The following is a 102,182-nucleotide window of genomic DNA, read 5'->3' as shown; positions in this document are numbered from 1 at the left end:
GCAGACGCATACTTTGACTCATATTGATACACTTTATTGGTATTCTTTCCACTATTGTCGAGCGGCTTTACATAATATTCTTTGCACTACTGTACATGTATGTGTGTCTTTACTTGTATAAAGTTGTGTGTGACCCTAGTTTGTCCTTGTGCTCATGTTGGTTGTGTCTTTTCTCCTTCTCACCTTCTCTCAAGCTTACTTCTGCACCCTGATGCTCCTCAATCAGCTCTAATGGATCTTCTGGGTGAATGAGGCAAGTTGTGTAAAGCACTTTAAGTGTTTTTAGTAGAAGAGCACATGAAAGTTTACACAGCTGTGAGGTTGAGCTCTCCAACCACTTCCTAGAGAATATGACGGATACCATTAAAAAAGAATTTTCAGTGCCATGATTCGACTGTTACTGAGCCCCAAAAACAGAGCCAGATGGTGGGATTCGTGTTTTCAGTATTTGTTTTCAAAGTGCTGCTGGGAAGAGTGGGAGCTGGGTGGGCAGAAACTATGAGCTATATCAGGTATCATATAAGATAGTACTCGTAGGTGAGAAGATGGAGAATGGCTGCTTGGATAACTGTTCTGCTTTGCCTTACTTGGCATGCACTGGGTGATGATGGCGAGGGTGGTTATCAGTGGGCTGGCCGGGTTTCAAACCAAGCGTGTGGCAGTGGCGTAGAGGGGGAGGAGCTGAGTCTTCAGTGATTTTGGGGCTTTTTGGAGAGGCATGGCGTAGCTCATGAGTGTCCAACTCCAGGCCTTGAGGGCCGGTATCCTGCAGGTTTGAGACGTGTCCCTGATCCAGCACAGCTGATTTAAATGGCTAAATGACCTCCTCAACATGTCTTGAAGTTCTCCAGAGGCCTGGTAATGAACTAATCATTTCATTCAGGTGTCTTGACCCAGGTTGAGATCTAAAACCTGCAGGATACCGGCCCTCGAGGCCTGGAGTTGGACACCCCTGGCGTAGCTGCAAGCAGAATGGCAAAAACCTGCTGATAACTGGAAATTCCTCGAGACGGGAGAGGTAAGATTTCCAGATGAGTTATATAGTAGCAGGCATGTAGTTCTACAGAGAAGATAATATACAAAAGTTACTAAAAAGTAAACGCAGAGAAACGAGGACAAGAGACAGAGCCAATTTACTACCATGGCAGAAATACAAACTGGTGGAGATCTAGCACCACAGCTCCTACATGCACAGCCTCTTGATTTCACACTACCTGCAGATGTGAGTGGATGAGCTCAAGGAAGCAACTCCACACAGAGGTGGAGACCAGAACAAAGCTGCCTCAGACCGTCCGATCTGGCCCAGTCCCTGACTTTCACTCATTTAGAATTTATACATATCATGACTCAAAAGTCATGACAACTTACAGGAGGTGACACCATTAGTCAAGAAAAAGGAAAAGAAGCTTTGTTTTGAAATTAACAGAACTAAATAAAATGAGTGTAGAAGCTTGTTTCTGTTATCAATAAGTCCAAATTTGGGGTTATTAAATAAAAATTTCCAGTGAAATCTGCTAATTGATGAAGTTAAAAAACAAGATGCAATATGCTTAATGGTCTATCTCAGGGGTCAGCAAGCTTTAACACCCAAAGAGCCCTTTGGATGCGATTTCCACGCAAAAGAAAACACTGGGAGCCGCAAATACTTTTTGACATCTAAAATGAAGATAACAGTCTATATATTGTTTTTTTACCTTTATGCTTTGTGTGAACAACTAAGGTGTGTTGCTTATGAAATCCATGAACTGATATAGACAAAATTACATTTTCTCTATATTTCTCTATCATGACATAAACAAAATTGTAATTTTATTTAAATAATTTTTATTTTATTTATGTAATTAACACATTTTGAACTCTTAAAGAAATATAACAAAAGGAAAGACACCCAGCTGAACTAAAATGATCCATGTAGCAAACAAAAACTGTTGTGAGTCGCCACCCTTATATCGCCTTTGGGCTTTTGGAGCCTTGACCTGACTTTTAAAAAAATAATTGGAAAAACAGCACTATGCTGCTAAAAATTGAAAAACAGATATTTGCAAAATTCTGCCTAAATATGTATTTTACCTGGTTAATGAGTGTGGCGGGGCATGGTCCGCAGCGCCGCTGCAGGGGAGGCGGACGCACCTGAGCGGCACCCGCAATCACGCCTCGCCGCCTTAACGTCTGTCCCATCTATGCTGTTGTGTTGTTGTTGGTGTATGTCGGACTGTGAGCTGAAAAGCTACAGCCGGCTGTACAACAACTGTGTGTGAAAAGTGGTCAACAAAGAGATGCTGAAAAGCATGTTCATGGAAACATCGTAGAGTCTGCCGTGGTATGTTTACAATGGGACTTCTGCTCCTGAATCTCTGCGCACAGCGTCTGGAAATCGGGGCTGTACGAAGTCACTTTCATCTTTACGCAGGAATGTAAGCTGTCATCTGTGAGACGCGAGCGGTGTTTGTTTTTAACATAGTTCACGGTGGAGAATAGCTGCTGACATAATGTGGATCCGAAGATCGATAATTGGCCTACCTGGGGTTGAAAGTCTCGATAAATGCACGGCGTTTCGGCGGGTACACCTGCTTCCGTGAGTGTGACACTTGTTTTGAGCGATCAAAAAATAATTGAATATAATTTTATGTTTGTATTTCAATATCACAATAATTTTCCAATTTAGAACTACAAGTTTAAAAATTAACTAACATAAATAAAATACACTTCAGCTAATTATTTAAAAAAAAAAAAAAATTATTTTCCCAAGCCACACGGAGCCGCACTAAAAGGACTAAAGAGCCGCAGGTTGCCGACCCCTGGTCTATCTAGTGTCCCAACTACAAACACATGGTTAAACCTGAAGTTACCTCACTAAACCTCAAAGCCTGCATCACAGTGAAGGCTTCTCATATCACAGCACATGCAACATGGACTTTACTTTCTTTACTTTTGGGAGTTTAAATGTTCATTTTCAAAATTGAAATCCTCTGGCCATAGTGTTATCACACTTGTTTAATATACTCTGACAATTAAGAATACCAAAAGACATGAAAAATATTTTCTTAAAATTTTATTCTTGTTGTTTTAAAAAATATCTCTAAATTTCCAGTGAAGACAATTTAGAGAATTTTTATGTTTTACAAGAAATTTAATTCAGTCCAAATGAGTTCCAATTGAGGGCCAATTCACAATAACACAGTGCTTAACAAAGTTAGTCGAACATCACCTAATGTAAGAATTACAGGTTTAAGAAATTTGGGGTGTTCTTATTTCTATGACAGGTGATGTAATAAATTTGTTAAGCACTGTATATGTAGAGTAAAAACCCTACAATATAAGAGAAGAAAAACCCCAACAATCAGATGATCCCCTTTGAGCAAGCACTTGGCAACAGTGGAGAGGAAAAACTCCCTTTTAACAGGAAGAAACCTCTGGCAGAGCCAGGCTCAGGGAGGGGCAAGCCCTCTGCCACGGCTGGTTGGGGGTGAGGTGAATCAGACTGCAAACATCTTAATCAGACATGTCTTACCTGGTGGGATGGACGTTCGCTGGAGAAAAAAACATGGGTTAAATTGACAATTTTTTTCAAATACAATTATTTAAATATGTGTTGCAGTCTGATTCACTTTCACATTTTTCCTCTCTTTTCTTTTATAGATGGAGTTCATGGGAAGCTAGTTATGCCAGCTTTCCATGAACTCGGAACTTGTACAAACAGGAATACTCACGATTGCCCCAGTTGTTCAACACATGCAGCGTAATGGAGCGGATGACGTCTACTTTGTCGTCCTGAGAGACAAAACAAAAACAAGATGGGTTAGTTGCATAATAGTTTTCTTGACTCTTGAAAGGATGGTAAATTTAGGAATACTGTGATTATTATGAGGGCGGATATACAGATAGCAAGGGGAGCTAACCTCTAAATACTCTGGATAGAAAAGTCTATGTGCATGTGTCTAATGGCACAGTGTACTCACGGGTATCCTGAATGTTTGGAGTGGATCTCCATTTTGATCATAGACGAATGTTCCCAGGTGGACACCACTGTCGTCTAATGCTCTCTTTCCCTGAAAAGACAGAAATAAATACAGATAAAGTTGTTCTCTATATACACATATGTAAAATGCAACAGTTGAACAGTGGTGCAGTGGAAATCTGTGACTTACAAACACTGAAAACATCCTGGGAGCACTGGAGACCTTTCCAGATGGTGACACCATCTTAGAAATGTGACCCAGTGTCACATGACTGATGGCGATGCTGTGTGGCAGCTTAATTGTTAAATGTCCCTGGGAGCCCGCAAAACTCCAACACACTCCTGGGACCATGGGTGCTCGACCCTACAGAGAAAAAGAAACAAAAACAGAGTTCAGTTTGGACCGCTAGTGTTTGACTATTAAATCATGCAGATGTGTGAGATAGTATCTTGTTTTTTTGTGAAAGTAGATTATACCTGAATAACGACTCTTGGGCTTACACAGGGTGGTTTTGCGGGTATCAATGTAAGCCCCCACAGCTTCAATCCAGTCTTTTCTGAAAGGTAGGATGCTGAAGACTGTTCTTTAACAATCTTTGCTCCTGTAGACAAAAACACAGAGTGAGAAAGGAATCGCAAAACAACAACAAAGAAATTCTTACGTGAATTCTGATCCGATTTCATGTCTTACCCAGTTCCTCCAGAGCAAAGTTGGGCATCCTGTCCCCAACTGGAAGAAGGAAGTCAATTCTTTTTCCTAAGTCCATTAACTCCCTTTGCAGCTCTTGTACCTTCCTTTCCACCTGTTTATGTCCATTCATTAAGTAATGCAATTGAGAAGAACCATTCATGTTATAATATATATATAATAATAAACTGTTATTATCTGATTAATCTTCAGGGAATATATTATGAGCCTCATATGTTTTTCATACCTCACTCATGAACGGGGTGGAAAAGTCCATTTTCTGCCCTCCAATACTGAAAATCAATCCTGGTGGATGAAGAGAAACACAGAATAAGACGAGAAGCTTAATCCAGAAGAAAAGCACGTAGTACTAGAAAGACTGTAATTGTTTGTGGAAGGAGATCATTTACCAAAACACAAGGCCAGCATGAGGACCAAAAGTCCCAATGCCTTGATGGCTCTAAAATGACCTCTGCTGCTGCCACTGCTGTAGTCAACAAAATCATTGTTATTGTAGTCCACAGTGTCACAGTCCACAGTGTTGTATTCAACTGTGTCTCTGTCAATATTGTCAGGGACTGGACGGAGACGGGGCCGTCGCCTTTTGAAAACTCTGCACAGAAAAAACAAAATCATGTAAGAAAAAATGTACATGGAAGAACAAATGGATTATGATTACAAAACATGCATCTATGTCAGTGGATGACAACAAAGAACATGTAGACCAGCACTAACCTGTATAAAGTCTCCTTGTAGGAGATTAACGGCTCTCCTTGGCTGCCGTAATAGCCGTTAGACTGAAGTCTTTGGCTTCTTCTCAACATGGCTGTAAAATGAAAGGGAAACATGGGGTTAAGTGAGTCTCTAACACAAAGCTTATCAGACTTCATAACTATGATTTGAGCATGTTTCCATCAGAAGCAACTCTGTACAAATCAGTGCAAATTCTCTTATATATAAACTTCACGGTGCCAGCTTGTTTTGTTTTTAATGAACAGAATAATATTTGAATCACACTCATTTATGAAATCCGCTCTTAATAAAGAACTTTATTTTCCCAGTGTCTTCAAAAACATAGCATCATATTGTTATGATTTATATCATAGCAACAGATCACAACATTTTCTTGCTTTTCTTGCAAAAAATCTCTTTCAAATGTCAGTTTGTTTGTTCACAATGTAGTTTTTAAAATTCAGAAAAAGAGGAAATCACCAAAGCGGTAAAGACTCAAAGCAACTAAATGAATTTGGCCCAAAATCCTGTCAAAAGGTTTTAAGAATTAAAAACTCTTTGTTTTTATAGTTAATATACAAAAGGAAATCAATATTTATCAGACAAGCTGCGTCTAACAGGTAAGCAGTAAAATCACCTTTACAGTAGAATGCACTAAAAAGTGCTTTTCTGACATAATCAACTGGATATCATTTTTAAAATGTTCAGATTTGAAACACATATATTAAATGTAAGATGTGAAGATAAAACATGTCGATTTTTAGTCTAAAGATTGCACTTACCTTCACTTAAAACGAAAGTTGAAGAAACTGAATCACTAAGTGTGCTTTTCTGTAAATTTGGACGTTTAGCGCTTCTCACTGAACTCATCTGAACCAGAAAATTTAGGTGCAGAAGAAAAATTTCAAACCGCAGCTTTTTCAGTTACGTTACAAACAGATACATGCACAAATCGAATATGACGCACGCGCGTTCCATAAGAGCAGCACTTCGTGTGCGCACGCGCAAAGGTGTGAGAGTAGTTCTGGGGTTTTTTTAAATGAAATTTGCTCTCAATTAAATAACTTTTCCTTCTCAGTCCCTTTATAAACACCGCATCATATTGTCCAAATTCATAAAGCACAACACATGCGCTCACGAGCACATGTGCAAAGGTGTGTTGCAGTGAATGAAGAAAACTTTTCCATGTTCACTGTCACTAATTTGTTTGATTTTGCTGTGAGAAAATTGTGACGTATATGAGAATGAGGGAAGACCACGGTCATTTAAATACGGTATTAAAGTGTAATGAAACTGTTTCTCAGAGGGAAAGTGTGATTTTAGGACACTCGAGCCAAACATTAGCGGGCATCCTTCTAGCTTAACAGCGGATCCGGGTCGGATGACCTGGGAAGCGACCGATCCAAATCGATCCAAAGGTTGCCGGTTCGAGCCCCGGCTCCGACAGTCTCGGTCGTTGTGTCTTTGGGCAAGACACTTCACCTACCACGTACTGGTGATGGCCAGAGGGGCCGATGGTGCGATATGGCAGCCTCGCCTCTGTCAGTCTGCCCCAGGACAGCTGTGGCTACAACTGTAGCTTGCCTCCACCAGTGTGTGAATGTGAGAGTGAATGAATAGTGGAATTGTAAAGTGCTTTGAGGGTCTTGAATAGCGCTATATAAATGCAATCCATTATTATTATTTAAACCAACTGTTAACTGGTATTTTGTAAATATAACCATAAACGCGAATTCACTGTGTGATTGTGTAACTTTATTAGTAGGGTCCTCCTGAAATGCACCAACAACATTGAGAGTAACATCCTCCTCTCTGCTTCTTGACGCTCTCCGGTCGCTATGGTAACGCGGAAATAGTTCTTTCACAATAAGACACACGGCTACAACACCGGAAAAGACCCAGGGAACCCGACTTCACGATTAAAAACCCTGAAAACCATACACTTCACACCCGAGCCTCAAACGGGTCCGGGTGTTGCGGACCGCTCCAATCTAGCCGTACGCCACTAGATTGATTGACAATGGTCTACAGCAATCAGAACGCACAAAACAATTTGCTGTTTAAAAAAAAAAAATCAGCGAAACAGCGAGTCCGTGAAAGGTGAACCACGTTATAGCGAGGGACCACTGTACAATAATTTCCAGTAGCACTGCTGATATATGAAATGGTGAGTTAGTAATGACAATTTTATATTTGCGAAAAAACTTTATGCGGAAAAAGTAGCAAAGAAACAAAAACATAACACACGGACACTTTTGGCCACGAAAAAGCTGGAGGGATGGTGATTTTTTTTTTTTAATAAACCCAGATTGTTTAAAAAACCCCAATTAGAATCAAATTTATTTATCAGCAGCATCAATAGTAACAAAAATACAATTTCGTTTTCGCTGTCAAAGTGAGAAGGGTCTGGCTGCAGCCACTGGGGATTCCTGCAATTCTGGCTTGGTGGGAGAATTCAAATGTGATATGTGCATCTAAAACAGAGAGAAAAACAGATAAAGACCACATACACATTTAAGTTCAGGTTTTAGCAGAAATAACACGTTACAGTTAGCATGTAAGAGATTTGGGGAGAAAATACTTTACAAAAACATAATTTACAAGACACTTTTATTTGTGACATACGTATATATTGACATATAAAAGACAATTTAACAAAGGCTAACTAAAATCTGGGCAATAAAAAAGCAGAACAGAATGGAATAGAGAATATTAGTATTTATAAATGTATAAATCTCTTTGTGACAAACTTTACAATGTTGATGCAGGTGGAATGAGAGACATGAATAAAGCGCAATATGCAGTAAATGGAACAATGTGCATTGATGTCAGATAGTGAAAAGCAGTGAAGTGAATTTGTTCAATAACAAGCAAAAATCAAATACGTCTGAAACTGACCATTAAATGCTAACCAGAGGTGTCAAAAGTACACACATTCCTTACTAAAGATACCTTTAGATACCTCGGGGGTCTGACTGTTGTTGTAACGCTAACAAAGTGCCAACATAATCAGTGTAAGCAAAGTAGATGATTCCTAGAATTATATAATTATTAACGGCAAATTTATACATGGAAGACTCTGTACCAACCTTTACGATCGATTTGCAAGGTTAATGATCCACGCAGGAACAAGACAAAAAAAAAAAAAAAAGATCCATGCAGGAACGTATTTCCGCCTACTGTGGAGGTCACGTGTTTCCGGTTAGTGTGGAGGTCACGTGCTTCCGGTTAGTGTGGAGGTCACGTGTTTCCGGCAGCCCGATGCTCTTGGGTCAAAGTCAATTTAACTGAAGTTGTGTTTCCGGTTACTGTGGAGGTCACGTGTTTCCGGTTCGTGTGGAGGTCGCAATATAGCGCTCCCCAGTGGCTGCAGCCAGATGCTCTTGGTGCTCTTTCGTCCACTTTCGTCTCTACACTGCGTTACGGTGTGTTCACACCGAACGCGATGGACGCGAATAGAGCGTCAGGTTTACATGTAAAGTCAATGGAAAAGCGCGATGACGCGCGATTGCGGGTCCCGCGAAAATTCGGAAGCAGATTTGCGTCGCGAAAACGCCAAAACTCGTGAAACGCGCGTCAGTGTAGCGCGTCTGGCGCGTTTGACTCGCGAATAAAACCACGCGCGTGAGTTTTTGTGTTGCATTTTGTGCATACGCGCGTTTCGCGTCTACCGCTCGAGTTGGAAAAATCTGAACTCCAGCGTCAAATCGCGCCGCGACAACCAATCAGGGGCCTGGTGACGTGGCTCTGACCTAGGTCAAAGGGGCAGATCCAGCCAAAGCCCTTCATTCTTCATTCAGTATGGAGGAAAAGCTAATCAGTGCCGTGGCTAATCACCCGGAGCTGTACGATGCTAGCTACTACTTTTACCGAGACAGGAATAAAAAGGACCTAGCTTGGAGACACATAAGTGAGGAGATCGGGCAACCTGGTAAGTTCATTCCTTCTTTTTAATTTTCAGACTGACCCGATGAACCCGCGCAAAAGCTAGCAAGCCCGCCTACTGTCCCGCTATTTTCCCACTGATGTACAAATACCTTTCCGCTAACAAGATAATGCGTTTATTCAGAGGACATCTGCAGGAGAAAGTGGAAGAGCCTCAGGGACACATATAATAAGGAGAAGAAGGCAGAGAAGGAGAAGAGGAGTGGGTCTGCAGCAGGATCGGGGAGAAGATGGAAGTTCTTCGCGGTCATGGGGTTTCTGGACCCCTTCCTCACCCCGCGGGAGACTAGCGGTAATATGGTGCGGACCGTGGAGAACTTCTCCCCCGAGGACCAGGGACAGCCCGAAGAGGCAGCAGGGGAGTGTCAGTCAGAAGGTATGTTTACATTGAGTTAATGTAGGCAGTTAATTTATGCGTGTTGTCATACAGGAACATATTTTGTTTATTAATAAACAGTATACAGTAGTCCCGCTGTTCATCCGTCACTGCCTGCCTTTTCGCTGATTTTTTTTATTGCACCGTACAGCTTTCAACGATGTGCATTGCATTCTGCAGCCCAAATGACAAATCTCCTCCATGTCGTGTCTCCTGCGCTTGCCAAACTTATCATGTTTGGTTTTGATAACCATCACGTCCAATAGAAAAAAACAGCACAAAAACACTCATAACTATGACCCTCATTCGGAAATACACACCTGCACCGGGAGCAAAAAAGGCGCACAAAAGTGGCGCCGCAGACGGAGAAAAAGCGCGGCATAATACTTTTACGTTTTAAAATCGACAAAGGTTTTCACTTTGAGAATCAACTTGTGAGAACTGTGACTACTGTTCATGTGCTGCAATAAATGAGACCACTGTATATAATAATAAGTATATAAGTATATAATAATATAATATTCTCTATGACTGTTGTCTTCAACCTATATTAACATTAATAATAATATTAACATTTAATATTGTCTTCATAGAGTCAAGTAATCATGCAGCAGAGTCCTCAGCTGTCTCTTCTCCTGGCTCTCCAGTCCCTGGTCCCTCCACTCCTGCTGCTGCACCCACAGGTATGAACATCAAGCACTGACAGCTTTTTACTTGCTTGGATTCCCTTGTGATCACCTTTACTAAATATCTACAACCAATCTGTTTATATCATGTTTTTTTTTCAATTTTGAAAATGAAAATCTAGTAGCAGCCTTCTCATTACTTTGTGTTGTTTTGTGCTGTGTTTTACAGGCCCACAGAGGAGGACAGCTCGAAGGCGGGCGAGGGACGGGTCCCAGGACGGTCCATCGGCGGTGGAGCTGGCCATCCTGGAGTCCCTAAAGAGGCCACGCCCGTCTCCAACTGAACATTTCCTCCTCGGCCTTGTTCCTGCTCTGGAGAGCATGCCGCCTCAGACACGAGAATTCGTGAAATTTCAAATTTATAAATTAGTTTTTGAAAACAGCACAGCTGTGTTAAATTTGGAAACATTGGACCCTAATGATCAGTAGTTTTCTGATGAGGCAGCAGCTCTCCAGGGCAGAAACAATGTTCTTATTTTTCTCCTCCTTCTCCCTGAGGCTCTTCCACTCCAAGCTGGGTCCTTTTTATTCCTGTCTCTCTGTAAATACTTAAATTTCATATATTTATGATAAATGTTTTTGTTAATGAATTTATATTTTTTCAAATAAACATTTATAATGACAAATGTCTCTGTTCTACTACACAGCAAATATTGGCACCCGACTTGACACAAGTAGAATTTATTTCATATTATACTAATGACAAAACATACTAATACAGTGGGAAGCAAAAGTTTGGGCAACATTGTGAAAAGTAATTATTTTCTTGTACAAATCATTGGTTGTCACAATAAAAATAGTCAAATATATCATATAGGAGACACACACAGTGATATTTGAGAAGTGAAATGCAGTTTACAGAAAGTGTGCAATAACTGTTTAAATCAAGCAGGTGCATAAATTGGCAACACAAAAAAAGAGAAATGAAATAAATATTTAGTGTATATCAATGTGTGTGTCTCCTATATGATATATTTAACTGACATTTTTCATTGTAACAGCAATTCATACATGAAAATAATGACTATTAATAAGGTTGCCCAAACTTTTGCACCACACTGTATATAGGAACATAGTGAAGACAAGTTACTTAAGAGAGTAAAAAGAGGTTAGTTTATTTTGGAGTAGAGCTCCATTTATTAAGAAAAATTTAAAAAGACAGGAACACTCTTTAGAGGTTTGTGGGTGGCTCTTAAAAGAGCCGTTGTGGGGAAGTCACTCGGACTTCAAACAGGCTACTCCTTTGGTTGCCAAGACACAGCTCCCTCCACCGAGAAGTGAGCCATGAATTTCTCCCTCACCAGGACAGCCTCTCTGGAGGAGTTGTTTGCTGGCAAGGAACCTGGACAAAATTGTTTAAAATGAGTATTATGTGTACTGCAGTTACAAAATACATTATTGAAATTACAAAATTACAAATTGCAAAACATAAATCTTACATAAAACCTTTTGTAATTATAAGGATAATTACATGATATATATTAGATATAATCTAAAACAGTCTGCGGTGATTATATACAAATATTCAACTATCCCAGAATTAAACCAGGTCTAAATAAAAAGGAGTGAGTATCACTACAAAGGTTAACTCAGTGGTCCTAATGCTACAGTTTGATATCAGCAAACACCGAGCGCATACATTGATATGACACCACAGACATGCTATCATTGCAAACACTGATAACAGCATAAATCGAATTAAATCGGGACTTGATGAGACCTTCTGAGTATCACTAGAAATATTATAAACAGTCGTCTCCGTACCACAGTTTGCTATCAGTAAACACCGAGAGCATTCACTGTTAGCATAGCACATCCATGTTAGCAGTGTATAAATGGATGGTTTAGCATGTATTAGCACAGGTATCAATAAAGGACTACCGTATTAAATACTTTTACTAACCTCAGGCAGATGGACAGGCGCTCTGCAGGTGGGATTGAGCGCCTGTAATTGGTGTCTAGGCGGGCGATTCTGGGACCGACCCGGGGAAGCAGGTCCTCAAACTGGCCGAGTGAAAGACGGTGATGTCGCTGGAATCGGCCGTCATCCAGGCGCAGCTCCTGGAGCAAATGGTGAAACTCACCAAACTGCTCATGCCTCTGGAGGACCTGATGGACCCAGGTAGGGCGAGGACGTCTTGTACGCCGCTGCTCTGCTCTCCACAGTACATAGAGAAGGGAAACTCTCTCTTCAAGCGCTAACTCGACAGCTGCCATCTTGCAAAGATACCGGTCTGGCACAACTTCCTCCCACATCCCTCCCACATTTCCGGTTCACGCGCGATGGATTTTTCTTGGACACGCGTTGAGGCGCGAATGTGCACGCGTCAAATTAGGGGCGTTTGGGGCGTTTTTGTTCGCGTCCATCGCGTTCGGTGTGAACACACCGTTAGTCGTTGGTTGACCAGGGATATCACTATATTTGGCAGAGTCATCCTTTCCAAAGCTGAAGGTATTTCTAAATTAATTTACCCATGTCATTCTCTTTATATTTCTCCCCAAAATATTAGGAAAGCCAACTCAATTATTTTTCAATTCCTGTGGAAAAACAAAACCCACTATATTAAGAGATCACAGTTGGTTAAAGAATATGAGAAGGGTGGTGTCAGAGCCTTAGACTTTGAATCAATGATCGGAACTTTTAAAATCAACTGGCTCAGAGCTTGTTTATCTCAGTCTGATTCCATGTGGTTTCATATACCCAGATCTTTATTTAAGGAACTAGGAGGAATCTATTTTCTATTAAGATGTGATTTTGAAACTAGTAAAATACCTGTTACACTCTCTAATTTTCACAAACAGATTCTTCATTTTTGGAAAATGATGTTTACACACAACTTTTCTCCTCACATGTCGAACTTATGGAACAATAGAGTGATAACTGCTAACAAAAAGACATTATTTATCAGGAACTGGTTTGAGAATGGTATCTTGTTTGTAACTGACTTGCTGGATTCGAGTGGTGCTTTATTGGATTATGTGTCTTTCTCGAAGAGACACGACTTTAATTGTCCATTAAAAGAATACAGAAAAGTTTGCTGTGCTATCCCTTTGGCCCTAAGGCAGCTGATACGCAACACAATGCTACATTCTGAGGTCAATCCAGCGCTGCCAAACTTAAAAATTGGTAACTGCAACCTAAATGATAGTAAATGTAACAATAAATTTATCAGTGTGAATTTCAAATCTATTCTTTTACAGGGGTTTAACTCAGGTAGATATTTGCAGGCCCTTCATGGGGATCAGTCACTCATGGAAAAGGCATTCTCAAAATTCATCAAGTGGCCTGTCTCCCCAAAAGTAAAAGAAACTCATTTCAAGATAATTAATAATATATATCTTGTGTCTGAATTTCTAAAGAGGAGGTTTAAATTTGAGGTTAATCAGTGTGCATTTTGTGATTCAGCCTGTGAAACATTACACCATTTGTTTTTCTCATGTCCTGCATCAGCTGCCTTTTGGTTAGAACTAGACAGCTGGTTATCCCTCAAGATCAACGATATCCCCCAGTTTAATATTTCTGATATTATTTTCTATATGGCTAAACAACATCCATCTGTCTCTACTGTGATTAACATTGACATCCTGTTAGGTAAATACCATATACATTGTTGTAAATGGAGGAATAGAAAACCATCCTTTACATGGTTCATCAATGACTTCAAACATTATTTCATGTCACTTAAAAAACTGAAGTCAAGCAGATTTGCCACAATCTACGATGACATTTCCCATTTGCTTCTGTTTTGATCATTACCTCTATTGTGTGTCAACCTGTGCTCTCTTTTTTAATTCTTCCCCGTTAATACTGTGAATTTTTGTCTAGCCCCCTCCCCCATATCCTTGCTGTTAGTTTTGTTGTATTGACTGTTCTTTTTTATTTATCCTCCACGAGAGTTCATTTGCACTATATTGTGTTATGTTGTTTGTGACTGTATTGTTCGATTGGTTAATTTAAAAAAAAAAGTACTTTAAGGCTGCAGACCCTGAATTGGGAAACAGTCCCTGAATTGGGATACAGCCATACATACATGTTTTGGTTCGTGCAACTGGTCCGTCCGGTTATTGTCTCCCCAGAAACATTTCCGTTGTCTCTTTTCCTATTTCCGTTGTGCTTTGTGTGCTTTTGCAGCGTTTTTCTTTTTGCAGCATTTTTCTTTTTGCAAGTGTTTTCTGAAGTTGCAGTCCGTTTGGCCTCTTTTTACCGACCTCCTCTTTGATAGCTGCCGTGTCCATCTTGTCGTTCCCTGCAGGTGAAGCGATGGGGGAGGGGGAGCTGAGTTCAGTGAAAGAGAGGCGAGGCAGAGTAACGGTGTGTTCACACCGAACGCGATGGACGCGAACAAAAACGCCCCAAACGCCCCTAATTTGACGCGTGCACATTCGCGTCTCAACGCGTGTCCAAGAAAAATCCATCGCGCTTCAAAATATGATATTTTGACGCGCGTGAACCGGAAATGTGGGAGGGATGTGGGAGGAAGTTGTGCCAGACCGGTATCTTTGCAAGATGGCAGCTGTCGAGTTAGCGCTTGAAGAGAGAGTCTCCCTTCTCTATATACTGTGGAGAGCAGAGCAGCGGCGTAAAAGACGCCCTCGCCGTACCTGGGTCCATCAGGTCCTCCAGAGGCGTGAGCAGTTTGGTGAGTTTCACCATTTGCTCCAGGAGCTGCGCCTGGATGACGGCCGATTTCAGCGATATCACCGTCTTTCACTCGGCCAGTTTGAGGACCTGCTTTCCCGGGTCGGTCCCAGAATCGCCCGCCTAGACACCAACTACAGGCGCTCAATCCCACCTGCAGAGCGCCTGTCCATCTGCCTGAGGTTAGTAAAAGTATTTAATACGGTAGTCCTTTATTGATACCTGTGCTAATATATGCTAAACTATCCATTTATACACTGCTAACGTGGATGTGCTATGCTAACAGTGAATGCTCGGTTTTTACTGAAAGCAAACTGTGGTACGGAGACGACTGTTTATAATATTTCTAGTGATACTCAGAAGGTCTCATCAAGTCCCGATTTAATTCGATTTATGCTGTTATCAGTGTTTGCAATGATAGCATGGCTGTGGTGTCATATCAATGTATGCGCTCGGTGTTTGCTGATATCAAACTGTAGCATTAGGACCACTGAGTTAACCTTTGTAGTGATACTCACTCCTTTTTATTTAGACCTGGTTTAATTCTGGGATAGTTGAATATTTGTATATAATCACCGCAGACTGTTTTAGATTATATCTAATATATATCATGTAATTATCCTTATAATTACAAAATGTTTTATGTAAGATTTATGTTTTGCAATTTGTAATTTTGTAATTTCAATAATGTATTTTGTAACTGCAGTACACATAATACTCATTTTAAACTATTTTGTCCAGGTTCCTTGCCAGCAAACAACTCCTCCAGAGAGGCTGTCCTGGTGAGGGAGAAATTCATGGCTCACTTCTCGGTGGAGGGAGCTGTGTCTTGGCAACCAAAGGAGTAGCCTGTTTGAAGTCCGAGTGACTTCCCCACAACGGCTCTTTTAAGAGCCACCCACAAACCTCTAAAGAGTGTTCCTGTCTTTTTAAATTTTTCTTAATAAATGGAGCTCTACTCCAAAATAAACTAACCTCTTTTTACTCTCTTAAGTAACTTGTCTTCACTATGTTCCTATATACAGTGTGGTGCAAAAGTTTGGGCAACCTTATTAATAGTCATTATTTTCATGTATGAATTGCTGTTACAATGAAAAATGTCAGTTAAATATATCATATAGGAGACACACACATTGATATACACTAAATATTTATTTCATTTCTCTTTTTTTGTGTTGCCAATTTATGCACCTGCTTGATTTAAACAGTTATTGCACACTTTCTGTAAACTGCATTTCACTTCTCAAATATCACTGTGTGTGTCTCCTATATGATATATTTGACTATTTTTATTGTGACAACCAATGATTTGTACAAGAAAATAATTACTTTTCACAATGTTGCCCAAACTTTTGCTTCCCACTGTATTAGTATGTTTTGTCATTAGTATAATATGAAATAAATTCTACTTGTGTCAAGTCGGGTGCCAATATTTGCTGTGTAGTAGAACAGAGACATTTGTCATTATAAATGTTTATTTGAAAAAATATAAATTCATTAACAAAAACATTTATCATAAATATATGAAATTTAAGTATTTACAGAGAGACAGGAATAAAAAGGACCCAGCTTGGAGTGGAAGAGCCTCAGGGAGAAGGAGGAGAAAAATAAGAACATTGTTTCTGCCCTGGAGAGCTGCTGCCTCATCAGAAAACTACTGATCATTAGGGTCCAATGTTTCCAAATTTAACACAGCTGTGCTGTTTTCAAAAACTAATTTATAAATTTGAAATTTCACGAATTCTCGTGTCTGAGGCGGCATGCTCTCCAGAGCAGGAACAAGGCCGAGGAGGAAATGTTCAGTTGGAGACGGGCGTGGCCTCTTTAGGGACTCCAGGATGGCCAGCTCCACCGCCGATGGACCGTCCTGGGACCCGTCCCTCGCCCGCCTTCGAGCTGTCCTCCTCTGTGGGCCTGTAAAACACAGCACAAAACAACACAAAGTAATGAGAAGGCTGCTACTAGATTTTCATTTTCAAAATTGAAAAAAAAACATGATATAAACAGATTGGTTGTAGATATTTAGTAAAGGTGATCACAAGGGAATCCAAGCAAGTAAAAAGCTGTCAGTGCTTGATGTTCATACCTGTGGGTGCAGCAGCAGGAGCTGAGGGACCAGGGACTGGAGAGCCAGGAGAAGAGACAGCTGAGGACTCTGCTGCATGATTACTTGACTCTATCAAGACAATATTAGATGTTAACAGGTTGAAGACAATAGTCATAGAGAATATTATATTATTATATACTTATTATTATTATTATATACAGTGGTCTCTCATTTATTGCAGCACATGAACAGTAGTCACAGTTCTCACAAGTTGATTCTCAAAGTGAAAACCTTTGTCGATTTTAAAACGTAAAAGTATTATGCCGCGCTTTTTCTCCGTCTGCGGCGCCACTTTTGTGCGCCTTTTTTGCTCCCGGTGCAGGTGTGTATTTCCGAATGAGGCTCATAGTTATGAGTGTTTTTGTGCTGTTTTTTTCTATTGGACGTGATGGTTATCAAAACCAAACATGATAAGTTTGGCAAGCGCAGGAGACACGACACGGAGGAGATTTATCATTTGGGCTGCAGAATGCAATGCGCATTGTTGAAAGCTGTACGGTGCAATAAAAAAAATCAGCGAAAAGGCGAGGCAGTGACGGATGAACAGCGGGACTACTGTATACTGTTTATTAATAAACAAAATATGTTCCTGTATGACAACACGCATAAATTAACTGCCTACATTAACTCAATGTAAACATACCTTCTGACTGACACTCCCCTGCTGCCTCTTCGGGCTGTCCCTGGTCCTCGGGGGAGAAGTTCTCCACGGTCCGCACCATATTACCGCTAGTCTCCCGCGGGGTGAGGAAGGGGTCCAGAAACCCCATGACCGCGAAGAACTTCCATCTTCTCCCCGATCCTGCTGCAGACCCACTCCTCTTCTCCTTCTCTGTCTTCTTCTCCTTATTATAAGTGTCCCTGAGGCTCTTCCACTTTCTCCTGCAGATGTCCTCTGAATAAATGCATTATCTTGTTAGCGGAAAGGTATTTGTACATCAGTGGGAAAATAGCGGGACAGTAGGCGGGCTTGCTAGCTTTTGCGCGGGTTCATCGGGTCAGTCTGAAAATTAAAAAGAAGGAATGAACTTACCAGGTTGCCCGATCTCCTCACTTATGTCTCCAAGCTAGGTCCTTTTTATTCCTGTCTCGGTAAAAGTAGTAGCTAGCATCGTATAGCTCCAGGTGATTAGCCACGGCACTGATTAGCTTTTCCTCCATACTGAATGAAGAATGAAGGGCTTTGGCTGGATCTGCCCCTTTGACCTAGGTCAGAGCCACGTCACCAGGCTCCTGATTGGTTGTCGCGGCGCGATTTGACGCTGGAGTTCAGATTTTTCCAACTCGAGCGGTAGACGCGAAACGCGCGTATGCACAAAATGCAACACAAAAACTCACGCGCGTGGTTTTATTCGCGAGTCAAACGCGCCAGACGCGCTACACTGACGCGCGTTTCACGCGTTTTGGCGTTTTCGCGACGCAAATCTGCTTCCGAATTTTCGTGGGACCCGCAATCGCGCGTCATCGCGCTTTTCCATTGACTTTACATGTAAACCTGACGCTCTATTCGCGTCCATCGCGTTCGGTGTGAACACACCGTAAGGGATTTCTTCATGTCGACGATACGATTGCAGATGTTGTTGTCTTCTCTTCGGGACATATTTTTAGAAATCACTATACCTAAATATTTAACTTCCAATTCAACTCTTATAGAAGCTATATTAGAATCAGAACACGTGTGAATAGGTAACAATTCACATTTGTTAATATTCAGACACAGTCCTGATGCCTGGGAGAATAATGAGATAGTGTTAAGCGCTTTAGCTACCATGGATTTATCTCTTAAAAACAGTGCAATATCGTCAGCAAATTGGCTTATTTTGAATTCCTTGTCAAAAATGTTAATACCATGTAAATCAGGGTCTTTTTGGATGATAAGTGCCAGCAGTTGAGTGGTTAATATGAACAATTTGGGGGAAATAGGGCATCCCTGACGGATACCTCGCTGCACTTCAAACCTAGGTGTCATTCCAGGGTTAAGCGAAACAGAGCTAAAAATGTTACTGTAAAACATTTTGATCACATTACAAAAGTTTACCCCAAAACCCAGGAAATGCAAGGCTTTAAGCAGGAAGGGATGTTCAACCGTGTCTTAAGCCTTATAAAAGTCCAAAAACAACACTAGGCTTTCTGTCTTTATATACTGGCGATAATCAAGCATATCAAAAATCAATCTAATGTGATTGTGTATATGTCTTCCTTTTATAAACGCCAACTGACATTCATCCACTAAATGTGTTAAACAATCATTTAAGCAGTTCGCATAGACATGAGCCAGTAATTTATAATCATTACACAGAAGGATTATGGGTCTCCAATTATCCAGAAGTAGTTTGTCTTTGTTGGGTTTTGGAATTAAAGTGATTAGACCTTGTTTCATTGTAGGTGAAAGATTAGTTGATGAAATACATTCTAAGTATGCACTGTAAAGCATTAATCTAATGTCATGCCAGAAAAAGGAGTAAAATTTCACTGTTAGCCCATCAATTCCTGGTGATTTGCCCCTGGGCATTTGTTCGATTGCCTTCTCCAGCTCTTCAATTGCAAGTTTACTCTCCATACGAACCTTTACATCCACATCCAATGTCCCATTAAGGCCTCTAAGACTTTCCAGAAACACAGTGCCATTCTCCGTTGAATAGGAAATAAGTATTTCCACGTTTATTTTGTCATGGTCCTCAGTCAAAACCCCCTTGATATTCAGTGATTGAATCTTCTTATTTGCTTGTCTGTGTTTCTCTAAATTAAAAAATAGGAAGAGTTTTTCTCGCCCTCCTCAATCCATCGGGCTCTTGAACGAACATAGGCACCATTGGCTTTCTCTAAGAACAGTTTGTCTAGTTGAGATTGAAAAGTGTTTAGTTGTATTTGTTCGTCCAGAGATAAATCCTGTTTGCAGCATAGCCTGTTAATTCTCTCAATAATGCTTTGTTGCTCCTGTCTTTTCTGTTTAGCAATGGATTTTCTCATTTGAATTGCTATCTGTTTAACTTGGAATTTAAACCATTCCCATTTGCTCACATGTGACATATCTAATTTGTCAATTTCCACAATTAAATTTCTCACTTCAAGGCAGAAGTTGTCATTATGCAGAAGGTTGTTGTTAAATTTCCAAATAAGGGATTGATGTTTCACCTTGGTTAATGAGATGAGTAAGGAAATCAAACAGTGATTAGTTAGAGGGGAAGCAGCCTTAAAGTACGCAGCCTTAACAGTCCTCAAGGGCCGCGTACTCAAAGACCGCTGAGGCCGGAAGTGTGAGGCTTGTAGGCTTGTGAAATGGGACGGTCTAGCCTCCGTCGCGCTGCCCAGGTTGCCTAGCAACCATGATACTAACAGCTGGAAACGTTTCATACAGCTTTGTTTGACAGAAATGAAGAACATATTTTGCACATTTGTTTCTACATGAGCTTTGTGTGATTTGATAAGTATCTGCGGCTGAGACCACAGGACTGTAAAACATGATTGTTGGGCTTCATTTCTGTACTGAACAGTCATTTAAGATTAGCTAGTAAATAACAATTAGCTAATGTTGTTCATGAGACTAAAGTCATCTCACTTTGGTAATGTAAATATAATATGGCCAATATTATATTAATCATTATTAGTTATTACAGCAGTGAACATGAACTCTGTGCCAAACACTGAGCTTCAGTAAAGATTCAAGTTGCATTTATTTATATTTCCTATCACCTTAAATCTTCACTTAAATACAAGTATCTGTGACAGTGTATATATAGATGTATTATATATAAGAGACAAATATTGTTCTTTTAATATGTTGGCACTACTAAATTTGGCTCAATGCTTATATATGTGTGGAAGAAGCAAATGTACGAGCTGTGATAACTGTTTCTGATAAAATGGAGAGTAGACTGATACAGTGGGGCAAAAAAGTATTTAGTCAGCCACCGATTGTGCAAGTTCCCCCACTTAAAATGATGACAGAGGTCAGTAATTTGCACCAGAGGTACACTTCAACTATGAGAGACAGAATGTGAAAAAAAAATCCATGAATTCACATGGTAGGATTTGTAAAGAATTTATTCGTAAATCAGGGTGGAAAAATAAGTATTTGGTCAATAACAAAAATACAACTCAATACTTTGTAACATAACCTTTGTTGGCAATAACAGAGGTCAAACGTTTACTATAGGTCTTTACCAGGTTTGCACACACAGTAGCTGGTATTTTGGCCCATTCCTCCATGCAGATCTTCTCAAGAGCAGTGATGTTTTGGGGCTGTCGCCGAGCAACATGGACTTTCAACTCCCGCCACAGATTTTCTATGGGGTTGAGGTCTGGAGACTGGCTAGGCCACTCCAGGACTTTCAAATGCTTCTTACGGAGTCACTCCTTTGTTGCCCGGGCGGTGTGTTTTGGATCATTGTCATGTTGGAAGACCCAGCCTCGTTTCATCTTCAAAGTTCTCACTGATGGAAGGAGGTTTTGGCTCAAAATCTCACGATACTTGGCCCCATTCATTCTGTCCTTAACACGGATCAGTCGTCCTGTCCCCTTGGCAGAAAAACAGCCCCATAGCATGATGTTTCCACCCCCATGCTTCATAGTAGGTATGGTGTTCTTGGGATGCAACTCAGTATTCTTCTTCCTCCAAACACGACGAGTTGAGTTTATACCAAAAAGTTCTACTTTGGTTTCATCTGACCACATGACATTCTCCCAATCCTCTGCTGTATCATCCATGTGCTCTCTGGCAAACTTCAGACGGGCCTGGACATGCACTGGCTTCAGCAGCGGAACACGTCTGGCACTGCGGGATTTGATTCCCTGCCGTTGTAGTGTGTTACTGATGGTGACCTTTGTTACTTTGGTCCCAGCTCTCTGCAGGTCATTCACCAGGTCCCCCCGTGTGGTTCTGGGATCTTTGCTCACCGTTCTCATGATCATTTGGACCCCACGGGATGAGATCTTGCGTGGAGCCCCAGATCGAGGGAGATTATCAGTGGTCTTGTATGTCTTCCATTTTCTGATGATTGCTCCCACAGTTGATTTTTTCACACCAAGCTGCTTGCCTATTGTAGATTCACTCTTCCCAGTCTGGTGCAGGTCTACAATTCTTTTCCTGGTGTCCTTCGAAAGCTCTTTGGTCTTGGCCATGGCGGAGTTTGGAGTCTGACTGGTTGAGGCTGTGGACAGGTGTCTTTTATACAGATGATGAGGTCAAACAGGTGCCATTCATACAGGTAACGAGTGGGGGACAGAAAAGCTTCTTACAGAAGACGTTACAGGTCTGTGAGAGCCAGGGATTTTCCTTGTTTGAGGTGACCAAATACTTATTTTCCACCCTGATTTACGAATAAATTCTTTACAAATCCTACCATGTGAATTCATGGATTTTTTTTTCACATTCTGTCTCTCACAGTTGAAGTGTACCTCTGGTGCAAATTACTGACCTCTGTCATCATTTTAAGTGGGGGAACTTGCACAATCGGTGGCTGACTAAATACTTTTTTGCCCCACTGTATATGAAATATTCCTTTATTGGGTGAGAAAATCAGATCATGTCATAACTGCTTTAAGTCATAACAGAATAGATATCAGAGCCTTAAACAGGCTGACTTCTGTTAAATGGGTCAAACTGGGCAGAAAGTATCCAAACACATAACATCTTTATAGAATATAATGTAACACTATAGATCAACTTACCTCAGAATATATAAAGCATATAAACAATTACGGCAATATGATGCAACAAACACAGCAGTGCTACTAATCCAAAATACTCAAAGCTTCATAGAACTGAAACAAACATTTATTTTTAGGTCCATTCTGCTGCTGATACATACTTTAGGTTTCTGAATATTAAACTTGTTGCTGCCTTTCATAGTGTGTAACTTGAAGGCCCTGAGTACTTTCTCCCACACTGAAAACACTGGAATGATAAAATTATTTGAACATTACCTAATAAGACTGATTCAGGACAGACAATTAGTTATTCTAAACTTTCCTAGCAGTCCTTCACAAACAGGGAACAGTCTGTCTATTCTCTCCATCTGTCAGCTGCTGCTGGCTCTTCCTCCTCCTCTTCCTCACACACTGCTGAGTTTGTCCTGGTGGATCATCAGGGGTGCAAAGCCTCACAGATGATGTGCAGCCTCAGTCTGTCCTCACTCTGGACACTTGCAGTTGTCACACATGGAAATCAAATGTGTGATAAGCTGCAGGATTCAAACACAAGTGTAACTTATAAATACATGTTCATACTTTTATTCCACAATCAGAGAGAAAGAAACAGAGAGAGAGAGTGCAGGACAGACAGACAGGTGACAGTCTCAGGTGTATACACTGCTACAAAACAGCACAAGAGAAGGAGGATTTAGTGTTTGCGTTATTACGAGTGCTAAACAAGAAGAGTTCCCAGATGGTACAGTGGACACGTGTGTGACTCCTGTGATTAAAGCATCTTTCTTTCAGCTTAACGAGTGAACCGTCAGCTCGTTCAAACACACGTTAAGGTCCGTTTGGCTCGACACCACCGAACAGAGGCAGCAATATAACATAGCTAACATTAACAGTGTAGTGACTCCTGCTTGTGCCTTGATATTCAGGACTGCAAACCGAGCAGCATCACTGACTTCCAGCCTGTTGTGTTTGTGGATATATGACTGACTTTAATTATCCACAAAATCATCAGATTCTCTGTAAGATTAAGGTCGACTATCTAACGGCGTATAAAGTAAAGGCTTTAAAACAAAGTAAACCCTGAAAGTACAAACATCGCTAATGTCACATAACTTTGCCGGCATGTGGCCAACAGTAATGTTTTAATGTTCTTCATTATTAAACATTTGCACATAAATAAGTGACATCATATTCAGAACTTACTTTTGAAAGTTTACTCTTTGGCTGCTCCGCTTCCACTTCTTTGAAGTGTCTCCCAGTCCCAGTGCACTTTGTCACTACCCGATCCGTACCGGAAACCCGATCGGTACCCCGCATGCGCAAATCTTACGTCACTTCCTCTCTTTGCCAGCATTGCGACATTCAATATATTTGAATGACACAGTTAGCGCCCAGTTAGCTCCTAGCATTTCTCAACAGCTCTGCCTCCTTTTCGACTACCGGGACATTTAAACAATGGATAATCCGTATCCACAACAAATTTTTTCTTTTCTCCTCAACAGAGAGCGTTCCCCGATTGAACAACAGCGCCGTAAAATAAGAAGAATGGTGCCTAATGACAGAGTTAATAATACAGACTTTATAATATGTCACATGAAGATTCAGCAGCCAGATGAAGTGTTTACTGGCAATTGACAGTGATAGCGGACATCATCATCACTATTCCAACAATCCTCTCCACACAGACAAGCTTAAACACACTCGATTATCACTAAATCAAATTTAACACATGTTTGTAATGACGCTAATTCAGTTTACAATAGGGTTCATTCGCTCAGTCAGCAGGTGGCGGTATCCTCGTACACTGGGGAGTACACTGCCATTAAACGAATAGAAGAAGAAGAAAACCCCTGCACATGCGCGGTACGGATCGGGTAGACCCGATTTGTACGGTCCGACTTTGCACATGCGCAGTAAGAATCGGGAGTTCCGATCTGTCATTATCTTCTTATTTTTTTTGTTTTTGTCTACATTGTATTAAAGGTTTCATTATCGGAAACATTTTAAGAGATACTTATTATTCTTAACATCTTAACAGATACTCTGACCTGTAACTATCGTAAAACGCTTCGACCGGAAGTAGACACCTTTCGCGCATGCGGGGTACCGATCGGGTTTTCGGTACGGATCGGGTAGTGACACACTTGGGGCCTTTCTCAATATGCGTACTTGTGCGTACTTGCGTTCTCGTGTACTCGTGATACGTCATCAGTCCGAAACCAAGTACTGTTCCAATTTGAAGTACGCATCAAGCCGAGAACGCGAAAAAGTCCCGGATGTGTTCTCGCTCCGCCCATTTTATCGAGCATGCATCGGTGGTGACTTGTGTGGACTTGGTACAGCTAAATATCCCAGAATGCATTTCGTCCAAAACTCAAACGCGGCAATGGCGGACGAGCGGGGCTAAAAACTTTTAAATATTACTCTTTCATGGTCACAAAATAAACTTTTAAGTTCTTTTCAAGCGAGAATGTAACTGTGTAAACTTCAAATATCTGCTCGATTTATCAAGATATCATATACAGTGGGGCAAAAAAGTATTTAGTCAGCCACCGATTGTGCAAGTTCCCCCACTTAAAATGATGACAGAGGTCAGTAATTTGCACCAGAGGTACACTTCAACGGTGAGAGACAGAATGTGAAAAAAAAATTCATGAATTCACATGGTAGGATTTGTAAAGAATTTATTCGTAAATCAGGGTGGAAAATAAGTATTTGGTCAATAACAAAAATACAACTCAATACTTTGTAACATAACCTTTGTTGGCAATAACAGAGGTCAAACGTTTACTATAGGTCTTTACCAGGTTTGCACACACAGTAGCTGGTATTTTGGCCCATTCCTCCATGCAGATCTTCTCAAGAGCAGTGATGTTTTGGGGCTGTCGCCGAGCAACACGGACTTTCAACTCCCGCCACAGATTTTCTATGGGGTTGAGGTCTGGAGACTGGCTAGGCCACTCCAGGACTTTCAAATGCTTCTTACGGAGCCACTCCTTTGTTGCCCGGGCGGTGTGTTTTGGATCATTGTCATGTTGGAAGACCCAGCCTCGTTTCATCTTCAAAGTTCTCACTGATGGAAGGAGGTTTTGGCTCAAAATCTCACGATACTTGGCCCCATTCATTCTGTCCTTAACACGGATCAGTCGTCCTGTCCCCTTGGCAGAAAAACAGCCCCATAGCATGATGTTTCCACCCCCATGCTTCACAGTAGGTATGGTGTTCTTGGGATGCAACTCAGTATTCTTCTTCCTCCAAACACGACGAGTTGAGTTTATACCAAAAAGTTCTACTTTGGTTTCATCTGACCACATGACATTCTCCCAATCCTCTGCTGTATCATCCATGTGCTCTCTGGCAAACTTCAGACGGGCCTGGACATGCACTGGCTTCAGCAGCGGAACACGTCTGGCACTGCGGGATTTGATTCCCTGCCGTTGTAGTGTGTTACTGATGGTGACCTTTGTTACTTTGGTCCCAGCTCTCTGCAGGTCATTCACCAGGTCCCCCCGTGTGGTTCTGGGATCTTTGCTCACCGTTCTCATGATCATTTTGACCCCACGGGATGAGATCTTGCGTGGAGCCCCAGATCGAGGGAGATTATCAGTGGTCTTGTATGTCTTCCATTTTCTGATGATTGCTCCCACAGTTGATTTTTTCACACCAAGCTGCTTGCCTATTGTAGATTCACTCTTCCCAGTCTGGTGCAGGTCTACAATTCTTTTCCTGGTGTCCTTCGAAAGCTCTTTGGTCTTGGCCATGGCGGAGTTTGGAGTCTGACTGGTTGAGGCTGTGGACAGGTGTCTTTTATACAGATGATGAGGTCAAACAGGTGCCATTCATACAGGTAACGAGTGGGGGACAGAAAAGCTTCTTACAGAAGACGTTACAGGTCTGTGAGAGCCAGGGATTTTCCTTGTTTGAGGTGACCAAATACTTATTTTCCACCCTGATTTACGAATAAATTCTTTACAAATCCTACCATGTGAATTCATGGATTTTTTTTTCACATTCTGTCTCTCACAGTTGAAGTGTACTTCTGGTGCAAATTACTGACCTCTGTCATCATTTTAAGTGGGGGAACTTGCACAATCGGTGGCTGACTAAATACTTTTTTGCCCCACTGTATTTCCAAACACGCTCCGACGTTTTTGGAGACGTCTGTGACCCGCCAGCTCCATAGCAGACAGCGAGGTCGAGGATTATTACAGGCGGCGAGAACAGCGGACTCCCGGCACATCGTTTTCAACCCCCCCGCGGTCTTTTCGCTACTCAGGTTAAACAAACCCCAAACCCCAGTAGCTGTCTATTGTATTGAGTGTCCACTAAAATAAAAATAAAAGCGTTCTAACATCTCACTTGCTTGTTTTTATTAAGGTATGTACACGTATGTATATGTACACTATTTTTATTAATAGAGATTTCACTACTGAGGTTAAACATGATATATAAGTCACTTAGATCACTTCTAAATGTTAATGTTTGGTTTATTTCAGTGTTTTATTTGTTCCTGAGTAAACCGGTTTGGCTGTGATTAAAGTTAAGCTTCATAACATATTACTCACAGTTAGATTAAGAGGGGACGGCAGTAAAAACTCCGGACCTGTGACATCATCAAGTACGCTGGTGTTCCAATTGTACAAATCGCGAGTCCATGCTCGCGTTCTCGGCGAGTCCGTACTCCCGTGCGTTCTCGGCAAGTACGTATTAGCCGAGAACGCGAGTACGTGCTCGCATACTTGAGAATTGAGAAAGGGCCTTGTTAGCATGTTTTGGTTCGTGTAACTGGTCCGTCCGGTTATTGTCTCCCCAGAAACATTTCCGTTGTGCTTTGTGTGCTTTTGCAGCGTTTTTCTTTTTGCAGCATTTTTCTTTTTGCAGCATTTTTCTTTTTGCAAGTGTTTTTCTTTTTGCAGCATTTTTCTTTTTGCAAGTGTTTTCTGAAGTTGCAGTCCATTTGGCCTCTCAGGGCCACCGTAGAAAACATTTGGAGATTACTATTTTAGTGCTGCAGCGTTAGTCTCGTTAAAATGACGTTAACGCCATAACTGTATTAATGCGGAAAATCTCTGTTAACGAATTACCGCGGATCGGCCCGTGCGTGGGGCTGCACGGTGTCAAAGCGCTGCGGTTAGCGGTTACCTCTGTGACGCCGTGCAGCTGGCACTACTAGTATTTTCACCATTTACAATAGCGCCATAAAGTGCAAAATGAAGAGTGTGTGAAACTGTGCTGTATCCCAGACGGCGAAGTCTCCCAGCCTCCTGCCCCGAAACAAACTACCTTACAAAACTCATATACCGTATTTTTCGGACTATACCTTACTTTACACTAAAATCCTTTTGTTTTCTCAAAAATCGACAGTGCGCCTTATGTATGAGTTGTGGTTGTGCTTACTGACCGCGAACTGATTTTCTCAGTTCTCATTGCTCAGCAATGTGTCAAAAATGCTTGTTTTGGAGTTTTTATGTGCTTCTGAGTTTTTACGTGTTTTGGAGTTTTTACATTTGTACACTGAAGAGAGCCATGATATTATGTTCTTTACAAGTGTATGTAAACTTTTGACCACAACTGTATGTTTATTTGAGCAGTCTGGTGCTTTACATAGATTCCTCTACCAATGTGACTAACCAGAATCACTACTTCATGATAGTGCTTATCCAATGAATGAGGAATTTAACTCACTTATGTTGCAGAAGAAGGAACTCACAGGGGATAAAGGCAGGGGAAAGCAAATCACGAAGCTAATTAAATGAATTGCCTCATTATTAAGACTGAGAAATAATGATATTGCACAGAAATGTGTGGAAATGTAAATGTCTGAATAAAATGCTTAAAATTCCTGCTTTAAGCATGTTTAGGTGTATGTTTTATTTCATCAGGGGCAGATATGATGCATCACAGATTATCTTGCAGTTTTAGACTATGTTTCACTTAATTCTTGTATCATGATTGCTACTGTGCAAAATGTATTTTGATAGCAGTGCACTGTAAGTTTTCCGCTGTGTGGCATTCTGTGTATGTTCACATCTTTGTTTTTGTTTTTACCGACAGCCCAGATGTGCAGAGCAGATTCTCGAGGCTTTGGATTCTGGCAATCGAAACAGGACACAGCACCCAATTGATATGAACGCCACCTCTTCTCGTTCCCACCGTTCAATCTAAATACCCAGAAATCATAAACAGCATGAAAGCAACAGGTGTTATTGCGTTATATCAGAACGCAGTTTCAGAATGGCCTTAATGAAGTTAACCACTAACCGGCCTGAGACGCCATACGTCCGGCCCCCACCCATACACATCTGGGTGTTAAAATTTGGCGACCAGCTCAGGGTGATCAGCTGGGATATCCAAGATGGAGTGGTTAAACCACTGCTAACCAAAAGAATAAGATGGCAGCCATCACTGATGGAGAGACAGTGATGAAAATTACTCTGTTTTACTTTAGATGAGAATTCTTCAAAGAAGGCATGTCTTACATGATGAGGGGGCATGAGCTGAGGAGCCAAGCTCCCCATTATCTGACCAATATTACAGCAAGGACCCAGTTTTTTAAGGCACCTGCCCTTACAGTAACAGAGGCCCTCATGAAAAAAGCAGAGGAGCTTCTTCATCCACCTGTCCCTGCAACACCACTGAAAATGAGTGTAACGTTTGGAGGGCTTATGACAGTGGAAGGGGAGGTTGTGGAGGTAAATATTTTTGGTTCCATCAAAATTGATATTTCTTTAGGTTTTCAAAGAAACCATTACTTTTTTATGTCTTTAAAAGTAAAAATAATAATTTTTGTTGTTGTTGTCAAACAAACACTAAATTGCGAGAACAAGATCAACCGCTGTTATTTTGTAAATGGTTGTAGATTTATCATTAACAACAATAATAAAATAATAGATGTAGTAAGTCAAGAAAGAAACGCCTAGATCTACACACACAGGTTTATGCAATCACTATAACTGACATTAAATTTTAATTGAATTTTCAGTGTTCAGCAGTGAGGAAAGTTGTTGCAGGCAAACAACAAGTGCCTATAAGAAAGCTGCAGCTGAAGCAGGTAATGGTGCAACTAAAGTGTAATATTGAAAGTGGTGAAATTTAGCATATTTGAGATTGGTGTTAGATGAGCAGATTGTATTAGCTTGCAGGCTTTTGGTAGTTAGTGACTGTTTGTATTAATGAATAAATCTTTCATTCTGTCATGTTTGTGATATCAGGATGGGCACGACACCATGACAGTCTCCTTGTGCAGGGAGGCATCAATTCATGATTTTCATGTAGGAGATCACATAAAGGTCTCCCACGTCAAATTGAACCGCTCAGCTTATGGTCTACAGCTGCAGACGACCTGATATACAAAGACTGAGGTATGACGAAGCCATATGTTTGTACCAACATGAAATAGCAATGTCATTTACCAAAATGTTTAGAGTTATAGGTGTTCCAAAAGATTGACTCTGTTCATCTGGACATAGCGTTTTCAGTGGGAAAAACCTTTCGTCACTCATCCAAGTGACTTCTTCAGTCTCAGCTGACTGCAGGTCTCAGTGGTCTTTGATCAGTGGTTGATGATCAATGGTCATGACAATTTGCATATTATTGATCAAGGAACTGACCTCCCAGCCCATTGTTCCTTCAGTGGTGCTAGTTTCAGTCATTGTGCAAATGTATTGTTTATAAAATTGGGGAAACCTGCAGTCAGCTGAGACTGAAGAAGTCACTTGAATGAGTGACGAAATGCTTCTACCACTTGAAAATGCTACGTCCAGATGAACAGAATCAATCTTTTGGGATTTCCTTACCTGGATGATTGACCGTGCATCAAGACACGTGATTACCATATTTTTGTAGTTTTTATATGAAAAAAGGTCAAGCTTGCAAGGTTAAATATATGCTTATTGTGTATTGACAGACAAAGGAAGATGACAGAACAGAGGTACATATAGTTGGTGTGGCCACTGCAGAGCAGTGCAGTGCACTGCAGTCCAACCAACTAGAGGTACTCCTACAAACTGGAGAAACCCTGTTCATCGATGGTGAAACATGGAAGCCCTATGAGGAAGACTTTGAGAAGGCCACGGTCACCGTCAGTGTGAAAATCAGAAGAAAACAAATTCTTGACATCAAAGAGAATTTAAAAAATGTATATAGTTCCTTTATTTTGTTCATACGGTTTAAAATGTTCAAATATGCAAAATGATATTTTTTATAAAGAATTGTTTTTAATTATATTTTATTTATACTTTCTTTTTATTACTTGTTATGTTCATTAATTTAAACAATATTTAAAAGTTATAGTTTCAAGTGTATTCCTGTGCTAAGTGTTTATTTTTTAAAAAATCTATTAAATAGCTGGAAATGCATAAAACTGCCGTGTTGATTAAATGAAACAAAGCATGGTTAATAAAACACTCTTTAATCCTTAAGGATGTACAGAGCTTAACAGACTTTAAGCACTAAAAACATTCCTCCACTAGGTAGACTTGTAGTCAAGACCGCCTAATCCGAGACCAAGACAAGACCAAGACCAGAGGGTATCGAGACCAAGACAAGACCAAGACCAAGTTGAGACGAGACCAAGACCAAGACCGAGACAAAAAAAGTCTTTAAACTGCAGCCAGATGCTGCTTCGTTTACGGGTCTCGGGCATATTTATGTGTTTTTGCTTTCGCACAGCCCTCCTCACCGCTGTCTACTGTCTCATTCACTCACTGAGAGGACAGACGCATGCTCCACTTGACTGTTGCGTCTCTCACCCTCTGTTTTTCACATAATGATATTATCCTATATCCTCGCATTTGATTGGCCACAATATGGAGGGATTGGAGCGTAGCTGAGCCACTGTGTGAGAGCTGAGCAGCCAAAGGAAATTAAGTGAGGGTAGAAATGACTGAAAGATTATATATATATATATATATATATATATACACACACACACACATATGCAGGACACCTTAAACGAGTTTTTTAATTAAGCAGCAAGGCAGAACAAAGTCGGGCCTGTATCAAGACACAGGGACTAAACCCCAATTCAACCAGACCCAGAACTGATCCGGAATTAAAACAGGACTACAACAGTAACCAAGACAGAACCAGAATCAGAACTAGATGAAAGCAGCACTAAAAATCATCTTAGACCTGCACTACACTTATTTTTTAATTCTACCAAAGTACACTATTTAGATTCTGAAAAGTTTATATAATTATTTAGCCTTGTTGAGCAAACATGCCTGCATAACTTAATAAATATAGAATTTTAAAAGTAACAAACGCTATCTAAAAAGATACAATAGGTACGAGATACATGTTCTGATGAGTTTTGGCAAACAACCATTTGACTAACTTGTGTGTCTCACCTGCTCTTGTTCCATCTCTGTTCTGTCGTCATTTTCGTCGTCTCTCTCCCTCTCTGTTCCTCTCTCTCCCTCTTTGTGCTGACAATCAAGCCAAACACAAATATACAGTGGAAACCAGATATTTACATACTCTTCAGATAAAAACACAAACACTTTTTAATTGTAACATCAAATCAGACTAAATGTTTATTTTTTTAGATTGATAAATATAAAAAACATATTTGTTAACTTTAAGAGTAAAGAGAGAAACTGTCTGTATTTCTTAATTGCAAATGGCACCAAATTGTATTCAAAATTGAGCCACACTTATGGAGCTCCACAATTCTTTTCCAGAATTCTTTTCCAGGTGTTTTGGTTGACATCTCTTGATTTTTCAAAGAAACTTTCCCATTTCAAAGAAACAGGCTCTGTGTTTTGCCTTATATGCATCCGCAGCTGTGCCACCAATTTACCCACATGGACTCTACTAACCAATCAGAAGCTTCTTAAGCTCAGAATGGAATCATCTGGAGTTTTCTTAATTAATCTTAATTAACAATAAACTTAGTGTATATGTACTCCTACATTTGATGAAAGTGATTAAAATAGACAGCTCCCTCTTTTTATTCTGAAATTTAACTAATTCAAAAGACATTTCAACATTTATTTATCTAAAACAAAAGTTTACTCTAAATTGATGTTTAACAGTAAAAAAAAAGGTTTTATGTTTTCTCCCTAAAGTGTATGTAAATATCTGGTTTCAACTGTGAATATACTGCTGTGTATTGAAATTCCTCTTGTTTTGCATAGATATACTGAACAACATACAAAGCATAATATATAAAATAACATCTACCCGAGTTTTTTCTTTGAAAGAAGCTCAATATGTCCATTGTTGTGTTCATCAGTACACAATTGAAACCGATTTAGAGAGTTTGTTTAGCCGTGGAGGGTAACAACTGAAAATATGAGATGTAAGCTAAGACTCTCTAAAAAAATCAGCATTGTCGTTCGGCTTTTTATTTATCCATTTGTTGATTCACTCGAAGAGTAAGTAACGCAACCAAGTGATCAGTTTGATATCAATCTTTTGTGATACACCGTCATATTTACATTATTAGTTCAGTACGAAGGATTTCCGTTGGTACCTGGTCAAACTTAAGCTCTCCTCTGCAGCAAACTCGCAGGCAGCAGCTTCTCCCCCTCGCTCACCTGGGTGCTGTGCTCAGTCGCCTAGTGCCAAAGCTCGGATCATACCAAAATCAGGGGGAATTTACGACGGTGCGCTCTGTGCTTCGTGTGTTGTTTTCGTTTTATACAGTTGTCAGTCAGGCATCTAACAAACAAATTACACTCCAAAAAACCCCATGCTTCTGAAAAAATGACCCGGGCTTAAGCCCAGTAAGACACCCCCCGCTCCGCTGATGGTTGACTCCAAATCTCCCGAACACTATGTCGATTTGAGAGCGCGAGAGCGCAAGACCGAGACAGCGAGACCAAGACCGAGACCAAGACAAAAGTCCGTCGAGACCAAGATGAGACCAAGACCACGTAAAAGTGGTCTCGAGACATCCAACTCTACCACTAGGTCAACAACTGCCTATCTGTATGGTCAGCATCATATGCTACGTTTTTATTTATTTATTTTTTAGAAGGCTAAAAGGTTGTGTTTTTCTTAAACAGTTTAAAAACATTAATAACACACCTAGAAATGAAGATCAAAGCTTAATATTGTATTTTGTAGGTATTAAAGAGGACAGGTCCATAAACAATATGTCACGGGCCGAGTGGCCTGTACTGAACAGGACTCAGGTGCAGAAACCCAGAGCAGAGACAGCAGATGATGTAACAATTATTTATTAGGCTTAAGTGCAAGAAACGTAGCAAGGACAAAAAAACAATAAGACGTGGAGTTTGACATGGCGTGGCGAGGGAACGGGGCCTGAGATGCAGAGTGGAGCTGAGCAGGGAACGGTCACACTGAAGAGAGAACATAGTGGAGTTAGGGAGGTAGTGGAGGCAGCTCTGAAGTGGCAAGTTGTAAGAGTAGCAATTCTTACTTGCAGTAGGGGACATGGAGTGTTGAGAGGGGGGTGATGAGAATCCAGGGGAGGCTGAGTGGCGTGGAAAGGCTGACCTGAGATCCGGGGCTTCAGATGGAGTGTGATGGCAGGAGGGCAGGCGGGTGAGGCATAGAGAGATTTTCAAAATGATTGCTTGGTATCCTGAGTCCGGAGGTGGAGCGTGAGCCAAGGTGAATACAGCAACTGCAGCACAGAGTCTTGTTAACAAGCTAAATCACAGTAAGAACTTGAAGTATAAGGGCCTGTTACCAACATGTGTTGATGACGAACTGGCAGTGAATAAACATTGTGCGGCTTAAATCCCTCTGGCTTGATTGCCTGCAATAGGCTCCAGGTGTGCAGGAGCTGGAGGAGTTGGCCCTGCCCGGGGGCGGATCCCAGGTAAATTCAGGAGCCTTATGGAAATTATAGCCACCCACTGCAGACCATGACACAATATTTCATTCGGTACCTTTGAAGAAGCCAACAAATTCATTTCATTATTCATTTTAACATTCCTGCTGTTTTAATGCTTTAATTGCCGTTTTATTCAAATAATTATGGAAGTGCAGAAGTCAAGACCAAATTACCATTTGGCCATGAATTACATTTGTTTGAGGGTAGGAAATTTGTCCCTTGCTCAGATTTCTTCAGATTTCACACTCTGGAAATGAAGCACTTTTTTCTCTCGTCATATCTTTTTGATGGATTTCCACAGAGCCCTGAAAACTTCTATCACTGTTCACCAAAGCCTGCTGTATCTCTGTGAAAGAATGATATCGATGCTCCGTATAGATTTAGAGTTACAAAACGTTGTTTGAGGGCAAGTCAAGGCAGTTTTTGCTTCGCCTCTACTCAGTTATGGTACATTACAAGTCATATATCTTTAATAATACGTGTTTTAATTATTAATGGTCACCACCAGTGTTGGGTAAGTTACTTTAAAATAGTAACTTAGTTACATTACTAGTTACTTCTATCAAAAGTAACTCAGTTACTTCAAGTTACTCGTTACTTTCAAAGTAACTAGTTACTAGGGAAAGTAACTTTGGTTTTACTCAGAATTCTCTTGTTAATGTGTTGCTTCCGTAACTTTGCCAGTCTTCTAGCTTGCTTACTTGCCACAAGTGCACTGTGCCACCTACCAATAGAAAGGAAAAGATAATGTGCATATTTCCACAAGAGAAATCCCACGCCTGGACCGTCATTGACTGCTGCCATGATTCTAGCCTAGGTCACAGCGTCATGTGCGCCTTTTACATCCAACACGAAAACTGCAGTCGTGGTGCTTTGATTGTACTCAGAACTCGGAAATTCTGCCTTCTGAATAGGAAGATGTAGGTAACACCACACTGCAGATGAGCTGCATACAGGGCTGGACTGGGACAAAAAATTGGCCCGGGCATTTTGACTAGAGACTGGCCCACCATTATAGGAAAAATCATAAAGCCTTTGAATGAAAGCAAACGCTGTTGTGACAGTGATGTTCACTGTTTGATGGTATATATGCATCAATCTATCAATCCTTTGTTGTAAGATTCAGATAATTATTTTTTAAAAGCTAGACATTTTAAATGAGAATATGAAAGAAAAGTACTTCTTTGTGCCCCCCTCTCCCTGTTAATGCCCTACCTGGCCCCCCTGGCAAAACTTTGCTAGATCCACACCTGCACAGTTACCAGCTGTCAGCTACCTAAAAAGGATGCTGGGGTTATCTGTCTCTCAGAAACAGTTCATAACTTCCCTTCAACTCATTCATGTCACCTAAAAGGTAAACCTGTTTCTCCATCACCTGTTCAGCTCTGATTCAGTAAGGACATCTCCTGGTTTCATCTTCATGTTTCCCTCTCACCAGATAACCAAACCGACACCATGACCAGCAGCTATACAGCTGTGGCTCCAGCAAACATCAACTGATACTAGAAATTAATATTAAATAAATGCTAACAACAGCTGATCAAGCTTAAACGTGCTGCTGTTGTTTAACGCGACATGGTTTCCTCTTTCTGGCGCAAAGTGGGCGATAAACAAACAAGAGAGCCGATCAGCTGATCATTGATGAGTTTTCATGATTGAAGTAGAAACGGGAGAGGGAGGGGGGAGAATGAAAGAAGAAGAGGCAGCTGTGCAGCAAAGACAGAATAACTCCAGCTTTGTGTCTTTTTCATTGTAGCTGAATTACGGGACAAACTGTTCCTTTTCACCTCAATAAGAAACGCGTAATATTTTCTCTGAATACCAGACGGGACGGTTGGCAACTCTAATAACTTATGAACAAAATAAAGTTCAACATCATTAACTTCATAGCATCCACCCAGCTGTATAGAAACTCCATCATGCTAGCTAGTACGCAGTATGGAAAAAGTCAGAATAACGAAAATAAACTCCACCTAAACTTGGTTTATATCTGACCCAGATAGACTGCAGGTCATAACTTCTTACCTGAAGTTCAGTTCACACTTGGACCGGCGGCCGCCTCGGGTCTCTTTTCCTTCTGCGTCCCCTTTCCCTCATCCACCAGCTGGCCTCCACCACTTGCTAATGTTACTGAATCTGTGGAAGCTCCGCGATAGCCGCCACACGAAGTAACGAGTAACGACCCTATCTAAATCCCAGTAACGACTAACGCGTTCCTGATTTTGGCATAATAACTAGTTACCGTACTCGTTACCACAATAATAACGTAGTTACTGTAACGCGTTACTTAATAACACGTTAGTCCCAACACTGGTCACCACTTAAAGATTCCCCCATTTCTTCTGAACAAAACGCTCTAAGAATGACCCTACAGTTAGGAAATTATGGCCATTTGTTTGAGGGGAATCCTCAATATGAGAAATACACTGCAAAAATCCTGTCTCTCTGTACTGTGTGTGTAAAAGGGCTGAAACAGATGCAGCTGTTTTGGCGGGAAAAGTACACAGCCTCTCTGATTGGTGGATTCAAATTGAGCAGCTCCAGCAGACCTAGAAACATACATACATTTTTTAAAGTTTGTGCCAATTTGCGTTAGTAGAACAACAAGAAGTTTTGAGTGAACTTTACCCTTGATTAGCTATTTTCAGATGGTAATATTTATTTTTCAATGTTTCTGCTAAGTTACTTCATTCCTATTAAATTGGCTGCCAGGTCCCCAGCCAGCCAATCGTCAGTGAGGACTGGCACATTCAAATTTACATAATCAAACTCCAAAACTCAAATGAGGCAGTGGCAGAGGAACACAGAGTGGCGGAGTTTGAAATATTACTCTTTTTGGGTCACAAAATAAACTTTTAAGATATTTTCATGCGAGAATGGTGCTGTGTAAACTTCAAATATCTGCTTGATTTATCAAGACATCACATATTTGCATAAGTGCTTTAACGTTTTCGGTGATGTATGGAGAGAGATATATGGATTTTATTGTGTTTTCTTACTACAGTGCCATATCTTAACCTTAGCTAGCTTTTTACGCTTGGAGGAATAAAAATGACACCTGAAAAGCGATGTTTGTGTAAGAAAATACATTTAAATCCATAGCCTATGTGTGAGTTAATGACCAAAATAGAGACCTAACTGACAAATAGCAAAATTTTCCAGGACTAGTCTGCACTAACTAATATTTTTACAATTGTTAGTGCACTGTATGAAATTTTCTATGCTGGCATGCTGGAAGGCAATACAACTGCTCAATAAGTTTACTTTTATTGTTTATAACTTCTAAGTGTTCTGGATTGTTTTATGTATATACTCGGGATTTTACATCATAAAAAAAAAAACTTATTTGTTTTAAAACTAACTATAAACAGTTTGAATGATGCATTTCTCATGCAGATATGAATGAAGCACGTAAAAACTCCATAGCACGTACAAACTCCAAAGCACATACAAACTCCAAAGCACGTTCAAACTCCAAAACATGTACAAAACACAACAGAAGTGCTCCAGGATGCTAGGTGCAATGTTGAGCTTTTGTTACCTACAGTAGTGGCTACACACACCAGGAAGTACCAACAACCGGATTTGGTGTGTGGTAGTAAAAGGTAAATGAACATTTTTTTTTAAATTATTTGAATATATACGAGTACTTGTGTATAAATACACAAACAATACACATATGCCTTGAATTGTGTAATTTAAGTGATCTAGGTAGCTCTGTTTTCCAAGTTCAGTTAACGCTAGAAATGTGTTTTGGAGTTTGTACGTGCTTTTTGGAGTTTGTACATGCTTTGTCTCTAGGGGCCACCACACCATGTTTGTTTGTTTTTACATTAGTAATTCCTTTTGTACATAATTTTATATTGTTGTTAATAATAAATTAATTAAAGCAACAAAACAACCTGAAGAGCTGGTTGGGAGTAGTGATGTGCGATACCACTGATTTCCTTTCTGATCCGATACCAAGTAATATTCAGGGTGGTATCGACGATACTGAATTGATACCGATACTTTGTACAAAAACTTATTTTATTTATTGTATCTCAAATTATAGCATCATAATGATTAGAGGACATCCGATTACTTATTATTATTATTTAATAATGCAGAGTTCATCATATAGAAATAAAAAAAACCTGAAGTTGTGCGCTATTTGAACACCTTGCCTGCCTGCAGCACTAAAGGACTCTGTGAGAGACGTCTGTCTTGCCCTAGCAGCACCTGTCCCTGTTCTCCTCTTCAGTTCGCCTCAACATACGCTCGTCATATTCTGTGATATGATTTACTCTGAGGTGTTTGACCATGTTAGTGATGTTGACACAACCATGCATGCCAACCCTCCCGATTTTTCCGGGAGAATACCGAATTTCAGTGCACCTCCCGAAAATCTCCCGGAGCCACCATTCTCCCGAATCTTTCCAGATTTTCCACCCAGACAACAAAATTGAAAAACCATATTGCAGAATTTATAGCGCGGCCCAGCCAATTCCAGTTTCCAACAATGGCTACTACTACTGCAGCTACTTAGTTTTAATATTACTCTTATTTCTCTTTCTGGGTCGCAAAAAAACATATTTTCAGGTGAGAATGTAGCTGTGTAAACTTCAAATATCTAAGCCGATCGACACATCGTTTTTAAACCCCCGCGGTCTTTCGCTACTCGGGTTAAACATGATCTATAAGTCACTTTGATAACTTAAAAATGTTATTGTTCAGCTTTTTCAGTGTTTTATTTGTTCGTGAGTAAATCGGTTTGGCTGAGATTAAAGTTATTAGATTAGATTAAATTAAATGTAACTTTATTAATCCCTCTGGTGGGTTCCTCTGGGGTTTTCACACAACTGAATAAACGTCAAACAGAAAACTGATTAAACAGAAGTGCGAGACGGTCGAGAGTTTAAGTCAGTGCCCGGTTATATTTTAGATAGCAAGGAGCAGACGGAAGAGTTTCACTCCACCGAGGGAGCCTGTGACGTACTACCCGGCTTTCTTTAGACCACGAAGGCCGGGTCCTCAGGTGGAAGCAGCCTCTGAATTTGGACACCCCCGCTGTTTCCGGGCCAGCCAATAATAACGGTGACATTTAACGTATTTTATCCGATAAATAAACGCTGAAAAATGTATTTATCACACATACCCCCAACAGCCCTTTTGAATGTCTCCCTAGTATGGCCACAACACCTCACTCTTGGAGCATACATATATGCCACATATATCGCAAACAACGTCTCAGCTGTTTGTGGAGGTAAAATACATCCGCACATGACTCCAATTACACTCAGTTGTGAGTGAGCACGCCAAGGGGCTGCGAGACATTTATACAGCCGTATTTCGCACATGACTATGAAAGGCAGAAGAGGAAGTAGTTCCTTTGAATGTAGACAATCCGAATGTTATAGTTTCTTTCCACTGTGTTCCTGTTGATGATAAACTACAAATTTACTCTAAATTACTAAAATATCGATATTTTAATGTGAGAATCGATTCTAGAACATAAATGATTGGTATCGGAGGAATCGATATTTCAGGATCGATCCGCACATCACTAGTTGGCATGTGTCGGTCTGTGAGCTGAAACGCTACAGCCGGCTGTACAGCAACTGTGTGTGAAAAATGGTCAATAAAGAGATGCTGAAAAGCATGTTCATGGAAACATCATCGAGTCTGCCGTGGTATGTTTACAATGGGACTTCTGCTCCTGAACCTCTGCGCACAGCGTCTGGAAATTGGGGCTGTACGAAGTGACTTTCATCTTTACGCAGGACTGTAAGCTGTCATCTGTGAGGCGCGAGCGGTGTTTGTTTTTAACATAGTTCACGGTGGAGAATAGCTGCTGACATAATGTGGATCCGAAGATCCATAATTGGCCTACCTGGGGTCGAAAGTCTCGATAAATGCACGGCGTTTCGGCGGGTACACCTGCTTCTGCAAGTGTGACGCTTATTTTGAGCGATCAAAAAATAATAGAATATAATTTTATGTTTGTATTTCAATATCACAATAATCTTCCAATTTAGAACTACAAGTTAAAAAATACTAAAATAAATAAAATACACTTCAGCTACTTACTTAAAAAAAAATCTCCCAAGCCACACGGAGCTGCACTAAAAGGACTAAAGAGCTGCATGCGGCTCCGGAGCCGCAGGTTGCCGACCCCTGGTCTATCTGGTGTCCCAACTACAAACACATGGTTAAACCTGAAGTTACCTCACTAAACCTCAAAGCCTGCATCACAGTGAAGGCTTCTCATATCACAGCACATGCAACATGGACTTTACTTTCTTTACTTTTGGGAGTTTAAATGTTCATTTTCAAAATTGAAATCCTCTGGCCATAGTGTTATCACGCTTGTTTAATATACTCTGACAATTAAGAATACCAAAAGACATGAAAAATATTTTCTTAAAATTTTATTCTTGTTGTTTTAAAAAATATCTCTAAATTTCCAGTGAAGACAATTTAGAGAATTTTTATGTTTTACAAGAAATTTAATTCAGTCCAAATGAGTTCCAATTGAGGGCCAATTCACAATAACACAGTGCTTAACAAAGTTAGTCGAACATCACCTAATGTAAGAATTACAGGTTTAAGAAATTTGGGGTGTTCTTATTTCTATGACAGGTGATGTAATAAATTTGTTAAGCACTGTATATGTAGAGTAAAAACCCTACAATATAAGAGAAGAAAAACCCCAACAATCAGATGATCCCCTTTGAGCAAGCACTTGGCAACAGTGGAGAGGAAAAACTCCCTTTTAACAGGAAGAAACCTCTGGCAGAGCCAGGCTCAGGGAGGGGCAAGCCCTCTGCCACGGCTGGTTGGGGGTGAGGTGAATCAGACTGCAAACATCTTAATCAGACATGTCTTACCTGGTGGGATGGACGTTCGCTGGAGAAAAAAAAATGGGTTAAATGGACATTTTTTTTCTGATACAATATTTAAATATGTGTTGCAGTCTGATTCACTTTCACATTTTTCCTCTCTTTTCTTTTAAAGATGGTTTCATGGGAATTTGGTTGTGCCAGCTTTCTTTGAACTCGAAAGCTGCGTAGACAGGAATCCTCGCAATTGCACCACTTGTTCAGTAGATGCAGCGTGACGTAGCGGATGAAATCTACACTGTGGTCCTGAGAGACAAAAAAAAGATGAGTTGGTCAGACAAAAGTTTTTTGACTTTTGACAGGATGGTAAATTTAGAAATACTGTGATTATTATGAGGGAGGATATACAGATAGCAAAGTAAGTAGTCTATGTGCATGTGTCTAATGGTAGAGTGTACTCACGGGTATCCTGAATGTCTTGTACCTGCCTGTCCACCCGTTCATGTCCGCTCACCGAGTACTACAATTGAGAAGAGACCATTTACGTTTACGTAACAGCTTCATGACAATATTAAACTGTCATTATCTGATTAATTTTCAGGGAATATATTATGAGCCTAATATGATTTTCATACCTCACTCATGAACGGGGTGGAAAAGTCCATTTTCTGCCCTCCAATACTGAAAATCAATCCTGGTGGATGAAGAGAAACACAGAATAAGAAGAGAAGCTTAATCCAGAAGAAAAGCACATAGTACTAGAAAGACTGTAATTGTTTGTGGAAGGAGATTATTTACCAAAACACAAGGCCAGCATGAGGACCAAAAGTCCCAATGCCTTGATGGCTCTAAAGAGACCTCTGCTGCTGCCACTGCTGTAGTCAACAAAATCATCAGTGGTGTAGTCCACAGTGTCACGGTCATCGTAGTTGTAGTCCACAGTGTCACAGTCATCATAGTTGTAGTCCACAGTATCACAGTCATCGTAGTTGTAGTCCACAGTGTCACAGTCATCGTTATTGTAGTCCACAGTGTCACAGTCAACAGTGTTGTATTCAGCTGTGTCTCGGTCAATATTGTTAGGGACTGGACGGGGACGAGGCTGTCGCCTTTTAAAAATTCAGAATAGAAAAAACAAAATCATGTAAGAAAAAATGTACATGGAAGAACAAATGGATTATGATTACAAAACATGCATCTATGTCAGTGGATGACAACAAAGAACATGTAGACCAGCACTAACCTGTATAAAGTGTCCTTGTAGGAGATTAACGGCTCTCCTTTGCTGCCGTAATAGCCGTTAGACTGAAGTCTTTGGCTTCTTCTCAACATGGCTGTAAAATGAAAGGGAAACATGGGGTTAAGTGAGTCTCTAACACAAAGCTTATCAGACTTCATAACTATGATTTGAGCATGTTTCCATCAGAAGCAACTCTGTACAAATCAGTGCAAATTCTCTTATATATAAACTTCACGCTTGTTTTGTTTTTAATGAACAGAATAATATTTGAATCACACCCATATATGAAATCCGCTCTTAATTAAAGAAATTTATTTTCCCAGTGTCTTCAAAACCAAAGCCTCATATTGTTATGATTCATATCATAGCAACATATCACAACATTTTCTTGCTTTTCTTGCAACAAAATCTCTTTCACATGTCAGTTTGTTTGTTCACAATGTAGTTTTTAAAATTCAGAAAAAGAGGAAATCACCACAGCAGTAAAATAAAGTTCAAAGCAACTAAATGAATTTGGCCCAAAATCCTGTCAAAAAGTCTTTAGAGACATTCACACTAGAACTAAAAACTCATTGTTTATAGATAGATAGATAGATAGATATTATAGTTAATTTTGGCCTAAAATTGTATAAAAAGGTCTTTAAGAAAAACTCTTTGTTTTTATAGTTAATATACAAAAGGAAATCAATATTTATCAGACAAGCTGCGTCTAACAGGTAAGCAGTAAAATCACCTTTACAGTAGAATGCACTAAAAAGTGCTTTTCTGACATATTCAACTGGATATCATTTTTAAAATGTTCAGATTTGATTTCAATACAAATATTAAATGTAAGATGTGAAGCTAAAACATACTCTGTTTTTGTACTTGTTGATTTTTAGTCTAAAGATTGCACTTACCTTCACTTAAAACGAAAGTTGAAGAAACTGAATCACTAAGTGTGCTTTTCCGTAAATTTAGACGTTTAGCGCTTCTCACTGAACTCATCTGAACCAGAAAATTTAGGTGCAGAAGAAAAATTTCAAACCGCAGCTTTTTCAGTGACGTTACAAACAGATACATGCACAAATCGAATATGACGCACGCGCGTTCCATAAGAGCAGCACTTCGTGTGCGCACGCGCAAAGGTGTGAGCGTAGATCTGTTTTTTTAAATGAAATTTGCTCTCAATTAAATAACTTTTCCTTCTTATTCCCTTTATAAACACCGCATCATATTGTCCAAATTCATATAGTATAACACATGCGCTCACGAGCCCATGTGCAAAGGTGTGTTGCAGTGAATGAAGAAAACTTTTCCATATTCACTGTCACTAATTTGTTTGATTTTGTTGTGAGAAAATTGTGACGTATATGAGAATGAAGGAAGACCACGGTCATTTAAATACGGTATTAAAGTGTAATGAAACTGTTTCTCAGAGGGAAAGTGTGATTTTAGGACACTCGAGCCAAACATTAGCGGGCATCCTTCTAGCTTATAATCAACGGCGGAATCCGGGCTAGATGAGCTGGGAAACGACCGATCCAAATCGGGTCCAGTCATGATCTGTTCCAAACTCGCTGTGCATGTGGACTCCGATCCGGACCCGGTTCGCTATCGCTAACGCTCTATCCGTTATAGAGCCTGTAATGTCTTATTTATTTTGGTAAAACACGTTACTTCTTTCAGGCCAACTAAAACATCTTTATTGTTGCAATTTCCGCTATCCTCTTTGCCAGATTACTCTTAAAAAACACTTTTTTCATGGTTCTCCCTGTTTAGTTATAAGATTTTATGTTTCAAATTACCATAAAATCACAGGAGACAAAAGGTGAAAAAACAACAACATCTAAGCAGAGAGAAAGACTGCTTAGTCAGTCCAAATCAAAAGTTCAAGAGAAATGCTAGAGTCTAAAGAAGATAATCTTCTGTGTGAAGTTAGACAGGGAGTTCACTGAGCCCAGAAGATATGGGGAACAAGTCCAGAAAGGAATCAGTATCCGGCAGAGGTGTAGTTTCACATAAACACAAAGTGCAGTCAAATGAGTTACAGATTATGTTGAATCACTGTTAATATGATTGAGGAAAGGGTCAGAGATTTCAACAAATTCAAAAGTGTCAGCCAGATGATAGCGAACCTCTTCAATACACAAATGTGCAATCCTGTCACATAGCCAAACCCTAAACAAGGGGAGAGATGGTGATTTCCAGGCTCTTTTAGCTACAATCATGCTGGCTTTCTGAAGGGGACGATATTGTTATGTTTTAAAGAAATTTAATTCAGCCCAATTGAGTTCATTTTATGTAGGGGCAATTCACAATAACACTGTGCTTAACAAAATTAGCTTCATATGTTTTTCATACCTCACTCATGAACGGGGTGGGAAAGTCCATTTTCAGCCCTCCAATACTGAAAATCAATCCTAGTGGATGAAGAGAAACACAGAATAAGAGATGAATAAGAGAATATGAGATGCTTAATCCAGAAGAAAGTGTTGTAGTCAACTGTGCCGGGGCCAGAAAGGGGCCAGAGATGTCACCTTTTGAAAATATACATGTGTATTGCAGTTGTTGAAGAAAACTTTTCTACAATCATTCCTGTGTCCCAAGTTAAGCGTGTTTCAAATATTAATAAATATTGTTCTTTTCATAAAATGTGGTTATATTTGTTCAAATATTTAGGGTACTTATATTAAAGATGATTACCCTACCACCCAGTCACCAGTAAAGCACGGTGTTTAGCATTGTTACCTCACAGCAAGAATGTCCTGGGTCAAATCCACCATCTAGCCAGAGCATTTCCGAGTGGTAAGCATATTCTTGGTACTCCAGGGTCCACAGTCCAAAAACATGCAGTTACTGTAATTAAGGTTAATTTGTGATTTTAAAATTAGTGTGAATGGTTATGTGTTGGCCCTGAATTGCAATAGCAGAAGAAAATGGAAGAATGGATCATGTCATCTAATTAGGCACATTCCTCAATCCTTCTTTATGGTGTTAGAATAAAAATCGGATTTTGGACATGTGGGTCTAACAGGACAAAGATGTTGTCCTGCTGATGTAACTGCATCTAAACACCTTGAACCCATTTGCTTAACCCCACAACTACAGTAAGCAAGAAAATCAAGATGAACCGCTTCTTCTCTAACTGTCCACTAGATGCCACTCTAGTCCAGAGTTTGAAACTGGCTGGGCCTGTTAGGAAAGTAGGGTGACAAAATGAAGCTTTTCCTGTAAAATCAAGAACTTTAAGAGCCAGGAAAGCTCATGTGCTCTCAGCAGCAAGAGCCGGACACTTAGAGAGCTGTATTCAAAAGCAGTAGTTTGTTTAGAAAGCTGATGGTAGAATTTCATGTTTTCATGTATGAAAACATGAAATTTATGTTTCATGCTACATAACATTTATGTTATGTAGCATGAAATACATTTATGTTATGTAGCACAATGTCTTGGTCTCCTTTTTTGCTGAGCGAGTTTTTGTAAATTCTATAATTTCTTGCAGCTGTATCAAAAACAAAATTTAGTGCAACATTATCTCAACTGGTCTTGATACTGTACATTATATGCATCATATTTCTGAATCTTTGTGCTCTCTCTCAGATGTTGCTTATTCCCAAGAAACTTTATGACAACGGTTCTTTTCAGCAGCACAGGTTGATCTGAATGAGCAGTCTCTCCTATGAACAGTTTGTGTGTCAAACAAAATTCATCATCTGAGATAACAGACCAATTACATCTTGTTCTCCTTTCAAGGGATTTTGGAAACACTACTGATCAGTCCGATCAGCTTCATCTTACCCTTAAAACGGAGAATGTTGGTACATCATTTATATTGAATTCCTGCTTAATTCTACTTTTAGTCTGGTAGTGAACACACCAAGACCCCAGGCACAAATAAACTGTCACCAAGCCAAGGAGTTCTCATCAGTGTGGGCCTTTCCTGTTTTGGTTCAATTTCTTAACTGGAGCACGGGGAGGTCTGTAGATGACTTTAAATTCTGCAGAGTCCAGAGGAGAAAGTTCTTCTATGACAAGAAATCTACAAACTACAGCCACAAAAACCACTCATTTGAACAATGCTTTTAATGAAATCATATTTTTTAAACATCAAATTTACATATAATAAGAATTACAAGACATATTTAAATATATTAAAGTTACATTGCATAGGCTTCCTGCAGATGAATCCAGCTCTTATGAAACTACAAAAGCTGTTGAACTTATTTTGTGAGTGCAGCTTTGGAGCCAACATCAACAAGAGGCCATTAATAAGCAAAAAACAGAAAAAAAAGTGCTTGGGCAGAATCCTCGGGTCAAACTACTGTTTACAGTTATCGTAGCTGTTTGTAATCATGCCACTTACTTTATGTGACAGATTAAACAAAGTGTTATTAATACTGTTGAGCTCCATGTAAACATAATGGAGTCAGAGGGCTGTTATAGATATCATAATAACTTGTTCATAAAAACAACTTGTCTGCTGCTGGTTCTCAATGATGGGGTATTAAAACCACTGGAGCATGCGGTCTCAGCTAAGCATAATGCTTGCACATATAAAAATACGTTTTATCCTGGCCTTTCTGAATGTTGTCAGAGATATCAAAACATTTTTAACTTACAATACTTAAAGAAGTGTGTGAGCTGCAAAGGCATCAGAGCAGGTGATCACAACATTCACCATTCATTCACCTGCACGATGCCTAAAGCAAATCTTGTAAGACACAATATTTTGTTTGCGTAGCGTTAATAAAATAAAAAGGGTTTTAAAAAAATATTGCTTCTCTTTTATGTTTGAAAGACGATTAGCGTACACCGTTTTACAGGTCTACTGGAAGTTAAACAAGCATTTAAATATGCTGCTTTCTCTGCTTGGGATCAGTTGTAAAATCAGCAATACAAGCTGAAGGCAGAAGTGCTTCCAGACTTTTTTAAAATGGGCGGCATGGAACAAGCAACAGAAATGGGGGTGAGGGAGAAGCAAATCAGAATATTTCATAAGAAATAAGATGGATTATTATTTTGCAAAGTGGAAATAGTATTTAGACTTATACTTGAAACATAAAATGTACAATTCTACTTAAGTAGCTTAATAATGCACAAGTTGTACATTCAAAATAGATTTAAAGTACTTAACGTAAACACACTCATTATACAGAATGACACTTTTTATCTTAGATGGTGCTAAATGCAATTGATTGATCTGTAATCATGCAACTAATGTGCAAAAAGAATAAGTGACTAAAGCTTTAAAATAAATAAGGGGGCACAAGGGTGTAAAAGCAGAAAGTAGCATAACAGAAATAATTAAACTATGCACAAAGTACTGCTGAGTTGATGTACTCATTTACATTCATACTGGCCCTACCCATGCTCTCATCCAATGGTGTTGGGCATCGTAAGATTAACAGTGTTATAGTCCAATCACACTGACGGGGTGGGGGTGGAAGGGTGTAGAGTTTTTCCTGATTATCACTACCCCTTCAAGGGTTAAAAAAATAACCGCAGCCAGAGTGAAAGCGCCAAAAACTCAGATTTTTTTTATAAAGCACTTTGTGATCTTTGTCTTGAAAGTTGCTATATAAATAAAAGTAAGTTACTTACTTAAAAAAGACTCAAAAAAAGTCAGTCCCTGCAGACTTTTATGTTAAAACAGCAAACTTTAGAGCCAAATACACATGTTTACAGCCTGGTACAAATTGCACTTTTAAGTCTCTGTGCCAAATTCTCTACCTCAGATAACAGTATCAAGGTCTGAGTTGCATTAAGGCTTAAAGTTTGCATTATTGGAGCCCTTGCCACTGACAAGTGCTGGACCCAACTGGACTGCTTCACTGTGTTTTTCATTTTGCTGCCTTTGGGCTTGTTATTATTATTGATTTTTTATGTATTGTAACTAAATATGTCAAATATTCTAATTTGTGCTAACAGACTGTCTAAGAAGTCTGTACTGCAGCTTTGGTGTTACTTTGCAACAACTGGCAAGTCTGAGCCTGTGCCATGCACACTTGCAGCAAATCAAGCCTTCCAATGTTAACTGTTAGTATGCTTTACGCTTTCTTTCAAATACAGCCAGGCCTGGCTTCAACAAATCGAATCTGCCTTGGTGCTAAAATCGAGGCTTCAGAATACAAGCCTACAGGCCAGTGGGGGATTTAAAAGATGACTATACTGATCTTTATACACTCTAGGAGTTTTCTGTATTTTACTCTGCCTCTCGACTTGTTGTTGCTTATCTTGGGTGGAAAACACTTGCAAAAAGGGTTTATCTCAAGTCATTCGCTCCCAGTTAAACAAAGAACAAGTAGAAAATAGAAAAAAAAACTTGTTGATTCAGAGATTAAGATCGGTGCTAAACAAATAAACTGTGTCACTTTGCACCCCTGCTAGAATATCACAGATAGATATGAATCTAGGAAGTCGAGGCTTACATGCAGACCTTAAAAGCAGCATTCTGTTTTTTCAGAGCTTTCCGCCGAACAGTTAATGTCTCTGTTGGCCATCCTTTTCCTTCTCCTCCCACACAGCCAAACCAATATAAACATTTCTGTACAGTGAGGATACTCCCCAACTATCCTTCCTTGTTAGGTCGCCTAAAAGGGACACAGCCAGACTGAGAGAGACAGAGGGGGGAGAGAGTGAGAGAGAGATGGCACTAACCGACAGCCAAAGTTCAACTTTCCCTGAGATAGTGGAGCTAAACGTGGGCGGCCAGGTGTATGTGACCCGTCTTGAAACTCTCACTGCGGTGCCCAACTCTCTTTTGTGGACCAAGTTCACTCAGAGCTCCCCGGCCGCCCTGCCGAAAGACAGCAAGGGCCGATTCTTCTTCGACCGGGACGGCTTTCTCTTCCGGTACATTTTGGATTATCTACGGGACTCCGAGCTTTCCCTGCCGGAGTTTTTCAAAGAGAGGCGGAGGCTGCAGAAAGAAGCGGACTTTTTCCAGCTACCCGAGCTGTCGAGGCGCCTGGCGACGGTGAGCAAAGACAGCTCGTACACGGAGGACAGCGGGGAGCCGGAGGAGGCTGAGCTCTGCAGCCCGGTCACCTCTTCTTCCTCGGACCGAACCCTGCGGTCTCCCGGAGCCACTTCCGGCTACATAACCATCGGCTACAGAGGCAGCTACACCATCGGGAGAGACATCCAGGCGGACGCCAAGTTCCGCAGGGTGGCCAGAATAACCGTGTGCAGCAAGATTTCGCTGGCTAAGGAGGTGTTTGGGGAAACCCTGAACGAAAGCCGCGACCCGGACAGACCACCTGACAAGTACACCTCCAGGTATTACCTCAAGTACAACTTTCTGGAGCAGGCGTTTGACCGGCTGGCCGAGGCTGGTTTCCACATGGTGGCCTGTAACTCCACCGGGACCTGCTCATACGGCAGTAATGACCCCGGAGAGGACAAGCTGTGGACCAGCTACACCGAGTATATCTTCTCCCGGTGAACTGGCAGGAGTGCGTACGGTTGACCCGGGGAGAAATGAATAGGTTACAGTAGTTGCATTTCCATCCAAAAACTGTCGATTTGTCAACTTCGGTTTCTGTGTTCTCTGTTTTTGTGGCTCTCTGCTCTGTACAGTTGGGTCAGGGTGCAGCTAGAATTAACTTTCTGCTATTTTCTTTGCTGGCTGCTTAACAAAGACAGCGACCTTTCTGATGGCCCTGGGTCTTGGTTAGGCTATTTTTATGCTCCGGTTTGGCCTTCCTGATTTTCACAAAGCCTGCGTTGTTCTTAAGTAAATGTCATAAATGGCTCCATGCGACTGCAGAAATGTTAGGAGCTCCTGTTTTTTCTCATCTTTAGTGATCTGGGCTGATATATTCTTGCTACTAGGCTATACTGCTGAACACCTTAACCATGCACATGCGCTGTAAATATTCTAATGCACCTCTTCTTGTGTTCTTCCTGTAACTATCATGTATATTTAGTTCATTGACAGTGAATTCCTTTCATGAGGTTTTTGTTTTTACTGGTTATGTTGAATTCCTTCAGACTGACTGTGCATAGGTAGCATTGCTGTAAAGGCGGGGGTTGCTGTAAATGTTTTCTCTGGTGCATCCAATAAAGTCTGACAGTGTAACAAGATTGAGCTCATCATCCTGTTAACTTAAGTGTATTACGTCTTTCAACCAAGGTTTCTTTCTCATCGGATCCACAATATCAAAATAAATTAATAATTTCATCCAGCATCCTAATCATCTATAACATTACTTGCGAATACTCTTACAAGTGTGGGCACATCAAAGACCAAACACACCTCCCCTGCTGAGCAGGTGCTGACCTCGGTAGCTTTATACAAAAGGTTTGATGAAAACCGGACCCGAATAAGGTTGCAGCAGTATTGTTATTAACATTAAATGTGACATGAACAAAGCACACTTTCAAAGGTCACTAAATGGAGAAGAGAGCGATGAGCTGTTGCACACTGCAGAATATCAGACGCAATCTCCCTCCGAGTCGTGTTTCCTGGAAAAGGCTGACATCACCGAACACACGAGATGGTGTCTTGATTTCAAACCCCATTATGAGTTATCTGATTTATGCAAACGAAACGCAGTTTCAGCCCAATCGAATGATGCCACATTCTCATTTTTAGAGGTCCGTCAAGCACACCTCTATAAATAATTTACTCTACGTTTAAGAAATCAGCTACCTGGCTTCCCCTTTAGTGTTTAGTTTTGCTAAATGTGAATGAACCAGAACGAGTGCTTGTTCGCTGATCAGGCAGACCACAGCGTCCTTTCCAACACAGATGAGGTCTGTTATCTCCCCTAGGCAGGATGGGGGGGGGGGGGGGGGGGGGGGGGGGGGGGGGGGGGGTGGTTCTGTTTGGCTGACAAGTACAGTAATCAAATGTCTGTTCCCTTGTGGGATCCTGAGGCACAAATCCAAGCTATCCCAGGATCCAGTCTAATACAAAAAACCCATTGTGTGGGCTGTATGAGAGTGTACTTGAATACAAATGTACCAAAAAAGGAAAAAAAGAGCAAAGCGAATCATCTGTCAGATGCCCACAAACATCGGAAACGGATTACTGTACAATACCTTATAATGGGTTTGTTCCTTAAATCTCCCTAAGCAAATATACATTAACACAAATACGCACAAATTCACTCTCTCTTTCATAAACACACACTCTCGCTTCTCCAACCTCCCACGCACTATTCTGCAACCAAGAAGCTTCATAGGAGCTCTAAGGATTGACAAGAAAGCTCGTATCTGTCGTCAGCTGATGCTGCCATCTGGACAGGAAAAGGGAAGGATAGACCGCGACTCTTCCTCTGGTGCTATCCCCAGAAACAGGACGTAGGACTCACTGTCCTCAAGCAAAATGAAACAAACACACAGCTTAGGATAATCAGGCCCACATGTCTGCCCTTAAATTTGTTATTATGCAGAAACAATATGCTTGAAAAATGCTCTGAGAGGCAAATTACATCCTCTGCTTTGAACTGAAATCATATGAAAGAGTGAAAGCACGCACACACACACACACATTTAAAAGACTTGAATTTAAGCCATCTTTTTAATGTTCTGAGACAATGGCGAGTTTCTTTGCCTAACAATTATTTCTGATACTGAACTCTCGTTCTGTGTGTGTGTGTGTGTGGTCTGTGTCCTTGGTGATAAAACACCTCCAAAACACATTTCCCTCGACGCACACTAGTTTGTCTCAGTAAGAAAACTTGGTCACCACATGCTAAAAATGTGCACACACACTTATGAATACACACGGCGCAGGAGGGAGACGGATAAAGCCAAATTAGCCAATTTGAGGAGCTGGAGATACAACAGGCATGCTGGCTTTTTTTCATATCAGCCTCTATGTGCTAAATCTTTCACACTTTATCACAGTGTCTACTTCTAGCTCGCTGTGACCTGCTCGTCTTTAATACTGCTTTCAGCTCCCCTGATATAGACACATCACACTGCTCGCACAGAAAGAACAACACATAAATTATTAATTCAAGCTGTGTTTGTCTTTGTTTAGATCTGGTGTGAGAACTTGTATAAAAAAAATGATCGCCCTCAGGTGCGTGTAAGACTATTTTCCTTTCATTCTCGGTGTTATCTGAAACGTTTATTTTAGAGCTCCTTCGCTGCTAGTTTTCACATTAACGGCTGCTCTGTTGCTTTTATATATATCAATACTGTGACATATACTATAGGCGCTTAAGCTCATGCTAAAGTAATACCTAAATGAAAAATGTAACATTAAACCTAAATGATTTTTCATTTAACAATAACAAAAGAAAACCACATTAAACAACAGAAAGAAGTAATCATATAATTCTTCTGCATTATATTTTCTGAAGGTTGAAACTCTTTAATATTCAGATAATGAACAAGTAGCATGGCCACTACTAAAAACCAGCACACTGCAAAATGCTCCACAATCCTTAAGACATTTTGACAGTAGCAATAAAAAGAAAAGCAACAGATCTGCATAAATATGTGACCACATCTCTGAAACAAACAAACAAACAAAACTGTTTGCAGAATGGACATATTCTGTTCATATACTGATGCATTACAAGATCTATATTACTATACCAGGTGTTTGACATCAATTAGTTTTTTATCCTCTAACTGTATTTTTACTGGATGTTTGTTTTTCCTGTCTAAGACTTTTTAATATTACTTTGAAAGGTACACCCGTTCAACTGCTTGTTAACACAAATATCTAATCAGCCAATCACATGGTAGCAACTCAGTGCATTTGGGTATGCAGACACGGTCAGGACGACCTGCTGAAGTTCAAACTGAACATCAGGGGTTTTCAGAAAATGGTCTAAAAAGACAACCTATTCCTGCTGACCATGGTCATCTGTTTATCACCATACACTGCAGTGATAAAGGGATGTAGCATGATGGCTGTACTGTGTCACAAAGCTTAAATAGTCTCAAACTGCTTTCTTGAACATAACAGTGAGTTTGCTGTACTCAGATGGCCTCCATAGTCACCAGATCTCAGTCCAGTAGAGGACTTTGAGGATGTGGTGGAATGAAATATCACAGCTGCTAAATCTGTAGCAACTTGTGATGCTATCATGTTAACATGGACCAAAATGAGGAAGGTGCTAAGGCAGGGGTGTCAAACTCCAGGCCTCGAGGGCCGGTGTCCTGCAGGTTTTAGATCTCACCCTGGGTCAACACACCTGGATCAAATGATTAGTTCATTACCAGGCCTCTGGAGAAATACAAGACATGTTGAGGAGGTCATTTAGCCATTTAAATCAGCTGTGTTGGATCAAGGACACATCTAAAACCTGCAGGACACCGGCCCTTGAGGCCTGGAGTTCGACACCTGTGTGCTAAGGAATGGTTCCAACACCTTGTTAAATCTATGCCATGAAGAAATAAGACAGTTCTGGAGGAAACATGGGGTCCAACTTGGTGCTAGTGCCTAATAAAGTGGCCGGTTTTAAACGTAAAGCTAACGCCTGCAACAGGTTAGCTTAGCACACAGAGTAGAAATGGAAAGAAAGGAGAACTGTTAGCTTTGCTCACGATAACTTAATTAAAACAAACATATCGACTGTTTTACTTAAGTTTCTGTAACTGCAGGTTTCACAAATAAATAACTGGTTAATTAGTTAAATATCTTACTTGTTCAGCTGTGGCTGTAGCTTAACAAAAGTCAATTTGTTACTGTCATCCTCCCTCAACACATCTACAGGTAAGTGTGTTTGTCAGTACGAAGAACTCCTTTTATGGTCTCCTGCAGGTGAACTGATTGATATTGAACAGAACTTTTCTTATTAATTTACCTTTTTAAAAAAAAGCAAATATATTAATCAGCAACATAGAGACCCTGCAAGTTCATTTATAAACAGTTCAATTATAAACTTGGGCAATTTATGACACAGTTCCTTCTCAGCTGCAAAACACATAGTCAAGGGCAATTGCCCAGAAAAACTGCTTAATTCTATAGTCCTTAGGATGGGTCAGTGCCCTTTAAAAGTGCTTATTTTGAGCAAGGCCCTGTTGACCCAAAAGTCCACAGTGAGTCACAAAACAAATTCAGCATTTGTAATGGTATAAAGGTCAAAACCTCCATCCACCCATGCAGTTCAAGGTCACAGCATAGCTATATAACTACATAAAGCGGTGTAGGCCATTTTTAACTCGGATTAAAAGTAGCCAGTTCAGCATGAGGCAATCCTCTTCTTTTTTCTTAAGATACATACCACCTTGGACCTATAAACAACGACAAACTAGTTTATTTCCATACTCAAAAAGTTTGTATGTAAGTTCTTTTTGTCATAGCCACAGGGGGACAAGTCTAGTATGACACTGTTTTTCAGTGGTGATCTCCATTGGATTTTTCCTTTAGTCTGACAGTAGTCTTAATCCAAACCTGCTACATGAGTCTGCATGAAATCCAAGACTCCTTAACCATGTTTATTTAAAAGTTGTAATTCCATTCTTGACTTTAGAAACAGCAGTTGAGCAAACAACTTAAGCTCCACCTTTTCTGCAACTTTATCTTAGCCATTTAATCGCTTCACTAATCTTGGTAGTAGAATAAATACTTGACTGTTTGAATAAGCCTAAGGAGGCTTTCCATCACTGATGGCTAATGTAACAGATCAGCAGAGTCTTGCTTCACTACAGACATTTAGTGTTTGCTAACCCCCTAACAGCATAATTAACACCGTTAAGTGTTTGTGTTACTAAGGAACGAATCCATTTAAGGTCCTCACATTCCTTAAATCCCCAACATTTAGAATTTGTCTCTCTCTACGTGCAGTTGTGTTTCATTATACGTATATGTATAAGTGAACTTTTCTGTTAGTACGCTGGTGCTTTCATAGGAAAACAAACACTCCTTTTCACAAATCCCTCCCCGGAGCGGTAGTGTGGCAGAAGCAATAAAACACTGCCACAATCCATCATCTGAAAGCTGTACTACACTCTTGAATTGAGCAACTCTAATCCACAACAATTTCATACTGATATCTTTCATTCTGTACTGTCGTGCAGTTTTACAATGCGACATTTGAATTGCAGCTTGTGTTTTGTTTTGTTTTTTTTTTAAAACGATTTTCTCTTCAGTTGTGATAAATTAGCTGGGCAGTACATGTTTGTGCTCAAGTACACTAAATTTCAGATACACCACAAGAAAGGTAAGATGCAGGAAATGAAAGGAATAATACATTCCAGTCAGAACTCGGCTCTGACTCTACAAGCCTGACATAAGCCTGTTTCAGCTTACGAACTCCCAGCAGTAAGATGTACTTATGGAACCTGGAGACAAGCTTTTGTTCTTCTGTGCCGTTAGATGCAAATATGAGCACGGTAACACAATAATAATGTTTAAAAAAACAACAACAATTACACAAAAACTCCAAGGAACTTTTTTGTTGGACTTGTTGTACATTTGGCTGTAAAATTACAAAATAATTCTCATCTTTCAGGAACAATCGGAATTCTCCCTCTAGTCCATCGGTGTAACTTTGTGCTGAACATTGTGGGGGTCAAGATCTCTGTCTAAATAAATAAATAAATCTGGGTAAATTCCCAGATGATTAAACATGCAACTATTTTGCTGGTAATACCTGAAACGAGTAAAGTTTCAGGTATTACCTCACAGTTTTCAGGCCCCTCTTCTGTGGAACCAGCTTCCAGTTTGGATTCGGGAGACAGACACTATCTCTACTTTTAAGATTAGGCTTAAAACTTTCCTTTTTGCTAAAGCATATAGTTAGGGCTGGACCAGGTGACCCTGAATCCTCCCTTAGTTATGCTGCAATAGATGTAGGCTGCCGGGGGATTCCCATGATGCATTGAGTTTTTCCTTTCCAGTCACCTTTCTCACTCACTATGTGTTAACAGACCTCTCTGTATTGAATCGTATCTGTTATTAATCTCTGTCTCTCTTCCACAGCATGTCTTTTATCCTGTCTTCCTTCTCTCACCCCAACCGGTCGCAGCAGATGGCCGCCCCTCCCTGAGCCTGGTTCTGCTGGAGGTTTCTTCCTGTTAAAAGGGAGTTTTTCCTTCCCACTGTCGCCAAAGTGCTTGCTCATAGGGGGTCATATGATTGTTGGGTTTTTCTCTGTATCTATGAAGCGCCTTGAGGCGACATTTGTTGTGATTTGGCGCTATATAAATAAAATTGAATTGAATTGAATTGAATTGAATTTTATCTCACATTTGTCACACCTACATGTTTTACATCATCAAACAAGTTTTAATATTAGACAAAAACAACAGGGTTTAATATGTGTTTGAATAACTTTTTTCTTTACTCGTGTTATCTTTCCCCAATATTAAAATTTGTTTGATGATCTGAAACATTTTATTGTGACAAATATGCAAAAAGCTAAGAATGGCTTTAATGTCTCTTGGTTATAAGCAATTACAGACACTTCTCTAGGTGCAAACACAACTCAAAACTGCAGCTAGGTAACATGGAAGCTGGCCTTCATCAAATCGAGAGTCTGGATGAGGATAAAAGCCAGGTATAGCTACAGACAGAGAGATTAAAATCTGTGATCCTCCAGTGGCCATGTTATGTGTCTTCAAGGACATTACCCCTGTATCTCTGACTACAAAGCTCTTTCTCCTCATCTGCTCTGAGTTCTTTTTTTGGGAGTGTGGCGGGGGGAGTAAATGTCGCCAGTCTCCGCTGAGCTGCTCTCAGCACCCAGCAGCAGACCGGAGATTGGTGGAGCTCCCAGTGACAAAGCTGAGCCTTGCACTGTGCCGGTAAACTAAAAGGTAAAAGGCTGCCAGCATCAATCAGCTGCAGGGTATAGAGAGGAAGAGAGGGAGCATCCTCCTCCCCTGCTGTTGCTGCAGTGTGTTTCCTTTCACAAGAAGTGCAGCTCCCCTCTCCCTCCCTCTCTCTCAGGGGCTATTGGAAAGGGCAAGACGTGAAAGGAGCTGATTCAAAGTCCATCACTGAACTGTCTTATTCTCAGTGTGTCTAAGACTTTTACAAAGGTCACTTTAATTTAAACCTTTATGCCGCCATTTCAGTTGCAAGATAGTGCTTTTTTATTTATTTTTTTACTTGGTGTAATGTGTTTCAACAAAAAAAAAAAATTCCTGTCAGTAACTGATTCTGGGGGGATCTCTGGGTGTTTCACTTGGCTCATATCAATCTTTCTATTTACAGGCTGGTTTTGTACTATTGTACATATTTCAGTCTAGTTCAGTACATGCAAGCAAAGCTGGCTGTCTGTCAGAGTGCTATATTACTAAAGTTGACTGGAAGGGAAAAATGAGAGGGATGGCTGCAACCTTGGGAGGATTGTTAAGAAGAGTTGACTGAAAAACTTGGAAGATCTTCACAAGGACTGTTAGTGCACCAAGAGCAGGCACGGACAGGAAAGGAGCTTCAACTGTCACATTCCTGGCTCCATATTGTCACATACGGAGTCACTATTGAACCAGAGAAAACACTTCCCTACTCAAAGTGTCAGCTCCCTCCACAGATTTCCAATAGGACTGAAGTCTGGGGACCTTGTGGGTGCTGCAAGATTTCAGTCCATTACTGATAGTGTATTACCAATGGTGTTCTTGGTGACTGTGGTCTCTCCCCATTGTATAAGCCACAATTGTCAAAATTAAAATAAAAGGCTTGAAATATTTCTGTCTTTTCATGATATTCTGCTTTATTTAAATGCACCAATATATATTTTGAGAAAGTATTAGCTCATTCATCCTCTTTGTGAAGTGTATGCCTGCCGGTTCGACGAACACTTCAGTCCAAAGTGAACTTGGTCATTAATAATAAAGCCTGCCATGAAAATTACATGTTTATGGTAACCAGGGGATGATTCCCAAACTTTTTTTTTTTTTTTTAAATCAACATACAAGAATTTTCCCACTACTTTGATGTACTATGATGAAATGAATTGAATGACGCAATTCATTTAAGAACAACTGTTCTTAAATCTTAAGTGCAGTTTTAAAAAAGTATGAAACAAAATTTTAAACGGTCCTTAATTACATGCGAGGAAATGTAACCTTCATAAATGTTCATCATCTGAATAAATGTACTAGAATCCCAGCTGAAAAACAGTCATGATTAGAGATGAAATGAGGATTGTCAAAACAGATTCCAGATCAGCCTGGAGGCCATCTGTTTAGCTTGATTTCTGTACCTGTCCGTTGGGGCTCTGGATAATGTTACAGCACGCTTCACTCATAGGACGCATCGATATCTGCAAGGCGTCGGCCCGCCCACTTCTCCTGGGTGCTTCCTGTGTTGCCCAGATAGGCAGCCAAATATGGGGTCATAGTGTAACAGATGATCTGCATGTAGACAAGGAGGAGGTTTTGTGGCATATTTGTAGCTTAAATTTCCTCATGTCAGCATCTTTCCTGTGAGATTGCACAAACACTGGCTGTTCAGTGCAGCAAGCTGGCAATGTTTAACTGTCAAGCTGTTTGCTGTGTTATTATAAAAACATCAGCAGTTATGAGACAGGTGCTATATCTCAATAAGACCAGTTTTTGTGTTGTAAAACATCACAAAGCTCAGAGACTAAGCGATGGTCTTTTAACTTTAGCATTTGCAGAGATGAAAACAAATGACCCCATTTCTTCTGGTCCTATGCCTTGGGATAGTTTTGTATATTTGTCAGACGGGGAATTTGAGTACAAAACTGTGTGGGAAGAAGATGCCAATCTAACAAAGAGAGTAGTAGTAGTCTGCACGCTATGATTAAATGTGTCCAGCTGAACAAATAAGCACTCTGAAATTTTGTGGGAAGAGTTTTGCATGAAAAACCCTGTCCTCCGAAACCACCGGCAGAAGCAATTTTAAATTAGTACCATAAATAACAGCCTTAGGACATCTCGAGGTACTTTCCCTTTACCCAAAGGAAGCAATAAGCCTGAAGAATTCTTAAGATTTCTTGACAAAGACCAGGGTCATGATTTTCCACTTGGACACTCTGAAATCCTGTTTTTAAGAAAGAAAAACTGCAGCTGTAGCCCTTGTCATGCACTATAGTGATGTTCAGCAGATTTTTCCCATCATGCATCCTTAGGTTAATTATTGCCACTTAAAGATTTGTCAGATTTAAAAACATAAAAGCTTTTTAGTTTAAAAATAATTCCACATCATTCAGCTGTCTACTTGTGGTCCAGAATTTTTCCTGGTACACACTACACTGGTGACTGAATGCGGCCTTTTGTTATTTGACGCTCCAAACATCATGGCAAAAGCTAGAGGGGAAAAAAGAGAGACATACAGCAGACTCCTGCTGCATTCCCAGTTTTATTGGTGACTGGGAAAGCGTTAACATCTTGACACGTAAAGAAGAAGTCTCAGCGACAGTTCAGTCATTATGGTGAGAGATGTGTTTTGGCATAACGTCTCTGTAAACATTGTCCTACTTCTGTTTAGTCTTTTAGCTCGCGGTAAATATGTTAAGGCTGCACATTGTGTTTGGTTCTCCGCTGTCCTCATCTTACTGTACTTCTGGTATTTAAATAGGTCACAGCGGAGCCACAACTGTCATGCTCAACAGATGGAGCATGTCAAACTGAAAAAATGTCTTTGGGGAGCTGACCTCGCTCTTCCGAAAGACCAGATCACAGTAAAACATTTTTTAAAAAAATTCCTTCTCTTAAGCCCAGAGCTCCGAATGACCAGTGTTCAACATGTCAGAGCGAGTGTGTATTCCCAGAGAGCTCAGTGATCCAGCAACCTCTGACAACGCTGTTGCCGTTTGCTCATTTTATTCATCCAGTGCAAAACAAAACATATCAGGCAACGTTGTCTTTGTGTTGTGAATAACAACACATTTGCATCGGCGCACAGCTTCCTCCTACGAATGAAATGCTGCCTTTGTTTTGCCCCAGTATTTGCATAATGGCCATATTCATGCAAGTAGCTTTCCTCATGTTTCAAAGAAAAGGTCACCTGTAACCCTGAACCGACCTCTAATGCCCACATTAAGCTGCAGCTAACATTACAGCCTCTTAAAGCTGGATGACAGACTGAATCTACCACTGGACAGCACTTCCCTATTGAAAGGTTAGAGGACAGTAAACTTTCTCTTCCTTGTTGCTGCTTTAAGCTTGCTTCATCAGCTTCCTGTAAAACAGTTCACTCAAATGACACACGGACATTTTCTCTCTTACGCCAGCATTTTGGAGGCGAGAGAACTTTTGTCTGTCACTGCTCATTTCAACAGAGGATATTTCCTTTTTACAAGCTTTGAGGGGATTCGTATTTGGTCCATAAATGGACAAAGTGTCCACTAATGTTTTGACATTCTTCAAAACTGTTTAAAAAGCAAAAAGTACTCCCTTCACACTTGGAAGGAAAAAAAAAATATTGCACCTTACACTGCACTGCAGCAACTTTGCCAAAAAATGACTGCCATACAAGTCCTTTATGCTTAACCAGTGCTATCATTTTGTCATTGCTACTGCATACAAGTGTAGCAGAGGTAAATAAAGTCATCTTCTAAATTACAGAACAAGTCCTCATTAATTCTACAGTCCTGTGAAAACATTTTTACATGACTGTAGAATTTAAATAGAGGCTAAGATTCAATAGCCTGTAAAACCACCTTCAGCAGCAATAACTTGAAGTTATCGTTTTGTATGTGACTATCAGTCTCTCGTGCCGCTGTGGAGGAATTTAGCCCACTCTTCTTCACAAAGTTGCTGCAGTTCATTAAGATTTGCTGGCATTTCAGGTCGAGGTCTGGACTTTGGGCCATTGTAACATCCTGATTCTTTTCTTTTTTAGCCACTGTGTAGATTTACTCTGGTGTTTGGGATCATTATCCTGCGACATGACTCAGTTTGGCCTCATCTTTGAGTCCTAGAATACTTTGGTATGCAAGTGTTCATGGTTGAACTGCCTCCAAGGTGCCCATGATGGTTGAAAAACAAGTCCAGATCATCACCCCTCCCCTCACTGTGCTTTACAGTTGGTATGAGGCGTTTGTGCTCACCAGTTGTGCACAACTGCCAAACAGCTCCACCTCTGGTCTTGTCTGTCCAAAGGACATCGTTTCAGAAGTCTTGTGGTTTTGTTCAGATGCAACTTTGCAAACCTAAGCTGCGCTGCCATGTTGTTTTTAGAAGAGGCTTCATCCTGGCAGCTCTTCCAGACAAGCCATATTTTAGTGTTTTTCTAATTGTACTGTCAGGAAGTTCAATAATCAGTGTGCTGACTGAAGCATGTAGAGTCTGAGATGTAGCTTTGTTTTTCTTTTGGTTTGGTTTTGTTTGCAGGGTGCCCACTCCTGGGAATTTTGCTGCATTGTGTTAACAAATCTAAATAGTCCAAAACCAGCAAAGCTTATGCTTTTACAGAAGCACTCACACTTCCCAATGATCAATTAAATCAAGTGTTTTTTTATTAGCAGGACCTGGCTGCTACTTACCCTCTGAATTACTAAGAAACCAGTGAGGATGTACTTTGTTTTTTTGATGTTTTGGGGGTTTTTTTTGTTTTGTTTTTAAAAACAGAAATGACTGGACTGCTTTCCATTACCTCATCATCATCACCGACTAAAGGTGCAACATCATCCAGTATCCGGCTGGGCGAAGGCTTTCAATTTGTTCCTTCTTCCAAATTTCTTTTACCAATGTAAAACACGTTGTGTAAATGTTCTGCTTCTTTCGTTTATTGATGATACTTTACTCCAGTTAGGACATTAGTACATCCAGTAATAAAGGTGCACTGGTCATTGCATTACCTGAACAGTCAGTATGTTCACCAACATGTAAAGACAGTCAACTGTGAAGTCATTTCTGCCTACAGTGACAATGAGATCAATGTGAGATCAATGCTGCCACCATGTGGTATACAAATGAACAACAAATAACACTTGTATATGTTCAGTCCACTTTATTTACAAAGACATTTCAATTAAGAGGCTGATTTGTATGTGAGACAGTCATACATTATATATATACACCAGTGATTTACCCCAGTGTGTATTCGGTGACATTACAACAGAACAGAAAGTGCTTCAGTACACATTAAAATTCATTTCCATACAGAGTTACACGAATAGCCTCAAGAAATATCTGATAATTTTAACACGGCACACGGATCTGAAGACACTAGCATTAAGATGAAGGCGTAAATCAAACAGTTCCCATCATATCTTTATTTCATATATTAAATCTAACTTGGAAATAAATTAGCAGGGGAAAGGTGGTCAAACAAGGCACCACTTATCTCATTTAAAAAATAGAAGTAAAGGTTCTACTTTGCCAAAACTCTATATAAGATTATAAAGTTTTACCGATGCTCAGGAAGTAGAAGCTGTGAATTTGCTGCAATTTCCTCTGTACAGGATAGCTTTGCTCAGAGACTGCCTGCCACTGTATTTACTCTTCAATCTGGAGTACAGCAAGCTGCTCACATGGGGGTGACTAAAATGCAAGTAAACATGGTACCTTGAAAAACAAGCTCGAGTTTGTAAAGCTGTAAATATGTGACATCTTAAACACATTTTAAAGTATTATAAGAAAAGTTAGCTTTCAGTGAGTGATGGGTAATAATTCCAGTTTTTCTACAGAACAATAATTAAACAAAAATGATTTTATAGACTAAGAAAGTCATGCATAATGCAATGTTAAAAAATAAAAAAACAATCTGGAAGGTTAATAGATGGACAGAAACTAAAGTGTGATGTTCATGTCTCACAATGACCAATACTTACACCTGAGTTGGAAATGGCAGCGTTCACAGAAGGGCTTCCTGTTTCGGATTTGAACCTGGGCTCCATTCTCTCTTCCTCCGAGATGTTGACGGCAGCCCACGCACTGAGGGGAGGACGGGGAAGTGAGAAAGGATTTAGGGACCATCTAAGACAAATCCAGCCGAGCTGTGACGTGGGCCTTTAGCGTCTAAATTATTTCACCAGACGGTCCGCCACCCGAGCACAGGATAACCAAGCTTTGTTTTGCGTAAAAATCCCACAGCATATAAATATCACAACAAGTGTGATGTGCATCGGTGACTTACAGGGAGGCAGAAGTGAAATTGCTTTTACATCTACATGCTAATGAACCAAGGCCAGCTAAATCTAGGGGTCCCCTGCCAGTGAGACTTTCACAGCAAGGATCTAAAAGCAAAGCAGGACAGCAGGTTGGCTTCTTCCACTCTATGTGCATAATAAGTAACTGAGAAAATAATGACAAACACAACAGTGGGCTTGACCACCACCCCCAGAAGCTTCACAGACAAAGAGACAGACTGGCTAATAAAAATAGATTCATGAAAGTGATAGAAACACTCCTCCTAGCAGATGCAAACTGATAACTATGATTGGAAAACAGACCACAGACATGAGACTCCAGCCAATCTCACAAGGCAAGTTGCAGTCACATTAGTCTCAACCCTAAAATTTTGTTCAGAATTAACCCCTAAAACACATACAGGGTTCAGTTATACTGGGTGTATGTTTTTTTTTTTCTTAAATGTTCATTTTAACTGGGACCTGTTATGTTAAGTAGGGTGCAAGAATAAAAACTGAAAATTGGAGTAGAACTGAAAATTTGCATAAGTCATGTACATATTAGGCCTCTGCATAAAACACGTCATTTTAGCGCCTCTCCCTTTAAATCAACTTTCTTCTAATTGGCTGTCCCTCGCAAACAGATTCAAACAGCAGATGGGTGTGGCTTCTGTTAAGCCAGAGCTGTGTGCTTGATATCACCATATTAAGATATACCCCAGATGAGATCATAGATTAGAAAAAGGGGGTCATAAATCTAAAGTTTAGAGGAGTCTGAGCATTTAGTTCACAGGGATAACTTGCACATGTATGCATATCTAAGTCTGAAACTTTACCTCTTTAAAAAAAAAAAATAATAAAATAAAATATGTGCATCTACCATAGAGCAGAAAATAAGAGAAAAAAGCAAACTAGATCCACTACTGTGGTGGAAATCCTACACTCTGGCAGTATTGAACTTTAAAGTTTCAAAATTATGAGAACTTTGGTCAACACGTAAGAAATCAGGACCAAGTCTGTTGTCTTCCAGTGGCAGCTTTCTTGTCTCTTGCCTACATATTCTGCAGCATTGTATGCAGATTCACAGAAATTATTGCTAATAAGTCATCATGTGTTTTGTGCATCATTTGCCGTCTCCATTTTGTTGTTGCGTTCAGAGTTTAAGTGACTGAACTATAAGAAAATAAGTTCTGTGTTTCTATTGGCCAACCATGAACTCTGATCACATTTTAACTATAAAAAACTGAAGGACCTCATGTCAAAAATGGAATAGTTTCCTTAGAGATGAGGAGCAGTTGCAGTTATTTGCAGGTATTGGAGCTATTGTGACTGCACCTTAACCCAGGTAAACCCTCTCACCTGAAAACAGCCAAGGTGGAAGTAGAGACTAAGGGCCTCTATGACCATAGCTGGTCTACTACCAAGGATACGCCCACAGACAGAGCAATTCCTCCTGCCATTGACCATCCTGGGGCAGGCACATGGTAACCAGGTAAGGCCAAAAATGTCTGTCAAGATCTTTTTTTTTTCTTTTTTTCTTTTTTTTACAAGTACATGTACAAGAGATGAAAGCTTGTAGTTTACATAAATGTGTACCTGGCCTGATGACAGGACTGTATGTAAGGATTTCTCAGGGATAATACTGATCCAGTGCTGTATCGCGAAGAGGCATTCCTACTCGGTGTAACGTAACCTGCAGCAGCCGAGTGTGGTCGAGGGTAACTATAGATTGAGGATTGGGGCTGACGCAAATTATCAAGATTATCCAGAGAGTCATATCTGCAGGTAAGAAATCACAGTAGTAGAAGAACAATTGAAAACACACAGACTGAAAAACAGGCCATTGGGCAATGAGTCCAATCTTAAATGTAGCTTGGCTGAGATCTCACCTTTTCAGAGGAAGCCCAACAATCATGGGATCCTTGTAAAAGCTGCTGCTGCGCTGACGTATCCAGCTGTTGTCAGTCAGAAGCTGAGTCCTTTTCTTCATCTCCTCTAAAATCTGCTGCCTTTCTTTCTCAGCCTTGGACACAGACAGTCCTTTTCTTTTACTCTGATCCCCTGAACAAAAGCACGTTGAAAGGGTTAGAGAAGTACATCTCCAACACAGAAATGGATAATATAAGAGAAAGAGCTAAACTCACCTCTAGAATACTTGTGAGGCCCAGCTAATACTGGGGAAGACAAGGACTTTGTCCTATGGGAACAATAAAGTCTGCATTATTCAACCTTGAGAGCAATTTTTAATTCAAGTCCACAATATTTTGATGTGATTTTCTTTTATTTATTTTAAGAAATTGTGCTTTGAGTCATAAATCAAGCATTTGTTAAAAGTGTTTTTCTCTAAAAGAAAAAACAAACAATTATCTACCTTTATAATAGCTTAATTTACAAAAATCACTGAAGGGGTGTGCAAAACCTGGACGTGCGTGACTAAAACTACAAATACAGTGGAAATTGGACCAGGCTTGATCTGACCTGTGTGCAGGGGACAGCTGAGCAAAGCCACATGAGCCATCAGCCCTTAGGTACAGCAATAGCAAAAATAAGGCCCAGCAAAAGCAACAGGAGGCACAGCAGAAACAGCAGTAATGATGATTAAAAAATGCTTTAGAACTTTTTGCAGATGATACTCTTTGTAATAAACATGCTCTTTGTACCACATGGATAAGAGCAGCATTAAGAAAGAAGCAAAGCTTTATTTACCAGTCTTGTTGGGCAACCATCTCATTCTGCACTTCGTGTGCATTACTTTGCCGTTTTGGCCCCAACAACTCTTTCAGCTTTTCTCCATCAGTGCTTTGCTCTTCTTCTCTGGTTTTCTTCGGCATTGCATTCTCTTGCTGCTGGGTCCTGGCAAGGCCCACATCACCAGGGGTCACCTCAAAGGTTTTCTGGCTCTGAAACATGAATATTGTACATGTAGAGTATTTAGAAAAAAGAAAAACAACGTAACACACTGATAAAAGTGAGCAAAATAATTCAGTGCGGTGTCGGTGTCATAGCTGCTGACTGAAAATGCAACATTATAGTGTAACCAGTATAATCTCAAAATGTAGTAAAATGTCATACATTAGGATCTTTAAAAAAAAAAAACTTCCCTTCTTTGGTGCCTTATTAAGGAAAAAATGATTATAAAAACTGCTGTAAAATGAAAGCGACATTACCCCTGACTTCGTGGGGTCTATTACATCCTGTTGGTCTCTCCGCCACTCTGCCTCAAGCCTCTCCTGGTCCCGCTGATATTTCTCCTAAAAACAAATCCAAAAACACCAGAGCACTTTAATAAAATTGCACTAAACTTCAAGCATATGCTCCTTAGTTCTGTTTGAAAGAGGCTTCACCTGTAGGAGGCGCTCCTGTTCTTCCTGCCACTTCTCCTGTCGCCTGCGATCCTCCTCAAGGTCCCAAGACCAGCTGGATGAGGGGGGGCTGAGCGATGGCACCTGGAGCTGGTGATGCACAGACAAAGTTCAAACGTGATCACACTGCAGTACATCAACTCTTTAAACACACGCAGGTGACATATTTCTGACTGTGCACAGAAACTTACATCAGATATCGCAGATTCTGACCCTCCTGTGAGAGAGAATAATAGTTTAGGACCTGTGTAGTGTTTTGTTTTTTCCTAGAGTAGAGTAGCATCATGCAGGTCTAAACAGATGCAATTACTGGGGACACATTAGAAGATTAAGGAAGACTGGAGAAAAATGTAGTGGATATTTGATTTTGTTCCTGCTTCAATCAGGAAAGCTCTGCTAGAGGCCTTCATCTGGCCAATCCCAAACAAGCTATAAAAAAAAAAAATGACCCAAACCGGTCACTGAAGACTTACCAGTAGGACTGAATTAAACATTTCTCACCACTCATTCAGGATCATCACTCTCCAATGATCAGGGCCAACATGCCTACAGTTTATCAAAATTCAGCACACTATTCTGCTAATGTATCCCCAGCTAAAGATGCTGCACTGCAAATTCTGAAAAAGAAGCTGCAGAACAAAGCCTCAAGAACTTGTAAATGCAAGAAAGGTATCACAGTGTGCGGTAAAGCAAGCACAAATTTGCTGTGTTTGCTTGATGACGCAGCATGACACACAGTGGGTCTTTAGATTTCAGCATTGCAACAGCAGCTACACACAGTGCAAATATTTACCACATAAGTACACCCACGAGCTGAATCCTGCACAGCCTGAAGAGAAAAGCCATCGTAGGACACACAGAATCATCAACAACCACAAAGGACAGCAGAGGATATCAGTCTTCGTGCCAGAAAGTTACTGATCAAACAATGAAAACAACATAAAGAACCGTTGCACACAGTGGGCTCTTCTCATTTCTCTGTTTTGTGCCTCCTTATCTCCTCCCGCCTCCTGTCTGTAACCTGGAAATCAATTCCAGTGTGTCATTATTTAGGGATGCCTTAATTTCCAAAATGCATCTCAAGGAGAGACGAGCCAGGAGAGAGGCAGGCTGCTGAAGGGACATGAGTGAGGAAGTACTCTTGATATATTTAAAAGAACCATCATGATGTACCTTTGGTATATGATTAAAGTATAGAAGCTGCCATAAAATATAATGGTAAGCTTAAACAAAACAGACATCACATAGTTATATGAAAGGGGGGGGGGGGGGTAAAAAGTTAAAAAACTTTCATAGGACTACATACAGACCTATAAAAAAAAAAAAAAAAACTAGGTAAAGGTCAGCAGCAGCAGCAGATGTTGGTGATCAACTGCACTTGTTTGACGGATCACCAGCACGTGTGAGCACCTTTACAGAAGCAGAAGTTTTGGCAGTTTGCAGGTCTGGAGCACTGAAGTGTGCTAACACAATGCCATCATTTTCCCAGAAGTGAACATCCCAGTGAATTCACCCCAAGGTCAGACCGTGCAATGCTCCGAGAAAATGCAAAAAGACTCTACAGGAGCTGCCAGGAGAAAGGCTCTCCTCTCTAAGAGCACAGCAGCACAGCTTCCAAAGGTTTGCAAAGCTGCATCTGAACAAAGCGCATGATTTGTGGAACAATGTCTTTTGGACAGACAAGACCAAAGTGGAGATGTCTGGCAACAATGCACAGTGTAATACTTGGTGAAAACCAAACGCATGAAAACATACAAGCACATCAGCACAGAAGGATGGCGTGTTGGTCTTGTTTTTCAGCCACGGGAGCTGAGCACCTCGCAGTCAACGAGTTCACTAAACTCTTCTAGAGTCAAATATGAGACCACGGCCAAAGAAGTGTTGCAAAGGCCCGGTCAAAGTCCAGATCTTAACTTGATTGAGATACTGTGGTCAGACCTTGAGGGACCTCTGCATAAATGAATGCCTTCACACTGAACCACACAGTGAACTGAACCAATGTTCATCCACAATGATTTGAGAGACCAATATCATCCCCAAAACGATGAAGTCAAGTTTTTGCTGCTTAAGATGATTCTATAAGCTACTGAATCATGGGGCTTTCCACGGGACTTTTTGCGGTCCTGGAAAACCTTTTACATAACTATTCATCTGCAATGACTTCAAGATGATGGCTGCAAAGCTGCATCATTGTCATTTTGTTAAATGCCTCAAATTCCTGACCCCTTCCTGCACCTGATAGGAACTAAGAGGAAAAGAGGAAATCAATGCAAAAACTGAGAAATGAGAGGAGATCATCTTAATATAGGCTTATATTTATTGTGGTCTCTATATTTTGGACATGATCAGTGCCGTATCTCTGTGGTTGTTTGGTTCAAATTGGTTAAGCACTGTGAAAAGCAGTACAGTCTGCGCCCCTGCCCTCAGTTCTTCTGCGATTTTTCATGAACAAACTGTACAACAAACAGCAATTTATAAAAATCCTTTAATAGCTGATTTACTTTGGTGTAATTTGTGGTTACGCTGCTCTGATTAAAGCACTGCTATAAAGTATAATAGACTGATGTTAGTCTAAAGGCAATCAGCTAATCACCATGCATCTTTTGATTCCTTATAATTAGCATCTCCTAAATATTCTTTAAAAAAAACAAACAAGCATACTAAAAATGCATATTTAATTCTAATGACAACTCAAACCAAGCCAAGCACCAGCCACCAAAGCCGCTTCACATGAAGTTCAAACTGCCATTTTACCTTGCTGCCTGAAAAATTCTGCCCTCCTTTTGTGATTTTTTCTAATAATAGTACTACAATCTACATGAAGAGGAAGGGTGGACAAAGTGAGAAATTACACATATTACACCCGAGTTATTTTTAGAGGAAGTGTTTTTTTTTTTGTTTGTTTTAAATATCACTGCGATTACACACTTTATGCTCGGTGTTACCTTTATTTCTGGCTGTCCTATGTGTCTCACAAAGTTCTCCACCCATGACTTTACCCTGCATCACCTATACAGGTGAAAAAAAAGATGCCACAAACTATAAGAAGAGCTTTTTTTTTTTTTTTTTTTTTTTTTTAAATTGCTATGATAGCTGCTAAAATAGTGCTCACGTTGTCTGTGTGCCCATTGCTTTTGAACCCTTGTGTGACTTGTGTGTCTGGAAAGGCAGCACTGTTGGCATAGTGATCAGGGCACCCTATCAGGACAGGCGAAGAAGCAGCAGTCAGATTGAGGGTCACCCTGCTCTGGCCTGGCCGGCTGTGATGAGTCCCCTCGCCGGTGCTCCAATCTAATTAAAAACAACTAGCCATCAACTCTAAGACCACGCTAATAATTTCAGGAAGTGGTAAAACAGAGCCGCTTTTACTCATTATCCTACCCTTGTTGCCATAGCGCCGAATGTCCATGGTCAAACTGCCGGTTTGCAGGGCAGATGCCATTTTATCCTTCCACTGGTCGTAGTTCATGTGTGCCACTGCAGCTCCATCGACGGCCACGATCTCGTCGTCGACACGCAGCTGGCAGAGCTCGGCTGGACTGCCTGAGGGAAGAAATGAAGAAAGATGAAAACGAGTACGGCATAAAATGAAAAAAAGAAAGTGCCAATTCAGAAATTATTTGCTTAGCAGGAAGTGAGAAACACAGTAGGAGCTGTTCCTATCTGAAAGTGGGCCACTAAGCAGCGAGTAAGTGACACCTCTCTCATGTCCAATTCATTATTCATGGTTGCGTTTTAAATCACTGGCTACATTTGGTAGTTTGATGCTCAGAAGCCCTCAAATATTGTAAAACTCCTAGGTTAAAGTTTCTCTTCCCTACAAGTAACCGTATACATAATTACCATGTTCAGAAAACATAATCAAAATGTAGCCGTTTTGACATCTCTCCCCCTCCACCGGAATAAAAAATAGCTTTGAAATTCTGCACTCTTCCCCTTCTGCTGCATACAATTTCCCTCACAACAAAAATCGACCCACTAACAAATTTGATGCCTTTTTAGTCTGTGACCTGAACTGTCAGTGTCATCTGTTACCGTTTTATTCTCTAAGCGCTAACCTGTGAGAGCAAATTTCCTCTATAAAAAGCAAAAAAGAAAACATCTGTCACCGACTTGTTCCTGTCTCACACAAAGATGCTAAATGTAACGTTCTGTTCTTGTGACAAAACTTCAGCACTGCAGAGTTACATTTAACAAGAGTCTTACCGGGCTGAATGAGCTTAACTCTCGCCCCCGTCGAGTCCCAGTGAGTATGGAAACCAAAGTCAGCTAGACTGTTGGGTTTAAGAGTAAGGCTCACTCTCATGTCACTGTGATCCACCTGGAAAAACACACACACGTACGTGTAAAGGTGACACCGTGTGATCCAATGTCGAATGCTTCCTAGTAGAAATTAGAGACTTGAGTGGCCCGCTATACAAATATAGTAAGGAAGGGATACACTGAATGACCAGTTACTGTCAGAAATGCCATATTAATGCTGCTTTAAGTTTGAAACACTGTAATGAATGGTAATTTTAAAAAAAAAAGTAAGGGGGAACCTTAGAAGTTGTCATGACAACACCATTTCATCAAACACCCATTTAACCTTATCTAATGATATAAATGACACCAGTCTACAAGTCACAATGTCTGAAAATAAACTTTTCCCAATATTCCAAAATGTTAATTTTCTGGTCGTCACTGAGCTTACTTAATGAGAACAATCATTCATTACACCTTACGATCCCTCTCCAAGTGTCTAATTTCATGATATAAAAGACGGGTGTAGCCATCATGGCTGTTCCCTACATCCAATCAAGCCCCATTTTAAAGCCTTGGGATGAGCACTCTCACCGTTGTTTTTTGGATAGATGCAAAGAGGAAAGTGAACATGTGTGCAACCTGTCAAACAAGTCATTAGCCAATAACCATACCACAGATAATTCTCAATTTTAAACATTTTTTTTCCTCCCAATACGACCCAAAATAAGTCAAACTAATTTTGGGTCAAAAAACTCAGCAGGAAACTGTTTACAGAGGTAAAGACAGAAAGCTGCTTTCCCAGACATCTATAGGACCAAAAGTCTTTCTGCAACCACAGCTTTTGCCACCTGGTGGCTTTCACATGTAATGCAGGTTTAAGATGTTTCTGCATTGGCTTCATTTTTCCAACCCAGAAGCTCCATTTATGTTTTATACCAACTCTGGGTCGATCTTGTCTAGTGTCAAATGTTGACCTTCCAACTTGGACAAAGATTGAGGAAACCCCCAGGAGCAGACTGTCAATGCTCTAGCTCTGGGACAGTGAAAAAACAAAACAACAACAACAAAAAGAAAACCAAAGAAACAAAAGAGCCGCACACATGCAGCTGGTCAGGCCCCTGAACTAATGCATTTTGAGAGTGAAAACTGGATTTTTTCCACTGAAAACTGCTGTTAGCTTTCACTGTAGCCCAGGTTCATGAAAGTCAAGTACATTTGATACAGAAGCTGATGTCTGCTCTCTGCACAAGTCTGGGGTCCATAGTGTAACTACAGAATAACTGCAGGGGGTCAGAAAGTGACTTTGAGGGAGTGATTTGAAAAGGGCAGCGGCTCTAGAACTGGTCCAGATCCAGCCAGTTTAAATCTGATTTTACATTATCATCCTCCTCATCCTTTATTTATCCAGGTGAAAAGTTTAATTGAGATTTAAATCTCATTTCCAAGTGAGACTTGGCCATAGGGCAGCAAATTTTTACAGGAGTTTGTTTCATTAATTTTTTCTATGGAGCAGTGGGTAATCACATAAATGCCATTGATTTGATTTGACGCAGCTTCTTAAACTGTTGAAAATCTTACAAGTTCAAAAATACTCCAGCATACCTTTGGGAGATCTGTGCTTCCATCAGCTGAGAAGGTCAAGCCTCTATTTTGACGAGACTGCAGATTTGAATAAGGTTGAGGCAGTATCTGGCTTTGAATGGAGGGTCGATAGTAATAGCCACTGCTCTGAAAGGAGGTCTGGCTGGAAAGATTGGAGCTTGTCACTTGCTCTTCCTGTCCTGCACCAGTCTGCGTCCCCTGGTTGGTCTGATACTGACCGCTCAGCTGGGCGGTCGCAGTCTGTCTTTTCAGAGATGGTGAAGATGGAGAATCCTCTCTCTCACTGTTCAACAGCACACCCTGATTGTCATCTACCTGGAGATGGAGAAAAACAAGATGTGCTCAGAATCTGCAGCGCTGAAATGTTAAAGTAGGGCCTTAAAAATGTGTAAAACCAGCAGATTCGTGAGAAATGTGTAATCTTGGAATGAACGCCGCAGTGCAGCAGTACTTCTTTTATTAATGAGGAAGGCAATCAAAACAAAAGGTAACAAGTTAGCTCACACAGTGTGCACAGACAGACACACACATACACACACAATGCTCTCATTACACCAACTTACTTAAGCTTATTAGGCTGTCTTAAATCCCTGTACACCACTTCGGACACTAAAATGCCATTTAGCCAGAAAAATAACAGGCTGACTGTAAAATAATGTCAGAACGACAGGTTTTTCTGTTAAGCAAAAAATTAAATAACACAATTTTTTTTTTAAAGTTTGGATTTAGACCCAAGGTTTCCTGGCATCCATGTTCATCACCATCAGCATTTTCAGCTCTTATAATTGCCCAAACATGGTTTTTAAGCTTGATCAAAAACCTGAATTGCAGGTTTGACAGTGACATTGTTAATATTTAAACTGAGTCAGCTGAGGAGGAAGATGGGTGTTAGGCTGGATTAACGCAGTTAAATGGATACGGTTTGATAAAACTAATCTTTTTAAAGAGCAACAGGTCCACAGCCGCACCAACCAGTGAACTCACATTGTACATTCTGGGCAGTGATGACACTCTGGACTGCTTGGTCCCAAAGGGTCTGGCTGTGATAGCAGAAGAGAGACGGGATGAGCCCTCAGACCGACGGTAACCACGGGGAAGGCTGGCTGAGCCAGACCAGGAAACAGTTCTGGGCAAGAACTTGTAGACGCCTTGAGTCTGCGGGGCCGTGCTTTGCTCTGCTGCTGCTTCCCAAGAGGACTTCTGTCCGTCTTCCTGAGAGTTGTCGTTCTGATGCGATAAATCCTCACCAGCAGTTTTAAGCTCCGGATCAACATCAAAAAATGCTTTCTGTTCACTAGACATGGATAAAGTGGGACTTTTATTGCTTTTAGAATTTGCGGTCTCGTTCAGCTGTAACGCTGTAAAATGAGTGGAGATTTGTTTTGTAAGGCCATTTTGTGGCTGGGAAAGTCCACAGGTAGACTGGAAAGGAGCTGTGCTGCTCTGGGATTTCACTTGGGTTTGAGAGATCACAGGAGAGCCTAGAGAAGGCATGCCAACTCTTGCTTCATCTAAAGCCGTGGAGGCAAAGTGGATCTCCTCTCCCAAGACTTTTCCATCAGGGACAACCACTGCTCCACCCTGAGAGCAAAGGGCCAACAATGAGTACAGTTATGCCATCTGGCAAAATAATAAAAACACCTTATAGGTTATAACACTTTTCACAACTCAGCTGTACTCAAGAAATGTTTTAAAATCATAAGCATTTTTAATCCCATTATTAAAACAGTGTGTGGTGCTCATTAACATCAGGGAGTTAAAACTCAACAGTAGTGTAAACCTACTTGAGCATGGGTTGAGCTCTGGGAGCGAAGAGGAACCGTGGGGCTGAAAGGTGCCTCGGTGGCATAGCTGCGGGCCAGCAGAGCTCGAGTATGTGGCCGGAGATCAGAGCTTGATTTTGATGGAGAAGTTGTTGAGTAAGGATGAGGCGCTGTGTTCCTGGTCCAAGGTGACTGCTGGTATCTGAGGTATTAATATGCAGGGGAAGAGTAACCAAAGGATTACAGGTAGCAGAAAACATGGAGGAAGGACAGGCATCACAACTCACGAGTTATAAAAAAAGGTACAGTGCTGTGAAACAGTATTTGACCTCTTGATTTCTTACATTTCTTGCATATGTGAAATGTTTCATATCAAACAAATATTAATATAAGACAAATATAAGCAGAGTATGAATAAAATGAATTAAGGGTAAATGCAAAGTTATCCAAGCCTACTTGGCTCTGTGTGGGAAAAGTAGTTGCCCCCTAAATCTATTAACTGGTTGTTCCACCCTTGACCTCAAGAACTGCAATAAAGTGTTTGTGATAACTGGCAAAGGGTCCTTCAGATCGCTGCCCACTCATCTTTGCAAAATAAGTTTCATTCAGTCACACTGGAGGATTTTTGTCCTGTTTATTATTTAAGAATGAACTTTGACTAGGCCACTTCTAAAGCTTCATGGTTTATTTTGGTTTTTTGAGCCATTCAGAGGTGGACTTGCTGGTGTGTCTGGATCACTGTCCTGCTGTGACCCAAGTGGTTTTGAGTTCTGATGACCGGACATCCTGCTTCAGGATCTTCTGGTTGAGAGCAGAATTCATGGTTCTATCAATTACAGCAAGTCATCCATGAGCTGGAGCAGCAACAGCCCAGTTCAGTGAAACTGAAATCTGCTTTCTGAAATAAATGTGATTAATCACAATTCATGATTTACTTTTTCCACACAGGGCCAGCTTTGTTATGATAGCTTTCTGCCCTTAATAATTTAAATTTGTATTTATTCAGGTCATCTTTGTCTAATATTATTATCTGATCGATGATCTGAAACAAATAAGCCAAAGATAAATGAATAAAGAGTTAAATACATTCTTTCATGCCACTGCAAATAGCCGTTTTCATACATTAGGCATGGTTTAAAAATATTTAAGAATTTATTCTTTTTAAAAACAACTGTAGCACAAACATACTTTAGTTTTGCTTCATTCTTCTCAATAGTTGTCACAGACCCATTGATCATCTTATCCATTACATGCTCTCTGTCTTGTGATTTAGTTCGAAGTTCAGACTTTGAGCTCCTACGACGGGTCTTCCACTTTTTCAAGTCCTGAAAGAAATACACAACATCAACCAACTACACCACTGCCTGTGTGCTTATCAAAAATTACCCCCCCCAAAAAGCCACTTCAATTTAGACCACATCTGCATTCTTGACTTAGTTACTGTATTTGTAAACTACTATTAACCAGCATGAGTATATTCAGATATGCTCTTAACACACTGAGTTTTTTGATCTCTAAACATTCAACTATTTTTCCACTTTTTAAGAGATTATTTATCCAAATTTCAGGAGCAAGACCACCATATTATTGCTAAAACCACTTTTTAGATGGGTGCAAACTGCATTTTGTTGCCTTGCACTTGTGACGTGTGCAATGAAAATAAAGTTGATTTTTATTCTATTACTGCTCTACAGGCTGTTTTTTTTATTTATTTATTCATTCTATTAATGTCATGTCCCACCTTCTTAGCTCTCAGGTTTCTCCTTAGTACCCGAGGACCTTCCCAACTCAGGAGCTGCTGTCAATATTCTTACTCCATTTGCCATTCTCTTACAACAAGTGTCTAATTTAGCGAATCTTGAATTTGCAATATGAAATGTCAAAAATAAGCTTTAAATTTCAACTTATAAGAATACGAAAGAGGAGTCATTTAAATGTGCAGAAAAAGCAAAATGTGAAGATCTACGATTACCATCTGATGACAAAAATGCTCAAAAGCTTCAAAACACCAAACGGACCGTGAAAAATATTGCTGTGTCAGCATTTATGCATCAACTTACATCCTGCCACTGAGCTTCGGCATCCTTGGCAGCAACGCTACACTTCCTTCTGTTGTCTTGATTCCACAGTCTTGTCAATCCGGTGTCCTGACTTTCATCATGAGTAGTGTTTGCATCAGGAGCCTTTCGCACAGGGTACACCATCGGGATGTCACTAAGAGATTTGCTCCTGGTTCAGACACACGGGAGGCAAGGCACTTAAACAATGATGGATGACATTATATGATTACACTGCAGCTTCATATTGCATGAAAGTGACACTTCTGAGCACCACGTAGCAGGGTATGCATGATAACAGCCACATTGCTTGCATGCACACACACACACACACACACACACACACATATACTGCACATGCTTACACATGTATACACAACAGGGTGCAGTTCTGCCAGCTGTAGCAGCACATTCTGCAATGAAATGACAGAATCCTCAGCAAAGTGCGAGCACAAATGTAGCATGCCAGTCCAGTAATGCAAAAGTATTGAAAAAAAATGTAACAGATGTTGCTGTCTGGATAACACAACAGTCATGACTCATAGCAGGTAATAACACTGCTCTGGGCAACAGAGGATGTCATACATGACATTCAAATAACTTACAGCAGCATTTAGAAGGTGGTCTATCAAAACAATGACATAATCTGATGGGAGGAACCAAGACTGATTACAAACAGTCCTGTCATAAATTCCACTGTCAGCCTGTGCCCAGAAAATTAATAGAGGTGATGTGCACCACACACTCCACCTTCATGAAAAGGGAAACTATTCTGGTGGTATTATTTTGGTTCTTTACAAACTGAATGCAAACAAAAGCATACCTGGATGAAGCAGCAATAAAGCAGTCACGTCAAAGCGGCCTCACATTTTTGCTACGATTTTATGTTTAAAACTTTGGAACTTACCAAATCCAGCCAGGATTGACCTGAACTGGTCTCTCAGGCTTGACCTGGGTTTGACTGGCTCTAAAGAACCAGAGAAACAGACATGAAGACTGATGAACATTGTGTGCCTACATGTAGTGGACCTGGTTTGATAAAGCATCCAGCAACATGCTGCATAATATAAATTAATTTTAAAAAAAAAGTGGTCAGGATAAGAGGGTAGACCACAAAACACAACAAAAGAGGTGCTGTATGAATGAGACCATGTTTTTGTAATACACACGGCTTCAAGACCACAGCCACTCAAACCCATCTCACACACACAAAATGTTTTTGTACTGCATATAAAATACTCCACGCAGTTTCTTGACCTGTGGCAGCATACTTTATTTTTCAAAAGCAATGACATTCACACAGTAAACTGAAAAAAATATTGAAGGCAAAGCTCATGTTATAAAGAATGTGAACAAACTAACAAATGCATAACTCAGCAATGTGGCAGGGCAGATAAAACATTTGGCTGGTTTTAAAAAAAAAAAAAAAAAAAAAAAAAAAAAAAAAAAAAAACCAAAACAATGATCTTGATAATTTCACACAATAAATGAGAAAACTGCATGTTTTAACATCTTCTCATTAGCTGGATATTTGTAAATGTGTGGAAAGGCTTCAATCCACAACGAGAGCAGTTTGTGGTTAGGATTGTTATGATCGTGTGCTTGTTATGTACGGATCTTCAGGACAGCTGCAAAAGTTCAGGCTTGTGTTCAGGCTTCTGAGGCTCTCCAGATACGAAGTCAACGTCAAACTCTTCTGCAAAAGCCAAGGCTTTACGGCTACAGTCAAAGAAAAGAACAGCAAATATATAAAGTGTGTGCAACACAATTAGCAGCAGACCTTATAGACACAGGTCTTACAATGAAGGATTAAAAACAGGATAAAAAATATATACACTGCAAGATCCTAAATCAGCTTTAAATTACATTATTATTCTTGCAAACTACTGCTAGCTAATTCCTTGTGCTTAGCAAACTAATATTTAGTTTGCTACAGCTGGCATATAAATCCACCGCTGTGTCACACTTTTGGTTATTTTAGCATCACATCTTCATGTTAGAGTTTAATGTAAGTAAAAACTAAGCTCAAGCCAGTAAAGGCAGCCATTATTTTATTTCTGCTTTGCAAAGCAATCCATGAATTATTTCCAGCTTTAAGTAGTACAATACTGCAATTTTACCATTGTTTTGTATTAGTTTTAAGCATATTTCTTTGTTAACACTGCTTTGAATGATAAAAAGAGACAGACCTCAGGCGCTGCATTTTATGATACCAGGGACGTCTTTGGGAGCCAAGGTAGATCCTGCGTACACGAACCTCCTCTTCAGGCGTCCAATATTGGGGTAAGAAGCGGTCATAATGCAGATTGGCAGATGTCTGATGAAGTGTCTGCTGCATTCGTCTGAAATGCAAGTCGTCTAGCACTGGGTCTGCCTCAGTATAATCATCCTCCGAGTCTTCCTCACACAGAGCTTGCAGGAAAAGCTCTTCAGTGGCACACTCAGGAGAACAGATAGTGAAGTGGCATTGAGGAGACGGAGGGGCATCTGCAGTGCTGCAGTAAACAGTGATATATCCAAATCTACGTTTAGCCACAGCCAATAGTGATCATAGATAAATCAGCTGGAATGAGCTGGAATGAGCTTGAATGGAAGCGGCTCCAAATGTTACCAAGCAGACATTTGATTAATGCCTAAAAGCAAATCACTCTTTAGTTCTTGAGGATATTGTTAGATTTACAAAATTACTTTCATTGTTCATGTAGTGAAGATGCTTTTTATTGTGGCCGAGTAAATAGTAAAGCAGAGCATTTGCATCCATATTTAGTTTCAGGAAAAAAAAAAAAAAAGGACTGGCAGGAGCAACAACCTGTGGAGTCAAAAATAATGTTTAAAATGACAGTTCCTAGAGTGGGCGAATGAGCCTGACTCCAAAGATGGGTCCGTGCCCATCGACCTCTCAAGTCTGACGTCATTAGTGATTTCGCTCTTTTCATTGACAAAACTCTTCTTTGGTTCCTAAGCTCAAACACTGCAGCACCACTGAGACTTAAAGATGTCCTAAATTCGCTCAGTTTCAATGTAAGTATCAGTGTGGATTCATGACATTTAATGGCGTTTGAAGTTAGCTTCCTAGTTTCCATGTAAAGATGATATCCTGTGTTCTCACTGTGAGATTTCTGGAAAACTAAAACATATGGCTCTGCTATCACTGTGGACATAAATGGAGACAAACCTGAACTAAAACTAAACCATTTGCTCGCTATGAAAAATTCCTGATCTTCAGCTTCATGTAGCCATTCAAATCTTCATTAGCTTTAGTGATTCTTTTTTGAAGCATTCAAACTTTTGGTGTCTGGCAAACTGTGAGCACATGTGCTGTAGTTAGATTGTGAGATTTTAAACCCTAAGCTTAAATATGCCACAATAACAGTGCTAATAAAAAGCCAGAGAGGCCTATTAGCTTATTTTAGGGTATTGCTTATGTTAAATAAAATAAGATACAAAGCATTAAAACATTTAAAAAAAAAAAAAAAAGACAGCCTTCATAAACGGAGTAGGCCTTTATAGAGGATGTCTCCCTTTGTGACAACTGTACTGTGGATGTCTTATTAAAAACAAGTCAACCAGTTTGGAGAATTTCACTCCTCAAAACTGAGTTGCAAAACCTCTCAAAGAGTGGATGCTATAAAGCAAACTTTTGTCAGTTACTTCGTACCTATTAGCAGAGGCTGTGTGATGCATGTATAAAATATCCATAAACTATACGCTTCATAGACAACCATGGCTTTTAATAGCCAACATGGTGATAACCCAAGCGCTACAACTGAGCCTTTCAGATGCAGAATACAGAGGGCAAGTCTATGAATTAGGAGCACAAGAACATAGTTTCAAGCACAGAGGTTCCATCAGGGCAAGCAAAGCAAACGGTCTAACAAAAACACCACGCATCAGTTAAAACCAAGTGAAAGCAATCTCCTTTTACCTCAAGCAGCACTCTGTCAAAACCTTTCATCCAGTTGCTTCCATCTTTATATTACTGCCATCTTGTCGCCACAGTTGGCTAAAGTATCTGGAGGGGGAACAACTCCGCTTGCCTCCAATTTCCATGAAATCTATAACATGTCTTTAGTCTATGGGTGCGTCTGTGTCCTGTTAACAGTGGACTGAGCAGGGAAACAAGCAGCTTTTTCTTGTTTTTTGCAAATTGAGGACAAGCTGCCTGCGGCTCTGCTTTCGTTGCTTTTGAGATCAGCTACCATTTGCCTGTTGTGTGGAAACAGCTAGCATTAGCAAGTAAACAAGCACTTATGATAAATTCTCTCTTACTGATACCTTGATCCGACTGATAAGATAAAAGATCATTTTAATCACTTCTTTAGCAAGCAATGCAATGCTAATGGAGAGGGAACATGGCTCCTGCCATGTCTGATTTAATAAAACCGGCAAACTGAACAGGTGCTGGCTCCACCAGCACTTTCAGATTAACATGTATGACATCATCTCTGCTTGCCCTTCTGTAAAAGTCACTGCACATCAGTTATTTAAACCAACACTCTTGTCAAAGACTGCAAAATGTAATTTACTCATAGAAAAATCAGATCAGAATTTATAGCAAATGATCCGTGTTGATAGTTTGGGAACTGCTATCATGAGAACGCAGAGGTTCACTTGCCAAACTGACCCTTTGCGGTGACGTGTTACCAAGTCTGGTGCTCATCTCACACGAGATAAAAAAAGTGACAATATCCAAGCTCAAAAATAATCCTTAGAAGAATAATTTAAGTTGTAACAGACACTTTAAAAAAAAAAAAAAAAAAAAAAAAAAATAGGCAATTAGTCTTGACAGTGACGTTTTAAACAAGTCTAGCAGGCAAAGAACAGCTTAAATAGCTTGAAAACAATAACCACCTTGTTTGTGTCATACCAAAGTGACTACTTGTGATGGCTGTGCCCATGAATGGATGCAGACATTGTTCATATTGTTAATTGATTTGGATTAGGGTTTAGTGTGAAGGAAAAAGCACTCAGCTGCAAATTAGAAACTCCAAACTGTCGGAAACCAAGCAGCCTTTAACAGTTCTGACAAGTGTGAAATTCAATCCAAACCGAGCCTGAAAGAAAAACAACCCGACTGTATTCCACTGACTAAACTCGGGCTCATATTTAAGGAATCCGAACTCCAGCTTCATATAAAGACAGCAGTATGTTATTCTTTTAATCATTTACATTATGCACTCGTCTTCATAATCACACATAAAATAAGCAAGAAGTTAGAAATATAAAAGCTATTTTTTGAAAGGTAGACTACGGGTAAGTTAGGTAGCAGCAGCGTGTGAGGAATTTTTGTTTGGCCACAGAAACATCTGGAGCACCTGGTAAAAGGACTCGCGAAGCCACTTCCATTCTCCTCTGGTCCTTGTTTTCGTCTGAGTGGTGGGACATAGCCTTTGTTTTGATGAGCTGTCACCTGCTTGTTTTCCATCTTGAATACCTGCTCAGCTTCTGCGTCGCCTCCAAAACCTAGATATCACAGAGACACGAAAATTACCCCAAAAATATACATTTAAACGGGGGAAAATAAAACATGTATGAAAAACAAAAGCTGAACTAAACCTCATCAAAATACAAGGAAGGTTGCACATCAGAAAGAAACCTTTCCTGGATGACTGAGCCTTCACACAGTCAAGCCTTTAGGGAGTATCAGGGCAAGTATTTAACCTCTCCCATCACACACACAGTGATCACACCAGAGTGCAGAATCCATCACTGACATGCACTGAGCCTGACATCAACAATTGCAGACAAAAAAAAAAAAAAAAAAAAACTTGCATAAAAGAGCAGCAGGTCAGAACTTTGTTGATCCACCAAAATGACGTCGATTAACAGTATTAACACGGAATCCCCCAAAAATGTGTTATTATAAGTTTGTGAAAACACATTTTTGGGGTACATTTCTGTCACTTCAGCAGTTTCAGGCTAATCTTACAAGGATAAAAACAAAAGTTTCAGTTTTGCAAAAGTTTCAAAAGCAGTTAGTGTAAACTCAATGAGCAGAGTTACATTTCAAAAGCAAAAGACAGCAATAAACTAAAGGGGAAAAAAAAAAAAGAAAAAAGAAAGCTGCCATCAGCTATAATCTCCATAATCTTTCCACAAATTGCAGTGCAGTGTCAAAATATTTAGCAGAAACCAAACACAGATTCCTTCACACCCCAGTCATTGTATCACAAATGTACCTTCAACATTTGGGTGCAGGGCCCGGGAGTTAAAGGAGTCAATGCTGTCTGCAGAGTTGCCTCGCCTGTAATTTTTGTACTGACATTCCTCTTCTGGATTTTGGCACAAACTATCGCTGCTGTCTTTCACAGGTACACCACCCTCATCTAGAGCCTCGAGTAGGAAGGGTTAATAGAAGTATAAAAATAAAGTAATACAATCTTTAAATACTTAAAGAGAAAAATAAAAAATTACCTTGGACAAGGCCAGCCCCAACAGGCCCTCAAAAGCCTTCAAATTAAGCTGAGGGCCATTGTACAATGTGTCCAGGTGAGCCTTGCGACCCAACCAGTAAATTGTTATCAGAACCTGAGAAAGAATAGACAGAATTACAAATATGACCAAAAGACACTACACTGCTCAAAACAAATTAAGAGAACAGCTGATCATCGCTTTCAGTTAAACTTGAAAGTGAAAACAGGTGTACTACAGATACAACAACACCAACAAGACAACTTTCCAAGTGTTGTTAGGACCCCTCTCTTCTGAACCACGTGGAAGAGTCCGGTGATGCTGTAGCAAATGTAAAAGGGGATGCCACTGAAAGAACTGCCAGTTCAGGTCCTCATGTCATTCTGATGGAGTCCAATTCTGACAGTTTGGTCAGAAACGTTTTCATGAGCTGCCCGCTGGCTGTCATTTTGTGCTTATGCAAGTAGAACAATTTCTTCCTCCTCACATAAAGCAACTTGGATTGATGCCCTTCTATGGCCCCGTCTAGCTCTCCTGGTGAAAAACCACCCGTCTCCTGTGATCTCCTCCTCGCTGTTAAAAAACAGCACACCTTCTTGTGACAGCACAGCCTGAATGAGCTGCAAGTCCATCGTGAGCAACCAGTAATGTCAAGGACACTAGCAGAGAGCTAAACTACAGGAAACTCAGTCAGGAGGGATAAACGCAGCGAGCAGTGGTCTACAGCCCCCACCTGTAACACCACTCCCGGTTAATTGGTTCTTTTGTTGTTGCCTGAACCTGTTTGACGACAGTTTATGCTTGAAATTAGCTAGCTGAAATTTAACTGACTTTGCTCAAAACTGTGATGATCGAATGTGCCTTTATTTCTTTAAAGCAGTGCAGTGAGAGGAAAAAAAAAAAAAGATGATGATGAAGAGGAAAATGAAGAATTGAAATATGCACCTCTGAATTGCATTCAGTTTTTTTGCCATGTGTGAGAATCAATTTTTCCTTTTCTGAATTTCAGCCATCAGTGTCAGTATCAAGGTGCACCAACGAAGCTACTTCGATTTTCCAAGGAAAACGATGTTCCACGACTCACTATAATAATCCCTTTTTCAAAAGTAAGCATTTCTGTTTGCCATATTAGACTGTTGGCGCCATTATAGCTGCAATTAGTTTTATTTTCCCCTAATTTGTACAAGCAGAGCGTAAACAAGCATTCGGGGCTTATGTCAAACTTAATTAGGATAAAATGTGTTTCTTTCTCTCCAGTTCTCTCTCATGCCAAGGAAATTACTTCACTGCTTGCAACAGATCACAGGTTAATCCTATATTAGCCATGCATGATTCCATTTTATTTAATAAAGCAAGAAACCCATAATTACTCTTGGCTTTTCAAAAGTCCTTATACTTACTCAGTTCCACACACAGACTTGAGGCAGTTAAGATGGGAGTTTCCAGGCGGCTTCTGCCACTTATGTATTCTTATATTTCCATCACTCTTTAAACTCTACGAGGGCTTTAACACCAGACTCCTGGGATTTGCCTCAACCTCAGCAAGCTCAGCAGCCCGTCCTCAAGGCCACCTTATTTGTCATACTTCAGTCTTCAGCATCAGTAGTTCAAGCTAATATATTGATGGACACTGCTTCCTTTATGGCTTTATACCCAACTCATTTACCCAGAAAGGAAAAGACACCCCAACAAGAGAATAACGACTTACATTTTTGAGTCGTCTGTTGCCTTCGTCACGCCTAAAATAAAATTTCAAGACAGAAATAAGTACTTAAACAAAAGAGCCAAACATCTGCTTCTACAATTTACATTTCGATTGCGTCACTGAAAAGTCCCGGTGAATGAGATAACTGTGAAGGAAAAAAGTTACAGTGACATCTTAAGCCTTCTCATTTGCAATCCTCACTAATCAGCAACTTATCAGGTTTTATGGAGAACAGGCCATCAGCTCATATAAAGGAGCAGCTTGTTAGTGAAAGTGCAGACATTTATTAATGCAAAGCAGCACGTTCACTTTTATCTTTTTAAATACACACACTGAAAACTCAGTCAGTGGTAACTATAACCTACGCGGAAAACATTAGGCCCTCGTGTATTTTGCCAATATACAGTGGTTCTGCTCATACTGTATTTATTTTACTCTGTATATGCCATTTGTTTTGATTTTCTTGGTTTTATAGCACCGATGTGGGACCATACAACAATTTCACTGTACTATTGTACAAAGTATCACTGTGCAATTGCAATAAAGTTAGACTTAAAGGTCCAGTTGCAGAGGTATGTGTTCATTCACCTGAGTGTCACACGAGTAGAGATGTCCTGCAGGTCACCTGGATGAAACAGCTGGGATTCATTTAGTCCCAGTTTCTCGCAGGCTTTCAGGAAAACAGTCACATTATCCTGAAATATCAGAACAGATGGGGGGAAAAAAAAAAGCATGAAAAACTAGAGAAACCGTTGATGTTTGTTCTGATAAACTAGTAATGACCAACTCCAGCCTTAAACAGTTAAAATCCACCTCATCCAAACAATTCTCCAAGTGAGAACAGCTGGGAGTACAACCTACAATCAATTCTGATTCATCATTAATCATCTATTCATCTGTCAAGAAACACTCAGTAGATATTATCTAATAAGTAACCCATTAGTTTAGAAATCATACTTGCTCTGTTCAACCACTACAGCAGGCAGGATTACAGCCAAGCACAACTCTAGAGCTGCAAACATATCTATTTAGATTAGCTTAACATATCCTATCTAGTCGTCTGTCAATGTTAGTACAGCTACACCTAAAGGTCACCATTATCATTTCTGAAGTAGTTCAGTACGGTTCAAAGTATTGAGAAACCACTCATTTCTTTACATTTTTCTTCCAGGACTTTGTTGTCACTTGTAAAGTTCTTGTTTTCCTGTCTTTCAAAGGTTTTCTTTCCACTCATTTTCAGTTCAGGTCTTGTACCTTTCTTGTACCACAAGGCAATTTGAAAATGTTTGTCTACAGCAGGGTCTGAGAAATGCATATTCATTGGACTTTCATCAAATGAAGCTGGAATCTAATTTTACACCTGATTTTTAAATTCTAATCATTCAGTAATAATCTCACAGCGACAAAATGCAGGAGGCAGAAAACTGCAGTTTTCCAAATCTTAAATATAAAGGATCAGAAAAGGCAAACACATAAATATCTCAGTTCAGGCCTGGTCCAGTCTGGATCCGTCCTGGCAGGCAAGACCCTATAAACCCTTTGGTTCTGGGTTGACCCACCAACTGATTTAAAGATATTTCAGGGGAGAAACATACATCGAGACCAATACTCTAAATTTGTTCCTTTTTCAAGTGTTTGACATAACTTAACGACTGAATCTTAAGATGAAATGTTCAGAACAAACCATCTACAAATACATTTAGAGCTGTTTTCAGATTTTAAAGTAATTTCAACCTGAATTTCATACTCAGTCATCTCCAAGATCCAAATGTGAGACATTTGACTGCTTGAGTGTGACCACTTATAATACGAGAAATGATTTACCATTGATCAGTGTTTAACGTATAGTAAGTGTTTGCATTGTGTTGTGACTGTCTGACAGCCTGATGGCACAGAGTGGGAGCTACAAAGGCGGATTATATAGATTTTATTCTGAGCTGATAAATATGCAAGGTAATCACATTCTCCATCCTTACACATTAACGCATGAAAAGCGCCCATGTTAAACACAAAAATAGGACACTAACATCTAACTGGGCCTCAGTGTTTGTAAAAACGTAAACTTCAGCAGATTGGCTTACTCCACTTTGAGCTTTGTGACTTTATAAATGAGGAAATGAACTCGGGTGTCACACAGCAGGTTCATGTGCAGCAGGAGGTTAGGAGTCAGAGAAACTCAGTTTGTTGAAGAAAACCTGCTCGCTGCCAAGTTAAGTTCACAGACTTTATATACAGTAATCGACTCAGGTAAAGTTAGCTCTCTTTCTGTAAACAGAAAGCATTACTGAAGCAGTTTGAGAGCATCTTGACACAACAGAACAAAAAGGCAGCCAACATGCAAAGAATTTTGGTAGACTTCAAGAAGACTGGACAGCTAGTCCTGACGACCAGTCAAATAAAGGTTTGCCTAAAAGCACTCAGGCTAGGCTCAAGAATAAAGGTGCTCATACCAAATATTATCTTTCAAGCATGTTAGAATTGTGCAGACTCTGTTTTTGCCTAATATACACCGTGTTTCTGTGTATGGTTACACGCGTTTCAACAGATCACTACAACCATTTCTCAAACTAAATATGAAAACATGAGAAAAAGTAAAGACAACATGTCTTTATTAAAACAGTCAGAGGTGGATAATTTAACAGCCTTGGTAAATAAACAAACAAACTGCATAATTTATTTAAAATAATGATCAACGTTTTTGTCCCCATTTGTGCATTTTAGCATGTAACAATTCCAACGCCCAAGTAACAAAATATAATAAAGACTGAAAATTCACTATAAATAATGCCAAAGCTTCAAAGGCCGGACAGAGGATATTTATTCTGTTCAAAGAGTTTCTCGATAGGTGTCGATGTTGATTTTTTAATTTGTTTAATTTGAAGTTATCAGATTAAAAACAAACAAAAGCTCCAGTATTGCTCTTTAGGTTGTGAAAGTAAGAGCCGAACCCCTGCTACATCTCCCTCTCCCGCCATCACCACCAGTGCATCCACCACTCGGCTCCATCTATTGGGCCCTGTTGGGAGCCTGAAATTGATCTTTTCCTGGTCTTGCTTTGGGCTGTTTTGGCAATTATACTTGTATGAAGCTATTGAGAAACAGCCTGAAGCCAAAATAAAAATCTTCATTTGCATCAGCGCCCAATAAAAACAAGCTCAAACTTTGCAGTTGGTTGAAATGCACGTTCATGTTTAGTCAGACTACAACAACACTGTCTCCTTGTGCCTGCAACAGGAAACCACACAATGTTTCAACACTTCCTGGCTAACAGGTGTCTTTTTTTGTTTTCTTGCATACTCTGATTATGCACACGTCATACAGATAAAGTGTAAACTCACCAGACCAGCAATTGGAGTAGACAGCCTGTTCACCCTCTTGATTATTCCGGGTTTCAACTGATTAATTAGGCTGCGAGTGAAGACAATTAGCAAACAGATTACAAAATATTGCAGCCACAAAAGATAAGAACTGGTAAACAGTCCTAATTTTGACTTCCATTGGCAGACGGTATTTTAGATAAAGAACCACAACTTTTTCTTTTTTAAGCCATCATTGTAAAATCAACTTCTGGGTTTACCAGCAAACATCAGATTTGTGCGTCTGCACTTATTAATTTATGGGTGTTTATCTTTGCTTACTTTTAAAGATACTCAGCAACCTCCAGACAGCAGTTTTGGATGCTACTGTTTTTAAAAAATGTTTCAAGGCTGCTGAAGGCAAGCTGGCAAATTAGCCTGCATACACTCACTAATGATAGGTCTGCATGATAATTATCTTTCAAATTAATTCTTACAGATAAAAGTTTGACCAAAGTAAAACTGCAAAACACTTAAAGTTTGAGCATCATTACTTACTCGCAAAGCAGGACTCCGTTCTCTAATGCAGCACGGAAGTCACTGCATCCAAACGACTTTCCAGTCACTTCCTAAAGAGGGGAGGAGAGAAAAAAAAAAGTCAATTATTTGCGTTTCTTTGCTTAATGACTTTTGTTTTGGAAAAGTTGAAGTTAACAAGAGTGCAATTAAAAACACAGCTGGAGGTCCAACAAAATGAAAAATATAGGCTGCAGTGTGGCATGTACAACTTCATTTTCAGACTCCTTTTGTTTGTTTCTTGTTGTTTTGGCAGCGCGTCTTTACTAGAAAGAATGAACAATAAAATGGACCGAAAACACTGGAAAGAAAGAAAAGGAAAAAAAAAAAAAAAAAAAAAAGGCACACAGGACCGACTGGTATGTCGTTTTGACCAGAACCGGCTATATCACCACACCAGTCCAAATGTACTGGAAAAAGCTTGATTCACGGCAGCTCAGCTTCACATGCGCTGTTAATGGATTACTGCTAGATGACACACTTCCAGAGGTCTTTTCCAGTTCACGTCAATCTCAATCAGAGCTTTTTTGGCACCCCACAATGGACCCAGAGCCTATTAGGCAGTGACATTCAGTTTTGGAACAAGTGTTCAAAACCAGTAAGTAACAGAAATAAGCATGACTGTATGAATACGTATGACTGTATATAATTCATGCTACATTTTAAAAAGGTTCCAACATGCTTAAAGTAGTACCACATACTTCTACAGTACTGACACCAACACCACATATCCACCACTGTCTGTATAAACTGGTGTAAACCAGCACATTAATGATTAAAGTATGTTAAGTGCTTGCAGAGTTCAACTATTAAAGATGATATTTGCCCTTTATACAGTCACCCACTATTTTAGCTATCACAAATATTGTAATCACCCAATCACATGGCAGCAACTGTGCATTTAGGCATACAGACAAGGTCAAGAAGACTTAAGTTCAAACCAATGATCAGAATGTGTAAGAAACCTGACATGGTTGACGCAGCCAGACGGAGCTCTGAGTGTTTCAAGAACTGCGGATCTACTGGGAAAATCCCACCAGATCTTCCTGTGGACCTCAGGAAGAACAGCAGTTGCTGTGGTAACGACTAATGGGTGCCTAAATAATGAATAATGAACAAGCATCTCTATGCTTTACAGAGAATGGTCTGGAAAAGAAAATCTCCATTGAGCAGCAGATCTCTGGGTGAAAATACCCTGTTGATATCACAGGTCAGCTGGAGATGGCCCGACTGCTTCAAGCCGATAGGATGGAAACAGTCTCTCAAATGACTACTGGCTACTGCCATCAAGGTACACAGAAGGTATGCTTTGTATTAACAGTGTAGGCTGGTGGTAATGGTTTAAAGGTGTGGGGAATATTTCCTTGGCACACTTTGGGCTGCTTGATACCAGTTGAACATCATTCAAACACCACAGCCTACCTGAGTATTGTTGCTGACCATGTCCATCCCTTTGTGTCCGTCATGTGCCCATTATCTGATGGCTGCTTCCACCAGGATAAAACACGATGCCAAAAACTCAAATCATCTCAAACTGGTTTATTTAACACGATCGTAAGCTCACTTTACTCAAATGACCTTGGCAGTGACCAGATCTCAGACCATTAGAGCACGTTTGGGATGTGCGGGAACAGCAGAGTCAAATCAAGAAACCGTGTGATCGGAGCAAAATCTCCGGGAGATGTTTCCAGCTCCTTATTTAATCCATGCCAAGAAGAATTAAGTGTTTTGCAAGCAAGTTATACTTAATAAAGTGGCCAGTGAGTGCATACACACCACTTTGTGTCAAAAACAACTATGCGAAAAACATTAGGAAGCCATAGTTTCAGTTGAAGTTAATTAAAAAGACAAAAATATACACACTACCTCTTGTAGTTGTTGCTGTCAACTATAAGAGTAAATTAAGTGAGTTGGGCAAGAGCAGCTGAAATATTCTCCAGCTGCCACATAAAAACAAATAATTACAATACATCTACAGAGAAAAGCAGCCATAAAATGTATGTAAACAAGCATTCACACAACCACTCAAAAGTTGTTTTTGCTCTGAACAATATTTATAGCATAACCTATGGAAATGATTTGACATGGCAGGAGCAAGAACAAGGCAAGCGGGGTTTTGTAATGAGGACATAAAAATGGGACTATTAAGGTTCGGCTCCATAACTAACACGGGGCCCCAAAAGGCTATTCTTCTCACTAATTAGTCCCCCCAGGAATCCACAATTACAATTCATTTTTAGTAGAATCAGGCGCTGGGTACAGAGCGAATGCGTCTCAGTGGAATCAGACAAACAATGCAGCGCAAGGTTAACACAATAACACACAATGCGGCTGTGCCATGGCATGCCGTCTGTTCTACAGCATCAAACACGTAACGTGGTCATTTTAATGAACAATAGTCCCCGAGAAACCACAAATTAAATGAATTTTATCCGTGTGCAACTCGCAAACCTCGCCAGATTGCTTCATTTGTCTAAATAGAGTGTCTCCGAGCCAAAAAAGGATCAAATGACCCCGGGTGGGAGAAAAACAAGCATCATTAGATGTAGTCTTTAAAATAATGTATTATTAAGAGGTGCAATGATCCGCCAATTAATCCGCAGCAAGTTGCTATCAGGAATGAAAGCAGGAATTTTTCAAAAATGCCAAATATCACTGGTCAAACATGGGGTTTGTTAAAAAATAAAAATAAAAAACCTGAATTACAGTCAATATGTTTTATCTTAATGAAGGGATGATGGTGTTATTCTAAATGAGGAGAATACATGCTGGACAGCAGGAGGGGGAATCTTCTGCTTCTCCAAGAAACTATGACGTTATATCAAATAGCCCGATTCATTATAATTTCTCCTCGAGTACAGCAAACATTTACATGATGTTGCTGCCAGTTCTGTGCCAATGATAAAACAGTTTGGATGCTTGAATATATGGAAGCTTATTATCCCCAACCTGTAGCTGGAGATATTAGTGCCAACACGTTCCCATTGTGATCTGGCTCAAGGAACAGTGTATTTACTTGTTTGCGAGCAGCAGGCCTCGCTATACTCCCGTCTAACACATACATGCCTCATCACGGTTCACCCGTTCTTTCATCCGTCAGTGCAAGAAAATAGACGTGCAAAACTGGCACGGGCTTTCTGCCAAGAGACCCCTGCACAAAATTCTCATAATGATCTGCTCGGACACAAGTGACATTAATGGTCCCATTTAGAGTTGGTCGACATCCAGTGCCCACCGTCTACAAGTTGTAGCCATCGGTTATGATTTAAGGATCACAGTTTCTAGTTTGGACAGGAGCAGCCTGAAATAACCTAGAAAATGCACCACACTCAAACCACATCCTCCACAATGCATGCAAGGCAAAGCCTGCCTGCCTACACCACATGCCAGGGTAGCGTGCAAAGTGTTACATTTAGCAAATTTAACCCATGTCTTATATAACACCAGCACACTGACACTAAACAAACCTCAAGTAAAGTGTGCACATTATTATTTTCCAGCTTATTTTAAATATTAACGATTTATATGCCTTTCCTGTATTTGAATTTACCTCTGAAGCCCTGAGACCTGCAGTCAAATACTTTCTGAGCAAACAGACTTCTCAGATAGGTAAGGGTCATAAAAAAAAGCCCTGAGTCTTATCAAGGCACAGTTTGCCTTTGAAACGAAAGATTAAGTATGCAAAAGATGCCACGCTTGATGTTTGAGAGCACAGAGCCTCAGTCAGTTTAAAAGTGTATGAGTTTATAGTGAGTTTCAACGATACAAATTATGCACAGGTGCTTTTGCATGGCTGCTTCTGGTTAACGTTAGATTTCCTGTCTTCACAGCGGGTTAAAATAAAGCGACATCAAATCTTCTTAATTGCTTGTAATTAATTGTCTGCAATAAGTGAAGAGAAGCACGTCTCAGAAGTAAATAAAGGGAGAGGAAAGGGTGAAGAACTGAACCTGCAGCTACCTCAATCCAGCGTTTGGCCTCGTTGAATGCGTCTGCACTGCTCACACTGGTCTGCTGACGCCACTCCATCTTAATCTTCTGAACAACTCTAACGAGAGGGCAAAAAGAGGCGAGAATTCGTTACATTCATTAATTACGGAGCACGGAAGCCACGAACCTGCAGCAAGCCTTTCAAATAAGGTCAATTAGTATCAGCACACAAACCCACATCCAAGTGATACTTTAAGAAAAGGCACAGTAATAATTTCTGCCTGTTTGGTCACCTTACGCTGTGGCTTGGCTGCTCACCGGTGAAAGTCTTCCGCTAATTGACACCTAGTTTAACACCGGACCGTCCGTACTCCTGCCACCCCGGAGCCCATCACTGACAGGTTCCGCTTATTGGATGAAGTGTAGCGGAAGGTCTCCGCCCACTAAAAAACTTTCAGGCAAAGTTTGAAGCGAAACCAAAGATGAGCCGAGGAGGGGAGCGTAGACTCTTCATCCCCCTGCTGGCCAGAGGCTGCACTGCACCACCAAGAGATGAGGTTTTAACATTTCAAATGCTGAAGAGCCTAAATAATAACAAAAAGTAGATAACGATAGATAAATACATTGAATAAGTTAGTTTTTAGCGTATACAGCAGAGTATAATGTCTTATTTTTTACAAATCAAGCTTTCTAGGTGGAATTCATTTCCCAGTGTGATCATAGTGATGCAGTTCTGATGGAGAATATATATCTCTCTTGGCCTAAGATATCAAAGTGAAATGAAGTGTGTTTAAAGTATAAAAGCACCCCACTGAATTCTCACTTTGTATTGGTCCTTATTTTAGTTGCATGTCAGTGACACCACTGAGAGTCTATAACTTAACCCCTCAGATGTAACTACATCCATGTCTACATCCATCCATCCATATCCTTACCACTCCGGCAGCTCGAGCTGGAGCTTATTCTGTCTCTCATAGGGCGTGAGGAGAAGTACGCCTCTGGACAGGTTGGACAGTTCATGACAGGAAAGGCAGACAACCGCTCACACTTACATCAGCGACCTATTTAGAATCACAAATTAGCCGGGCATGCATGTCTTTGGACTGCAGAAGAAACAGAGCACTCGCAGGTTATCCACACAGGCAGAGGGAGAACATGCAAGCTTCATGCAGGAAGACCCCGAGAAGACAGTATATTTAAAAACCAGACTCTTCTTGCAACTACTGCATTACTGCGCCATCTACATGGCTACATACCAAATACAAACTGTCATCTGCAGTGCATTCAGTGGCACTTATTGAGCTTGCTTTCTCTCTTCTAGTTGATCCAGACATCACGTTCGATCACACAGTATGCAGAATGCAAGCCATGTAATCCATTAACTTCAGAGGATGGCTATATTTAAATAGCAAATGTGCAAAATTATATATTTGCATTGGGTACAGATATAAAATAATCTCCTTCTCTTCTTTAATTCCATTTGTCAAAGTTATTTTCTGTCAGTCTCTGTAGCACCAGCCCTCTGCCGTACGCAAAACATGACAGTATCATCAAGGGCTGGTCTCTTCACCAGCTATGTCTATGAATAGAAAATTGTTTTTCTTTCTTTTTTTTTCCTTTTTATTTGCACATCTGAAAGCATAATGAGAACAGGGTGGACTGGCCTCATCTTGTATTACAGTACGTGCTTACTCCAATCTAATTTTCTGCCAAATGCCTAAGGAAGTGGACTGTATAGGAAACTGTGATGGAATCACATAATTGTAAAGTAAAATGAGGTGCAGAGGTGTAGGACACTGTAGAAAACTTAATGAGATGCCTATTAAGAAGAAAGAACATTATGTGAATCAATAATCTTCACACACCTTCCAATTATTACCTAAACTGGGAAATTAAAAGATAATTTCCTGAACCACCTGATATGCACACAGAACAATAGGGATTATCTTTTTTCCCCACCTTTGTTTTTGGGCTTCAAACATAAATCCTTTGTCGCTCTTTTGTGAGAATTAAGTAAGGCTGTTCTCATTGTTCTGATATTTTACAGAAGAATTTTCACACTTAAAAAATTCTGTGCACTGACCATCTTTAGAAATTCACTCAAGGATACAGCCAAAGACATCAATTTTCCACTCATTTTTGAAAACAACAGGAAACTTAGAAGCAGTGGTGACTGGAAAGGCTGCCTCTGTTTCTGCACATTCAGAGTGGGTTTTTTTTATGTTTCTTATGTACCAAAGGTTCTTCACCTTTTGTGTGGTTCTTGATGGAAGCTTGAATTACTCTAGGTTGTTAAATTCCTGCCCTGATGAGGCTTTATGTAAGATGGTGGCCACTGATTTATGTTCTTCATGAATAAAGTACTCTATCCAAGATGAAAAACAACAATGGTACTACACAACCCCTTTCACAAGTGCTGCACACTTGAAAAAGCAGAATGGCTCTTCATCTTTATTACAGGCATGAGGGTTTGTTGCACATACTGATCCACTGATTAGATAAGGAATAGGATTATAAGCCCAAGTACGAAATATTCATCAACTACAAGGATGTAAATAACATCACTGGTCCTGTGATGATCCATTTACATTGTGTATATAAAATGATAAGATGTTTGTTTATTGTGATTGTTCAAGAACACCTGGTCGATAAATAGATTAGAATAAAGCCCAAAAGGCTTATCTCTTTAGTTCTAATATATGCTAGATGAATTTTCAGTGAATGTTTACAGAGCATCCAGAAAGTACTCACAGTGCTTCACGTGGTCCACATTATGGCGTGCTACACCCTTGATTTGTTCCAAAATTGAATACATTAATTTTTCACCTCAAATTTCTACACACAATACCCCGTAATTACAAAGTGAAAAATTTCTGCTTGAAATTCTTGCAAATTTATTGAAGATAAAAACAAAAAAAAAGTAACCTGTACATAAATATTCACAGTCTTTGTTCAGTACTTTACTTTTTACAACAATTACAGCCTCAAGCCTATTTGGATATGATGGTACAAGCTTGGGATGGGAAGCATTGCCCCAGAGCATTTTCAGATCTCTTCAGAGATGTTCAACAGGGTTCAAGTCTGAGCTCTGGCTGCGTGGCTCAAGGAGATTCACAGTAGTCTCAAATGCACTCCTTTATTATCTTTGTGGTGTAGTTAGCCCAGTCCAGGGTCTCTGGAGCAGGTTATCATCAAGAGTGTCTCTGTACATTGCCGTATTCATCTTTACCCCGATCCTGACTAGTCTCCCAGTTTCTGCTGCCAAAAAACATCCCCACAGCATGATGCTGCTCTCGCAACCATGCAGGTGATGAGTGGTCCCTGGTTTCCTCAAGACATGATGCTTGGCATTCAGGCCAAAGAGACCAATCACTGTTTCATCTGATGAGAGAGTTTTGTTTCTCATGGTCTGAAAGTCCTTCATGTGTCTCTTTTGCAAACTCCAGGTGGGCTGTTGTGTGCCTTTACAGACTTCTGCCTGGCCACTCTACCATACCAGCCTGATTGGTAAAGTGCTGCAGAAATGGTTGTCCTTCTGAAAGGTTCACTTCTGTCTTTAGCAGAGCTGGTGGTTACAAACTTCTTCATTTTATGCAGGTCACTGTGCTCACTGGGACCTTTAATGCTGCAAACATTTCTGTGTGTCCTTCCCCAGATCTGTGCCTCAACACAATCCTGTCTTGGATGCCTACAGACAATTTTTTGGACATCATGGTTTGGTTTGTGCTCTAACATGTACTATAAACTATTAGACCTGTATAGATAGATGTGTGCATTTCCAAATCATGTCCAACAACTGGATTTACCACAGGTAAGACTCAAATTGAGTCCCCTCTCCTTTGGAACCAGAAAGAAAAACCTTCCATCTTGGATAAAGCTTAAAGTTACTTCTTCATCAGACCCTGAACCGTCCCTGCTGTTATTCTGCTATAGCCTCAGGCTGCTGGAGGATTTCCCGTGATGCACTGAGCATTTCTTTTCCACTCACCCTTTTCACTCCCCAGGTGTTTAGAGACCACTACTTAATGTCATGAAATTGTGTCTTCTCTCTGCAATAGTGTGTGTTTTGTGCTGTCTCTCTATGCTTGCCTTTTTTTCTTTTACTTTCCCATCACCTCCTAACTTTTTGTGTTTGATGGCTGACCCTTTCTGAGCCTGCCTCTGGGAGAGCTATCTTCCTGTTACACAGGAGTTTTTCCCTCCCACTGTTGCCAAGTACCTGCTCATAGGAAATCATCTACTTGGTGGGGTTTTCTCTCAAAGATAGTAGATCTTTACCTTCCAGTATAAGGCACTTTGAGGAGACTGTTGATGTGTTTTGGCCCTGTATAAATAAACTGAACTGAATGTAAAGATGTAATGCCTAGTAAACTACAATTAGTAGTTTGAGTAATCACTATACTGAAATCACTGTAAAATGATCCAGGAGCTTATGATGTAATAAGGAGTCAAGACATTATGCTAAATAATATACAGATAATTAGCATAATTATTTTTGGGGGAGTGAAAAAATAAATCACTTTTAAAAAATGATTTACCTTTCAATTGTTTGGTTTCAGATTTTATAAGAACAATGCCTTTAATGCTTCTGCTCTCTGTCTTTGAGTCCTTTTTACAAATGTGTCCTGTATTTATTGATGTATGAACAGCTAAATATAAAAAAGAAAGAAAAAGTACTGCAAAAGTAATGCATTACATTTTACTTATGTTATGGTTCCATATGAATGCATCAACTTATCATAGCCGATTAACTAATCTGTTGCACTGGGCTGCCACTGGGTGTTGCTGTAACTCTGCATCTGCATGGCTCAACTGGAGGGGGTGGTTTAGGGTGGATGATGGGGACGGGGAAAGGGAGAGTGAAATGGACAATGACGACAGTTTGATTTGCCTCCACATGACACAGTTATTTCCCATATTTTCCATTTATGTGTTCCCCTGGGTCCAGTCCAGAGTGAGGTTAAGAGTAATGTGATGCTGCTCAGAATACTCAATTTTCAATTATACCCGCCATCATTACTGTTGTCAGAAGCTGCGAAGTCAACAGCTAATATGTCCTCCATTATTTTTTTATTTTACAGGAACTGAAGAAAAAACCAAGGGAATTTTGTACCAATAAAATATTCTCCTTCTTTCTATTTATTACTTTATTTATTATTTATATTACCTCATGCTGTTTTTTTAAAGCATCTCAGCTGAATTTCTAATGGATAACTGTTTTACGCAATATGTTTATACATAGTGTTTTTTTTAAACATAATTAACTGATCATTAATGAAATGTAATTAATTTATTAAGGTGTGTCATCTTAATTATATATTTTTTTAAAGTTTAATATTGGTAAAACTATATCACACCAATGGAAAATGCTTCTCTCTATGTGTAGCTCACTCTCTTTGTTGCTCAGACACTTTTTATCAGGAACTTCATCTAAATTCATCATACCGCCTCCTCCGTCTCCGACAATCAAACTGTTAATCTCACACACTGCTCATGGTGGAAACTGGTGGCATCAACCTGATATGTCTGTCTTCATAACTAATGTACTATATATTGGCTTTTTTACACAAAGAGTGAGAGCTTTACAGTAGTAATGTTATACTTGGAGTATAGACTGCATTAGTGAATCATTAGGGTCCTGCACTTAAATCTGAGATCATTAGCTGGAGGGTTTGCCAAGAGTGCTCTTCTGTGAACTGCATAAAAAGGCAGAGAGAGGAAGAAGTTTCCCCTTACAAGTGTGGTGATTGTTTACATATTTTATCCAGATATTCATGCATACTGCAATTTTAAAAATGCATTAATTAATTAATTTAATATGTTTTTTTTCTCATTTGATGTTGCCTCCACAAATTAATTTCTATACATTTCTTTCTCAGCAAATGGAAGAAGACTGGTTCAGTATATTCAGGTGTTATCACACGAAGCCACATTACCAGCCTTTTGCCTTTTTTCCTGCTTAAAAACATAAAAAGTTCTATTGTATAAGACTGCAAGCATTAAAGTTAAAATGTTATGACCTTTTCTTTAGGTAGTTTAGTACTATGACCATAAAGATTACAAGAAATATTTAAAAATGTGACAATTTATAGACACAAGAATGGCTGTTAACAACTACTTACCTTCTCGTTTTACAAATAACATATTAATGATTTCCAGATGAGTAAAGCAGGTTTAAAACAGTGATCTGGACGTTTTGGTGACTGAGGACTTCCACTTGCTTTAATAGAGTGGATTAAATCATAGAATATTTAAATATGTCCTCGATTACAAGCTTTAATGATTCCTTAACATCAAGGTTTAGCCATAATACAGTCTGGCTTCTTCACCTCCTCTGCCCTCTCTTCCCTACTGTCTGGTCTATGTTGTCTCTGCCAAGGTCTGAAACACTATCACAACAGGATGTGGGCTGGGATAACACTGAGAGTGCTTCCTCTGCAGTGCCAGTCACCTGGGAGATTTTCCAATTATCATTGCATTTTAATGTAACTTCTGAGTCTCCGGCTGTGCTGCAGCTCAAAAGAACCAAAGAGTGGGCGTATCATGGGCATTTGAGGGAAAAGGAAGGATTGATCTTATTTTGTCTTACTGCTTGCCTCTAAAGTGGTTTTGCAGTATAGTGTCCTTTAATGTAAGGAAAATAAGTAGCTTGTGCGTCAAGATGTTACATTCTGCAGCCGAGTGTCATCAACATAAACATGTTTTTAAAGGGAAATTGCTGTAGGTCCCTCTTCAAGAGTCAAAATTATTAAAGGGTGGGTGAGTATCTAGTTCCTTAGGAAAACATTCTACAAAAATGTTAATTAAACTGATTTTCAACTCAGTTTCATTAAAATTTCAAATAAAATTAGTACAAGCAAATAGTGGAAATACCAATATTGCATAGGATCACCAGTCTAAGCTCCTGTGTCATGTCATGTTAGGAAGATAGACAGAAATGGAACAACACGCAAACCACAAAAACAAGTAATGAACCAGAATGAAAAAAAAAAGTAACACAAATAGGAAGAGCACAGTAAGTTGGTAGTACTGGTAACACGGGAAGGGAGACAATCCAAACAGGTCAAAGGGAAGGACTAACGTTTCTGTTTGTTCTGTGTGCTCTAGAGTGACTGGGGTTGAGACACAGGTGGAAACAATGAAAAGCAAGTCAAACTAACGACGACGGGGGGGACAAAAGACATATGAGAAAACGAACTTTCAAAATAAAACAGGAAGTAACCTTTAAAAAATTAACAGAGGAATAAGACTAATACTAAACATGATGACGGAGACACATAACACAAAAGACACAAGACGACCAAAAACTACAATTTAACACCTTCACCACTGCCAGTCAGAAACAACTATGCTTTAGCAATTTGCCAATAGCTAAAATATAGCCTTTAGCACCAACTAGCCAAAATATACTTGGAGAGGAGGAAAAAATGGATATACTAACTTCTCTTGGTTATCAATTTCAGTTGGGTGGTGCACTTTTCCAGTCAGACAGAGGAATAAGCTTTAGAAAAGCATTAGAAGAAGCAAAAGAGGAAGTAAGATGCAATCGAAAAGTTGCAGGACTACCCTGGATCCCTGTGATGTGGCAGTGAAGGAACAACAGCACAAAGTAAGCTTTTATTGATTATTACAACGTTGACTGTATTGTTGCTGTAAATATGCTGTGGGGATTTATTGATTCTCACTCTATATGTGTGTTGAAACTGTTTTGTTTGGGGTGATTGCTGACCAGCCTGGTAGTTGTTACTGTTTATATTCATCATGGTCACACGAAAAAGTTTCAGCTGACTTTAGTGATGGCTGCTATTAATTTTAAGTTTGTTTGCATTGTTGGTAACTGATAATATATGTGCATGTCTGATGTGGAATAAGCATACTTTATTTGATGAATGTGTCCAGCAGTGTGCTGTATTGAAATTCATCAGCCACCTGTAATTATAACATTTCATCAATTTGCTATGCAGTTCAGCCATCATTTGATAATGGCCTTGTTGCATGTATGGGTTTGTCCATTTTTCCTCTGAATCTTTATCTGCATTTTTCAAGTACAATACCCTCATGCCTGTAATAAAGATACAATACACCCACATTTAATTACCACTCTATCTTACATAACTAATAAGCAAAGTTAAAAGTTGTAAAGATAATAAACAAAAAACAAACAAGGATCAAATTTATATTTTTTTTAAAATATTGATAGAAAAAATTAAATATGACTGGATAGAACATAGAGTTATTTTTTAAAAAAAAAATAAATGCCTTTATAATCCAGCTTTAAGAAATGGCACGTTATACATTTTACTTACACTTATAAGTCGGCGGACACAGGAATTGTGAATGGCACATCATGTATGCTTTTAAAGAATATTTTTTGCTTAATGCTGTCATCACTGGGAAGCAGTAGATGATTTGCAGCAGACATTAATACATGTTAGTGCAAGAAAAGCACAGATGTATTAACTGCAGCTCACTTACGGGAGGCCTAGCTTTTGCCATGGTTTATTGGAACTACTGTTAGAAATGAGTCATCCTTAAGTGCATCTTTGTTTCCCGTAATGAGACCTTTGTGAAAAAGGTCTTGACTCAACCAAATCTTTTCCCAAATATGGTTACTAAGATGCGGATTTGTGATAAGATACAAAAAATTCGTTCTGATCAGCAACAAGGCCCCTTTAGTGCCTTGTCTACAAAGTAAGTTCAGGTTATTTTTTCCTTAGTTTTCTTACCCGAACATCGGCATTCTCACTAAGTGGTCCCATTACAAACTGGTTAATAACTCACTGGCTGAATTCCAGTTCAGACACTACACCCTCTCCCTGCACACTTTCACCGTCACAGCCAAGAAACATAAAAAATAACGGCACACACAGTATTAGTACATGTTAATATCTAATTTATAAGCACAGAATAGTTTATTCTTCATTTATAATTTCATATATAACATGTTTATTAACAATATTATTTTGTTTTTTCTAAATGATGGCATAACTGTTTCTAAATAAAATATTAAACAAGTTGCAAATGAGTTATTTAGGAGCTATTCGTGGGTCATGGTATCATTTAAAAAGTCTGCATAGATACTTATTTAGAAGCACATTTGTTCATATGGTGATTAAGTTACGGTATGCACTAATTCATGGATTTCGGTGGAATCTAAAAACCCAAACTGTATAAAGAAGGGATTGCTATTGTAATAAATCAAGAAATACTAATCCTCAGTGGTCATAATTCATTTAAAATAAAAACTCAAAATAAAAATACTATTTTAACACATTAGTAAATAAATACATTGAGTTATTTACTAAAGCACTATTATTGGTGCAGAAGTTTTAGTATATTCCACCTTTTTTTAAAACAGTCATATACTTTTTTTACCTTTTAATTTAACCAGTGATTGTGATCATAAAACATCATCAATATAAGTGTTTATCTTCAGCTTAACTGAATAACAACACAACATAATATCAATTTATTTTGGTTATAATTACTAACTAAGGTTATAATTTTGAAGTTATTATTAGTACTAATGGTGCATAACAAGACACCTGCTGCAGTAGCACATAGTGTAATGCTTGACACAGGATTGAAACTTCGTAACAGTGAAATTTAGTTAATTAAACATTAATTTAATTAATGTTTAATGTAATGTCAAGTT

At 39.9% G+C, this 102,182-nt stretch overlaps 7 protein-coding genes and 1 long non-coding RNA gene across 14 annotated transcripts; 4 read left to right on the top strand and 4 right to left on the bottom strand.

Annotated features, from left to right (window-relative positions):
* Positions 1-3,035: 3,035 nt before the first annotated feature.
* Positions 3,036-6,363, bottom strand: LOC146525535 (SUN domain-containing protein 3-like). 4 transcript variants are annotated; one of them, XM_085159643.1, is made up of 9 exons: positions 6,161-6,363; positions 5,382-5,472; positions 5,057-5,259; positions 4,894-4,952; positions 4,650-4,785; positions 4,436-4,560; positions 4,149-4,322; positions 3,960-4,049; positions 3,036-3,771 (listed from the first exon to the last, which is right to left on the bottom strand). In XM_085159643.1, the coding sequence occupies exons 1-9, from the start codon at positions 6,246-6,248 to the stop codon at positions 3,661-3,663; spliced, it is 1,077 nt and encodes a 358-aa protein (XP_085015769.1). In that variant the 5' UTR covers positions 6,249-6,363; the 3' UTR covers positions 3,036-3,660. The 4 variants fall into 4 exon arrangements, with proteins under 4 accessions (XP_085015769.1, XP_085015752.1, XP_085015744.1 ...); XM_085159626.1 differs by having other exon boundaries at positions 4,650-4,761; positions 6,161-6,362; XM_085159618.1 differs by having other exon boundaries at positions 3,960-4,322; positions 4,650-4,761.
* A 2,428-nt stretch (positions 6,364-8,791) lies between these two features.
* On the top strand, positions 8,792-12,785 carry LOC146525534 (uncharacterized). The gene is made up of 4 exons (XM_085160392.1): positions 8,792-9,309; positions 9,448-9,699; positions 10,293-10,382; positions 10,555-12,785. The coding sequence occupies exons 1-4, from the start codon at positions 9,180-9,182 to the stop codon at positions 10,812-10,814; spliced, it is 732 nt and encodes a 243-aa protein (XP_085016518.1). The 5' UTR covers positions 8,792-9,179; the 3' UTR covers positions 10,815-12,785.
* A 2,068-nt stretch (positions 12,786-14,853) lies between these two features.
* On the top strand, positions 14,854-16,073 carry LOC146525533 (uncharacterized). Its single transcript, XM_085160406.1, has 2 exons — positions 14,854-15,206; positions 15,766-16,073. Exons 1-2 carry the CDS (start codon positions 14,854-14,856, stop codon positions 15,890-15,892), a joined length of 480 nt encoding a protein of 159 aa, XP_085016532.1. The 3' UTR covers positions 15,893-16,073.
* A 59-nt stretch (positions 16,074-16,132) lies between these two features.
* Positions 16,133-18,668, bottom strand: LOC146525532 (uncharacterized). Its single transcript, XM_085160421.1, has 4 exons — positions 18,165-18,668; positions 17,775-18,026; positions 17,111-17,200; positions 16,133-16,938 (listed from the first exon to the last, which is right to left on the bottom strand). The coding sequence occupies exons 2-4, from the start codon at positions 17,899-17,901 to the stop codon at positions 16,679-16,681; spliced, it is 477 nt and encodes a 158-aa protein (XP_085016547.1). The 5' UTR covers positions 17,902-18,026; positions 18,165-18,668; the 3' UTR covers positions 16,133-16,678.
* An 11,080-nt stretch (positions 18,669-29,748) lies between these two features.
* On the top strand, positions 29,749-30,899 carry LOC146525531 (uncharacterized). The gene is made up of 2 exons (XR_014875223.1): positions 29,749-30,138; positions 30,684-30,899. It is a non-coding gene; the product is annotated as an uncharacterized LOC146525531 (long non-coding RNA).
* Positions 30,900-40,979: 10,080 nt separating this feature from the next.
* Positions 40,980-43,790, bottom strand: LOC146525530 (uncharacterized). The gene is made up of 6 exons (XM_085161131.1): positions 43,547-43,790; positions 42,651-42,741; positions 42,206-42,516; positions 42,043-42,101; positions 41,870-41,927; positions 40,980-41,713 (listed from the first exon to the last, which is right to left on the bottom strand). The coding sequence occupies exons 1-6, from the start codon at positions 43,740-43,742 to the stop codon at positions 41,589-41,591; spliced, it is 840 nt and encodes a 279-aa protein (XP_085017257.1). The 5' UTR covers positions 43,743-43,790; the 3' UTR covers positions 40,980-41,588.
* Positions 43,791-49,082: 5,292 nt separating this feature from the next.
* LOC146525529 (BTB/POZ domain-containing protein KCTD12-like) lies at positions 49,083-50,815 on the top strand. The gene has a single exon (XM_085161146.1). The coding sequence runs from the start codon at positions 49,273-49,275 to the stop codon at positions 50,068-50,070; it is 798 nt and encodes a 265-aa protein (XP_085017272.1). The 5' UTR covers positions 49,083-49,272; the 3' UTR covers positions 50,071-50,815.
* Positions 50,816-60,228: 9,413 nt separating this feature from the next.
* On the bottom strand, positions 60,229-92,949 carry LOC146525528 (LIM domain only protein 7-like). 4 transcript variants are annotated; one of them, XM_085159473.1, is made up of 30 exons: positions 92,821-92,949; positions 92,558-92,645; positions 88,580-88,650; positions 88,064-88,133; positions 85,314-85,420; positions 84,729-84,759; positions 83,024-83,137; positions 82,789-82,942; positions 81,925-82,072; positions 77,517-77,576; positions 76,613-76,781; positions 75,741-75,877; positions 74,574-74,754; positions 73,774-74,370; positions 72,790-73,104; positions 71,149-71,263; positions 70,324-70,485; positions 70,055-70,233; positions 69,888-69,951; positions 69,697-69,756; positions 67,134-67,159; positions 66,925-67,032; positions 66,748-66,831; positions 66,287-66,480; positions 65,725-65,777; positions 65,470-65,641; positions 65,177-65,359; positions 64,940-65,048; positions 63,284-63,386; positions 60,229-62,993 (listed from the first exon to the last, which is right to left on the bottom strand). In XM_085159473.1, exons 2-30 carry the CDS (start codon positions 92,624-92,626, stop codon positions 62,980-62,982), a joined length of 3,849 nt encoding a protein of 1,282 aa, XP_085015599.1. In that variant the 5' UTR covers positions 92,627-92,645; positions 92,821-92,949; the 3' UTR covers positions 60,229-62,979. The 4 variants fall into 4 exon arrangements, with proteins under 4 accessions (XP_085015599.1, XP_085015616.1, XP_085015607.1 ...); XM_085159490.1 differs by lacking the exons at positions 64,940-65,048; positions 69,697-69,756 and adding an exon at positions 66,059-66,103; XM_085159481.1 differs by lacking the exons at positions 60,229-62,993; positions 69,697-69,756 and adding an exon at positions 66,059-66,103 and having other exon boundaries at positions 63,249-63,386.
* Positions 92,950-102,182: the final 9,233 nt, after the last annotated feature.

The sequence above is a fragment of the Neolamprologus multifasciatus genome, chromosome 1 (genome assembly GCF_963576455.1).
Source record: "Neolamprologus multifasciatus chromosome 1, fNeoMul1.2, whole genome shotgun sequence".
Taxonomy (NCBI): domain Eukaryota; kingdom Metazoa; phylum Chordata; class Actinopteri; order Cichliformes; family Cichlidae; genus Neolamprologus; species Neolamprologus multifasciatus.
The sequence above is the reverse complement of the archived record's forward strand: the minus strand, read 5'-3'. Positions and strand labels throughout refer to the sequence as shown.

Coding starts and splice junctions, on each gene's coding strand:
- LOC146525535 (XM_085159618.1), bottom strand. CDS start 6,248: ATGAGTTCAGTGAGAAGCGCTAAACGTCCAAATTTACAGAAAAGCACA. Junction 4,323..4,435: donor GCCCAAGAGTCGTTATTCAG/GTATAATCTACT, acceptor TTTTCTCTGTAG/GGTCGAGCACCCATGGTCCC. Junction 3,772..3,959: donor TCCAAACATTCAGGATACCC/GTGAGTACACTG, acceptor TTTGTCTCTCAG/GACGACAAAGTAGACGTCAT.
- LOC146525534 (XM_085160392.1), top strand. CDS start 9,180: ATGGAGGAAAAGCTAATCAGTGCCGTGGCTAATCACCCGGAGCTGTAC. Junction 9,700..10,292: donor AGGGGAGTGTCAGTCAGAAG/GTATGTTTACAT, acceptor TTGTCTTCATAG/AGTCAAGTAATCATGCAGCA. Junction 10,383..10,554: donor TCCTGCTGCTGCACCCACAG/GTATGAACATCA, acceptor TGTGTTTTACAG/GCCCACAGAGGAGGACAGCT.
- LOC146525533 (XM_085160406.1), top strand. CDS start 14,854: ATGTGGGAGGAAGTTGTGCCAGACCGGTATCTTTGCAAGATGGCAGCT. Junction 15,207..15,765: donor CGCCTGTCCATCTGCCTGAG/GTTAGTAAAAGT, acceptor TATTTTGTCCAG/GTTCCTTGCCAGCAAACAAC.
- LOC146525532 (XM_085160421.1), bottom strand. CDS start 17,901: ATGGGGTTTCTGGACCCCTTCCTCACCCCGCGGGAGACTAGCGGTAAT. Junction 17,201..17,774: donor AGGGGAGTGTCAGTCAGAAG/GTATGTTTACAT, acceptor TTGTCTTGATAG/AGTCAAGTAATCATGCAGCA. Junction 16,939..17,110: donor TCCTGCTGCTGCACCCACAG/GTATGAACATCA, acceptor TGTGTTTTACAG/GCCCACAGAGGAGGACAGCT.
- LOC146525530 (XM_085161131.1), bottom strand. CDS start 43,742: ATGGAACGCGCGTGCGTCATATTCGATTTGTGCATGTATCTGTTTGTA. Junction 42,517..42,650: donor TACAAGGACACTTTATACAG/GTTAGTGCTGGT, acceptor AATTTTTAAAAG/GCGACAGCCTCGTCCCCGTC. Junction 41,714..41,869: donor ACAAGACATTCAGGATACCC/GTGAGTACACTC, acceptor TTTGTCTCTCAG/GACCACAGTGTAGATTTCAT.
- LOC146525529 (XM_085161146.1), top strand. CDS start 49,273: ATGGCACTAACCGACAGCCAAAGTTCAACTTTCCCTGAGATAGTGGAG.
- LOC146525528 (XM_085159473.1), bottom strand. CDS start 92,626: ATGGAGTGGCGTCAGCAGACCAGTGTGAGCAGTGCAGACGCATTCAAC. Junction 88,134..88,579: donor AACGGAGTCCTGCTTTGCGA/GTAAGTAATGAT, acceptor CTTCACTCGCAG/CCTAATTAATCAGTTGAAAC. Junction 65,360..65,469: donor GTTGGGCTTCCTCTGAAAAG/GTGAGATCTCAG, acceptor TCTTACCTGCAG/ATATGACTCTCTGGATAATC.